Source organism: Protopterus annectens, chromosome 3.part0, assembly GCF_019279795.1.
Source record: "Protopterus annectens isolate FY-2018-M chromosome 3.part0, PAN1.0, whole genome shotgun sequence".
NCBI lineage: Eukaryota > Metazoa > Chordata > Ceratodontiformes > Protopteridae > Protopterus > Protopterus annectens.
In genome coordinates this window covers 1,960,682,348-1,960,826,526 of record NC_056731.1, presented here as the reverse complement: position 1 = coordinate 1,960,826,526, position 144,179 = coordinate 1,960,682,348, and the positions used below count along the sequence as shown (strand labels likewise).

General features: G+C 38.7%; 1 protein-coding gene across 1 annotated transcript; it reads right to left on the bottom strand.

The window, feature by feature from the left end:
- Positions 1–77,330: 77,330 nt before the first annotated feature.
- On the bottom strand, positions 77,331–136,449 carry KLHL40 (kelch like family member 40). Its single transcript, XM_044066046.1, has 6 exons — positions 135,129–136,449; positions 124,219–124,379; positions 116,173–116,280; positions 93,046–93,231; positions 87,866–88,012; positions 77,331–77,626 (listed from the first exon to the last, which is right to left on the bottom strand). Exons 1-6 carry the CDS (start codon positions 136,260–136,262, stop codon positions 77,515–77,517), a joined length of 1,848 nt encoding a protein of 615 aa, XP_043921981.1. The 5' UTR covers positions 136,263–136,449; the 3' UTR covers positions 77,331–77,514.
- Positions 136,450–144,179: the final 7,730 nt, after the last annotated feature.

Genomic DNA, 144,179 nt, shown 5'->3' with positions numbered 1-144,179 from the left:
GACTGCAATCCTCACCCTACCTTTTGCAGTCCACAGATAGATGCTCCATGGATAACACATGAAACCAAAGGCACAAAACTGCCCAGTCTGCAGATGACCCTGCAGATGGGGATTCCTCATAAACATGGAACTGACATGGCAGGTATTGCAACATGTATGACAGCCATAGCCACACAAACAATGTTAAACCAGCATTACTCCAAATGCAGTATAGCAGCACTTACAGTCTGTAGTCAGGTCAGGCACATCCCCCTCCTGTTTGTTGCCCTCTTTCCACAGTGTATGTTTTTAGAGGTAAATCCCCAATCCATCTGAGATGCTGTTTGGCAAACAACAGATCTAGGTCTTGCTCACAGTGCATGAAAAGGGCCAACACCACCATGATGTTCCTAGATATCGGAGTGTGTTTCCATGCAATTGGCTATGGGAATATTACCACAGCTGTTCCACATGCAATCAGCTAGGGTAGGGCTGCAATATGTGCAGAGGCCATCAGCTGATCATGAGCATTATTTAAAATACACATGCTGCTGCCTAAGCAAAGCAGGTGTGAGTCTCCACATCCACCAGAGAGGGAGTGGGAGAGACAGACAGAGGCAAATACATGTCAGGGAGGGGGTGGGAGAGTAAAAATGCAGCATTTTTGTGCCATACACCTACCAGCACAGGGTATCAAACCCCCGGCAACTATGTAATGTTATCACAGTTCAAACAGTTATTGAATGCGCCACATGGGTTACCTGCTGTGGAGCACTCAGAACATTTATATGATGGTGAGTGACATCTGCAACAGGGATACGGTAGATATACGTAGGTGACGTACACGTGCCTGTCCGCATGAACAGGTGCCAGTGTCAACACAGCCACACTCTCACAGGGATGCACACACATTGACACACTTGGCAGGGCCAGGAGTACAACTCATCAGTAGTGTAATTGCCACAACACATCACTGTGCAGGTATCACATGCACTACATAGGTCATATGGAAGTTGTATGGTCAAAGATTATGAGGAGGTGTCAGACATCAGACAGCATGCTTCAGTATGCCCATGGGGTTGTATTGAGTGTGGATGTGGACATACACACCATACAACACACACACACAGATGCACAGGGAGCCAGTTGCATGCAATGCATGGGTGCATTTCAGCACCAGTGTGTGGTGGTCAACTATGCCAGCAGTCTATACAAGGGTAGGCAATGGGTATACCTTGGCATCAGGCCAAATGACAATGGTCTGCATTGTGGCTCAGGGCTGTAGTTTCTGCATTTGCCCACACAGGTGGGTAATGTATCCCCCATCCAGTCACCTGGGTGACTATTGTGTGTGGCCAATGCTGTGCATCGCTTGCCATGTATGTGTACCATAGTCCATGACATGGATGGTGTCTAGGATGTGCATACCTCCCACATGCATGTACAGTGATATGTGGAACTGTACCTGAGGTGTCTGGCCCATGTTGTGAACACAGATTATCATGTGCCAGTCTTGCCTCCTGTGGCAGGAACTGGTAATGGGCAGCAGGTTTACCCTGCACCTACATTGATAGCATGCTAACAGCATTCCCTGGTGTCAGTGTCATCTGTCCATACAGGGCATGTTGTCAGGCATGGTATGTCCATTGTGGGTCACATGTGAAGGCACCACAGGTGCTGCAGGTGTCCATTGGGGAACATGGGGGAGGTGCACTGTCTGCATGTATGTGCATATTGGACTGATGGACAGGGTGACATGCCCTCTGTAGCCCACTGCTATCACTCCATAGTTACTATCAGCAGCCAATATGCAGTGTATTACCCACATATTGGCTGTTGCCTAGGCATATGTGCGTGTGTATGAGACATGGGTTGACAGTGTGCTCTGGGTAATACTGGGGTTGCTAACTGTGATTGCCTTGCCTTGATGTCACATGTATGGGTATGGCATTGCACCCCAGCCTCTCAGCTATTTTACATCTGTTATCCCTGTATGGTTGACATTGTGATATATAGTAGGGCCACCATATAAGAAATATGCAAAACCCACTCCACATTGGTCACACACTCACAACCCCTTCTACACAGGATACGAGTTACAAACACACACACGTCATGTCTGGGAGTAGAACCCCTACCTAATTAGTTTATTACACTACCGCACTATGCAGTTATAGTACCAGCCGTGGACATTACTGGAGTACTCCTTACCAAAAGGTATATTTCACAATGAATGACATCAGCAGGATTACCAAAGAAGGGCATTTGAAATGTACTGCGAGTGACTAGCCTAAAAAGCATTGCTCCCTACACAAACAGTGAGACACACACAAAACATCCACAACTGATATGTGTGGGTATAGAACCCCTGACTGAGGTCTATAGCACACTGCAGCATAGAGCTGTTATAGGACGCACCACAGGGATTACTAGAAAACTCCTTCCCCAAAGGTGTATTTCACAATGGATGACATCAGCAGGATTACCAATGTAGGGCACTTGAAATGTACTGTGAGCGACTAGCCTATAATGCATTGCTCCCTACACAGACATCGAAACACACACAATACATCCAGAACTGTCATGGGTGGAGATGGAACTTTACCACAGTTCTAAATCACACTCCAGCAGTACGCAGTTACCGGACACTCTACGGAGATTACTGGGCTACAACTTTCCCAGAGGTGTATTTCTAGGTGGGTGACATCAGCAGCCTTGCCAAAGTTGAGTATATGAATTGTAAGGAGTGTGTGTACCCTAAAAATCATTGCTCTCTACACAGTCAGAGATAGACATACACGCACAAAATCGCCAGGTCTGGGGTCAGAACACCTACTAAACTACTTTATCACAAGACAGCAGTACACAGTTACAGGATGCACTATGGAGATTACTGGGCTGCAACCTTCCCAGAGATGTAGTTCTAGGTGGGTGACATCAGCGGCCTTGCCAAAGCTGAATATATGAATTGTAAGGAGTGTGAGTACCCTAAAAAGCATTGTTTTCTACTCAGTCAGAGACAGACAGACATGCATACACAGACTCACATGCACACACAGTTGCCAAGCCTGAGGTTAGAACACCTACCTAACTACTTTATCACACTATAGCAGTATGCAGTTACAGGACATGCTACAGAGATTACTGAGCAACAACCTTCCCAGAGGTGTATTTCTAGGTAGGTGACATCAGAAGCCTTGCCAAAGTTGGGTATGTGAATTGTAAGGAGTGTAAGTACCCTAAAAAGCATTGCTTTCTACACAGTCAGATGCACGCAAACACACACAGTTGACAAGTCTAGGGCTAGAACTCCTACCTAGCTAATTTATCACACTACAGCAGTGTGCAGTTATGGGATGCACCATGGAGATTACTGGGCTAAAACTCTCCCAAAGTTGTATTTCACATTGGAATGTCCTCAGCAGGCTTGACATAGTATGGCTATGGGGAGGGAGTTGTGTGCAAGGGCCATAATCCATTCATCTAGAGGTTGACACGTCACATGCGGGCATACATGGGGTCATATATCACATGTACGTGTATACAGTTGCTAGATGACTACTTCATTGTACAGTCATGTTGCACAGCTGGCACATGCACCACATAGTCTGTAATGCTGACAGATACTGGTGGCTAGTATCTGCAGTGAGTGACATCTGCACCTCATGTGTTTGGGGCCCTTTGGCTGTGTGCTGGGTGGGACAGACCTGGATGGCTCCCTGTCACAGTGACCCTCTTCCACACATCTATGTACATCTACCTTTGGCTTATTTTAGGTGTTGTCCTGACATATATGTCTGTATTCCTATCCACTGTGTGTGCAAGGCATGAGTGGTGCATACTGACAAGTGTCTGCACTAACAACTGCCACTGCCAGATATGTCTGGTCCACTGGTGTTTGCAGTCATGGCCTTCATGTGTTTATGTGTGTGAGCATGCCCAGTATGACCTTTCAGTATGTTGTAGAGTGATATTGCCTTCATTTCTCTAAGTGTGTGAGTATGCCCAGTATGGCCGTCTGTATTGAATTTGTGGATCATGTCCAGGTAGTTTGTGCTGTAGTGCTGACCTTTGTGTTGTACACCAACAGGTAGCATGCTGTCTCTGCAGGGTATCCCTCGATCATTTGGCTTTGACTGTTACTACATTTCTGCATAGCAGGGGGGGGCACACCTGACTGTTTCTACATTTCTACGCAGGAGTGGGGGGGCACACCTGACTGTTATTACATTACTATGTAGGATGGGGGGCACACCTGACTATTTCTATATTTCTACACAGGGTTGGAGGGCACACTTGACTGTTTTTACATTACTATGTTGGATGTGGGGGGGGGCACACGTGAAACATGTACACATTTGCTATGAATGTATTGTTATGTCAGGTACTCCATTTCATTCTGTATTGCTAACTGTCATGCTGACTAGAGGCATACCAGTGTACTACGGAACGTGGCTTTGGTTGCCCTGCATATTATTGTCTGACTTCCTACCCTTCAGAACTAACATCCCACTGCCTGCCCTGCTGTGTTCAGTCTGTGTAGGCCTGGGGGGGGTTAACCATAGCCATCATTCTGGGGCCATGGCACAGGCTCTGTTTGGGTTTGTCTACACCTGTCCTGCTGGATGAGACTGTTGTTGGGTATGTGAACTGTCCTGACTGGCATGTGTGGGTCATATGGACACACATGTCGCACAACACATTTCCTGCATGGGTTTTGTCACCCTGTTTAGTACTGGCTACTGTGGTGACTCCAGTATGTGTTACAGATGTTATGGTGCCAGTATGGGTGTCTACTGTCTGCTGCCATAACATTCAGCCACTAAATTCCCTTGCATGCTCACATCCACACCATAGCTATAGGTAACAACACATTCTACTCCATTTGGCAATTGGTAGGTTGATTGACTTACCTTGAGGGTGTGCCAGACTTGCAGATGGTGCTGGAGGGCTGCCTATATTGGATGCACATAGTACACTCTCTATACATGGTTGAGCACAGGTAGTGTCATATTTGGCACCCCTTCTACTGTATGTGTGAGTCAGAGAGAGGTGTCATTCCCTGGGTCCCTACTGTGTCAGTGCATGTGTTATGCGTTGCCTCTTTGCCAAGGCTAGGGCATACTGGGCATGCCTCTTTCTGCCTACTGGAGCAGGCTCAGGCTGTTCCTCTTCTGGGTCACTCTGTACCTGTGCAGGCCTTGGCAATGGTGGGGGGCTGTGTGGCTCTGCCCCATGCTGTTCCTGCTGCAGCTGTTCCGGCAGGATCATATTGTGTAGCATAGCATATACCATAACAATTTGGGTACATGTAGCTGGTGAATACTGCAAGGCTCCATCGGATGTGTCCAGACATTGGAACCATGACCTGAGCATCCCAAACACACATTCTATTATATGTCTGGCCTGTGTGTGTGCCTCATTATGGTGTTGTTGTTCAGGTGTGTGTGCATTTCTGATGGGTGTCATCAGCCACGGCTCCAGTGTGTACCCAGCATCCCCCACTAGGTGATCGTAGGGTATGTCCTCATTGGAAAATCTCTGGTACAGCTGCATCAGATGCCATAAGTGGGAATCGTCATAGCTTCCAGGGCAGCCAGCACACACATTCATTATAATGCCCTGGGCGTCACAAATGACCTGGCAGTTGATGGAGGGGATGCCCCTGTGGTTGATGTAGGCCCTACCCTGATCACCGGGTGGTGCTTTGATGCATATGTGCGTGCAGTCTATAGCACCCACTACCCCAGAGTATTCTGCTATTTGGTGGAAGAGACACATATTGCTGGTCAACACCTCATGGGTGTTGAGGAAATATACGTGTTCACTGACATGTGCTGAGATGGCATCCAGAAACTGGTGGAATATTTTGGATGCTGATGCCTGTGAGATCCCCATGATATCCCCAGTTGTGCTTTGGGAGGTACCTGTGGCTATTACACCTAGGCCTACACATACCTTGGTATCCACTGAGATGGGTTCCCCTCGGTCAGTTTGGTGTGTCAGGTGTGGCCAGCACAGCTCAACAATTTGCTGTAAGAGGTCTCTGTCCACCTTATAGCGCTCCACTATCTCCAGCTCATGTAGCCCCTGGTAGGTTACCCTGGGTCTGTACACTCTTCTCTGTCTCCTCACTGTGGGTTGTGCGACAACCATGCCAACAGAGTGCTCAAATGTACACACTGCTGCTATTTTCTCGTTTAACTTGTTTTTTTCTTCCTATAAAACCCAGGTGCGGGGCACACACCCGCTTATGCTTTGTAAAGAGTGCTAGGCAGGTTTAGACACACCCCCTAGCTTAGCTGTGCTAAGCTAGGAGCAAACCCGAGCCACAGGGCTCCAATCTGCTTACAGTATGCCTGACACCCCCCCCCATGATGTCACCTACCTCCTAGGCTTGCACCCAGTTATTCATACTCTTACACTGTTAGGACCCGCCTCATATGCTAGGGAAAACTGGGATTCACTATCCTTCCCCTTATTTGCATAGGATTGCCTGCTAATGCATAGTTACATGTCTCACACTGAGCCTTCCCCCTTAGCAACCAATATTCACTGGCCAGGTTGTCTTCTGCCTGCCATTAACTTACATGACAGAATACTGATTTTAGTTAGAATGCTTATTTTAGTTTTATTTTGTTATTTTTCCCCCAATCCCATTTGCGCGCTGCTGCCCTATGCTTAAACAGCCTACATTGGCAAAAAAGAAAATAAAAGTTGATTTTATAATTTTTTTTTATTGTTTGCAATGCCAATGGCCTTATACTTGGCCAATGGCATGCTTCCTCAGTAATATGCAGCTTTTATTTGGAGCTGTCATAGCTCCATTTTGGATTTTGCAGAAATGTACTCTGTTACTAACCGAGTAAATTTCTGCAGATAGCGCTAGTCTTGCACAGACTATTGCAAGCTGCCTGGATTGCAAAATCACCTCATTTGCACGAATTTCTCCTGCAAATGAGGTGATTTGAATACCAGGGGTTAGTCTGTGCATGATTAGTGCAGGAGCTCTCGTGCACGCCCCTGCAGGCTGTTCCTGGATTGCACAGCAGACATTTTGTCTGCGTGAGTTCCTGTACTAATCATGCAAGCCGTGCAGGGCATAGTGAATCCGGGGGATGGTTGTATGAATGCTTAATAGCAGCTACAGTTGTTCCTTTCAGGGGCAGATCTAGAGCCAGCTAGTACCTGGCGGAAGTGCTGATTGTGTCTTTTAACAGCTTGTGCCTGAGGCAGCTACCCCTCTCGTCTACCCTTGCTACTGCTTTCCTTTTATTACCAATATTTGAAAAAATACTTCTGCTATAAGGAAATTATCAATAAATTCTGTCAAGTAGAACTTTAAGGTATAAGATGAGAACGTAGAGTAAAGAGGTGGCCCCATCGGTTTTCAGCCCTAATTTGTATTGGAGATGACATTTGAGATGAAAAGGGAATGTCTGTTTGGAACACAGATCAATATTTTAATGTCCAGCTTAATAAGTGAGATAAGACTGTATTTTTCTATGATTGAAGTATTTCAGTGTAATTTTAAAATAAAACTATTTTTATTGGTTTAAATATTGAATGGTAACACCATTGATGAGTATAGGCTGACCTATAGCAAAGAAAGTTGACACCCTCTGCAACACACCCACTTGTTGCCACGCCCACTGAACGTTTAGGGAGAAGCTTAGCTTAGAGGTTCTAAGTGATCATGATCACAATCACGTATTGAACAGCTTGTGAGTGATCAATCAAATGTCTATTCATAAGCCAGTTACATTTTAAGAAAAGAGTTTAACATACAGTTTGCAGCAGTCTAATATGCAGTGGTGATAATGATTATTTAATGACAGCATACAAACTGTAAAATGTTTTAAAAGTTCAGCACCACCTGCAAGTTGGTGACTGAGGCAGTGTTCCCATTCATCTGTCAGCGTTGAATATTGGAATATGTAACTGCCTGATTTTTTTTTTTGTTATAAAAATGAACATGGATGCCATCTGTGCTTGGGGGAAGGGCTCTACCTAGTCTGAGACCACATTTTGCTATTTTCACTTCAGAATGTCTAAAATTCTGACACTGCTTGGAAAGAAAATCAGAAGGTATACATTTAGATGCAAAAGAGGTTAGATAATGTCTTATAAGGTGATTTGTAATCCCTGGATTATTCTTAAAGTATATATCATTATAAGTGGAAAAGTGGAGTAGAAACATTTTGTATGTATTTAGAGTTGAGAGTTGGTAACATATACAGTGGATGTAAAAAGTTTACAGACTCCTGTTAAAATGCCATGTTTTTGTGATATAAAAAAATGAGACCACAATAAATTATTTCAGAACTTTTCCCACTTTAATGTGACCTATAACCTGTACAATTCAATTGAAAAACAAACAAATCTGTTAGGGGAAAAAATATAAAAAACAAAAAATGTACAATATGCTAGTTGCATAAGTGTGCACACCCTTAAACTAATACTTTGTTGTGTGTGCAGACCCTTCAACTAATACTTTGTTGAAGTACATTTTGATTTAATTACAGCATTCAGTCTTCTTGGGTAGGAGTCCATCAGCATGGCACATCTTGACTTGGCAAGATTTGCCCACTCCTCCTTGCAAAAGCGCTCCAAATCTGTCAGATTGTGAGGGCATCTCTTGTGCACAATCCTCTTCAGGTCACCACACAGATTTTCTATTGGATTTAGGTCTGGGCTTTGGCTGGGCCATTCCAAAACTTTAATTTTCTTCTGGTGAAGCCATCCTTTTCCTGATTTGGATGTATGCTTGGGGTCATTGTCGTGCTGAAAGGTGAAATTCCTCTTCATCTTCAGCTTTCTAGTAGATGCCAGAAGGTTTTGGGCCTAAAGTGACTGGTATTTGGAACTGTTCATAATTCCCTCTACTTTGACTAAAGCCCCAGTTCCAGCTGAAGAAAAGCAACCGCAAAGCATGATACTGCCATCAACATGCTTCACCGTGGGGATGGTGTTCCTTTGGTGATGTGAAGTGTTGTTTTTGCATCAATTGTACCTTTTGGAATTGTGGCCAGAAAGCTCAACCTTGATCTCATCAGACCATAACACATTTTCCCACATGCTTTTGGGAGACTTGATGTATTGTTTTGAAAATTTTAGCTGGGCCTGGATATTTTTCTGTGTAAGAAAAGGCTTCCATCTTGCAACCCTACCCCATAGTGCAGACATATGGAGAATATGGGAGACTGTTGTCACATGCAGTACACAACCAGTACTTGCCAGAAATTCCTGCAGCTCCTTCAGTGTTGCTGTAGGTCTCTTGGCAGCCCCCCTGACCAGTTTTCATCTTGTCTTTTAAGCAGTTTTGGAGGGATGTCCAATTCTTTGCAACATCACTGTTCCATATTTTCTCCACTTTTTGATGACTGTCTTCACTGTGTTCCATGGTATATCCAATGCTGTGGAAAGTTTTTTGCACACTTCTCCTGACTGATAACTTTCAACAATGAGATCCCATTGATGCTTTGTAAGCTCTCTGTGGACTATGGCTTTTGCTGTAGCAGGCAACTGAGTAAATGTCAGGAAAATCCTACTAGGACAGCTGAACTTTATTTGTGGTTAATCGGAGTCTCTTTAATTGATGGCAGGTGTGTACCCAAGAAGACCGAATGCTGTAATTAAATGAAAAGGTGCTTCAACAAAGTATTAATTTAAGGGTGTGCACACACAACAATGCATTAGTTTAAGGGTGTGCACACTTATGCAACCAGCATACGTTTTTTTTATTTTTTACATTTTTTCCCCTAACAGATTTGTTTGTTTTTCAATTGTATTGTACAGGTGTAGGTCATATTAAAGGTGGAAAAAGTTTTTAAATTATTTATTGTGGTCTCATTTTTTTATCTCACAAAAACCTGGTATTTTAACAGGGGTATGTAAACTTTTTATATCTACTGTATCCCCTTGTTATGAATTAAATGGGTTGTATGCTAGACTGTGACAGTTTTAAAATACTGGCAAATTGTTTAGAAGGAATTTGACCCCATTCAGCAAATGTAGCTGTTATGCTCAAAAGAAACATAAGATGGAAGAAAAGAAACATATGCTGGAATAATGGGTGAAACTTAAATCAGTTTGAAAACTCAGGATGTTTTTATGTTTAATAAGTTGTATCAGTTTTGTAGATCACTATCTAATAATCGTCTGGAAAATATGGATAAAGACATTCCATTAGGATAAATTTATCTGAATGGTCATTTGTTGTATTTATTAATTGTGTGGACTATTTTTTCTGGATTATAATAATGACTCTGCAACTAATAGTTTTAGAACTGGAAGCAAATATATATTAAAGTATTTCTAAGACATTACAAATATAAACCTACTATATGAGTTTCCTGCATGCAACAAAAGTTTTCATCCATATTATAAAGCAGATGCCAAACTGAATTTCTTTTAGATAGGGCTTGAATATCATTTAAATTCCATGAAGCAATTTCAAGATTTTTAAAATCTATGTTTATATAACTGCTGATACAAAACAGTATAACATTAAAAGGGGATTTATGATTAAAATGTTCCCAGCTATGTTAGAAAACAGTGGTGGAGGCAGGATGTTACACCAGATAACCACGTTTGACTAGTTGCCCTAGTATAGGAGAAGCTGGTAGAAGGAAGGTGGAACAAAAATGCCAAGCATCAACTCACCCACCTCAGGGTGGGGCCATGGTTGGTTTTGTTTTAGGGACTGGATGAGCACTTAACAGTTTCACCACAAAACCAGGACTAGCATGAGTGATAGCATAAATGTAAAACCAGTGACCAAGCTATAGCAGAAGTTACAACCATGGCAGTGGGTGGGAGTTGAGTGTGGCCTGAGAAGTCCTTTCTCCCACAGTGTACCATTGCTCTGGACAACTGGCACTCACCTTTTGGGGACGTGAATCATCTGGTGGAATCTCAGTCCAAAGAGGAATGCATGGGTCTGTTCATTGGCAGAGGACAGAAGCTTGATGGTCATTGTGGAGAGGTACCAAAAATATTAAAAGAATTCTGATTAGGATGTCCAGCTGGATTGCCAAAGAAGTAAAGTGGAGTTCTTAAACTGGAATACTTAAGGTGTTGTCCATATCAGAATTAGTAACCAAGCTGTTACTAGGGTAAAGAGGGCACCTGCCCCAGATCCAGACTGTTACTGGGTGTGACAGGCAGCTGCTAATCATGTTGGAGTATAGTATCAGCAATTCTTTATGAAGCTGAGAGGTTACCATACTTAAAGGAATGCAGATAGCGCATCAGACTGCAGCACTTCACGTGTGTCGATTTAACTCATGATCATCATGGTTGTCTTCAACTCTGATACAAGACCTTTTTTTGGGGGGGGGAGGGCTGTACAGGTTGCCAGATGACCCAGCTATGGTTTTAATTACTAAGTGGTAATACCAGTAGAAAATAAATGCCTGGAAGGTTGAAAACAATGAAGATACACTCATACCTGATGTTATAAACACTTAGAACTGAATCTATAACTTAAATGTATTAACTCTAATTCTAAAAAAATATCATGACTTAAAACTAAAAGAAAATTGCAAACTAAATACTGAACAAAACACACTAAAAACTACATCCGCTCAACTTTCTCATCTACATCTTAAATAGTTGCTATTGACAAATATCTAATCCCGAGCCAGATCTTCTCACCAAAACATGAACAAGAATTAATGAAAAAGGGCAGTGAAATATATTTGAATGTAATAAACTCATGTCCCACTACGAAACGTGCCATGATGACTTGGAAAACCTGTTCTAAGTTAAGCAGTATTTACTAATAGGTTATTTTTACATGATTAACCACAACAATGAGAAGCAATTTTACCGTGAAGTTGAACAGACTGCATTAATCTCATTTGATTCTTCTTTCTGGAACAATTTATTCGGTCATATTACAACTTCAGGCAATTTCACTCGCTTCAAAAACAGCTAACGTTACTTCTAGCTCAAAAATATAAATGCACTTGTTTCAGAGATGTTGGTTTAAAAGCAGAATTCTTCATAACTACTATACTTATCTTTTACTTCAGTTTATACTTTTTGATTCTAGTTATGTCGGCTATATCATATTTTACTTGTAAATAGCTAACAATTATTACCCACTGTTTTTCCTAAAGCCTGAATTTAATGTCCGTTTTGTGCAATATGCCTACATTGTGCTTTACTGTTATTTGTCATGCTAAACTCCGTTGTTCGTTGTTTTACATTATCTGTACCATGGCTGTGTCTGCTAATGTTGTTGCTGCCTTATGGCCCAGATAATGGCTGAAGAAATGTTCTTGTATCACCCATCCACCTGCTTAAAAAACACAAGTACATTTTAAGTCAAGAAAAATGTTAATTATATAGGAACAAAGGAACAATACTAAGCAATTAATCACCGAGACTATAAGATGCCTAGCCACAGACACCTTTAGGTAGACACACTTAAACATTTTTGCCACCTTTTGGGGTAGGTAACAGTGCTCACCTCCCAAAGTGGGTAGGGTCAGACATGTTAACCCTAAAATAAATATGTGTCTACCCACTGATTCATCAAGATTATCCTTAAAGGTAGTATTTTGTTTGTCACTTGTTTGTCACTTTTCTGTATAATTTAGTTATACCTTTAATTCTACTTTACAGTTGGTACTATTTATGCAGCCTGGGCAGAGCCTGCAAATGGTCAAACTTGTTCAGTTCTCTACTCTGGTGAACAAAATTAAATAAATAAATAACCAAGAGTGGGAGCTTATTCTATGGGCTGGGAATACATTTAGTTAGGAACCTTTCCCCCAGCAAGTCTTCTTTATTGTTGTAGATTTAGATACACATCGGTGTTTGTTGAGACAGTGGTTTTGTGATGAAACAGGAGGCCAAATAGGATTGGATCTTTCTTGGCTCCAAAAGTGAGGCATAGGAAATATCGGAACAGTCAGTGGACTATTGAGTTTAAGGACAGTTGAACTAATCTACTGAGTTAGTAAAAAAAAGATTTAAGACCTTTAATTTTATTGGTTAGGAATCTTTGGGATCTTTCCAGTTGACTGAATTTGTATATGCCTATTCTGTGAAAGGTCTGATTAAGAAAGAGCCTTGGAAATTAAATGGGCTTGGTTGAAGGATTTACAGATTATAGTAGAAACATGATGACTGAATGAGGTAGTTGTCTCATAAGTACCCAAGTCTCTTATGACCATGTCTATACGAAGAGGAGTACTATTTATAAATGCTGAGGTGCAAATAGCTTTTTTGCAGAGTACCACTATATTGTACCTTTCTGCATTGAGCTTTGGGCTGTTTTTGGTGCACCAGCCCTTGTTGGAGTGGCTTAATATCAGTGGATGGGTTTATAATAGGCCTAGACTGCATAAATCAGTAGACTGGTCAACATCATATCTAGGATACTGGATTGACTGTCTGCAAAATAAAAGTTGAAGAGGAGCAGATCCAGAAATTAACTCTGCGGTACCACAGTAGTTATGGTTTTATATTCAGAGATGGTTTCAGTGGCTTTCACAACTTGTAATCAGTTGGGTAACCAATTTGTAATCTAGCCATCCTTGAAAGGAGTGATGATAAGTTTATCTCATTTTTCAGGAACACTAGTGTGGCATAAATTATCAAGAGCCATGACCACGTTTTTAAGTGACAACTGTCCATAACCTGTAAAAACTCTTCAAAGAAGCATAATAGGTTCAAAAGACAGACCCCGCCCTTCCAAAAAAATTGATTGGGATCTAGATCTGTTATGTTGCTTATATCTACATTCATGAGTTTAGCTATGTCTCATTCTATAGCTTTGCATATGAGGCTGATGAGGCTGACAGTTATGTAATTACATGCATCCAAAGAAAGGTGTTCCTTGTGTGGGGGATTCACAGTGGCTGTTCTCCAAGGGTCAGGTACAAACCACTTGGATAGGATGAGGTTGAACAGTCTAAAAAGAGACATGGATAGCATGTACATGGTTGTTTAGTATAACGTCTGGCAGCATAGAAGTATTATTTTTACCTTGGGCATTGATTCTGAGACTTGTTGTAAAATGATTTTAGAGGGAACTACATTTTCTGGGATAGTGGGGAAAGAATTCATATAAGATTTCTTGTGCGTGTGTGTATATATATATATATATATATATATATATATATATATATATATATATATATATATATATACTATATATAGATATATGGGCCTACTTCATATGAGCGAAAGTTCATATGATTGACAAACTTTTCAGAGAGACCAAAACACCTAAAGCTCAAAACACTGAAAACTCATTTGGTCGAAACTCATAACATCGACACATGACATTCAAAGTATTATGCCCTTTCCCCACTGTAGCACAACCCTGGAGTTCGAATAAATAGATAGGATGGTAATAGGAGGTGTGGGGGGGCGTAGCCCCCACATGCATGGTACATTTCAAAGATACATGTGCATAGTTATAACAGAGATGACAATATTTATCTAAATAATGTGGGGGGCGTAGCCCACCACACACCCCATTGTTGGGGGCTGTGCCCCCCCACACCCCCCTAACTATTTATTCTAACTCCAGGGTCGTGCTACAGTGGGGAAACGGCATAATGCTTTGAATATCATGTGTTGATGTTATGAGTTTCGACCAAATGAGTTTTCGGTGTTTTGAGCTTTACGTGTTTTGGTCTCTCTGAAAAGTTTTTCGATCATATGAACTTTTGATCATATGAAGTAGATCCATATATATATATATATATATATATATATATATATATATATATATATATATATATGTGTGTGTGTGTGTGTGTGTGTGTGTGTGTGTGTGTATATATATAGAGACTATGAGAATTGACTGGGAGTAACTATGGACAATACCTATTAGGCAGATGGTCTGAGCCATAGGAAAAAAAGGTAGGAAAACAAGGACTGAATGATTCCCATTTATATTCTATAAAGTCTAACAAATTTAAGAGTCAGCTAGATGATGGAAATACTTGTAAAAGTCCTGTCACCATGTTAAATATGTCCATGACCTCTTCTAGATTTCTGCTTCATAGTCTTCAGGTAAACGTCTGAATATAATATTGTTACATCCTGAAGAGAAGATTTGAAATTGCTCAAAATTTTATCAAATATAGTTAGTCGAGGTTTGACGTTGTCATTGATGAATTTGTCATCTGAAAGCACTGCTTCTTGTTTGTCTTTTGGCTTTTCCCGGTTAGGGGTCACCACAGTGGAACTCCGGTCCGCTAATGATTGGCAGTAAATTTTCTTGAATGCCGAGGTGCCAGCTCAACGTCCAACCTTCAACTAAGGCATGCCCATTTACACATGTCTTTCGAACGCCCACCCAACTGCGGGGAGGACATGCAGACTACACACAGAAGGTACTCCCCGCACTCCAGCAGAGAATCGAACGTGAGAACCTCTTGCTGTGAGGCAACAACACTACCGCTGCACCTCCGCAGATGTACCTTTTTGGTAAATTAAAGCATTTTATAATATAAGACACGTCCTATTTAAAGGTGCTAACAGCAGTATTAAAGGGTCTATCTCTTTGCATGACTTTTGAAACTGCGAATGGTTCTTCCCTGCTTCTTCTAGCTCATCCATAAAACTTCCAGGTGAATTGTAAGAGGCAGCATTTTATTACTAGATAATGGAGCAACAGTATCAACACTTTTCTTGCTTCCTTGTAATCCTAATGAGTAGAGTAGCAATCTGTGAAAGTTTAATGCCACAGTCTTTCATGTTTCATGCTGCATTGTTGCTCTCTGCCCTTAAATAATTGTATTTTGATTTCTTGATTGTAGTGGATTCTTTTATTTTCCTTGAAAATTAACTGATAATGAGTTATTTCCTCCATGGCTTGAGCTAGGCCCTTTTATAAACTCCTAGGAATGTCTTGACTTCCTTCTTTTCAAATAAACATTTAACATTTTCTTTTTCATTTATTCTTAATTGGCAAGCACTTCTTCCTATCTTCTTCATCTTCATCTTCAAACTTTGTGTTAATATTACTGAGACTGGTAATAACAAAATATCTGAAACTTTTAAAATCAGTACAAACTTGTTCATACCTAAATAAAGCATTGTTACTATTTCCAAAATTTAATTGCATATGTATAGTCATATATTTTGTCATGTGATTCTCTTGAAATTCTCCCTGTGTAATAAACAACATATACCAGATAGGCAGATGGGCAATTAAAAAAAACAGTGAAAAAAATCAGTCTATTTCTTAAAGTGGTGGTGGGCACTTTATGATCAATGTATTTACACTGTGTGTGTCTCATATTTAAATGTATTCCTTAATATTTTCTGAGGTCTGAGGAATAGATAAGTTTCTGTCTTGTCTATGCACAAATAAAGGAACATTACCAACACTGTTAAATGTACTGGCAAATCCACTGTTAAATGTACTGGCAAATCCACTGTGTTCCTTCCAATTGCTCATTATTACAAATTTAATTGCTGGTGAATCTACATAACTGGTTGGGACCATAGCAACACAGCAGCCTATGCTGAATTGCTCTCATAAACTTTGTACAGCCATGTCAATGGCTGCAAAGAGGCTGCTGTACCTACTAGAGGTATGCCCAGAACTAGTAACAAGCTACCCTGGTGACACCCCAAATTTACCAGTAAATATGACAAAAGGAAAATAAAATATGGCAAAAATCAGGAAGGGTAATTCCCATAAAGATAAAAACACTCTCATCAAACTAAATAGATAACTAAGAGGGCTAATTGCCTCAAACAAAGCAAACCGTGAGGTTAAGATAGCCTCCCAGGTGAAAGCTAACCATAAGGCCTTCTGCTATATCAGAAATCTCAAGGGCAGGACACAGCAATGTGCTGAACTGGTGGTTAATGGTGCAACATTAATTGAGCCTGGCGATATAGCAAATCTATTAGCGAATAAATTCAGTTTCACCTTTACCCCCTCTCACCCCCAGCCATCCCCAAGAAATACTCTCAAACATAACCCCCTTCAGCTATAACTAGTGAGCATGTACTGGGTGTGATTGCTACAATTAATGCCCAGAACATATCCACAGTGGGCCCTGGTAATGTCCTGAGATGCCTCCTGAACAGTCTAAAATGAGATTTATCAGGATTATTGGAGTCACTATTTAACTATAGTCATAAAACAGGCTTTGTGCCATGAGAATGGAGACCCCCCCTTGACAAACCATTACTTAATAAAAAGTGGTTTGCCTTGGATTTGTTCCTAACTGTTACTGGTTTTACTGGGGTTATGGAGCTGATTTTGATTTTGTAGGAGACAGCTTTATGGTCAGACCTTACCAGGGAGGTTAGGACATTGGAGGGTGCAATGTTCTCGGATATTTGTGAGTATGAGTTCCAATATGTTGGAGCCTCTAGTTGGTGTATTCACTATTTGGTCAAGGGTGTTTGCATTTATGAAGTTCAGGAATCTCTGTGCTTGTAGATTTGAGGGTACGTAGGATTCCCACTCTACAGATGGGTAATTAAAGTCTCCCATGTGTAGGGTGTTAGGTTGGATGATAAGTGTGTCCAGTAGGTCCATATGCATTGTGAGCTTCTTAGGACATGGAGTGACCTATAGGCTAAGATATAGTTTTGGATTTTTGTCTATGGTGATCTGCACATGGAGTAACATCAGTGCATCATTTTGTTTGACCACCCTAGAGGTTTGCTTGTAACTGATGTAGATCATGAAACATCTACCTATAGTTATCGTCTGTGCAGCTACTGGTCTAATAGTGTGTAAAGTACTGAAAGCTTGCACTGCCAAGGTACTCTCTGCTTCTTTAAACCATGTCTTAGTAACTGCACATATGTTTATATACTTGAGAGTGATGAGGGCTTGGGGGGAGTTTAGTTTTTTATTTAGGCTCCTGGCATTGAGCAGTAACACCTTGAGGTTCAGTTGACTTGATTTTGCTATGTTGGTAAGTTTGTCAATTTGGCATTGCCTAACAAAGGCACTATGGGGGTTAATAAAGCTTTAGCCAGTATTAGAAAGCCTAGAGGGGACAGGTGCAGGCCATCCTTGGCAAAGCAACATGGTCTGCTGACCATATCCTCCCAAGCTGACAAATGTTGGATCCCCTAAGAGTGGCATCAGAAAGACAGACAATTGTTGAAATCAATCATCTTTTGATCATTTTGTGGCATTATCCTCAGTAACAGTAATGTGCTGAGAACTCCATAATGTCTCTCTCCATCTTTCCACATAGTCCAGGAAGGTAAATCTCAGGTCATTTACACCTACATGTACTATGATGGAATCATGTTAATACCTGTGGTGTAATGGATCTGAGTGCATGTGTGATTTGCTGGATCCTAACTCCAAATAAGTAACTAATTGTTATCCTGTTCTTGTTCAGCCTGGTTAGAGGACCATCAGTATGCTTTAGAATGGAATCCTGTATGATGAGAGTCCTGAAAACTGTGCTTGCCTGCCTTAGGTGCTTAGTGTTTGGGGCTCTATTGAAAGTGACTTTGTGTGTGATGTTACGTGTTTCTTTCTGAGTACCTATGCGCTTGCTGAGTCATGGCTTTGGCAATGGGTAGTCTTGGCAATCTTTGTTGTTTAGGAAGATTGCTTTTAAGTGCCACAACATAAGTTAGTCTATGTGTATGTTGTGTGCTATGTAAGATGAGTGTTGTGTGCATGGTTTTGACAATCTGATGTGTGCTTTCTATGCGAGAGCTTAGCCTCCAGTGCCATTGTGTAAGTATGCCTCTCACTTACTGTGCTTGTTTCTTTAAGGTTGTCATAATTAAGAGGCAATTTTAACATTGTCTCAAGATGCCCATATCCACCAAGATGGCTACAGAGAAGTAAGGAAACTGCATATCCATGTTGTCCATTCTTTTGATTGGCGAGCTACAAGGGTATGGTGTATTGAGGTTAGAATGCTATTAAGGGTGTTGTATTGGGACAGATTATGCTAAACAGTACTAAATTCTACTAACTTTAATCTTTACACAGTACTGAATTCTACTAAATCTGTAGGTATTGCCACTAGATGCCCAGCTAGCTGGTCTAAGCTTGTTGGTGCACAAAGTAGGGAAATTTTTCCTTCTAGGTGTTTACTGCTATACAAGGCACTGCTAACTGTGAGCACCTCTGTATAAACGTGCTAAAATTGTAGTAGCACAGAAAAACTATGAACTGGCCAATAAAACAACTACACTATAAGCCCTTTTGTTTGTTTCACAACTCAGATAGACCAGACAAACACTTCCTTCCACAAGGTGAATAAATCCAGTCCTCCTAATGTAAAAACAAAGTAGAAGAGACCCACAAGTGCAATACTACCCTAAACAACCAGTTGGAAATCCCTTTCTGAAAGTGATTTCAAGACAGTCTTACAGCAGTAACAAGTCAGACAAAAAGCATTTTTTTTTTTTTACAAAAATCCAGTGAAATGTACAAATAAAAGGAGGAAACAGTAGCGATCAGTCAAAATGACGTAAGCAAGTGTGATTTATCAATCAAAAATGCTTAGTTTTGTCTGGATGGCACTAGATACAAGTAAAATGCTTTTGGAGCACAGGCTAGGATGCTAAGCTTTGATGAGCTCCAGGAAAATGAACAGGAGACAATATGAAGTAAAGGAGGTTTACTCGAGTGCAATGCCAGTTTGCTGAGTGGGCACTCAGTATCACGGAGTCATCAAAACAGTGAGTGGGAAGAATACTTATATAGGTTACACAACAGACAATAACAATGACAGACACTGGACCCAGCCCAGTTTGCTTTCATCAAGGGAAGGTCATGCCTACTCAGCCTGGTGGACTTCTTTGAGAAGGTCACCAAAACAATGGATGAGGACAAAATAGTTCACACTGCCTACCTTGACCTGGCCAAGGCATTTGACACAATACCCCACTCGGGCATTGTTGACAAACTCAAACCTGTATGTCACCCAGTGTATAGTCATCTGGCTCACAGACAGGACCCAGGAAGTTAATATTGGGGCATTCATCTCTACAGAGAGACCAGTTACAAGTGGAGTCCCTCAGGGATCACTCCTTGAACCATTCCTTTTTGGCATTTACTTCTCTGAAGTCAAGGCCAATGTCAGTGGTCTCTGGCTGACTAAATTTGCAGATGACTGCAAATTAGGAGCTGCCATTGAATCCCACATTGACACAAATGTTCTCCAGGAAGGCCTGACACAAACAAACAACTGGAGCCAAGACTAAAACTAAATGCCAAGGAATGCATAATAGTTTCCTTCGGGAAGTCATCCACACCTAGTAACTATCATATTGACAATACACACCTTAGTGTTGACCCAGTAGTCAGGGACTTGGGGACACACACACAGAGTAATCTAGCCTTTGAGGAAATAATTCTATGTTTTGCGACTTATAAACAAAGGTATGGCATCTAGGTCTAAGGAAGTCATTGTTCCACTGTATTCGGTATTCATCAGACCTATCATTGAGTACAATGGTCCCTTTAGTATGTACTTAACGAGACATATCCAACAAATGGAACATCCACAGAGGTTTCTCACCAAAAGAATACAGGGTGTAAGTAAAATGTCCTATGCAGATGTCGTCAAGGCCCTATCCCTGTATTCTGTCTCCTACAGGCTGTTGAGGGGAGATCTATGCCTGGTATACAGAGCATTGTCAGACCCCACTCTGATGCACCTCCTGCATATCAGTAAAGCAAACAGCACAATAACTACCCATTTTAAAGACTTAAACCTTGCCTGTGATATAAGCAGGAACTGCAGGAGAGATAGATATGTATCCCGGAGACTACCCCGTCTCTGGAACAGGCTCCCCATCCATGCGAAGCAGAGTTCCTCTGTAACCCAATTCAAGTGTAACTTGGACAATTGGATGGGGAACATGAAATTCATCCTTGGCTTGGGACCTATGGATGATGCAGTGGTGCAGTGGTTGCATTGTTACCTCACAGCAAGAGGTTCTCTGGTTTATAGGTTCATAGGTTGGTACTAGGCTATCGGCCCTAGGGCCTATAGAAGCCTAGCCATAACAATTCCCTGGCTATTTCTTCCCACACTATTTACTTCCCTGGACTCCTGTCTAGCAGGGTGACTGACATGATCCCTGGGGTGAATTTCCTTTCTCCCATCAAGTCATCAAGGTTCCTTTTGAAGAGGGCCAAAGAGGTGCATTGCTTGACATGTATGGGCAGTCTATTCCAGAGTCTGTGGAGTCTCTGGGTCAGGAACCTATCCCTCCAGCATGTTTTATTTATTGTGATGACAAGGTTTAGATCCCTGGAGCATGTGGCTCTGAGGGATTGGGATTTTTTTAAGTGTAGCATGTCCAACAGCTCTGGGTTTGACATGGCCTTGTATGTTAAGCAGAGATCGCCTCAGAGTAGATGATATGCGGCAGAGTATAGCTGGAGTTTTTTAAGGCAGTCAGCATACGGCATCTGCTTTAGGCCTGTGATTCTTTTAGTGAGGTATTTCTGCAGCCTTTCGAGTTGTTGCAGATGTCTTGAGAGGTACATACCAAATGGGGCATTGTATTCTATAATGGGTCTAATGAGAGATGAGTACAGTGGGACAATGACCTCCTTTTTTCTGGATGAAAAGCCCTTAGTGATGAGGTGTGCCACATAGAAGGATATCCTGACTGTTGTGGTGATGTGGTTATTGAAGGTGAGACCACTGTCCACCTGTGTCCCTAAGTCTCTTATCACACTTTTGGTGTTTAGTGTACTGCTACCTATGTGGTAATTCACAGGTACATGTTTTTTTCCAAAGAGGATAACTATACATTTCTTGGCATCGAGCTTGAGCCCATGGCTCTGGCACCAAGCATTTGTTTCTGTAAGGCCCTTTTGTAGAGTATCTACATCATTTGGGGATTCAATAATGGCTCCCAGTTTGCAGTCATCTGTGAAGTTTGTTAGCCAGAGTCCCTTAGTGTTGGCCTGTACTTCAGAGAAGTAGATGCCAAACAAGAGAGGTCCCAGGACTGAACCCTGAGGTACTCCACTTGTCACTTGTCTGGAGCTGGATTTGGAGTCAGCTACTTTTACAGTGTGGATTCTGTCAGTAAGCCAGTTGGCAACCCATCGAATGACGTAGGGATTAATGCCCGGCTTAGTAAGTTTATCTATGATTCTAGAGTGGGGGATGGTGTCAAAGGTCTTGGCGAGGTCCAGATAGGCTGTGTGGGCTACCTTACCCTCGTCTATGGCTCTGGAGACTGATTTGAAGAAGTCAATCAGGTTCAGGAGACAAGATCGGCCCTTCATGAATCCAAACTGGGTGGGGTCCAGTGTTTTAAGGTTGCCGGTGTCTTTGTTTATAAGTTCCATGATAATACGTTCCATTGCCTTGCAGATCAGGCTCGTCAGACTGATGGGGTGGTAGTTCCCAGGATCCAATGTGGATCCCCCCTTGTGGAGTGGGATAACTGTAGCTGTTTGCCACTCAGTGGGCATGAAGCCTGAGGTGAGGCTATGATTACTTTTTTTTTTTTCGACATTAATGTTCGAAAAACAGCGAATTTGCTTTTCGATTTGCTGTTTTTCGAACATTAAGGTCCATCAACATGTCCAGTTTTGTGGTTTTGAGTCACTCATATGAGCACTCGAACCACTGTGATTCACGGTTTCAAAGGTAAACCATTATTCAGTTTAGATTTTGTTATGTACACTATATATAGTTTGATTTGTTTGGTTTTTGTGCTTGTTTTTTTTTCTTGTTTATATGAATATTAATTTGTGTATTTGAATTCATAGAATTTAAAATGAAATAAAAATGTTTCAAAAAAAAAAAAAAAAGAAAAGAAAAGAAACATTTACCATAAATTGATTCATTAGCATAATTTCTATGTCACAAGCCCTGATATGGAATGATGCAAACCGCTGTTTGCATTGCAGTGCTCTTTGTGCTGTCTAATCTTGTATAGGACCTCGACTAAACTGTGAATGACAAAACTGTAGTGATTTAAAGAGTGAGAAACTCTTCTACATTTGCTGTGGTATTGGTGCATAGATCAGTGGTACATGGGGAGGCTTCTGTAAGATGTTTTATGGAAGGTGGGGTTGATCATCAGCTATCTGCTGACAGGATGATGGGAAATACAGGCAGTGTTGTCATGGATTTCATATTTAAATAATTACATTGTTCTACCGAGTTTGAAAATGTTGTACATCTGCTGTGGTAAGGGTAAACAGTGGTATATGGAGAGGGTGATTGGTTAAGTGTATGATATTTTTATTGTCAGGAGGATTGATCCATGACAACTTGCTGATGGGTTGATGAGGAGCATGGGAGAGTTAAAATGATGGAAGAGGGTGGCAGGGCACAGGACCAGGCTGTAATATCTCACCAAATGTTTGAGGGGCTGGGTGAGGTGGGCTGTTTTCTGTGATAGACAGTTCAGATGGAGATGGTTGTGTAGCAATGCACAGACTATGCACCAGTGTATCAAGTATCACACATAGTGGCTGGAGTGTGGTGGGGAAGGCACAATGGATAACAGCCATGGTGTGTGGGTATGTGGGAGACATGTTAGCTGTACTCTGTTGGGCACAGGTCATGGTAGGTTGATGATATGGTGCATGTCGCAACACAATCCATCCCCATGATGCCATACTGGACTGCCATGGAAAAGTGGACTGTGATACAATTGTTTTTATATGTGGAACCTTATCCAACTGCTACAGCCACATGGTGCACATTTTTTTTTGTGCACACTGACTGATCACAATAGTAGGTCTACATTTACAGATATTGTGCCTAAACCATGGAAGTTCCTTAAGAAATTTTATTACAAAGAGACCAATATGCTGCCACAGGCTCTCTGTGAACATGAATGGCAGATTTTGAGCACAGACAAGACTGATCCTTCTGGGAATATGTGTGTTGTAAACTTAATGTGGCTGTTAATGTAGTCTGTGGGCTCAAGCACAAACAGTGTTCATTCTCACATAGGGGTTCCCATTGGAAGTGGGTGTACGCAAGAGTTCATCTCTGAGCCCACTGCTGTTCATACTGGTAATGGACTACATTAGCAAACAGGTTAGAGGGGAAAGATCAACAAAGTTGCTGCATGCAGATGATACGGCATTACAGGCAGACTCTGAGCAAGAACTTCAGCTAAGAATAGGAGAATGGAATGAAAAACTGAAGGGAGATGGGATAAAACTAAGCACAGACAAGACAGCTGTAATGGCAGAACATTGGGGAAATCAGAAGAAGCTGAAAATGAGATAGAAGGGAAGATAGTGGAATGGATTAATAGCTTCAAGTATCTGGGAAGGGTGGTTGAGGAGAAGGGAGAGGCCCCCACTACAGGGAGAGTAGATACTTCAGTAAATACACCTGACAGATGACAAATGCTGTACTACAAAGTGTACATGAAGTGTATTGAGAGAAATAAGACCCATAAAACATGGTTCAAGTATTTTGTAGAGATCTCATTGAAAATTGCTCACAATATGACATTTTTTCTTTTTTAAGGTTCATTTGCTCTTTGCTTCGCAGTGTGCAAACAAGGTTCACTACATAAGGAAAAAGTGAAAAATTTAGTTTATGCTGCTGTAGGTAGTGCAAACACAGCTGGCAATGCTGCGGTTTCCTCAGTGCTCTGGAGAGTACTGAGAGGAGAAATTCTACCTGTCAGCAAGCTATATCTGTGGCACAAGGTGTCAGTGTAGAGAATTTAGATCAATAGCACACCTGATTAAGGGTTTGAATCCAGCTTCAAGATGTTTTTAAAATGGGTATAAGTCAGTTTCTTACAATGTTTTAATACGGCTGTAACACTAAAGAAAATTGATACTGATGCATTCCTTGCAAGAAACAGGTTTAACATTAAGTCCTGCATAATGAAACTGTACTGTTTAGCACATATCTTTAATGTTTCTCATATAACCTCAGGCTAATATGTGTCCCATTTTCTTGACATGACAATGGTTATATTTAATTTAAAATTCACTTGCATATGTACTATAGTCAGAGTACCTTTGTTATAATCATCATGACTCATCACACATCATAACTATTTGTTTAGGACACATATGTCTTGTCTAGTATTTATCTAACATAAACAGAGCTGTAGTAATCAACACATTCAACTGCAACCACATGAAACATATTTACTAACAGAAACAGGTTCATAGGTGTGTACTAGGCTAATGGCCTAATAATGAATTTTACATGGGAATGCATTCCAAGAAATATTTACAATCACACACATATGGGCCTCCCTGAAGTGCGTCTCCATTCATTCCAAAATTACAAGATGTCTAATTTCCATGCTGGAAAGGCAGCTCTCCTGAAGCAATGTCAGTTAATAAAATAATTTGCAATTTTTGTATTCCTTTATCCCATAGGTTCATTTCCCAACTGCTATAATAATATTTTAACATTGTGTAAGCCCTAACATTACAATGTCATAATTCATCATCTTGCACCAATTCAGACATATTTTGCTAGCTTAACTTTTGTAGACATGGGGAGAGAATGGTGCTAAATTTAGAGCATAAAGGTGGAGTGTTGAGGAGTCCAGGATATTTGTGGCATTTCCTATGAAGTGCTACCGCTGTATACTGCTGCAGAGGGATTATACCAGGTCTTGGTATAAGGCTGAGACTTGGAATAGCTTATCCAGGGCTGTCTACAATGCAACATGCATTCCACACAATGGGGAACAATGTCATCACTACTATAGCAACCTTAACTAGTGGTAGCAGGACCTCCTAAGCTGATTGGAGGCTGAATTTAGGACTGGACACACCCCTCAATTGTGTAAGTATACTGGCCTATAACCTGTTTATGATATAGCATTAATTATCTAGCCAGAGAATGCAGTTACTGATTATGCTTACATGTATATTTTTTCTTTTCTTTTTGTGCTGTACAGCTGCAGAGGACTTAGTTACAAACCATGAGGTGAACCGGGAGAGATTAACTCACCTCAAAGAGGCACAGGGTAAGAATGATTCATGCAAAAATTCAAGCCAAAATGTTAGTTTCATTCCCTCAAGCACTACTACCTTGAACAGGCATACTTTATCCTTCATCTCAAGCATGCATGCCTTCCCCAATAACTTTTGCTACTTGCATTAAGCAATTAGAAAACTAGCTTTACTGTATGTGGATTCAGTTCCCAGACTCAACAATTACATTTTATTAATGGATAAGTATTTACAAGACATGAACAGCAGTATGTCAGGAATAATTACATTATGGTAATTGTACTTAATAAATTAGAATGCATAATTACGCGCCATCATAGGGAAATAAAGAGTGCTGTTTCTTATATTATTGCAGTAAGATCTGTTTATTTAATGACACATAAATAGCTTTCCATCATATATGGATGCTGCAAAGGTGGGCAATAGTAAATTATCATAATTGTTTATATATTGCCAAGCCAAGTTTATTTACAAAATATATAGTACTGTGACACATCATGTATATAATTATATATATATATTTTTGTCTTCCCTCAGACTTTTTTTTTTTTTGGGGGGGGTTCTCTGATGTTTGCATAACTTGCTGCTGAAAATTAATGATCAACAGCACAGAGAGGTACACCAACCACTGTGGCTCAGTCTGCCATACCTTCATAGATAGCAGCACAAACACTCAGCACTTCATGGTCATAACCTGTCAGTGTTGCCTCCATAACTCCTTTCCTACCTGCTCCAACTGTGTCAGGTAGCACTGCCCCTGTTACTGGTACAGTGGTACGCTCCTGGTGTAGTGGTATTGGACAAGTAATTTTGTCACATAACAAGAGTTGACAGGGCTGGTGGAAGATATAATGAGGAGAAGCCTCAGTGCATGAATCAGCAGAGTTGAAAAGGTCTGTGTCACATTGCAAAGAAGATGCCATGTTCAGCACTGACCCAGGGAGTTGCTGCATGAGACAGTGATGACAGTTCTGAGGGTGAGGACTAAATTTTCACTGTTCTCAAGCTGGACATGGGTGCACCTCAGATGGAATTTATTGCCTTCATCCACATTACTCTATCTCACTTTGTAATGCTGTGCTAAACTAAGTTTATTCAGTTTAATGTAATTTTAAACAAGATGAAGAGCTGGATGTATGGATTACAGTGGTCAATAGAGTAATGTAGATGAATAGATACATTCACGTTTGCTGATATCTTATGTCAAATAGTAGCTATTACAGTTATGACTTTCTATGTGGTATGCTCAGATAATGTTCATATAACAATCCTTTTCTTTGCATGCTGTAAATGTTTGAATACATATAAATAAAAATATATTTCAGGATGTATTGTCTGACTCTTGTGATGTAAATCTTGGCTACAACTTTAATTAACACATCATTGTCCTACTATTATATTCGTGTGCCTGATACTTATTGTGAAGCCTCTCTTGTACAGATGTTTGCTTGGACGTTAGCACAAAGCAACATAGAGTACTGCTAATTACCACTGTACGTTCAACACTTCAAGATATGATTATGCATGCACTAACACTTTGCCATCAGCAACGCAATTCAGCTCAGCAGGGCTGAGCACAAAGAGTACACAAAAGAGAGAGAGAGAGAGAGCGAAAGAATTGTAGATTTCTGTTGCACATTTGTATATCTGTATTACTTTTTTCAACAGGTGATCTTGATTTTAGAATGATACTGGCTCACAATTCATTTGTTTAAATTATATGTCTGTTATATAGTGTTTATACTTGCACTGTGTTACCATCTTGGTTAACCTATTCTCACAGAATCATTCACTGTCATTCTGCTGTGCAATGTCCTATGTACGATTTGCATGTTTATCTTGCCAATGCACATAGTGCAAGTATGACACAATACACGTGTTCAATCATCCTGACATGAAGTCAAAGCAATCTCTGATTTATTTTCAATGTGAATGTCATCTCATAATGAGGAACATGTCAATGTCCCTCACAGTAACACAATGAAGGATATTATCTGCATTGCAGTATACAAAATATGCCATTACATGTGACAATCATAGTGATGCTACGTTGTCCAGTTCACACATATGCATTTATTGCACAACCTGTGATATACAGTAACATCTCTTCCAAACACTGCATTTTACAAATATTCCAAAATCCAGTTTCAAACAGGTACTGCCTCTCTTCTCTGGTAGCACTTGCAACTAATGTGGTACTCTCTAGATAGTGTAATTAGATAGATAGTAGGTTCAATGCCCAACATATAAGTCTTGTGTGTATGCTTGTCTGTGCATTTCTGTGTGGGATGTATCCACGTCTCCTGAGAATAATACATTTAACAGTTCTCACAACTGCCTTATCCCAATTTTTTCAGAGGCATCCTATGTGAGACACACTGGTGAGGTCATCCTGACAAAAGTGCACACTCTTCCCCTTAAGAGTCAGACTTCTCTTCTGGCACTTGCAACTAATACAGTGCTCTCTAAACTAGGTAGGTAGGATGTTTGGGTCTATGATTACTCATTGGAGGTTCAAACCTCTGATGAGCAAACACTAGACCTCAAACATTTGTTAATTGAATGTTCACTTCAGTGAATGTGTGAGATAGGAAAGTAACTAGTTGGCCAATATTTCCCAGTCCCACACCTCAGTATTTCACCCTCCTCTAACAATATATACCAACTCCAGGACCACACTACAGGGGGGAAAACAGCATGGAAGTAGTTGGCCAACATCTGGAAATTTGCTCTTTTCCCCACTGTAGTGCAGTCTCAGAGTTGGTATATATAGCTAAGGGGTGTGGGGGCACGGCCCTCAGCTGGGTGGGTTTGAAATACTGGGGTGTGTGTGTGTGTGTGTGTGTGTGTGTGTGTGTGTGTGTGTGTGTGTGTGTGTGCGACAGGGAAATGTTGGCCACATAGTTACTTTCCCCATCTCACACATTTGCTAGGTTAATGTTCCATTAATGAACATTTGAAGTGTTGTTTTCACTCACTGGAGGTTTGAAGAAAAAAACTTCAATGTGTAAACATAGGCCCAGGATGTTCAGTGCTCAACACGGAAGATGTGTTTCTGTGTGTGTTTTGTGTGTGTGTGTGTGTGTGTGTGTGTGTGTGTGTGTGTGAGTGTGTGTGTGTGTGTGTGTGTGTGTGTGTGTGTGTGTGTGTGTGTGTGTGAGTGTGTGTGTGTGTGTGTGTGTGTGTGTGTGTGTGTGTGTGTGTGTGTGTGTGTGTGTGTGTGTGTGTGTGGTGTTTACAGTTAGGTGAGCATGTGCACAACCTGTACTCTGGATAAATGCTTTAAAATGATAGATGACTCCACCATCCTTTAAGCCAACATTTCACGTCTACATCTTCTTTGCAACACAAGGGTATAGCTATGCATACTGTTTGTACTGTAATGATTACAATTTTCTGCACCTTACTTAAAGAAAAGATTGCTTTTTAGGCAATACTCTGTCCACAAATGTGTAAATTAACACTTAAAATAGTGTCATGGGTTGAAAAATATCCATTTAATTTTTTAATAGGAATGTGATGCAAACATTTGTTAAGTGAGGTGGGGGAGAATATTTCCATTCTTCAAATGGCAGGTGTTTTGTTTGGCATCAATGAGAGCTCACAATTATATTATATTGTTTGCATATACCTTTTGTTCAACACACTGATGAGGTCATTGTTTCACCTGTGGCTATTTAAATGTCAGACTTCTCCTGTGGTGCTTACATATCTTACACTGTTCTCTGGGAATGTGTAGTTAGATAGGCATAATGTTCATATCCAGCAGTGCTTAACATCTGCAAGTGTTACTGTCAATGAATTCATGATTGTTTTACATACATTTTCTGTGGCAACTTTTACAACCCTTGATTGGCTATAAAACTAATGTTATCAGATACATGTGCATGGCAATAAACTGCTGATGTCTTTCCTTCATAGATGATGTATGTCTCAATTTTGTCTCAATTTTACTTATTATTTTCCTGTATAGATGGTGTATGTAGATTGGTTGGTGGTTCAGGTCTATCACTGCTTCAATAGCGTGACAGTCATTACTGACATATACCACTGGCCGCCTCACAGCCACCTTTACATATACTTCTGAATTACAGTGGCACTCTGTGACACTAGCAAATTCTAGCATCCCCAGTGAAAATAACTTTGGCCACACAATTGCATACTAACACACCTCCTGTATGTCTCATTTGGAGTGTAAATTCTCCTGTTACATTTTTGTGATAGTGTGTTTTGTACATTGTGTAACTACACATGCAAGTAGCACTCATGACAATGCACCCAGTAGTATAAAATGTGTGAGACTGCAAATAAAATACAAACCATGATTTTTGATGATGTGTAATTAGATGATGTTACCACTGAATGTAGTGAGAATTTGGATATATCGTCTCAATGAATGGTGGTTTAATAAAGTGGTGAGTCAATATTTTAAAATAGATCCAAGTTTCTTGTTCTATATAAAGTGTTTCATAAATCTGTTGTATTAATGAATACAAATTTGCAGTTGAAGCTTTTGACAGTTTTTCTTGTGCAAGTATTTCTTTCCTCTGATTGTCTCTTAATCTATTTGAATATCTTCTATCTGGAAATTCTGGGTTTCTTGGATTGTAGTAACAACAGATAATTTCTTCATTATCCTCAGTAGTCCTATCTATCATCTTTATGGTTCTTTTTTTGGCCTGTCAGTTTTTATGACCTACTACTTCCTTCTACAAAGGGGGCATCCTACCCCTGAGCCTGACCTAACCCCATTGTAGGAATGTTTCAGTGTCTTGAGGATTCTACACTGTCATTTTTCCAGTCCTGACACAAGTGTGCAAATCAGAATTGGGCACTTTTTCTATCCTGGGACTTGTGCACACAGTTGTCTTTTATTTTTTAACCTTCTGTCTGTGATATCTGCTGTATAAGATACAGTCAATATACCAGTGCAGTCTTGATGAGATTTTGTAAAAACAGGGTCCACCTCATGAAGGTACACACCAGGACTTGAGGATGAATTCAGTTCCAGTAATATTACTATAATTTTCTTACTGATTTTATCATCCCTCCCTTTGGACCCTAATCTCTCCATTCAGACCCTGTGGCTGTCTGACAGAACCCATGTGATTAGAGTCACAGATGCCTCTTCTGAAAGTAAAAGCATTGCCAGTGGTGTACCACAAGGCATAGTGTTGGATCATCTCCTATTTGGCATCTCTTTATCAGGCCTTCAGGACAACACATCTGGCTTATGGTTATCTCAGTTTGCAGATGGCTGTAAATTGTTCCTCTTCTTACTCACAATTGTTCCAGCATTTGTTGGACCTTGTTAACAATGGTACAAGAACAATGGTCTCAATATAAATATGAAAAAATGTAGCATCATTAATTTTGGTAAACAAAACATGTTCCCATACCATATAGTTGGTACATCTATCCAACCAGACTCTATAGGAATAGAGCTGGGTACTTTTGTTGATAATTCCTTATCTTTTGATCATCATATAACTGGTGGTTAGGATAGTCTTCTATCTGCTCATCTAATACCCAAAAGCATCTCCTCCAGACCAATTAATTACCCTTTAATGTATCTCAACAGATCTATTATTGAATATAAATATCCTTTTGAAATGTATTTGTCTGACACATTACTCAGTTTAAGAGTCCTTTAAGGTTCCTACCTAAAAAGACAAGTGGCCTAAAAATCTTACTTATTAGGATAGACTGACAGCCCTCTTTCCATATCCATTTTCTCATAAACTCTTCAATGGGGATCTGTGTCTAGCCTTTGGAGCTATGAGAGATCCAACTCTCTTTGGCAATTAATTCCTTCACACAACTAATGGTTCTTCAAATCCCAGGCTAAAGGAGCTAAAGATTTATCAACAGATAAATAAGATGTGTTGGCAGTACACATCCCAGCATATCCCCACCACTGGAACAAATGTCCACTATATATCAGGCAGAGTAACACCCTTGCCACTTGCAAGGTAAACAGAAATAGTTGGTTTGGCAGTCTCAAATTCTCCCTATTCTATCCTGTGTGCCCTGGTTGAAAATTGAGGGAAATTTTGAATATGAATTTTTGGCAAGGCTTGTAATGGGTCCATGCCCATTATTTACCATGAAGCAAATTTAGCTCTAAGTATTTGTAGTAATCTCTCTTTAAGACAACCCAAATGCTGCTACTAACTCTTGAAATGTAAACGGGCCCTGTTGCCATAAGAACTGAAATTCTCTGAGCAATCCAAGGAAATTTCAAGTGCCTCTTAGCATCTAAAGTGTTCTTAGACTGTACCTAAACATTAATTTGGTAATATGGAAAGATGACATTTTTTTTCAAATAAATAAGATGACTAACTTTCTCCAATTAGTTACTTTTGTTGTGTAAATGATTTGACATTGTTATGATCCTTGAACATATACCACCACCATTATTTTGGTGTCAGTCCCATTTCAAATACTTCCCAGTGCAGGATGCACTCTATGTCCCTCCATGCCATCACATGTTGCATCATATTCATTATACCTAGCCCTCCATTTCTGACTGACCCTCAGTAAAAAGAAGCATGCACCCTAGCCTTTGAGTGTCACCACAGAAACGTTGGTATATACAGCTTCAACTGCTGCAGCAACGCTGGGGAATGTGTTTACAACATCGGTAGAAATGCATTATTCCGACTGTACAGCTTCAACTGCTGCAGCAATGCTGGGGAATGTGTTTACAACATGGGTAAAAACGCATTATTCCGACTGTACTGCTTCAACTGTTGCAGCAATGCTGGGGAATGTGTTTACAACACGGGTAGAAATGCATTTTTCTGACTGTACAGCTTCAACTGCTACAGCAATGCTGGGGAATGTGTTTACAACATGGATAGAAATGCATTATTCCGACTGTACAGCTTCAACTGCTGCAGCAATGCTGAAGAATGTGTTTACAACATTGGTAGAAATGCATTATTCCAACTGTACAGCTTCAACTGCTGCAGCAATACTGGGGAATGTGTTTACAACATGGGTAGAAATGCATTATTCCGACTGTACAGCTTCAACTGCTGCAGCAATGCTGAGGAGTGTGTTTACAACATGGGTAGAAACGCATTATTCTGACTGCTTGGAGCCTTTGCACTAGGGAGAACAATGAATGTTTCCATTTTTCAAAATCATTTTAGATTCTTATGTTAGCAGCTTGTAGCTGATCTTCCTGACCTCTTGTGCACAACTGGTGATATAGACTCCTACATATTCAAAACTATTAGAAGCACATTTGAAGGAGAACATTTGGCAATAGAGCCATCATTAATACGAAGTGTTATTGTCTTTGTTGGGTTGATTTAAATCCTGCTAGATGCCTCAAATCTCAGTAATTCCCACAATCTGGGCAAGATACTCTCTGGGTGACTCAGATAAGATAAGCTATCATCTCCAAATAAGCAAACCTTGTATTGAGCACCCCTAAACATATATTCCTTCGATTAGATTACTATCACTTATAGCCAAAGCTAAATGCTCCATTGCAATTACAAACAAAAGGGAGGAGAAATGACGCCTCCCTCTGCCTAATGTTATAGTTCAGATGCCCCTTTAGAAACTGCCTTTATTGTAGGTGCCCTGTTCTCAGGAACATTCTAGTTAAGAAGAGCAAAAAACAGATAATCCCAATTAAATGCATTGGCTTCTTTGGGTTGAACCATACTAAAAATACTTGCCCTGAAATAGAATTACCCTACTCAGTCTATAACGATATTCTAAATCCATCATAGTCCTCCACCTCTTGATAAAATTGCAATGATATGGGTGCACAATATCAAAGGGAGTTGTCTGGACTGTGGTTACCCAGATGCTCACAAACTGTATTGTGTCTTTTTACAGCATATTTGCTGTTTAGATAGTTTTCTGTATTATTTCACTTGCTTTATAATTATCATTTTGTTTCCTTACAGAATTATTTTCATGTAACTTGGAGCTTTTCTCCCCTGACCTCCACTAAAAATGGGTTTATATTAGAATCTCGAAAGCCGACAATGCGAATCTGACATTCTCAACACGAGAATAGCAAATGCTGAGAATCTCGAACGCGTAAACAGAAATCTCCATAAGGGGAGATTTCCATTTACTGCAATGTAATGTGGTCTCATAGTTGGTATATTTAAGTAGCAGGGGGTGTGGGAGGTGCAGGGGGACTTGCCCCCCTGCTTAAACCCGTTAGAGTACGTTTTATTTTTTTTTCTTTTTGGGTCTTATAAGGTCGACGTTTGATGACATCGACCATATGGTGTTCGATGTTTTCAACCGTCAATCTTATAATATAGACCCAATGAAAATGGGTCTTAAGCCCAGTGGACTTTTCCGGTCAACAAATGTCAATAAATAAACAATAAATAAATAAATAATCACTTCAGAACAGAGGTATGGATTGGTATGAACACACACAATCTCTGAAACTTCTGAAATCTTCTAAAATTGAGGGATATGTTGGGAGACGTCTATGTCCTTATATATGGACAAAACACATTGCATTATTATATCATTAGAATTAAAACAAACAATATTAGTCAACCCATCTAGACCTGGAGCTTTGGTTAACTGTATTTTTAAGTATGTGCTCTGATCTCTTTGACTGAAATTGGAGGGAAAACAAGATGTCTGCTTATGTTGGTCAGTAAGAGACAACAACATAAGACTCTTGAGGAAATTCCTAATCTTCCTTTTTCAATAACAGAAGATACTTGATGAACAGGCTGATAACTCTCCTGAAAACCTTTTAGTGTCTCTAACATGTATCTCACAATTTTGTCATCACTGAATTTATTGGAAGTATCAGTGCAGTATGGTGAACTAATCCTAAGTCGAAGGGTCAAATTTCTAACAGCTCTAGTGAAAAGAAGTTTGTAAGACCGTCAGAGGTTTCTTTATAGATGTCTGTCTTTTTATCGTTTTGCAGTAAGTCTGGTCTTTTTTCTCAACTTCAGTCCGTCCTTGTTTCTACATCTATAAAAGCCTAAGTCTCTCCTGAACAAGAGAAAACTATTTTCCATTCTCTAATCATTTGAACACTCAATTCATTTAACCTTTGTTAAATATGTCCTTTTAGAACATTCTGCAGTACATGAAGAGAATAATTCTCCATTACATTTATATCTCAGATATCTGACCACATTTCTGGAATAAGTTTCTCCAGGCCTATGTACTTTAAAGCTATAGCATTAAGTTGCCACATTTTTGACAATTAATCCAAACCAAGTACTGAAGAACCAGGCAGACCAACAATGGAGATAATGTCTTTAATGGCAGATTAAAGACATTTTTGACAATTTGTTCACCCAGGACAACATTCTTCACAGAGAAACATAAATGAGTTTGAGCATAAAGTGACAATTGTATCAAACGGTGGAAATCATGACCTATCCAGCAGAACTATTCACATAAAAAATGACTTCCAGGTTACAGAGTAATCTATGATAGCTCTTTTATTTTATATTAATTAATTACATTTGTTTTCCAGGAAAGTTTGAATGGGAATTGCAACCTCTTTCCAGCAGAGACCTGTGAAAAAAGGCTACATGGTTACATACAAAACATTAAGGCAATGTACAAAAACAAATGTTAAAATGTACTAAAGCCAAAGCATTTATAAGTCTTTAACAGAAACATATGAAGAGTTAAACAATTAATTAATTGCACTGTGCAATACACACACACATTAAAGTGAATCTTTTATAAAAATTATACAAATGTAGTTTTGGCGGTTGTACTGTGATGTACTCATACTTTAAAGGAAAGTACTGGAAATTGTTAGGCCCTCAAACAGTGAGGGGTAATGAGTATTGGGTGCCGAGGGTGGACTGACATAAGTGTGAAAGAATGAATAGAGGGAGACACAGAGAGTGATATATCCTTGTGCAGTGGAAAGGGGAAGATGAGTTCTGTGAGGGATGGGTTAGTGAAAAATGTGGTGGCCAGAGAGATATTGTTTGGGATAAAAAGTTGATGAGGATCTCAAGTAGGTCAGCGATAAATTAGGGGAGCATTGTGATTATGGTTAGTGTAGAGGTGAATCTGCACATATGGAAACACTCCCTCACATATCCACACACAAGCACACAAACACATGCACACACACACACACACACACACACACACACACACACACACACACACACACACACACACACACACACACACACACACACACACACGCACGCACACACACGCACACACACACACACACACACACACACACACACACACACACACACACACACACACACACACACACACACACACACACACACACACACACACATTCATTCAGCCACATTCATGGACCTATTGTCAAGGACAGACATGCACACACATACACGATGGCGTTGTACTAATTTGTACTCTTGAGTTCCCCCATAGAAGTGAATAGGTGAACACCGTCAGAAGATGGCATATTCACTTTTTCCTCCTAGAGTACAAAGTAACTTGACCAAGTGATAACTCGCTTGTCTGAATTAATCAGGGGCCGTAGACATTTCTGGGGAGTGCTCATGAGTAATTAGCATTAGCCACTTCCTGGACTAGCATTAACATGTGGCTTCCCCAGTGAGATTGTTTTTCATGCTTAGGACCCCTGCTGGGGGGTGGAGATTAACCTCTGTGATAGAGCAGGCTCTGAATTAGAAAGGCTTACCACAATGTAGAAATCTTCCGAGATAAAGCTTCCTTGTCTCAAACTTTTCTGAATCCCAACGTTTGTCTGTTTAGGATAACCCATTTAAAAGAAAGAAAACTTTATGACCCCACCCCTTTGTAACTAAGTAACATAGCTAAAATAATACAACAAACAAAGAAAACATAGCTCAAGTAGGAGCCATACTTTGAGCAATGCATGTTTACATTTATACACTGACCCTGTCCATTTGCCTGCAAATACTAGGTCACACTAGCAGCATAATACATCTGGTCAGGTAGGTAGAGAAACCGTCTCCTGATACAAAATTCTCCTCTCCTAGAAACATTGTCATACCTCTCAAATTGTCTACTCACAAGTTGTAGACAAATCCATAAGTAATGGTGGTGGTGCTGTGCAATGTACCAAAACCAGGGACAATTTGTACGTTTTCTTCTAATTCATGTAAATTTTCAGATCTAAAGAAGCATGAAACTGTAACATCTGTCATTATTTATCGAGTATAATCCTGAATATTTTACATAAAAATCAAACATTTTATGAGGGGCAGGGCAACAACAAGGTGAAATTATGAATGTTCAACAAAATTAGGGGCATTTCAGAGGTATGCTTGTGGTGGGAAAAGGAAGCGAAATTTAGTGGGATAAGGGATAGTTGAAGTTAATGGGATATACAAATAGAGGGGAAAATGAAAAAAATGCAAAAGCAAGAGCAGTTGAGATATCAAAGAGAACTGGAACTCAGTACTCACTTCAGTATTATTGTTGTTGCAGATGCAAACATCTGTACTAAAAGCTTTACAGTGAAACCATGATTAGAGCACTGAAAAAAAATAAGTAGCCCCTATGGAGATTACCCAGGACAAAGTATCTCAGGAAAACAGTGTCATCAAAGGCTGTTCCTGATGTAAAACACCTGCAAACAGCCAAATATGGTTCCCAGGTACATCCTCTTCTATTTCTGTGTTTTTTTTCCTTTTGGTTGTTATAATTTATTTTATTTTACATTTGTTTACTGGGAAAGTCTGTCTGGACACAGATCCTTTTTCAGTGGAGGCCCAGGGAAAAAAAGCTTCAGAAAAAGTACAAATGCAAAGTACAGGTGCAAATTAGAAATACATAAATATGTAAGAAAGAAGCAAGACATGTTTCATCAATATGTCTGGGAGAAGTAAACTGTGCAAGTTACAGACTTAACAGAAGTTAACAAAACTATAGTAGGTAAATACTTTGCTAGTAAACTAGATACATAAATGAATAAGTTCTTTAGTAAGAAGTATTCACATTATACATCAACCATAGTAAATACAATTTAGCGATACAGAAGGCTGTCTACATATACATGTTTTTAGAATCAATGAGATATTTTGTTTTATTGTATTTTTAGGGATGTTGAGGATATTTTAGAAAGACAGCTCACAAACTGACAAGCTCACAATTATGTTGGGACTGCACTCAGTCACATTTGTTGTAGATCACTATTTAATCCCACACATTTCATTTTTTTTACAGTCAGTCTGTTTTAGATCACTATTTAATCCCACACATTTCATTTTTTTCCAGTCAGTCGCATTTGTTGTAGATCACTATTTAATCCCACACATTTCAGTTTTTTCCAGCTAGTCGCATTTCTTGTAGATCACTATTTAATCCCACACATTTCAATTTTTTTCAGTCAGTCACATTTGTTGTAGATCACTATTTAATCCCACGCATTTTAGTTTTTTCAAATCAGTCACATTTGTTGTAGATCACTATTTAATTCCACACATTTCAGTTTTTTTCCAATCAATCACACACTAATCTCACGCATTTCAGTTTTTTCCAAATTGTGCCTGGATCCTTCAAAGAGATCCACTTATTTTCCATTACGATTTACAAAATTGCAAGATGGCACACACTAACCTTGAGACCTTTCTAATTTAGTAATAGGGATACTTTGCTCCTGCACCATCTTTGAAAAATCATGATAAAAAAATTGATGATCCACTGTAATATAAAGGCCCTGCAACCCATGATGTTTTAACAGTTGTTTGTTGTTTGTCTTTCGGCTTTTTCACGGTAAGGGGTCGCCACAGCGGAACTCAGGTCTGCTAATGATTGGCAGTAGATTTTTACAAAATGTCGAGGTGCCAGCTCGACGCCCAACCTTCAACAAAGGCATGCCCATTTGCGCACGCATGTCTTTCGAATGCTACCCAACCACGGGGATGACATGCAGACTCCACACTGAAGGCACTCCCAAGCCAAGCCGAGAATCAAACGGGAGAACTTCTTGCTGTGAGGTAACAATGCTACCACCATACCACCGCGGCAAAACCCATGATGTTTTAACAGTAACACTTGACAATCATTAGTCTTGGTCCACTGTGAGCAGTGTTGTGACTTGCCTTCATTACCTTGTGAGCCTTACCATTTATAGTCCAGAAAAGTCAGATGTTAGTAAAATGGGGAGCCAACCTTGCAGAAATGTCATAACAGGCTTATATTTGGTGCTTTCAGGTATGCCATATATGTGGACGATTAAGTACCTCTCCTATTCTCCAAGTCATTAGCTTTAAGTTGCAGTTGTTGCAGTTTAAGTAAGAAAATCATTGTGCATTTCCAGCTCCTGAATTTGTAAGACAGTCTCTTATATTTTCTAGCCTATCCTTGTGTTGCAGTAGTTTGGTGGAATGTGTTTTGCTAGCCAGGGATTTAGGGGACACCCACTCATGAATAGTGTTCTCATGGCTTGAGACTTGTGATCATCTACTGCAAACCATTTTTTAGAAGAACTTCTGCTGGCATACCATGTCTAATGAAAAGAGACTTAATGCATATAATTTTATTTTTGGCTCCTGTTGAACCCTACATACTTCTGGATACAGGTACTAGCAGTCAACACTGTCAGGTAACCTTAACTACTGCAGGTAAAAAAGTCAACTACTTTCCGATAATGCTTTTGAGGTTCATTTTGTGGATTTAGTGGATTACTATGCTGATGCCAAGGACATTTTGGGCAAACTAGCCTTGATATATAATGTCTTTGTTTAGTCTTAGCCAGTGTGTCACCTCACATGTCCTTGTCCTGAACTTTTCATTTCTTACATGCTGTTTTACATGTTCTTTGTATACCTTTTTCAGTATTTCTTTCATAATCCCCTTCACAGTTAAAATCTTGCTGTCTGCTTCAATGTGTTTTTTAAGTCACATGGTGAATAAACCTTATTTTTTTACAGCTACAAAAGGTTGTGCAATTATAATTATATTCAATATGTCTGAACCTCTTTTTCTGTTTTATGGTTAGATGAGGCTTTTTTATCTACTTCTGTTGATAGTGTATGCAAAGTGTGCATCATCTCTCCAAGAACATATACTGGGAAAGTGCACATCACCTCTCCAGCAATGAATAATGCATTCATAGCATAGCACTGCCAATGTATTATTTTTAATGGGCTGCATAAACCAGTTGTATCAGTTGTATGGAATAGTCTGCATGCCAACATTTTGGCCTAAAACAAACTGACAGAATCTTATATGCAAGTGTAATACTAAACAATTTCTTTACAGTTGACATGCACCTAATTTCTGCAGCTAAGCTGTAACAATGTGTATGCTACTGGTTTCCAATTATAATCATTTTTACAACAGAGCACCTCTTAAACATACCTCAGATGCAACAGAGAAAAATGTGATGGACCTTACTGGATTAAAACCTCAGGACAGGTTCTTTAATACATATGTTCTTTAGACACTGATAAACTGTCCTTTGCTCATGTATCCATTCTCACTCATTTTTCTTGTTAGCTTTCTCATTTGGATTATTTTTCTCTGAGATTGGAAATTCATTTCCCTTTTAATTAATTGTAACAACAGTTGCTCTAATAATGCTTGAGTAATAGATGGTTGTTGTTCCAACTCATCACTCATAACTGGATGACTTGCAACTCTACTAATGGCATTTGTCATAGGAAATCATTGTTAGCGATGTTGCTATTACTGTAGCAGCAAGAATATTTTTTTTATATTTCCTTTATTGCTGCAGTTGTGTGACCATGGAACTATAAACACACACATATTTATGTTTACTGAATTTTGTTGGAACACCCAAACTTTGACAATCAAAACAACAATGTGAATGTTGATATACTATTACATATGTGTCAAGCATTAAACTTGGTGCATGATAAATTCAAATAAAAAAAAAACTAATTTGCTAGATGATTGCAAATTCACCCTATATCTAGCCATCATTTCTTAGATATGCACCCCACACCCCCTGATAATTATATATACTAATAAAAATTCACTGCTCCTATACACACACACACGCACACACACACACACACACACACACACACACACACACACACATATATATATATATATATATATATATATATATATATATATATATATATATATATATATATATATATATATATATATATATATATATATATATCCCAATTTAAGTTAGAGTTTGTGGAGGGCAACGTCCACCAAATGGAGGATGCAGAGGGCCATACTTCCTCCAGAAACATTTTTAGTATGCTTTAATTGTGATGAAGCTGCTAGTGTATGTGTTCAAGTTGCTACTTAAACTATGGTAGAATCTATTCCAACAAGTGTCCGCATAGGTTTTTGTAATGAAGTTTTTGCACATTTTGAAAAACTAAAACTTTATTGCAAAGCTGGAAAAGCAGAGATTATAAATGGCATCAGATTTAATTATTTACCAGTTAACTTAAAAGTCCCAAAAGACTCTTTATTAGGGCCATCACAGTTTCACATGTTTTTTGCAACAGTTCCAAAGAACAATGAGTGCTGGCTGACATAATATACAGACAGTAAAGCTGTCTTCGTCATAACAGTTGACAGGGATTTTATTAATTGAAGTTTCTAATTGGCCAAGTCTATTAGGCTAAAATTCAGCATAGACAAGTATAGCTTAATGTACTTTAGGGGACCCAATATTACTAAACCAGTGCATATGCTATCAAACATGCTGCAAGAGCTAAATTATTATAACATTTTACACATTGCACTGACAGTTTCCATTGCAGAAACATGCTGATGCAAGTGTCAAGTTAAGTACTGAAACAAGTAGTTATAATGAAAGCCTTGGGAAGTGATGTCTGGTTTATGATCCTCTAAAATACAAATCCTGAGGGTTTATCTAATTCACAGAAGTATTTGGTGCTTGCAAATTGTTACATCAGTTCCACATAGTAAGGAATTTGAAGTATTTTTTTAATGAATCTGTCCAGCTCTGAATGAATACGAGTATAGGTTCATAGGTGTATACCAGGCAACCGGTTTAGAGGACTGTTATGAACCTAGCCACTGCAGTTTATCTTCTTCCTCTGTCCATAAGGAGCTGAAGGTTCGATTTAGGGTGAATGTACAGCTACCCAGCAGTTTGCCTGTTAGAGTTAGAGAATGAGGGGCTATTTTGTTTGATTTTATTGGACCTGGAGAATATATCTTTAAAATTAGCTGGGTAGTTTGAAGAATTTCCAAATGACAGATTATATGTGGGGGTTGAAGGAGAATTCATTGTTCACATATCACGACTATGCTCCAGGAAAGAGGATATGATGACAAGATGATGGCTAGGGTTAGTCAGCAGACTATTCAAGGATGGACATTTAAATATAAACCATTGTTGGGTTTATATTATGTATCAGGGCTGACTGATGATCCATCTGTACATTCCCTAGAAGACAGTCCATCATATGGGAAATATTGTGTGTTGGAATATGGACTATATGTAGATAAAGTTAAGAACATCTTGACCACCAATTGGAATATTATTGCTATTGATGAGGAATTAGTTAGTATTTTAGGGACTGGACCCAGATTTGTGTATAAGATGGGGTACAACATAAAGAAATATTTAGAGAAAAGGAATTTAAAACCAATATCTTATGACTCTTATACTAAAAAATGTGGTAGTTGTAAACAGTGCAGTCATATTCTTCAGGAAAAAAGTATAACATTGGAAATTATAAATAGTACAAAAATAATATTTAAACAAGGTAATTGTTGCACTAAGATGATTGTATATATGTCTAAATGCATGGCATGCTCAGGATTTTATATAGGAAAAACTGAGAAGAAATTTAATAAATGGATATATTCTCATTTATATAGTATCGGGACAAAAGATGAAAAGAACGCTCTTTTTAGACATATTAAAAAATTTGGAGACAGACACTATTTCAAGTTTGCTATTATTGACAGTGTTCAACTTGATTTAGGGGGGACTTCAAGGGCCTGTTATCATACAAAGAGTATTGGTGGCAGGTTTTATTGGATGCTTCAACCCCACCAGGACTCAATGACGTTATTTCTAGTAAACCATTGCTAGCTATGGGTTGAATTTGGGTTTAGTGGTATATGCAACAGTTAATTTGTGATTATAAGACACTTATAGGCATACTAAATTTTATATTTATTATATTTATATTTACATCATATTAATGGCAGAATTTTGTTACAATATTTTTATAGGAAGATTTAGGACAATATATATGTTGGTCGTTGTATATTGTATTGTTGTTCAGATTCTTATAGTTTTTAAAGGACAGCTTGGATGGACATGTTACAAATTGTTCTGTATTACCCAGGTATTATATATTTAAATATTTAATACAAAAATATTTTTTAAGGTTTAGATTTATATTTTATATTGCATATTATGTATTTTTGTTTATATTGTGATTAGTATAGATAGGCTTTTTATAATAATAGGTTTTGCACGATGTGTAATTTTTAGGTGTCATATACCTTTAATATGAAGCATTGTATATTTTGAATTTTGGCGCCAAAAAGTTTATTTAAGTGCTGAGAGGTTTATTTTAACTTGTTCTGATGAAGCTTTCCATTTAGCAAGTGAAAGCGCTTAACCTTTTTGGATTATTCTGTGTTTCATTTAATAAAATTACAGTTTGGCTGAGGATTCTACTGGTTTTTTAAAGACATTTGTTTCACTTGTTCCACTGGCTTTCTAAAAAGTTTATTTAACTGCTGAGACTTCTGAGAGTTTGGCTGTGGATATTGCTGTTTTTGGAAGGCATTTGTTTCATTTGTTCCACTGGCTCTCGTATATACTTTTCAGCTGCTGAATTGCCGGTTTCTTGGTGTGTTTCGTCTCAAGACACTGGGACTGTCAACGTTCTATGTTTCATTCTGTTCGGTAGTTTCACATAGTAAGGAATTTGAAGTACTTTTTTAATGAATCTGTCCAGCTCTGAATGAATACGAGTATAGGTTCATAGGTGTATACCAGACAACCGGTTTAGAGGACTGTTATGAACCTAGCCACTGCAGTTTATCTTCTTCCTCTGTCCATAAGGAGCTGAAGGTTCGATATGGGGTGAATGTACAGCTGCCCAGCAGTTTGCCTGTTAGAGTTAGAGAATGAGGGGCTATTTTGTTTGATTTTATTGGACCTGGAGAATATATCTTTAAAATTAGCTGGGTAGTTTGAAAAATTTCCAAATGACAGATTATATGTGGGGGTTGAAGGAGAATTCATTGTTCAGAAATATGCTGAGGTCTCTTAATAACATGTGGTAGATACAGGACATTCTTGTTTTTACAGAGTGTGATACTACATTTTATGTATTAAACTTCAGTCCCTCGTCTCAACTGACCCTGAATTTTCAGCCATCAGCAATTTTGGTAATTCAGAAACCATTCACATCTGCTTTGATTTCAGTGAATTAAATCCCAAAGAGTAGTGGTCCCAGAATGGAGCATGGGGAGGGGGCACCTGAAGCTTTTTTTGTGCAAAGTGTGCCACCAATTCTGATTGAATAGTTTCTTTGTCTTAGCAAATTTGCTATCCAATGAGTTACATAAGATTTTATATTTAACTGGGTCAATTTATCAATAAAGACAGAACATGGGATAGTATTGAAAGTTGTAACGATGTTTACATAAGTGGTGTGTACTAATTTGCCTTTGTCTAATGTCTTAGTATCTCTTTCATAGATGTCAAGTAGGTTAAGTAGGAAGGGTCAGCCCCTTAACCAAACCAAATCAGTTTGTATCAATGGGTACTAAGCTGCCAATCTTCTAATGTACGAGTTCCACTATGATATGTTTCATTATCTTACAAACAAGAGCGATAAAGCTGATAAGTCTTTAGTTTCCAGGAACATTGGTTGTCCAGGGGGACCACAATAGCTGCTTTCCAAGCTTCAGATACATACCCAGTAGAAAAATCTATGCTGAATAAATTTGCAAGGGAGTTTTGAAGCAGCATTTATTACTAAAAAGGAAACAGCTCGGTACGTTGTCTGTATTGATAGAGCTAACATTTTTTTTTACTTTGGAGAGGCCTTGAAGTATTTTTTCTGAGATAATCCTAGATGAGGTGCTCAGTGGATATTGTGGAGGGACTAAGATACTTGAGCTAAATTTGGTCACTGGTATGTTTGTAATATCATTAAGGTCAGAGTAAATAGTGTCACTTGTTATCAACTCAGTGCAGTGCTGGTTATTGTGTCTGAAGTTCCTGACATAGCAAAGAAGACTTTATGGTTATCACTGGATGTGGCAGAAATATTTACCTCACACTATGGTTTGTAGGTCTTGCTCTTTTGTCTTAGTTCTTTATTTACACTTTTGCACTTACTTTGCTTTTGAAGATATTTGCTTTCATTTCTTAGGGCTATGAGTGTTTTCTCTTTTTATAGAGTTTGTTGATGTTGAAGTTCCACCAAATTGGTTTGATTTTGAACTTATTTTATTTGTGACAAATTGGAGCAGAAGTTTTTATGCAGGAGTTTAGATGAGAATGAAAATGGCTGTTTTAGTTATGGGGTCTTTATAGGGTGAGGAAAATTATTTCATAAGTTCATACATTTATTTACAGTGATCTTGTCAGAAACCATCAAGGAATCTTATTTCCAGAATTTCTGGGTCATAAGCTAGGTGCTTACCCATTATACCTCTCAACATCTTAGTGCAAAAAATCTGGACAAACCGTGACAAAATAGGGACAGATTTTAAATATTGCTCTTATAAAATTAGATAGTTGCTAGAGTAATAGGGTTTATGTTAACATATAGTTCCTAAATAACTCATATTAACTTAAATTAGTTTTAAGAATATTCCAGTTGTTATTAATTGTTTTAATTTTTCTAGCCCAATCTTTGTATCCCAATACAAGCGACCACTCATAGAATGGCTCAATTTTCACTTTGGTTGGAGTACTAGGGTTGTCTAACCGATCTTCCAAACCTATACCAAGGAGGAGTTTGTATTTATCTCTCCATCCATTAAAAGCCTCCTCTATAACTTTTTAAATGAATTTTAATGAATAACCTCTATCCAAGAACATAACCTATAATTTTATAAATTCTTCCTTTAAGATGTCCTTATTGGAGGTCACTCTGGCCACCCTGATACTTTGCCACTATTGGTCTAAATTTTAAATTTGAAAATACCTTTGTGGATTTTTAGTATTCCCAAAATTGTTGGAACCAGTGTTTTTTTAACAGTCAAGAAAAAAATATCTTCTTGAATTCTCCCATAAGTTAACCATTCCTCTAAAAATAGATGTGTATTGTAGTGAGCTATGTTGATTTCATTCTTAGAGACTTGAATATATGTATACAGATCTTGTAATATTTCCATCATGGTAACAGAATAATCAGTTGTGACTAATATAACAATTCCTCCTCATTCATCTGGTCTCATGACCCTGATCATTCTATCATTCCATAACAAGTGCAGACGTTTTTCTGTCAGAAGCTGTAAGGTTATGTTTCTTGAAACAACTTTTATAATCTTTACTTATAATAGTCATTAATACAAGCTTTCTCAAATGAATGTATTACTGGATGCATTATGGGTTTAAAACAACTTTTCTTTTTACACAAATAGTTATTTTTCTGGGGTGCATTATTACATTCTTGATTTTTAAACCAATTAGCAAGATTCAGTTTTCTAGTAAATAATTTTAATTGAGTAACTGAATCTGCTAAATTAAAAGGGGGGGGGCAAGAATAAATTTGTTTCCCATTGAAAACAAAAAAAAAATCTTTTGAAATAGTAATATGACTATAATTAAAAATATTAAAACCTTGAAAAGAGATAATAATGCCATTTGTATTGAACAGAATTACCATTTCCTGCCCTTTCCTTTTCTTTTTCCATACCATTTCTTTTGTTGCTGATAATAATATTGGGCTCAGGGAGACAAAGAGCTTGATTAAAGTTCTATTAGGTGTTGGGCATGGGAGGCTTTCCTTTCTGACCTCCTACTATATGAAAATCCTGTTCAGAATCTAGATTGTAAGCCCTGCTTGCATGTGATTCATTATGTCCATTAAATACCTCAAAATTTCCAATACATCCCTCTCCAAATCCATTGCTATTGGTATTCATATATTTTAGTGCATACATGGTACTCCTATTGTATTGCTGTAAATCTCTATTTAACTTTTTCAGCTTTTGCATTCTGCTGAGTTCACATTTTTTATAAATTCTAAGATAGACATTATTGTAAGCATGATTATATTATTCAAATAACAAGTCATCCTGAATGTACTTAAGATGTTCAGTCTCCTTAAGCAGAGTAGAAATGGTGTTAAAATTATATTTAATAATTAATTCCATTAATTCTATTAATTGCATACCATGTTGGTTGAATAGCATAGTAATTCATTATACATGTTATCATCATACTGTAACCCATTATGAAATGTAACAACCTTCAACCTTTTAGGAACAATTCACCTTTTTAAGCATTCACACAAGTATGTATTATCTAATTGTAAATGTTTAACCTTTAGTAGTTTCTTTTCAAAAAAGTTGTATGGTTTCTCTCAATGAACCAAAGTTTTTGTTTAAATTGCATTCTAATCCATTTTTTCCCAAGTTAAACAGCTTATTAAGCCAAGATTGTAAATCAAAATGTCTCGACTGGCTGAGAGAGCAATGTCCATTAACGTTATTGTTATTTTGTAGTACAGTACACAGTATCGTGTGCATCTTTCAACACAATTTACAATTCCACCTCTAAAAAAGTTGGTTGCTTATATGAAAAATTCTCTTTAGGGGTACTACCCTTAAATAAATCCTGGGTGGCTGGACAAATATTCAGTCATTCTACTCATAAGATCCACCATCCAATCTAGAATGACTGTTCACATGTTTTTATTGTGCTATTTGTGGAGTTTAATCTACACGTTGAGTTTCCTAACAGTTCATATTATGATGACAATATGTATAATGAATTTACTATGCTATTCGACCAACATGGTAAGAACTAAAAAAAAAAGTGAGTATGGAAATTAAAAGTGATGTATTGATCAGTTTCCAGGTTCCTAGGGTTTGACGAGGTTGATTTTGCTTTCGGTGCCTGAAAATTATTTGATTATGTTTGAGAACAATAATCATACATTAAATGGATTGCAATCTTTGATTGCTGTTCTGTCAAGAAATCTAAATTAGGAAAATCAGTCGCAGGAATTGTTTGAATTTGAGATTGGTTAAGGTAGTTCCATTTCCAGTGAACATACCATTGTTTTTGATGGAGACAACAGGTTTATACAAAGTGAAGGGCATCCTCAGTCTTCAGGTGTGTTGACTACATGTTCTGTTTAAATAACTTTAAAAAAAAAATCACTTTATTATCGAGGGGTGCAAATAAACAGCTTGGTGAGTTTGGCTGCATCCTATATTAAAGATGACATTTATAAGTTAAAAAAATAAAAAATAGTCATTGATTTATGATAAGTTATATCTCAAACAATGTCTTGCATTACAAGTGATACCTAAGGGATTACATTTTCCAAAGGTGTTACAAATGATGATCCGTTCTATAAAGGGCTGAAAGATTTGTTTTAACATTAGCTGATTAAAACTGTTGAAATTACTTATTAGACATAATGATAATGAGATTTCTAACTCAAATAAAATATTACCCAGTTTAGAGACTTTTATCACTCAGTCATTACACTGTAACATTTTTTCAAGTGAATTTAAAGCTGCTTTTGTTGCAATTGATCAGATGATTCAGACCATTATTGAAAAGAAAAACAGTTACAAAGAGATCAGTTAGCTGTCCCTTCCCTTTCATTATTCTACTCATTCCATATGCTAATGAATCTAATGTAGGCACTATTAGTTTCTATATCCAACAATACATGCCCTCCTGTGAGAAGGTCACGTCCACTCGCACAACAACAAATAGAAAGGTCTGCAGGAAAAATGGATGTAATATACTGCATACTTCAGTACTGGGACCCTGAGAAATCAAATATTCAAAGGTGAACATTTACAATGCCAAGGGGAGAGATGATAAAGAGGAAAAGACAGAAGAAGACAAATATACAGGAGAATGAATATGATGACTAAGCATCATTTTAATATCATTTTAATTTTACAAAGGAACATTTTACTGATGAGCAAGTAGTGATTTTAAAACAGGATTTTTAATTTGTTCCAAGCAGGAGAGCAGACTTTGTCAAGACTTTAGTATAATTGAAATTATATACTAGGAAGTACAATTTTAGTTATATTTTATATAATGTTAATATGTTAGATGCCCATTTATGTAAACTGTTTTTAACTCCCTCCTCTTTATGTCCACATTATAGACATTTCACAATTTAGTGAATGTGTTTTGTAGAAGCTAGTAGGATATTACAGTACAGAAATCAGTTTAAAGATTTAAATGAATAAAAATGTTATAAAAATCTAAGATTCATGAAAACTGACAGGGGTGGGGAATGATAATGTATTTAGGTGATTATATTAAATCTATTGAAATTATGCTCTCCAACACTGGAGAATACAGAGTAATGCTACTATTTGAAATTCATCATAGATACAAATACATTGAAAATGTTATATCAGACTTGACAAATGGTTGCTTAGAACCTCATCTATGTGAATTTATGTGCATAGAAACATGTACGATTGGTGTGCTGTTCAGTATACCTAAAGTTCATGCAGATCTTCATCTATTATAATTTAGATCTGTTGTATCACTTCCAGGCAATATTGTTGACAACATTTTAAATGCACTGGTAAAAAGGCTGCATAGTTATGTGAAAAATTCATGCGACTTTTTAATGAATGTAGAAGTTTTGCTTTTACTAATGAAGTGTTTATGCTTACTTTTGATAGCAAATCTCTTTTCACCTCCATTCCAATTGTAGAAGGTATTGCATTTATTAGATTATATTTAATTCACAAGACAGATTATGCTACTACATTTATTAACACTCTAAGCATTTTATTGGAATTGTTGGAAAATAATTACATTGTTTTCAATTCTAAGTTTTACCAACAAATTAAATGCATTGCTATGGGTACAGCTGCTGCACATTTTTTATTCCAATTTGGTTTTAGGATGGTTTGATGAAAATATCCTATGTAATGTACTTCTCTATTGGAGTGTTGTTTATTATAAAATATTTGTGGATGATTTGAGGCCAATCAGTTACCAATCTGTTTTATATAGAAAAAGCAGTGAAAGTGAATGTAACAACCTTTTTGTGAATAAAGTAGTTGTAGTGATTATGTTTTTAATTTACCTTAGGTTAAATATTTAGGTATTTATGTTGGAATGGACAGCATAAGATGATGTTATGAAAGTAGTATATATAGAAAAAATATTTGTCAGCAGTTTACATGTTCAGAGTCATCACCCACTATTTATAAAAAATAACATTCCTCTGGGCAATTGGTTGGAATAATTAGACTCACCACTGACACATGTTTTTGTCATGAAGTAAAATATTATAAACATGTTTGTAGAAAGAGAGTATGTTCTAGATTTTTTATAGTCTGTTGTCCATGAGGTTACTAGGGACAGAAGAGATAGAAGAGATAGATTTTCACCTGTTTTATGTAGTAGGGTGACTATTAAGGAAGCAAAACACTGAGGCATGTAACACTTGTATAGATATGTTTTTAGATAGTAAGAGTGTTAAAAATATTATCATTGACAACTGTAAAATTATAATGAAAGATAAAGAACCATTGAGTCATACCTAGATACCATTTCCAATTATTTATGGTCCAGAAAAAGAGTTTGCCAATCCTTAAGTTGTAGAGGAGTTTTTTCCTCCACTTCCATGTAAGGCATCAAGCTAGAATTTGTTTTTAAGAAGAACACTAACTTAAGATTTATTATACAAAGATAATAACTAATATAGATCAGTCCATAACTGACAAATTGAGTACTTATAAATCTGGTCAATGCAATGTGAAATAATAACTAATATAGATCAGTCCATGACTGACAAATTGAGTACTTGAGACATTTGGACAGAACTATTCCTATGCAACAATACTATAGTCATAATTCTACTGGTATTATTTATGTTGTTATATTGTTCCACATGTACTTATTTTTTTATATTGGTATGGCCACTAGGAAGCTTTCAAAAAGAATCAATAATGCATTGTGTAGACAAACCATGGACAGAGTTGGTTATAATACATTTCATTTTAATATTTTAGATCATGTAAAGTTGGATTATAGGGAGGTTAATTTTAAAAACAGACTTTAAGTTAGTGAAACTATGGGGCAATTATATTTGTGGGCCAACAAGTTTCCAGGGTTTAATGACATTATTCATTTCAAATGTTTTAGGAGCAACAAAGTTAAGTAGAATGTGATAACTTACATTGTTTTATGTGAATTTTTACATTATCTGTGTTTCATTAAATATTTTTGTTTACATTTTTACACTGGTACAGTAATGTTATTCTTAATTGATGAGTCACATGATTTAATAATTTGCTAGAAGTATATAAATTTGATTGTGCAATTTGATCAATTATTTCAAAGAAGTCCAAAGGATATTGTGGATGAACGTGCTTTTCTTAGAAATTCTGTTTAAATCACAGTTTCATCACAAGTCTTTTGAGCATTGTATTTCACTGTAGATGTGAACTCTATTCCAAGTTTTATTTTCTTTTTTTAAGAATAATATAATGATAATGTGTGTATTGAATGAAAAGGTCATTAAGACAGTCTACTATATTTATATTCTTATTAAGTAATTCATAGTCAAACCTTCCAAAATAAAAATTTCTTAAATTTAGAAAATCTTATTGAGGCCATTACAACTTCAAACTCATTTGAGTTATGATACAAGTTTCTCAAATATTATAAGATATTTACATAGTGTATGTTACTAGGGACATCAGTTACAATGATGTCTAACATTTTATTGCTTCTGTTATTTTCAGTGGCCATTTGTTCAAAATTATGATATAAAAAATGATAAACTCTTTAGAATGGGTACCTTTCGATATTAGTTATTCCAATTTATATTAGGATAAATAAAGTTTCTAGTATGCAGTGTGGAATTTAACTTATCAAGTACTTCCATACTGTCTAGGCCCCATACTAGGACTGCAATAACATAAAATTACCCTTAAAGACTTATTAAACATAAATGTTTAATTTTTATTTTAATTTTACTTTATTTTACATTTGTTTACTGGGAAAGTCCTTCTGGGTTTAAACACATTTTCAATGGAAGCCCGAAGAGAAAAGCTCCAACATATAAAACAGACAAAAACAATTTACATGAGAACCTTTTTACAATACAAGTTGGTCTATAGGTAGTTAAAGTCATAATATTTAAATTTAGACATGCTTGCCAGTTGCTTTACAGGCCAATTTAACAGCATATTTTAAGGAATCAAAGAAAAAGGAAAAAGAAAGGAGTTTATTTGTAAGAATAATTTTTAAAATAAGTTAATCATTAGAAACGCATAACACAAGTGACCTAGACATTAAGAAACAGCTCTAGTAATTGTAAAAAATCACATTCCCTCTGTATGGTTATCACTTATATCAAATAAAGCAGAAAACTGATCAGGTAAGCAAATTTTAGTTCAATGATTACCTGAAAATAATCAGAACAAAATGTCAGACTTGTTTCCATATGCCAATAAAGATGCAATATTAAATTGCATAACTATAGCTGTATTTGTGAGTACTGAAGTAGTTTCAGGGTACCATATCTTGAAATAATTCTTGAAAAATATGACATGTGGGAAATGGGTTCTAAATAGTAGCAGCAATGACTGGGAAAATGTCAGTAAGGACAGGAAACTTACAAGAAGAGCATTAAGAGGACACAATAATGGAGAGTGAAGCAAATAAAACTGAGTTACAGTAAAGAAGGGTATATTAACATACAGTAAATTCACAATAATGAGAACAGCAATAACAGTGAAGACATTATATCTGGACCTCATAAACAACAAAATAAAAACAAAGAGGAATATGAGATCTTAAAATCTGGGGACTCTATTATAAGGCATAGTACTCAGCAACTAAGTAAACTTTGACATGTATTACAGTTTCTGCATTATCAGTATTGCAAATCTAATCCAAAAATGGATTCCAGTTAAATCTAAGTACTCTTCATTATTTATGCATAATGGAACTAATAATTTATATTTAACACCATTGAATCACATGAAAAATGCTACTTTAACTATCAGTGAAACTTTAGAAAAGGACTTGGTAGGTTTAGTACTCAGTGAGATCATCCTTTTCGCCAGATGGACTGACTATCATTTCACCAAATCACATATATTTAACACCTGAATGAGACAAATATGTCTGATCTATAAAATTAAAATAGTCACATATTAGGAGGAATGTATCTTGGATGCCAGAATGTTCACAAGAGATTTACTTCACTTGAATTACTTATGATAGTACTTATTTTTGGTAAACTAGCATAGTATATAATGCCTTTTTTAGAGCCAAAGGAAATAAAAATACAAGTGCAAGATGATCTTATCAGTCTGCAAAATACTACTTATACAATGCTCCTAGCTTAGGCAATAAACATTAAGAAATGTGAAGTATAATAGAATTTGAAAACTACAACAGTGCCATAGTAGAAGCTTAGAATTCTAGGGATATCATTTTTCATGATCTGAGAAATATGTGTCTTAGGATGAACCGAAAGGTGGTGGCTTGTTGTTGCTTTTTCATAACTCCCTCCCTTTGATCCTTGCCAAAACAGATGACCCACTGGAATGTACCATGGTTGATGTCATATTAGTAGATGAAAGGATGGGATGGTTCATAGTATACACACACACACACACACACACACACACACACACACACACACACACACACGCGTGTGTGTGTGTGTGTGTGTGTGTGTGTGTGTGTGTGTGTGTGTGTGTGTGTGTGTGTGTGTGTGTGTGTGTGTGTGTGTGTGTGTGCATGTATATGATGGAAAGGTTGAAGGGGAAGTGACAGAATATATGGAAATAGATAAATGTAGATTACAGAGGATGAGTGCTAAGACTCAGCATAGAGGAGAAGACAGTAAGCAGTCATTGGTAAGCTTCCATGTAACAAACTTGCTTGAATCATATGGGAAAGTTGGTATAGCAACACCTCATACAAGCTAGCTAGTGCAAGTGTGAAGCTGATGACTTAGTCAAAACAGGATCAGGGAATGAGTACAGCAAAAGGGAATAGTTATGATGGGAGACCTTAGACTTGCCATGTAGGCTGGACAATTTCCTCTTCAAAATTAGGTAAAGAAAACAGACTAATCAAAGTAGCTGTCCTGCAAGATTTGAGCACAATGTAATAGCTGGAGCCAGAAAAAGGTAGAATCCCTCATATTATTCTCTGTACAAGGATAAGATGAAGATCTACAGGTTAAGGCTGTATTGGATAATACTGACCATGTGTGACACTATGCTTTAGACTGGCCATAGAAGAAGAGATAAGGAAGGCAGTGAGGCCCAAGGTCTTAGATTATTGGAAAATAAGGAAGTTTCTACCAATGGTTTGGGAAATATCAGGACCACAAAACTGTGGAAAAGCAATGCAGTACATAAAACTGCTAGATTTGGAATCGGTGGAAAAAAGTAACAATGTCTTCAAAGATTCAGCATTAGGAACTGAGGGAGAAAGGAAAGCCTCATACGGATATATATAAGGGAAAGGAAGACAGTAAGAATGAAAAGTGATCTAGCTTGTGAAAAGAACTATAAGGGTATTAAGCAGGCAAAGCTCACCAGCCTGAACATAAACCCCAATGTCACGAGATGGGTTGGCAACTGGCTCACGGACAGAACCCATGTATTAAGAGTTGCAAGAGCTAGGTCTGACTCTAAACCAGTTACAAGTGGCGTTCCCCAGGGCTCAGTCCTAGGACCCCACCTGTTCGACATATACTTCTTAAAGGTACAGGCAAGCACAGGAGGACTATGGCTGACCAAGTTCACAGATGACTGCAAACTAGGGGCTATAATTGACTCTTCAGCTGACAGAGACATCCTCCAAAAGGGTCTCACTGAGACAGATACCTGGTATCAAAACCATGGCCTCAAGCTAAATGCCAAAAAGTGCATAGTCATCCCCTTTGGAAAAAACAAAGTACCCACAAACTATTACATAGGTGGTAGCCCCCTAAATACAGAAGACGTAATAAGGGATCTGGGGACCCAAGTAGACAGTAACCTCTCCTTTGATAATCACATTGCCAAAGTGTTTAGAAAATCCTTCTATGTGGCCCACCTAATCACAAAAGGGTTTGCATCCAGATCGAAAGAGGTCATTGGGCCCCTCTACACATCACTCATCAGCCCCATCATAGAGTACAATGCCCCATTTGGGATGTACCTTACAAGACACCTGCAACAACTTTAAAGACCACAGAAGTACCTCACCAAGAGGATCACTGGCCTCAAGCAGATGCCCTATGCAGCTCGAATGAAGAAACTCCAGCTGTAATCTGTTGCATAATGCCTACTCAGAGGTGATCTCTGCCTGACATACAAGGCCATGTCCAACCCAGAATTGATGGACATGCTCCACCTAATGAAAACCATATCCCCTCGAGCCACATGCTCCAGGGATCTAAACCTCACCACAACAATAAATAGGATGTGCTGGAGGGATATATTCCTGTCTCAGAGACTTCCCATGCTTTGGAACAAGATTCCAATCTACATTAGGCAGAGCTCCTCGCTAACCCTCTTCAAGAGGAACCTTGACGAGTGGATGGGAAACAGAAAGTTTGCCCTGGGGATCACTTCAATGGCTCTGCTGGACAGAGGCACAGGGAACTAATCAAAGGGGGCAGCGAAAGCCAACACATTCTGGCTAGGATTATAAATGCCTTCGGGTAGATAGCCTAGTACCTACCTATGAACCTATATATTAATATTTCACATAGCTGGACACTCAGTAAAGGCAGATTAGTAAGAGAAGGATGGCAAGATGAAGAGATAATGACTGTGGAAAATATGAAGGCAATGGGGGGGTCTGAAAAAGAGTAAGGCATGGGGAGCAGACTGAACCTTGCCTAGAATTCTTCTAAGACCTGCTAAAACTTTCAATTAAATTTTAGATGAAAGTATTCAGAAGATCCCTTATGGAGGAAATGGTCCTCAAAAGATTGAAGGCAAGCAATGGTGGTGCCTGTCCACAATGCCCGAGTAAAGAGCAGTACACACATCAGTTGTCTGAAAAATTATGGGAATAGTCATGGAGTTAAAGTTGTTCATGTCCCTGGTGCAGAATGACTTGCTCAGTGAATACTATCATAGGTACATGACTGAGAAATGCTTTTAGAATAAGCTGATCCATTGCTATAACTGTTCACCAGGAAGGTGAACAGAGGCAAGGCTTTGGACACGTGTTTCTTGAAGTCAGCAAACATTTTCAATAAGTCTGAAAGCAAAGACTTCTTGCAAAAAGGAAAGAGATATATGTAAGTAGAAGACTGTACTGATTGATGGTGGAGAAATGGTTAGAGAACAAGGAATTGAGGGAGATAGTAAGCTATGAGATGGAATGAGGAACACAAGAAGTATCTCTCAGGGGTTGGTCTTTGGCCCAACTCTATTTAACATGTATGTCTCTGACCTCCCACATGACATGGAAGGCTGAATCATTCTCTTTGCCAATTTAGGGATGGGGGATAATGGTAGAATAAGGAGTGAGGAGAAGGAGCCTAAAATAGCTGAAGTCAGATTCAGAGCAGGTCAAAGTCATGTTTTTTTTTTTTTTATGAAATGTCAAAACCACCAGATGTGGTACGAGACATTAGCAGCCAAAACAAATCAGATCCTGGCATACCTAAATAGGGGCTATCATCCAGATTAAAAAAGGTGATAATATCAAATTTTCATGCACTGATAAATCATAGCTGGAGTGATGCATGCAGTTCTGAAAGACTTACTGGCAAGCAAAGTCATTTTCCTGGCATGAATGCAAAAGAGCCCTCTTAAGAAGGTAAGACAATGTATAACATGATGGAAGAGGAGATATAAAGGAAGACAGGTCTCTTTAATAAAAGTAGGGTTACCACCTGTCCCACTTTGCGAGGGACAGTCCCTCTTTCGGCTGTTGTGTCCTGACCAAAAATATTAAAAATAACAAATGTCCTGAGATTGTAGGACATAATTATGTCCCATATTTTATGTAATAGTTGCATAAAATAGTTATTTCTGTATCTAAAATACCTACATGTTACAAGAAACAGGATAAGCATCTAAACTGCTACAAGAATAAGCTTTTATTTAGGCAAAAAAGTAAAGTTCTATCCTTTGAACTGACCATGGGTTTGTGTCGGCCTGTAAAATCTGATGTGTGTTCCGAAAATGTCCCACTGTGGCCATTTGAAAAGGTGGCAACCCTAAATAAAAGAAAGGAAGCAACATGATGTGATTAGGGTATAAAAGGCACTAATGGAAAATGTGAGCTAGCCATTTTGGAAAACATAGACAGAATGGAAAATGAAGGGGTGACCAGCAGAACAAGTGGAAATAAATCTTCATATGAAAACATATTTTTAAAGAGAGTGGGTAGTGGGCTGGTGGAATCATTGATGAAGTGGGTGGTGGAACTCAAGGTAGCCTGTGCCTTTAAATTATTATGGTTTTCTAAGAGCGCTAGGGTGGAAGAGGATAGGCAACTATTTTAGGCTAGATGCATCACTCATACAGATTATGTAGGCTCTGTGTCTCTTTATTCTGGCAATTTCATATTGCTATGTTATATTACGTTATATTGTTATAGCTGGGGTGGCTACTTTGCAGTTATTGGATAATGAAATATTTGTAGAATGTACATCTGTGAGGGTGTAAGAGGATAACATCATAGAAGACCATGGAAAAATATTAAAACATTGTCTTTGGAGCTGTAACTGCTGTAACCAAATGGGGTACCTCTATGGGCAGATGCTATAGAGGGAGGTACCCTCAGTGTACAGTTAGAAATGTAAGCTAATGCAGACAGGTATAGAATATTTGGTTAATGGGAATATTCACGGTTATTGGGGCAGCAATGAGATATGTACTGAAGAAATGTGTAGCTGAATATCCATATATCTTAAATATAATAATATAACACTTATATAAGAATAGCTGCAGGAAAAGTATTTTTCGTATGCCATAGATATGAGAAGGGCCGTATAGATCATTGCTACACTAATGCATGCAAGAGTAATGACAGTTATATAGCAGACAATAAAGTGCAGCTTATATCTACATAACAGAATGCTGAAGGCTGTAAGACTGGTGCTAAGAGAGTATAGTTATAGAGTTAATGTTTTATTGTAGTCTAAGAGGTAGTTACAAATGACATGCTAGACATAATGCTGCTGAAAGCCATGCACACTAGTGCATAAGGCCTGGCAGTCACACTGGGCAGCTCGGTAAAGAGATGTAACACATAATATATTTGTACCAGTGGAACAGAATACAAGGCCCTATCCCTTTATTCTATCTCCAACAGGCTTTTGAGGGGAGATCTATGCCTGGTATACAGGGCATTATCAGACCTCACTCTGATGGGCCTCCTGCATATCCTCAAAAACAAACAGCACAAGAATTACCCATTCTAAAGACTCAAACCTTGCCTGTGATATAAATAAGACCTGGTGGAGAGATAGGTATGTATCTCAGAGACTACCCCATGTATGGAACAGGCTCCCCATCCATGCGAAGCAGAGTTCCTAACCCAATTCAACAACTTGGGCAATTTTATTTATTTATTTATTTATTTTATTCATTTTCAGTTTGGTTACCGGGGAAGTCCACTGGGCCAACATGACCCGTTTTCAGTGGAGGACCAAGGAGAAAAGCTCCAAGAAAGCATTGCACAAATTCAGTTACAATAAAATACAGGAGTATACAAGATAAAATTGTAAAGAGAGTTAAAAAATAAGAATATTCTCAAGCATAGTTAGCAGAATTCATAGAGAGAGAGAGAGAGGTTAAGGGTTATACAGTTTCCTTTGAGCAATGGCACTGAAGTGTTGAGTGTCGAAGTCAGTTACATATATAAAGAGAGGAATTCTGGATATGCTTGCTTAACATGCATGTTTTTGAAGTAGAAAACTATTCACGTTATTTACATTATTTACAAAGTTGAGTCATGTGAGCATAGCTGTAGTAATTGTTAGTAGGTTAGAGAGAGTAAAGTTAATGGAGTTATAGGGAGCTTGTGTAGGGTCATAGGTAGATGACTATGGGAGATTGTAAAGAGTTGAAGTATGAGAAGAAGGGGCCCCTAGGGTATAGACTTAGAAAGGAAATTAAGTAGGGTGGAGGCAGGTGCATTTCCATTTAGTGGACAAGTGTTTGAAAAGCTGGGTTTTGAAGTTGTCAGAGTTAGATGTGGTTCTTAGTTAGGTGGAGAGGGCATTCCATTTTTTGTCTAGAGCATATGAGAGGAGAAGCTGGCCAGCAGGATGCTTAGGTTTGTGGATAGCAATTAGATTCTGGTGCACTGATCTGAGTGTTCTATTAGGAATATAAGGGGGAAGGATATTAGCTAGAGCAGGGCATTTTGTAGGATGAAATACAAGTCTATGTGCTGTGGATAGTTGCAGGTAGTCAAGGTAGTTTGAAAGTTCGAGCCAATGTAATGATTTAAGGGTGAGGCAGTGATGGGTGGAATTTTTAGAATTTGTAGCAAATTTAGAGATCTTATTGTAGCAGTTATCTAGTTTGGAGGTTGTAGAGGCGGACAGGTTGGTTAGGAGAGGAGCACCGTATAATAAGGAAGGGAGAAGCTATGTAGTGGCCAGAGTATGTCTAGTGGAGTGAGAGAGAATGCGATTGTTCCTATAAAACATACCTAGCTTTTGGTGTTTTTTTTTAATATTTTGTTGTATATGTGTGTCGAACTTGAGGTGTTCATCCACAGTTATGCCTAGGAGTTTTGCAGAAGGCACCACTTCTATGGGTGAGTTAGTTTGGCTAAGGACTTTGAATTAATTTTTGTTGAATGAAAATGTCTTAGAGGGGGGAATAGTAGGATTTTAGATTTATTTGCATTGAGAGAGAGGTGGTTATGGTGCATCCAGTTTTCTGCTGCGGAGAATGCAGCTTGGGTTTTTGTCAGCAGTTCAGAGAGGTTAGTAGCAGAGCAGATTAAGGTAGAATCATCTGCATATTGAATCATTTTTGTGTCAGGAATAGCAGTGTGGAAGTTATTGATGAAAATGTTGAAAAGCATGGGCCCAAGGATGGATCCCTGTGGAACACCAGTTGGGGTAGGTAAGAAGGAAGAGGTGGAGTTCTTCTGCCTGAGATCTGTCAGATAGATAGCTGGAGAACCAGGATAATGTTTTTGGTGAGAGGTGAAGGTTTGAGAGATGGCAGAGTAAGTGCTTGTGGGAAATAGTGTCAAATGCCTTAGACAGATCTAGTAGTACAGTAGAAACTAGGTGTCCTGAATTTCAGGCTTGATTGACAGTTTCAAGGAAGGAGAGAAGAGTGGTAATGGTGCTGTGGGCTGGGTGGAAGCCATGCTGAGTGGGTGTGAGGAGACTGTTTTGGGTCAGGAATGGCATACGTTGGTGGTGGATGCACTTTTCAAGGATTTTGGAGAGTGGAGAGAGCAGGGCAATAGGGTGGAAATTAGAGACACTGGTATTTTTGCCATCTTTATGTAGAGGGATGATATAAGCTGTGCGCCAAAGTTTGGGGACGTAGGATTAATTTATGGATCTGTTTATAATGATGCTAATTGGGAGAGCAATACCATCAGCAGCATAATTTAGGTAGGCAGGGGGAATATTGTCTGGAGCGTTAGTACATGGTTTGAGTTTGGATAGGAGTTTTTTTATGAAGTTAGTGGAGATGGGTTTGAGCTCAAACAGTAGAGGAAGATCATTAGATGGGTTTGAGGGGGGAGGTGTGATGGGCAGTTGGGTTATTGTTAGGAAAGGATTTGGTAAGGGCAGAGATGGATTCGATGAAAAATGAATTGAATTTAGAGCCTAGTTCCAGATTGGATTTACTTGGGTCAGGACAGGGATTATTCTTTGAGCCTGGATGGAGGAGCGATTTTATTGAGTGCCAGAATTGCTTTGGGTTTTTATTGTTATTGACTGGAGTGTGATATTGGGTGGGAAACTGGAAATTCTTCTCTGATTTGGCACCTATGTCTGTAATGGACACAGGCAACCTGTAAATGGTTCATCTGCCAGGCCCATGCTTACACTTATCAAGGGTATCAGAACTTGTCAGAGATTTGGGATGCATGGATAGGCTTAAAAAGGCCCTTGTGGTCGTTAGCCTAATTAACACCTATAAAGCCCTGACTTAGGTCCAAGCAACTTGAGGTCTTTAAGGTGCAGGCAAGGTATGATGGGAAAGCTTGTCCTCTAGGAGGGAAGGATTGATGTAGGGCAGTTCTCTTGGGCTCTGATAGAGATTGGAGTACAGAATAGAAAGCCAGACTGGGAGTGAGCAGGTAAGCCAGGAGGCATGACAACTTCATGAGCTCAGGATAGAGTATACTCTGAGGTGTGCCTTATTGCCTCTTTACTCAGAGGATATGTGTCAGGATTCTGGAAACCCTGCTCAGTCAGAAGGGATGTGTCAGCATGCTGGAAAACCTGCTCAGTCAGAAGGGATGTGTCAGCATGCTGAAAGCCCTGCCCTTTCATAGGGGATGTGGCAACATGTTGGAAGAACTGCTCAGTCAGAGGGATGTGTTAGTATGCTGCAAACCCTGCCCAGTCAATGGGGATGCATCAGCATGCTGGAAGCCCTGGTCAGTCAGAAGGGATGTATCAGCATGCTGGAAGCCCTGCTCAGTCACAAGGGGATATGTCAGCAAGCTGGAAGCCCTTTCCAGTCAGAGGGGATGGTCAGCATTCTGAAAGCACTGCCTATTCAGAGGGGATGTGGCAGCAAGCTGGAAGACCTGCTCAGTCAGAGGGGATGTATCAGCATGCTGGAAGCCCTGCTCAGTCACAGGGGGATATGTCAGCAAGCTGGAAGCCCTGTCCAGTCAGAGGAGATGGTCAGCATTCTGAAAGCACTGCCTATTCAGAGGGGATGTGGCAGTAAGCTGGAAGAACTGCTCAGTCAGAGGGGATGTGTCAGAATGCTGGAAGCCCTGCCCAGTCAATGGGGATGTGTCAGCATGCTGAAAGCCTTCTCCAGTCAAAGGGGATGTGTCAACAAGATGGAAGAACCACTTAGTCAGAGGGGATGTGTAAGCAAGCTGGAAGGCCTGCTCAGTCAGAGGGGATGTATCAGCATGCTAGATGCCCTGCTCAATCACAGGGGATGTGTTAGCAAGCAGAAGCCCTGCCCGGTCCGAGGGGATATGTCAGCATGCTGAAAGACAGACTTACATCTAAGAAAAGGCCTCATGCTGCTCAGCATGAAGTGATCTACCACTGGGGTGGGAGAGATGGCTGATGGTCCTGCTGTTGGGGATGCACCTTACTCTTTTGCTATGGCCCATGTCTGGAAAGAAAGCCAAACTACCTGGTCAATGGATGTTTCTCTTATCCCCCAGCAACATGCATTCAATGAGAAATCAGTAGGAGGGAAAAAAGACACATAATATACATGTGGACCAGATGCTGAGATGTGAGAAACTAAGGCAAAACATCATATGGAGATGACGGAAGAAGAACAGGGAAAAAAAAATCATTAGAATCTTGTTATACAAACATGTTACAGGTAAACATAATCAGTCTGCACAAAGACTGCAAAATGAGGGAAAATTAACCATAAAATACTCAAACACACTTGGAAAATGATTTAGGCTGTGCTTAGAAGCTGTGTTGATACTCTGAATAATATATATGTATAAACTGGTGAGTTCTTAACGAATGACCTGGGAATGAGCTGTACTGTAGCTTCCAGTTACGTTGGCGTTATTACTGAGGCTGGATTAGAGCTTGTGCAGGATTGCTTTATGTGATAATACAAACTGATACTTTTAAATACATTTTATTCTCTAGCCATTACACCTGGATCTTAGAACAATGTCCTTATTTTCCTGGAAAATGAGTGATTCCTGAAATTCCCAAACCTGCAGTTACTCATTCTTTATCAAAGACTTGCAACCAAATAACTTAACCAATTACTTAATCCTGAACTGAAACCAAAGTTTACCTATTCAGTTTAAATCTTGCTAATGAATATGTGAATCTAAAGTGTGTATCTGTTGTTAATTTAAACTTTGTATTATGCTTCTTGTCACTTCTATTTTCACCCATATAGTAGTAATCTGAATTATTTTTTTCATTATCAACTTAGGTCTCACTTATAGCTTGGTGGTTAAATCATGAATGAATAAATAAAATATGTAAGTATGTAAGTATGGCTGTGTTCTACATGAACTACAGAGTGAACTGGAACCTCACCTGTGTGCCCTGTTCAATCACAGCCTCACCTCAGGCTTTGTCCCTACCAAATAGTGCATTGCTATAGTCATCCTTCTCCATAAAGGAGGAGTGACTACAGACCCTGGGAACTATCTCCCCATTAGCCTGACATGTCTGATATGCAAATCTATGGAACGCATTATCATGGATCTAATAAACAAGGATATAGGGAATCTCCAAACTCTGGATCCCAGTGGTATTGTGAAGGGGAGATCATGCCTGCTCAACTTGGTCGACTTCTTTGAGTCAGTCACCAGAGCTGTGGATGAAGGCAAGGTGGTTCATACAGCCTACCTTGATCTGGCCAAGGCCTTTGATACCATTCCCTCAGGAATCATAGAAAAACTCACTAAGCTAGGCATCAACCCCTGTATCACTAGGTGGGTTGTAAACTGGCTCACAGATAGAAACCACAGTGTGAAAGTAGCTGACTCCAGGTCAGACTGTCGACCGTCATGAGTGGAGTCCCACAGGGATCGGTCCTGGGTCCTCTCCTGTTTGGTATCTACTTTTCAGAAGTCCTGTCCAACACAAAAGGACTGTGGTTGACAAAGTTCACTGATGATTACAAGTTGGGAGCCATTATTAACTCCCCAAGTGATGTTGACATCCTACAGAAAGGCCTCAGAACCATGGCATTAAGCTCAATGCTAAAAAATGTGTCGTCATCCCCTTTGGGAAAAACCCAGTTCCCATGAACTACCACATCAATGGTAGTCCATGGAACACAGAAGGTGTTATAAGAGATCTTGGGAACACATGTTGACAGCAACCTCTCTTTTGACCACCACACTGCCACTGTGTTCAGAAAGTCCTTCTGTGTGGCACATCTCATTACTAAGGGTTTTGCATCCAGGAAGAAAGAGGTCATTGTCTCCCTCTACTCTTCCCTCATTAGGTCAGTCATCGAGTACAATGCCCCATTTGGCATGTACTTCACTAGACACCTGCAACAACTGGAAATACCACAAAAGTACCTCACAAAGAGGATCCTAGGCCTTAAACACTTGTGGTATATGGACAGACTCAAAAACCTCCAACTATTCTCTGTCTCATATCGCCCGCTCTCATGTTGCCTACTTAGAGGCGATCTCTGCTTGACTTAAAAAGCCATGTCTGACCCAGCTCTATTAGAAATGCTACATCTAAAGAAATCCCAATCCCTCAGCACCACACTCTCCAGAGACCACAACCTCATTACCACAATCCACAGAACATGCAGGAGGGACAGGTTCATAACCCAGAGACTGCCCATGCTATGGAATAGACTTCCCATACATGTAAACAGAGCACCACACTGGCCCTCTTCAAGAGAAATCTTGATGAGTGGATGGGAAATACAAAATTCACCCCGGGGATCACTCCAGTGACTCTACTCAACAGAGGCACTGGGAATTAAGGACGGGTGCCACGATGCCAGAGTAATCCTATGGGTTAGGCTTGTAAAGGCTCCAGGGCCATTAGCCTAGTACACACCTATGAACCTATGAACCTATAAGTGTGCACATGCACTATAGCTTGACGTGCCTTACTTCTGAATGCCAGTCTTATGCAGCAGAAATAAACTCGTCATAGTATTGTCATCCCGTTTCCATCTCAGTATAGTCTGCAGTAACTGACAGTGAGAGTCTTGCCAAGATGTGTAGGTAAAGGAAAGCAGATCATTTCCATGACCATTTCATATAACAAATAAATCAAGCATCAGAAGCATTTTAAGTCATTGAGTATTAGCACATATTTTATCATTTAATAATTTAATTTAGGGCCATTAATTATTCATTCATTAGACTTCATTAGCTTACAAATTTCAGCAAGTTTGTCTGGGTGCTCAATCATCATAAATATTGACTAGCCTTGTAGAACTAACTCCAGTTTTATTTTGGTTATTCATTTTTATCCACTTTGGATTAGCACAGCCTGCTTGAATGCAGTGGACTATTACATCTGTGCTTGTGGTACTATTACATCTGTGCTTGTGGTACTATCACAACTGTGCTTGTGGTACTATTACATCTGTGCTTGTGGTACTATTACAGATGTGCTTGTGGTACTATCACAACTATGCTTGTGGTACTATTACACCTGTGCCTGTGGTACTATTACATATGTGCTTGTGGTACTATTACATCTGAGCTTGTGGTACTATTACAGCCGTGCTTGTGGTACTATCACAACTGTGCTTGTGGTACTATCACACGTGTGCTTGTGGTACTATTACAGCTGTGCTTGTGGTACTACTACATCTGAGCTTGTGACACTATTACATCTGTGCTTGTGGTACTATCATACCTGTGTTTGTGGTACTATTACAACTGTGCTTGTGGTACTACTACATCTGAGCTTGTGGTACTATTACAGCTGTGCTTGTGGTACTACTACATCTGAGCTTGTGGTACTATTAGAACTGTGCTTGTGGTACTATTACATCTGAGCTTGTGGTACTATTACAGCTGTGCATGTGGTACTATCACAGCTGTGCTTGTGGTACTATCACATGTGTGCTTGTGGTACTATTACAGCTGTGCTTGTGGTACTACTACATCTGAGCTTGTGATACTATTACATCTCTGCTTGTAGTACTATCACCCCTGTGCTTGTGGTACTATTACAACTGTGCTTGTGGTACTACTACATCTGAGCTTGTGGTACTATTACAACTGTGCTTGTAGTACTACTACATCTGAGCTTGTGGTACTATTAGAACTGTGCTTGTGGTGCTACTACATCTGAGCTTGTGGTACTATTAGAACTGTGCTTGTGGTACTACTACATCTGAGCTTGTGGTACTATCACACCTGTGCTTGTTGTGCTATTACATCTGTGCTTGTGGTACTATTACAACTGTGTTTGTGGTGCTAATTGCTGTTTCTCTGCACTTCCTTGAGGTAGTCAGAAGAACTTATGTCATCCAGCAGATATAAGCTCATGCAAGTTGTTATGTCTGGGGCAGGTATGCAACAGACTCATGCATTTTATTATTTAAAGGATTATAATTGTGAAGAAATCTGAGTGGCCAAGTTGCCTTCTGGTACCCAAATGCATATGACTGTGCCATTAAGTACTCTATATACATGTCTTTTGAGCATATCATGCATATATACACATCATTCACATTTGTTTTTATTTTGTTTTAGTGGAGAAATATCTCCAAAGATAGTTTTACATTGTGTGCATAACTTACATTTTTGTAAGGCACTGAAACTAGCCTTTCTACTTGATCATCAGAAATGCCCATAAGATTTTAAAAAATAATTAGCATAATAATAATAATAAAATAATAATAATAATAATAATAAAATAATAATAATTATGCACTCTCACCTATTGATTGATCAGAGGGGAGGGAAGTGTATCCCACGGACAGGTAAACTGTTTACACCCTCTAGTGGAACCTGGATGACATAATGTGTAACATCTGTTTTTGGCAGGCAGGGTCATTTTTGTGGAAGTGATAGACTTGTGCTGTGCCCCTTACAAGCCCACCCATTTAAGAGCTACTGGGCCTCTAGGAGGAAAGCTTTAGGGATTAAGTAAAAAAAAGTCCCTTTTATGGCTGCTTGAAAGATGGCCCCATAATTACTGCAACCTCAGATGTGAATGCCATGGTGGTGGCATAGATGCTTGACAGGTGAAGGGAACAAAAAGTGCAACAAAAAAGTGTTACTATTATTATTATTATTAAAAACTCAGTCCCCCATCAACCTGAATACCTTGGCTGCGTATGTGGTAAGGTATGCCAGTAAAGGGTAACATTGGGGGTGGGCGGGTATGACAGTTTTGGATTAGTTTACTTACTGTCAACTTTTGTCCTTTAGAGATGGGGGAGGATCAGATGGGGGTGAATCTGTGACTTCCCATCAAATGAGTAAGGTTTTATTTGAATAGGGTAAGAGATTTACTCTGCTTCACAAGGATAGGGAGCTTATTCCATAGCACGGGGATCCTTGGAGACATATTCTCTTCATCATGTTCTCTATGTCACAAGCAAAGTTCTAGTTCTTGGATCTAGGTTTCCTGGTGCTGTTTGTTTTGTGATTGTGCAAGAGATCCCATCAGAGCTAGGTTTGAGGATACCTTATATGCCAGGCATAGATCACCTTTCAGTAACCTGTAGGAGGCAAAATACAGGGACAGGGCATTAAGGTGATCTGTGTATTCATACTCTGGATTATCCTGGTGAGGCACCTTTGACGGTGTTCCAAGTGCTTGATTAGGTACATGCCAAGCAGAGTATCGTACTCAATGATGGGTCTGAAAAGGGCTGACTAGAGTGGTACTATAACTTCCTTGGACATGGATGATTTACTCTTGCTTATGAGTTGGGCAACATAAAATGATTTTTCTCACTATCCTGGCTATGTGCTGGTTGAAGGCCAGACTACTGTTTATATATGGTCCCAGATCCCTAACTACTGGGTGAGTTCTTAGTGGTATTTTATCAATGGAGTAATTAGCTTGGATGGGCAATTTCCCAAAGGGTGCTATAATGTATTTCTTTGAGCTGGGTTTTAATCCAAGGTTCTGGCACCAATCATGTGTTTGTGACAAACCCTCTTGAAGGATGTTGGTATCATGGGAGTCATCTATGATAGTTCCCAATTTTCAGCTCTCTACTAATGAGGTTGTCCAATAGGCTTTTGATGTCAGCCTTGACTTCTGAGAAGTAGATGCCAAACAGAAGTTGGCCAACTTATAGCCCTGGGGTACTTCACTGGTGACTGGTTTCCTGGTGCAGATGGTCTCACCAATCTTGACTTCTTGGGTTCTATCTGTGAGCTAGCCAACAATCCACTGAGTTATAAAAGGATTTAGGACTTGTTCTAGGAGCTTGTTAACAATACATGAGTGGGGTATTATACCAAACACCTTGGCCAAGTCAAGGTAGGCAGTGTGCACCATTTTTCTGCTGTACATAGCCTTAGTGAACTTCTCAAAGAAGTATACCAGGTTCAGTAGGAAATACCTTCACTTAACAAAGCCAAACTGGGCTTGGTCTAGAGTTTGTAGGTGGCCGATGTCCTTGTTGATCATTTCCATGATAATTCCTTCTATGTTTTTTCCTATTAGACTTGCTTGACTGATGGGTATGTAGTTCCCAGGTTTGGTTGATGGTCCACCCTTATGGAGAGGGATGACCGTAGTTGTCCCACCATTCACCTGGTACATAACCTGATATGAAGCTGTAGTTGAAGAGTGCCTCTAGTGGTCCTGCTAGGTCTTGTTTTAGACTATTTTGGAGGCATGTGAGGATATTGTTAGGGCCTAGCAAAGTAGTGTTTTTGCACTTAGCTAGCACCAACTGGACCTACTCCCTGTTGAGATTTGGGGAGATATGCTAAAATAGATTTCACAAGGGGTAATGGGAAGTGAAGTTAGTGGTAAACTTATCAGCCAGAAGCTTCACTGTGCCACCCTGGTCAGTGAAGGTTGTGCCATTTACACCCAGTTCTGCACACCGTTGAGTGATACCTTTACAACTCCTGACATAGCCGAAGGCTTTGTGATTGTTCTTAGCCTGGGAGGCTATCCAGCCCTTGTGATAGGTCTTATTGGACTTTATTAGACCTCTTAGACTCTTACTTAGTTGAATCAGAGAGCTTTTGTCTCTATGAGAGTTGCTCTTGGAGTGGTCCTCCAAGACTGCTTTGAAAGAACCAACTGGAATGTGTTCAAGGAAGCAGCCACAGTGAATGAGTACCTGAACATTGATGAATATACTGAGGTAGTGATGACATACATTTCAAACTGTGTTGATGGGGTAACAAATAGCAGGAGCATCACTATTAGAGCTAACCAGAAGCCATGGCTCACCCATAAGATATATGAGCTTCTGAAGGAGAGAAACACAGCTTACAGGGCTAAGGACAAAGCAGCCCTAAGTGCAGCAAGAGGTAATCTGAGGAGGGGTATAAGGGAGTCTAAGAGGGAGCATGGCAGAAAGGTACAGAGCCACTTTGAAGACATGAATGATGTAAGGAGACTATGGCAAGGCATACAGGAGATAACTGACTAGAAAATCAGGTCAGCACAGTGTGAAGCCAGCATCAAATTCCTGAAAAGTTTGAACATCTTCTTTTGTAGATTTGAGGAAAAAAACAGGTTGGCACTAAAGCTACCCAGTGATGAGAAGGACGTAATACTCAACCTCAGCACAGAGGAGGGAAGAAGAGAGCTAAGGAGAGTGAATCCCAGGATGGCTGTTGGTCCAGACAACATACTGGGAAAAGTTTTAAAAGACTGTGCTGATCAACTATGCACAGTGCTCAGGGAAATATTTAACACATCTCTTGTCATGGCAAAAGTACCCTCATGCTACAAGGAAACAAACGTCATCCCACTACGTAAGAAAACCACACCTTCCAGCCCTAATGACTACAGACCAGTTGCTCTGACATCCACTGTTATAAAATGTTTGAGCGGCTGATCAAAAAGCATCTTTCCTGATTTGGCCCTCTGCAGTTTGCATTCCGAGTTAACTGATCCACGGATGATGCCATATTAATAGCACTACACATCTCCCTTGGGCATTTAGAGGGCAAAGACAACTATGTGAGGATGCTGTTTATAGACTTCAGCTCTGCATTTAATACAGTGGTACCAATGTAGCTGATAGAAAAACTGGCTCATTTAGGAATCAGTAAAGATCTCTGTACCTAGATCCTAGACTTCCTGATTCAGAGACAACAGAGGATGTGTTCAGGTAAGAACACATCAAAGTGCATCATGATTAATACCAGGATTCCACAGGGATGTGTTCTCAGCCTGCTGTTATCCACCATCATAACCCACGACCATACATCTCAACTGTCAAGATTTTCACAGAACATCCAGATTTTTGGCTCATATTTTTAGTTTGTTCCTCTTAAAATTTGTTATTTTCTGGCAAATCACTTGGATGATCTGAGAACTGAAGTCACTAAATAATGACATATATTTGAGTTTCAGTCTTCAAATCCTTCAGAAAATGTAAAGTTTATAAGAGAAATATTTAAAATATGTCCCTATTTTTGGGTCTTTGTGTCCCCATTTTGTTGTGCTTTGTCCAGATTTTTTGCTCTAAGAGATTGAGAGGTATGCCCACGACTGCTATGCTAAGCACAAGTCCAACCATATCATCGTGTTTGTTGATGACACTGCAGTTGTGGGGCTCATCACAAAAGAGGATGAATGTACAGAGAGGAGGTGGCATCTCTGATCAGCTGGTGTGAGGGGAACAACCTTGACCTGAATGTAAGCGAGACCAAAGAGATTATCATTGACTTCAGAAAAAGAAGAACAAACCACCCACTTGTCAGAATCAATGGTGAGAGTGTGGAGAGAGTTAAGAGTATGAAATTCCTGGGTGTACACATATCAGAGGATCTCTTGTGGTTGAGAAACACCAGCCAACTGGTCAAGAAAGCACACTAATGCCTCCACTTTTTAAGAAGGCTGAAAAAAGCCAAGCTTCCTTCTCATATTTTCTCCACCTTCTATAGAGGTGCAATAGAGAGCATCCTCACCTGCAACCTCACAGTTTGGTTTGGAAGCTGCACAGTTGCAGAAAGGAAGGCACTACAAAGAGTGGTGATGGTTGCAGAGAAGTTAACAGGTTTCAGTCTTCCATTGATACATCTTTATTCTGCAAGAAGCATCTGAAAGGCCACCAAAATAATACAGGGCAACATGCATCCTGTGCATGCACTGTTTAAGCATCTGGCATTGGGCAGGAGATATTGCAGCATCAGCTGCAGGACTACAAGATTCAGTAACAGTTTCTACCCTACAGTGATTCGACTTGTGAACTCTGGCACTAGTCCCATGGGTCTGAACACATAAATCAATTTTTATTTATTTGTGCAATACATAATTACATATATTATAACTGCAATATGTATTTATTATATCCATAGTCAGTATTATTTAACTCACTCAAGTGCAATATTAGACAAATAACTTAGGCATTTCAATCTGTCATGTGTTTTGTATTACTTTAAATAGGGTAGTTAATGATCTAAATATAGCAGGATTAATATTCGTTACAGTTGATGTCATGGACTTATTTTCAGTGATTCCTCATGAAACCAGATTAGCTTGGTTTGAGGAAGCCCTTAGGAACAGCCCTGATACTACCAAGAGTGATATATTTATGTGTTTGGAACTAGCTGACCTGGTTTTGAAAAATAATTTCATGTACTTTGAAGGGGAGTTCTTTAAACAGGAGACTTGAGTGGCAATGGGGACTAGTTGTGCCCCCATTTTTGCAGATATGGTGGTATCGACATGGGAGAAGAAATTTGTGTATCACAGTGAATATGTCCAAAACTCTAGGTTTCTGGATGACATCTGTATTTTTTGGATAGGTAGCTTAGAAAAATTAGATGAATTTGTGTATTATATTAATCAAACTACCACATTTTTAAATTTACCTACCAGACTAGTTTTGATATGGTGAATTATTTAGATGTCATAATTAGCAAACATGAACAAGGCTTTAAGTCGTCCATTTACAGAAAACCCACTTTTTCCAACACATATATTAGATTTACTAGTTTGCACCCTTTCTTTCAGAAGAAGGGGATTTTTAAAGGCCAGTATGTGCATGCTAGCCGTATGACCTCGACTGAAATAGATTTTTGTGCTTGAATGTTCCCTATTGAAGGGAATGTTCTTGGAACGAGGCTATCCTGAAGATCTTATTACTAAAATTCAACAAGAAGTATCACTAGGTAGGAAGGATAAATATATCCCTATTTTGGGAAGGGGTCTTGATTTTTCTAACCAACATGGAACACTTGGTCATATTGATGGAAGTTATAATAGACCCTTTATTACCAATTTTAGTGGTAATGCATACCATATTAAAGCTACTGTTGAAAGAGAGTGTAAAAAATGTTTTGAGCTTACGGATTTAATCAGCCTTAAAAATAAATCTATTAAGGTGGTTTTCAGGAAGTGCCAGAATATTTGAATATGTTGAAAAAAAGCCAACTATGAGTTTACTCTCTCACATAAAAGAAAGGGGACATACAAGTGTGGGGCCTGCAAGCAGTGTGAGTCGAACACTTCCAATAAATTCACCACACTTTATTCACAGTTGTTTAGCGCTTTCTTCTCCGCTCTGTGGATTTAATTCAATGTATTTAAAACACAATTTGCACATTATTGAATGCACTACAAGAGTTAAGGAATGTGGAAACCCACATCTTGGTGTATTGCTTTTAATAAGAATGTTGAGTCTTTCGGCTTTTCCCAATTAGGGGTCGCCACAGTGGAACTCCGGTCCGCTAATGATTGATAGTTGATTTGTATATGCCGAGTTACCAGCCCTGACGCACAACCTTCAACGAAGATACGCCCATTCACACATGTCTCATCGCAGAAGACGCTCTAGCTGAGAATTGAACCGGACAGCGTCCTACTGTGAGGTGACAATGCTACCGCAGCACCACCACCGCGGGTATTGCTTTTAATAAGAATAAAAATGTTAATTGAATAATTGGGGGTGGGTATTTTAATGGCTGGGTTTGGGTGGGACACTGTTCTGAGGAAGTCTCTGGAGTGGAGAAGAAAGCACTAAACAACTGTGAATAAAGTGTGGTGAATTTATTGGAAGTGTTCGACTCTTGCTGGCTTGAGTTTCTGTGGTTTTACTTACTTTTTGGGACCTGCAAGCAGTGTGCCTATATCATACAGAAGGAAAAAGTTCTGGTAGCCTCTAGACAAAAAGTTTTGATTTCCCCTAGTTATTTTAACTGCAATAGCTCTGGGGTGGTCAAGGTTTCTATGTGGGAAAATGGAGAGACAACTCAAACGTAGGATATATGAACATATGAATAGTATTAATAATAAAAATAACCACAATGCTTTATTTATTCACCTGGCCTCATGTCCTAATGGCAAGTTTGGCTTTTTTGTTATTGAGAAGGTACAAAAGAATTTGGGGGGGACCTTGGGAATCTCAACTGGCCTACAGAGAAACCTTTTAGCAAGTAGTACTTCAAGCTAATAAGTCCCCTGGCATCAATGATAGTATTTCCCTGACACCACTTTTAAAGCTTAGGCTAGCAAAATTGTGAGAGGTGAAATATTCAAAATATTTTTAATTTAGTAAAATATACACTCAGGTTTTTATGTCTTATACTTTATATGGTTTGAAAATGCATTCCTTATGAATTGTTATTGATTGAACAATAATTATGGTTTCAATGTACAAAAAATAAGTATTTTGGGTTGTTTTTATTAAATTATTACTGTAGTTTTGTAGTATCATATGCATTTTACATGTTTGCCAAAAAAATATTTTGGGCTAGTTCCCTTTTAAAAACCATCAATTGTTTTTAATTAATTACATCAATTTATGTGTGTGTGTGTATATATATGGTTTGATTGATTTAACATGTTGATTCTGATGAAGTCTGAGTAATACTTGGATGAAAACGCTGTTTGTGTTTTATTGAATTGCATTAAATAAATTCAGGAGTCTATTTTCACTACCAAGAGCAGTGCAGTTCCACTTGCTTTTGTCTATTCTTACTAGTCCCATGGGTCTGAACACATAATAAGTCAATTTTTATTTATTTGTGCAATATATACTTACATATATTCCAACTGCAATATGTATTTATTATATCCATAGTCAGTATTATTTAACTCACTCAAGTGCAATATTAGACAAATAACTTAGGCATTTCAATCTGTCGTGTGTTTTGTATTACTTTAAATAGTGTAGTTAATTTAACTCAGGGTAGGGTATTCTTTTTGTATGAGTGTTGATAAATGTCTCTGCTCTTTCTTGTGTGTATTGGGAGTAGTATTGTATTTGTTAGTTATGTTTATTACTCTACTTGTATGTGTTGTTTCACTTGCCTTTGTAATCTCAAGAACTGAGCTGATACATGAAATTTCATTTAGGCTACGCATTTGTAGTTCTAAATGACAATAAAGTTTACTTTGACTTTCTTTTAGTTTTTGGCTATGCCTTTTTTTTTGTTATATTCCCTGTATACGTTAGGATTCCACCAGTGGGGTTTGTTTCTATTGTTTGATTTGGGCTTACTTCTGGTAGGTATGGCAGCCTCAATGCAACCATTTGCATGTCTGTACAAGGGAGCGTTAAATTTAGACAAACTGTCACTTAATAGGATGCAGTTTGCTTTAGAATGGTCCTTAACTGTTACTGGTTTAGTTGGGTTTTCTAGGTTGATGTTTATATCTGGTGAGACACCTTTGTGGTCCAACCCAACCAATGAGGATGTGACTCAAGAGGGTGGTGCAATGCTCATCGATGTTGGTGAGTACTAGGTCCAGTATGTTTGAGCCTCTGGTTGGACTGCGCAGCATCTGAACCATGGTGTTTGTGATGATATAATCAAGGAAACATTGTTCCTGTGAGTTAGAGGCAGTGTATGTATAGAAGAAGAAATAAAACAAACTCCAAACAGGAACTCACAAATCATTCACGTCCATAAATACCCCTAAGGTATATGACATTAGACACTTGTACAAACATATTCAATTACATACAGGAGCACATTTCATTTTCTTGGGTATTGATCAGGTAGTAGGGGATAACTTAACGTTGAATAGTAAACATAGAATCCTAACAGAAAAAGAAAGGAAATGGATAGTGTATTTAGGAGCATTATTCAAACCAGGTCTAAATCCGCGGTGGTAGTGCTGCAGTAGCATTGTCGCCTCACAGTACGACACTGACTGGTTCGACTCTCAGCTAGAGCGTTTTCTGCATGGAGACATGCTTGAATGGGCGTACCTTCGTTGAAAGTTGTGCGTTAGGGCTGGCAACTCAGCACGTAAAAATCAACTGCCAATCATTAGCAGACTGGAGTTCCGAAAGACACAACAACAACATTTAAACCAGGTCTAAATGACCGTTGGTATCTATACCCAGGGCATAATAATGTGTGATAGTTAGTATTTAGTTTAATTAGTAATATATTATGCATTAAGGCATTAACAGTTTTTTATGCAATGATTGGTATGCTTATTTTGGTGTCTTCTAAATACCAAAATTGAAATTGTGGTATCTTTAAGTCATGTTGATTGAAAGCAGTATAAATTGGTGTCTTTTCCCCATCTGCAATACGCACTGATGACGCCAGGGGGCGAAACCTAGGTTTGCATATTGTGCTTTTGGTTTATGTGAGCCGGACAATAAAATGATGGCAGCACTTAGCCAAGTTCCTGTTTGGAGTTTGTTTTATTTCTTCTTTTTTTAAAAAGAAGTAATTCACTCATTTTGCCTGAATGGTGCTGGATGTTGGGGAGCGTGATCTATAAATAAGTCCGAGCACATGTCATACCGAGCACATGTAGCCGAAACCCCACACTACCGAAATACCAGAAGCGCGAAATTCAAAATCCTGATGTTAAGGGATTTTTGAGTTAGCACTTCTGGTGTTGTGGTTCAGGTAAATATGTGTGCGTGAGTGTGTTTGTGAGGGGCTTTAGTGTGTGTAAGTGTGTGTGTGTGTGTGTGTGTGTGTGTGTGTGTGTGTGTGTGTGTGTGTGTGTGTGTGTGTGTGTGAGGGGCTGTAATGTGTGGGTGTGAGTTTGCCTTGTGTGTATGTTTGTGTGATCTTGGAGTTAGAATATTAAAGTAGGGGTGTGTGGGGGGCACAGCCCCCACATGGGGGGTGCAGGGGGGTTTGTTTGGTTATGGGGGGAGGCTGTGTGTATGTTTGTGTGTGTGCTGTATGTATGTAGTACTTTCGCAATTTTGAATTTTGCGGTTTAAATATTTTGGTAATGTGGGGTTTTGGGCTTATAGTCTCGGTATTTAGGTCTTCAGGATTGTGTTATTTCGGGATTCAGTAGTGAATCCATATATATATATATATATATATATATATATATATATATAGTTCCATGTCAGGGCTAGCCACCTGGCAGAGTAAACCTTTGCTGTACATGATGGTCACTGTTGAAATGACACCTGATACCATGTGCAAAAATGGGAAAAAGGGGTTGTGGATGGATGGATGGATGGGTGGATGGATGGATAGGTATAGTTAGCAATCATTCCATTGAATGCCATTTTTACTGAAAATCATTGAAAAATTTAATTGAAAACTCATTTTACTGAAAGTACAGAGTTCACTAAATTATATTTCACTGAAAATTGTAGAAGGCTAAAGAAAGTCACCACTGATGTGGTTTAGGATCTTAGCATCATAGGAACTGCAAGGCAAGTTAGTAAGAATACCATTTGCACCTTGGTAATGCCCACTCTCATGTTGTACCCCCCATCTCTAGCAGTTTGTTTTTGTTCCCCAACAATGGTTGAACATGTATGGTATTTTTTCTTTCCTCCATGGCTGTGTGACCATAGAATTAGTATTAGTATATTAAAATATAGGGAGAGTGGGGAGCAATGCTCTTCACATGGATGTGCATGGGGGATTGCCATCCTGCAAAAAACTTTTTGCATATATATATATATATATATATATATATATATATATATATATATATATATATATATATATATATATATATGCACACACATACACATATACACACACTCTCATACACACAAAGATATGTGAATGTTTATACTGTATGCATTTATATATATATATATATATATATATATATATATATATATATATATATATATATATATACACACACACACACACACACACACACACACACACACACACACACACACACACACACACACACACACACACACACACACGCATGTAAACACACACATGCACAGATGCAGACACTAAACACTCAAATGCACAGATGCAGGCACACGCATGTACACGGACATGCACACGCACACACACACAAGCATGTACACACTCACATGCACAAATGCAGACACTAAACACTCACATGCACAGATGCAGACACATGCATGCACATGCCCACATGCACACACACGCGCACACACACACACACACACACACACACACACACACACACACACACACACACACACACATACACACACACATGCACACACACTCAAACACACACATGAGAATGTACACAGTCACAAGCGCGCACACAGACACACATATGGATTTATAACACCATATTGTCTATACTCTGGCAATGTATAATCAGCACCTTAGATATGCCTTCAGAACAAAAAATATGTCTCATTATTTCACTCATCACAAGGTCCTTGTTTTAATATATAAAACAGATATTTGTTCTTTATTTGTTTAAACAAAGCGTAGAACATTTTCATACTGAAAATATATAGTCTGTATCCCAGTTCCTTTAATATGAATTCATGCTTCCTCAGTAATAACAGTATGCACATTCAAAAGGATTGTATTAAACACATTATAGCTTGGTGAGTCGTAATGTATTGAGACGTGTTGGCAGAAAGGTAGCACCTGATGCATATGGGATCTCGCGGAGAATGCCAATCCACTTGCCTTCCTCTTCCTCATACCTAAAATACAAAACAAGAATGTTCAGATACATAAGGAAAATAACATGACCTGCACAAAGTGGGGGGTAAGAACAAATATAGGGCACATGGGAGAAAGTGAACAACAATGTGCTGTTAATAATTCAAAGATAGCACAGGGAATCTGCTTAACTCTTAGCAAAGTGTGAAACTCTACATATTGTTAACTCACAAGCTGCAAGTAATAATGTTTTGTCAGCTGCAAACAAGATTTGATTTCACCACTAGGTTCTTAAGGAGGGAATGTATAATTACATATATAACTTATGAAATATTTAAAAAATCCTGACACAAATGTAGCATTTCAGTGATACTTACACAGAAGAAAAAAATAAGGGTGTTCCCTTCTCAGACATATCACTTGCATTTCATTCTTTGTCATAAATTGCAAAAATAAAACATAAATCATACAGCCAGAAATATGACATAATTTGCTTTCACGGAAATTGGTGCAAACATCTGTGCCCTTTAAACTGTCAGTTAGACGGAGATATGCTGCTAGTTCTCTTCACAAAGCATTACAGAGAGCTGTATTTGTGAACTACCGTCCAGTGTTGCATTACAGTATGAAGACGAGAGCTGTATTTGTGAACTACTGTCCAGTGTTACATTACAGTATGAAGACGAGAGCTGTATTTGTGAGCTACCATCCAGTATGAAGACAGAGAGCTGTATTTGTGAACTACCGTCCAGTGTTACATTACAGTATGAAGACGAGAGCTTTATTTGTGAGCTACTGTCCAGTGTTACATTACAGTATGAAGACGAGAGCTGTATTTGTGAACTACCGTCCAGTGTTACATTACAGTATGAAGACGAGAGCTGTATTTGTGAACTACTGTCCAGTGTTACATTACAGTATGAAGACGAGAGCTGTATTTGTGAGCTACCATCCAGTGTTACATTACAGTATGAAGACTGCCTTACCTCAGTGAAGTGTTTTGTTCTGGTTCCTTTGCTTCCATTTAGCAACATATCATACAGCAGCTCTGACACCATGATACGTTTTCCTCCTATTGCTTCTTTCTATCTGTGCCCCAGATGTTCAATATATCTTTTGCAAGTTATCATTTTTCCTACCCTGACACTAGCTGAACCTTAGCATGAAGGTGCATCCATAGGATTTAGTAGCCACATTTCTGCATACATATGGGACCCATCCATCAAACTCTATGTGCTCTTTAAATGCTAAGCTTTAGCAAGATGTCACCAGGGAATTCCATAAATTATTTTGGCCATGGCTTAATAAAACAAACACAAAGATTTTTATTAAAATGTCCTAAACTTTTTAAGTGATAGGATGGGAAATGCATTGTGTTACTTAAACCACTAAGTGCAACAATACATGTAGTACTTATAACAAAACACTTTATTTTTACATTCTTGTAAGACAGGGAGCTTGCGTGTGGAGATCCAGTGTAAATCAAATACATGTAAATGTTTTTCCTATATAATAAGCCTAAAAACAGCATTCACTTATGAGTTCTAAAGTTGTGTTTTCTGTAAAGGGTTTGAGCCCACAGCACTAATATCCCGACACACCCTTACTTACTATGTTTAATTCTGAAGGGTTGGGAGGGTGGTCTAATGGTTAAGTTGTTTGCCTTATAAACACAAGATGCAGGGTTTGAGTCTCCCAAGGGACATTTTGCTAGGTTTAAAATGGCTCACAAGGGCAGTTAGTTTAGTACTAACCTATGAATCTACTATACCTTGGGGGAGGATTGCTTCCCCCACACATTGCAACTTTACTTGAAAAGTTCATGTTCAGATTAGTTTCTCAAAAGTTTATCTCAATCCTCATGTCCTCCTACCTTCTGGAGGGGTTACTGTGCTACTGAGAGTAGATTCTATGCAATAACATTTCAATGAAAGAAAAAACATTGTCTGAAATTGTAAATGAATGTATTGTAGACTTCTGTGCTCTCCATGTGGGAGCTAAGTTTCCTGTAGCCCTGGGGGGTGGCTTTTCCTCTTGTGTCCCATTAATATAGTCAACCCCATCTTCATAGCACTTTAGAGGAGGATTGTTTCCCCATGTCACAATACCTTGTTTTGAATTAATTGTTTCTGAATTTGCACATTTGGTCTCATTCATTGCCTAACTTACAGTATACTTCTTTATGGTCCAGCACAAAAAATTTGGACAAATACAAAATTAATGGTTGGGTGGGGGGGGGGGGCACAAATACCAACAAAATAAGGATAGATTTTAAATATTGGTGTTATAAACTTTAGAAAAGTTGCTAGAATATCAAGTTTTGTGTTAGCATGCATTTTCTAAAGGATATGAAGTCTGACAGTCAAATGTCTATCATTATTGAGTAACTTCAATTCCCAGTGATTTATCAGAAAACCATATATTTTATGAGGCACTCACTAAGAACATGAGACAAAAATCTGGACATTCTGTGAAAATCTGGACAGTTGTTAGAAATGATCCTATTCCCTTTGACAATAAAAACAGAAAAAGAAACTTCCAGAATGTCATGATGCCCCTCTATCCAGCCTGTTTGCCTACTTGCACTATTATCTGATGCTTTCATATCTCTGATAATTTTTGGGGTTTGATACTCCTGGAGTATGTGGTAGTATGTTATGAAAAGTTCCCTCTGCATGTTTGTAAAACCTGCAGTGTGATATAGCTAGCAGATGTTAATATCTCATTTACAATATGATGCTTCTGTGACTTCCAGTACAATTTATGTTTGTAGGTCATATGATACTGTGCATCTGTCTGTCTTGATTCTGCTCATATTTCAGTGTTGAATGTTATGCTGGGGAACTGCTGAGTGGAATAAGTCACAGATTTTCATTTACTTGATCCTGCCTACCAAAATTCCAATAGGAAGACAATGTATAAAAACAAACAAGCAGGCAATGGCAGTGCCACATAGCAAGGACATAAAATAATAAAATTGAGGCCAGCACATGCTCAAACAAAATGAATCAGCTTTGTTGTTCAAACCAGAAAGTAAAGCAATTCTATTCAGAATGGTTTAAGAATTCTACCAGAGTACTGAGAATGAATATTGGACCTTTGGGTGAATGCTGCACAATTACAACTACACACAATTTATTACATATAATGCAGTGGTGGTGCTGCGGTAGTGTTGTCGCCTCTTAGAAAGACACTGTCCAGTTTGATTCTCAGTTAGAGCGTCGTCTGTGTGGAGACATGTGTGAATGGACGTACCTTCGTTGAAGGTTGTGCGTCAGGGCTGGCAACTCGGCACGTAAAAATCAACTGCCAATCATTAGCGGACCGGAGTTCCGCTGTGGCAACCCTTAACCGGGAAAAGCCGAAAGACACAACAACAACATTTTCTCATCAGTGCACTCTGATTCACAGCAAAACCAATGGCAGTCTCTCTCTCTCTCTCTCTGTCACAATGTCTGTTAATCAGAAGCTGACAATTGTATTAGAGAAAATGACTCATAGAGATACGAGTCTTCCTGGAAAAAGCAGACAACAAAGGGTTATAGACCCGCATTTTGCTGTCAAAATACACCCAAGCCTGATGCTTTGCCTGCCAGATTCCTTAACATTTTTAAAATGTTTTGTTGATTATAATGCTAGTTCTGCTATTGGGAAATTCATAGTCAGACCGTGGGCCACCTGGAGCTACATTTTATAATGCATAGCTATTTTTCATATGGATAGCAGGTTCAGTTCTTACCACAGACCACTCAATAGACTAACATTGGTTATTTCAAGAAAACAAAAATCTGTGCTGCATTGACGAGTAAAGCAATCTCACTCCTCTCTGGTATTAGGGTGGTGCAGTGGTTAATGTTGTTGCTTCACAGCAAAAGGTTCTCCGGTTCAGTTTTTGGCTGGCATGCCTTCTGTGTCAAGTTTGTATGTTCTCCCTGCATTTACATGGATTTACTCCAGTTTCTTCCCAAAAACATGCATCTGGAGCATTTCTTCCTGGACCTCCACTGAAAATAGGCTCTGTCCTAGTTGGACTTTCCTGGTCAACAAATGTTAAAAAAAAAAAAAAATTCATGAATATTCAGACCATGTTAAAGCATAACATTTTGTCCTACTCTTGTCACTTAGGCAAGATATTTTCATAATTGCTTATATGCTGTATGTGCATTATTATTCTAACCCTTGTATTTGTGTACATAGGCAACAGCTGTATAAATACATCTTGTACCCTATGTACAATACACCACTAGGCCTTATTTGAATCATAACAATAGTTTCCCAAGCGTGCACAGTCCCATTCTTGGTATTATGAATGGTACACATTAGCATACCAGACACTCCTGTGCTCAGAAATGGTGGGTAGGACTGTCAGACTTGCAGTAATACTCAGCACAATTGAGCAAAGCATCTCATACTGTTTAGCATCCCTTACCAAGTAAGCTAGAGCAGGTATGTTGGAGAAATTTTAGTGACCTTATTCAGCAGCTCTGTACATCACTGACATGAATGACTATGATTTGTGAATGAATTAACAATCATTAGACACTAGATTTAGACATTAGACAGTAATGCTGAGGTCATTACCATATTAAAGTGATGAGGGCATCTAATGCTGAGCAACTCTCATTGATGAAATGGCAACAACATCACAGAGTCGGGCCAGGACAGGGCAGTTGGGTGGCAATTGGCCAGCCTGCAGCACTGGGGACTCTGCTGCCAGTAACACATATCACTACATGCAACAGAGATGATGACTGATTTTGCTCCGTATACTGTATCCTAAGCAACATACTGGAAGGGGAGTGAGATTGCTTTGCTTGTCAGTGTAGCACAGATTTTTGTTTGCTTGAAATAACCAAGCAAAGTTCCCATATACAAATTTGAATAAGCTTGGATTGGAGGTGTTACAAAAAGGGGAAGGCTTTTTTTATAGGCAAAAAATAATAAACTAGGTCAGAGATGGTTTAAGTGACAGGAGTCCACGTCACTGAAAGAGCCACATCTTTTGTAAAAGCCAGCTACCACAATGTAGAATATTAATTTTCAAAATCATTTAGGAATTCTACTACAGAACACGGAACAAACCTTGAGGGAATGGATGAGGTCTTAATAATTAACATTATGCATAATACGTGAGCCATATTTCCTAGCCTTTACTGTCTGGTCACATTTTAGCCAATATCTGTTTAGAAATCAGCCACAAAAAGGTGCTTGGTCAATGGCTGGTGTCCAGGAATATCCTGTTTACAGACTTATGCTGCAAGATCACATTTATTTTCTGTGTATTTTTAATGTTTTTCAGTAATGATGATTTTAAATCTTTTATAAGACATTAACAGGTCAGCTGAGTAAATGATTTGCTGAATAATCCATTTGAAATAAAAATAAATGACTTATAGATGATATATATTCAGTTATTGTAAGATGTTCTTTAATGGACTGACTACTCTTCAGTGTCCTCTCTGCATCCCTTTCCATAGTTGTAAGATCCTTACTATTCTGCACTAACATCGCTCTGTCCTAGTGCATTCTGATGATCATCATTGCCACACAGAGGAACTTTCAGAAAACATACTGTACATGCAAAGAAAAGAAAACAGTATGTGTTCCAAATAGACAATGAACCCAGAATTCCTACAGTAATGTTCTGACTGCACAGTAATGGAAAAAAAACCTGATACTGCCCTACCCTGGACATGTGCTATTTCTGTCCAGATCATAATATGTGGTATAGTTATACTCTGAGGGTGTGTGATATACCTTATGGCCACTCTGAGCTGGCACATTATCATTGAATTAATAGAACATTATCAGTCAACCATCCCAGCTAATTACCTTGTTGATAATATGCCCCTGAGAGTCAACCCAGTGGTCATGGACCTGGGGACACATGCAGACAGTAGCCTTACGTGGATCACCATGTGTCCATAGTTGTGAGGAAGTCCTTATATGTTGCACAATCTGTAAGTAAGGGCATGGCATTTAGGTCCCAAAAAAGTCATTACACTACTGTACTCTGCCCTTATCAGACCAGTCATAGAGTACAATGCTCCTTTCAGTATGTACCTCACCAAGCATATGCAGCAACTAGAGCAATCTCAGAGGTTCCTTACAAAAAGAATACATGGCGTAACAAACCTGCCTTATCTAGAGTGCCTTAAAGCCCTTTCCTTCTACTCAGTCTCCTATAGATTGCTGAGGGGTGATCTGTGCCTGGCTTACAAGGCATCCATAAAACCCACAATTATGAATTGCCTGTATATTCGTAAGTCAAACAGTACCAGAAATACAAGATCTAAGTACCTGAATTTTGTATGTGACATAAACAGAACATGCTGGAGAGACAGATATTTGTCCCTAAGACTGCCACTCCTATGGAGCAGCCTTCCCATCCATGTGAAGCTATGTTCATCTATTACCCAATTTATCTATTACCCAATTTAAGCACAACCTAGACCAGTGGATGAGGAATAGAAAATTTACACCAGACCCATGGGTGCCGTAATCATAGATCCAGGGGGAGGGGGAGCTCCCCCCACTTTTATAGCTGCAAGACCTGTCAGGAAAAATGAATGAAGTGGAGTTTTCATGCTAATGTGGATTTGCGTGCGGAAGTTAAACTAACTAAACTAGCCATTCTTGTTCTCTTATTGCTCTGTGTTATAGGAATGTGTGTGTGTGTGTATGTGTGTGTGTGTGTGTGTAAAATGCCCCAGTTAGGTATACCTGATGGTTAGTGTTACACCGGCTCAAATAAGAGCCTGAATTCTCTACCCATACCACCACTTGTGATTCAGAGAGTTGAGTCCATAGCTCTCCACTGTCCAGATTTTCACAGAATATTTGGCTCATACTTTTGGTCTGTTTTTCTTAAAATGTGTGTTTTTCTGGCAAATCAGTGAGAACTGAATTCACTAAATAATGACAGCTCTTTAAGTTTCAGTCTTCCTATCTTTCAAGAAACACATGGCAACACAAAACACTTTATTTTAGCAACTTTCTAAGATTATACAAGCAATATTTAAAATGTGTGCCTTGTTTTGGGCCTTGGCTTTTTCCAGATTTCTTGTGCTGCGAAGTTAAGAGATTTAGTTGATCATCAAGTGGATTTTAGAAGGAGATGAGAACTTCAGGGAAGAGAAGTTTAGTGCTACTTATGCTCAATTGCTTGCATTGTTAGTAGCACACCAGGTAGTATTCTTGCTTTTGATGCAGAAGGCTGTGGGTTCTACTCCCACAGTATGCAGATGGATCACTGATATTATCCTGTGTTGTAGTTTAAAGGGAGTGAATGCTGCTGTCCTATGAATGTCCTCCTTTGGAGGAGTTACCTACTAACTATGGACCCAATATAAGTTTGTCATCTGTTCCCAATTGCAAAATTACTAGCTTATCATTTTTTAATGTAGCATAGGCAATTTATTCTTCAAGGGCAACAGGCACTTTATTTGTAGATGAAACAATGAAATATAAAGTTGTTTGCTAGCAGCAACCTCTTCATTAGTTCTAGATCCCTTTAATGTGGAATTATTTAGATGATTTACTTCTGCAGAGATTTTGCATATTTACTGATATTGGTGGATTGTAATGACAGAAGTTTGAGTGGCCTTTTATGGTTGAAATTTTCTGAAATGGGTAGTTTTGTCATTATTGGTTCATGCATTTTGTTTCATTGCTTACTAGAAGACTGTTCCAAACTACACATTTAAAGCACAAGGAATATAATTTAATACAATCAGGTTAATACAATCAGGAAGGTGACTCCAAGAATGTATACATGTATGCTTTCTCAGAGGATGCAGGAGATCAAAAGAGGGGAAGAGACCAGTCACCAATGGAGTCCCCCAGGGTTTGGTGCTAAGACTTTTTCTGTTTGGCATATACATCTCAAAAGTAAAAGGAAATACCAAAGGGCTTTGGCTGACTAAGTTTGAGATGACTGCAAGCTAGAAGCAGTTATTGAATCCCCAAATGACTTAACCATTATGCAGGAAGGTTTGTCCCAAACAATAACTGGTGCCAGAATCATGAATTGAAACTAAACTCCAAGAAATACATTATCGTATCCTTTGGGGAGTCATCTACTCCAGGGAACTGCCAAATTGACTATGCCCCCTGAGAACTGACACAGTTGTTTGGCACTTGGGAACTTGTGTGTACAGTGACCTAACTTTTGACCAACATGTGCCCAGAGTCATAAGAAAGTCTTTCTATATTGCACAGCTTATAAACAAATTGTGACTACATGTAGAGATGTTATTGTTCCCCTTTTACAAAGTCCTCATAAGGTCAATCATTTTGTATATTGCCCACTTTGGCATGTATCTGTCCAGACCCATGCAACAATCAGAATATCCACAGCGATACCTTACTAAAGGATACAAGTCCTAAACAAGAGATCTTGCATCGACCACCTGAAAGATTTATCACTATACTCAGTATCCTACAGAGTGCTTAGAGCTGACGTGTCTGGCATACAAGGCATCCTCCGACCTAATACAGATGGACCTACTGAACATCAGCAAGTCAAATGGCATCAGAAATACTCAGTCCAGGTATCTAAACTGAATGTTGTTGAGAGATGGATATATATCCAGAACAGACTATCCATTCAAGTAAAACAAACCTCATCCCTGTCCATATTCAAATGTAACTTGGATCTAAGGATGGGTAATAGAAAATGTACTCCAGGATTGCCTCTCATGCCACTAATGGATAGAGGCAGTTCCTAAATGCTGCATCCCTTACACTGGTCCCCTCAAATTATCTATAGTGTGATCACATTTATTCTCACTAGAGGTAATATACAATTATCACCATGGGATAGGTAAGACCAATCAGGAAATCTTAATTCAAGCACCAAAAAAGAAATTGGCTAAGCTTAAAATGTCCTCCAAGTAGACCTATGTTGTGGTAGTAAATAGTTTTGAAAAATTGCCTTTTTTAGATCACTAAGTGCCCCTGGATGTACTAATGTTCCATTGCAAGGGAGAGGGGACCGAGTACAGATGTGCATATGGGGTTGAGGGAGGGGCTGAGTATAGGTGTGCATGTGGAGTTGGAAGAGGGGCTATAAAGCATCATATACTGAAACACACCTGAATAAACATTCTTATTGTCTTATTATTATAGATCTGCAGCACATTTTGAGCATTGCATAAAGCACGCAGTAAAGCACACATAATAAAGATCACATGTATTTTTAGGGTTCAGCTCTGTTTCTGACATTTTTTGTACCGAAACATTTCATGATTTCCATCTTCATTCTGATAAGAAATACTCAAAAAAGCTGCAGACAAAAATTCTATTGCTTGTGCAATGTAATATAGTGTACATTATGTAGGTGCACAGTTGTTTTTGGACTTTATGTATTTGCATTTCAGCAGTTGTGTCTGATTACAACATCTCAGTTTATTAATGGGGTCTGATAATTATGTACTCTGAGGTGTACCATAACAATAATAATAAATATTATCAGTAGTTAAATGAAAATGAATCAAAATGTGACTTTATCTTTTAGCAGGGAGGGAAATAGAGCGCATTAACATTTGCTCTGTATTCAATTGCTTTGGTCTGCTTATGTTCATCTTCAGGCAGGATGTTTCCTCTGTGTGTTCAGCTGTGTAAAGCAGTTTAGCAAAATGAACAGCGCCTATGTCGTGTGTTAATATTCATGCTATTTATTGTGCTTAGGTGGAAACACATTACATTGTCTTCCTCCTTCAGAGTTCTGTGTAATTACATTTATTTCCAAGTCCATATATATGACTAGAGTCGATCATCTTTTTAATACCTATTTTTTATTGTGAAACAAAACTCATGTGGGTGTTGCATTCCCTGACACATAACAATTCCCACTTCAAAAGTTCATAGATGTATTCCTTTGAAGAGTTAAAAGAATCAGACTTCAGAATTGAAGACTGTGACTATGTCCCATCTGGATCAAAAATCCTTTACCTGTTATGCAGACTTATTAAAAAGTACAGATTACATAAAATTCTTTGTACTATGATTTTGCTATTCAGGTTAATTTGGAAACTGATGGTTTAGGCATAGGACAGGTCTTCTGGGAAGTAAGAAGCTGGATATTGGCTTACAAGGAATTGCAATTTATCAGTTAGGAAGGAAAAATGAACAGATTAGACAAGCCAAGTCATTCTCATCAGCAGACATTTTCTAAGAAAATGCCTGGCCCCTTTGCAAAATGTGGTACTGTGTGTGTGGAATGCAATGTACAGCAGAAAAGACTTCTTCTACAGCTATTAGCTGCATTTGTGTTTTACCTCCAAACATCCGTGATCTCAGTTGGTGCAGGCTCTTCTGCATCTGTCTGTATCATGGCGAATCCACCAATAGCAAAAAGGGAGTCCTCCAGGCTGACTAGGCTAAGGGAACTGCGCTCCTGGGGGAATTCAACAAAATCTTCCCACCTAAATGACACAAGAAAATGAAACATGGATTAAATGGAAAATTGACCAACTGTGCTTGTTTGTTAAAAAAAATCTCAACAATGTCAGTTCATGCTGGTTTTATATTAAACTTTAAATCTTCCTTCATCTTACTATAACTTACTCAGACATTTGGCCACTTCAAAACCAATGCAGAGTGCTGTTGTTGGAGACTTGAGTGTGGAGACTTTTTGTAACCCTTCCCGGAGTAAGGAAAAACTGGGCCATAGGGTGGGATCAACAGGTATATCTTTCAACTGTCCAGAATTTTGCAGATCATCTCTGATGTTGCCTTATATTTTCCTTGTCTCTTGTATAATGTTTGATTTTGCTGGTAAACCTCTGAGATTACAGTCAGACATTAGAGTTCCATACTTACTGCACAGAAAATGCCTTCTAATGAAAAATCTTCTGGGTTACTAACTTTTTAAGTGAATTACAGAAATATTTAAATTTATCCTAAAAATATCTTTGATTTTGGGTCTCCATCCCCATCATTGCTTGCACTGTTCAGAATTCTTCAGCAAAAAAAGTTAAAAGGTATGTCACGAGGAACCATGGACCTATGGTAAATGGAGTATACTTTGAAAAGGGAGAGCAGGGTTACTGGTGTGAAACAGCAATTCACTAGTTGGAATGTCCCTCCTATACATTTTTATGAATAATATTTAAAAAGCTTGGATGGAACAGTGCACTTCTTTGATACAGAGACACATACCAGGATTACTTCTGAAACCGAGTTAGACACAAAACAGGGATGGAATGGTTAGAAAAAAGTATGAAGCCACTGTAAGTGACAGTATATTTAGAAATACAATGTAAGATCATTTAACAAGAAGTCTGGAATATAACCAGGTTGTAAACACAGCAGACGATCTGAAACAAGCAAGTAATGTGAGGACACAATATAGTACTAATAAGGCACTGTTTGTACTATGAGGCATCAGTGCAATGCATTAAATAAGTAATTGTAATGTACTGATAATTGATGAGAGCCAGTTTATAGTATGCTGTAGTTTGAATTGGTAGACACAAATTTGTCTGACACTGAAATGTTTGACAGCCCCCTAAATTGCCTAAAATTCTTATGTTGCAACCCCAAAAATATTAAAGGAGATGGTAGGGTTGGAGTAAAGTCCACTATGATGGGTAACAATGGTCAGGCATTCATATACGTGTGCGCGCGCACACACACACACACACACACACACACACACACACACACACACACACACACACACACACACACACACACAAATATGTTTGTCATTTTGGTATTACTCACATAACACTGAGCATTAGTTCTAGATGATGGTCACTTTTAATGTGACACCATGACTGCATGTGCAAACATGGGGAAAAGGAGGTGATGGATGGATGGATGGATGGATGGATGGATGGATGGATGGATGGATGGATGGATGGGTGTATGGATGGATGGATGGATGGATGGATGGATCTGGTATCACTCACATAAAATGTCTGCTAAATCTGAAACTCACAGTACTAACATAATACTAATTGAAAATTGAAGTACCTTTTACAGTTTGGAGACCTTATCTTGATAAGTGATTTACTTGACTGACTCAGTAAAGTGTGCAGTAACCAGAATTCTAGCCAGTCACTCTGGGCAGCAGTTTGTGGCCAGATAGTTCCAAGCCTTTCTGGAAAAAAATGTAATCTGTCATTTTATTTCAGCATTATCTCGTACAGCTACTGAGTGGATGGAGGGTATTCAAAATATCTTTGAACTGTAGCATATTTATACATCTCTAGACATTTTCATTTATACCTTCAGATAAAATTGCACTAGGTCTGTGCCGTCAGAAATATGAACAGAAAGTCATCAGAATTTACATAATCAAGAAACACACCTCTAAACTCTAAACTAGGTATAAATCCCTATGTCACAAGATGGGTTGCCAACTGGCTCACTGACAGAAACCACACTGTGAAGGTAGCAGACTCCAAATCTGACTTCAGACCAGTGACAAGTGGAGTACCACAGGGATCAGTCCTGGGTCCTCTCCTGTTTGGTATCTACTTCTCTGAAGTACAGGCCAACACCGAAGGTCTTTGGTTAATGAAGTTCACAGATGAGATGAGATGACTGCAAACTAGGAGCCATAATTGAAACTCCTAATGATGTGGACATCCTACAAAAGGGGCTCACTGAGACAGATGCCTGGTGTCAAAGCCATGGCCTCAAGCTCAGTGCCAAAAAGTGCATTGTCATCCTCTTTGGTAAAAACTCTGTACCCATGAACTACAACATAGGCGGTAGTATACTTAACACCAAAAGTGTGATAAGAGACCTTGGGACACAGGTGGACAGTAGTCTCTCCTTTGATAATCACATCGCAACAGTAGTGAGGAAATCCTTCTACATGGCACACCTCATCACAAAAGGTTTCTCATCCAAAAAAAAAAGAGGTCATTGTTCCCCTCTACTAATCACTCATTAGACCCATTATAGAGTACAATGCCCCTTTTGGTATGTACCTCACAAGACATCTACAACAACTGGAAAGGCCTCAGAAATACCTCACAAAGAGGATTACCAGCCTCAAACAGATGCCCTATGCAGACCGTCTCAAAAAACTCCATCTTTACTCCGTCTCATATCGCCTACTTGGCAGTGATCTCTGCCTAACATACAAAGCTATGTCAAACCCAGAGCTGTTGGACATGTTCCACTTAAAGAAATCCCAATCCCTCTGAGCTACATGCTCTAGGGATCTAAACCTTGTCACCACAATAAACAGAACATGCCGGAGGGATAGATTCCTGTCCCAGAGACTTCCCATACTCTGGAATAAACTACCTATCTATATCAAACAAAGCTTCTCATTAGCACTCTTCAAGAAAAATCTTGATGATTGGATGGGAAATAGGAAATTCACCCCAGGGATCACTTCTGTAGCTCTGCTCGACAGTGGCAAAGGAAAATAATTTTCTTGGGTGGCAAAAGCCGGGGTACCTTTTTGGCTGGGCTTGTATAGGCCCCAGGGCCGATAGCCTAGTACCTACCTATGAACCTATAAGTACAAGAAATCTGGACAAAGTAAAAATAATGGGGGGCAAATGCCCACAGTCAGGGACATTTTTTAAAGATTGCTCTTAAAAAACCTAGAAAGTTGCTGGAATAAATGCTTGTATATTATGCTTTATCTGAGGAATATGAGGTCTAGGACTCAAAAGTATGTCATTATTTAGTCACTTAAATCCTTGATGATTTGCCAGAAATTGGGCAAGCTATTTTACAAATGTTCTGTGGCCCATGCCTGGAACAAACCTCCTATTATGTTCCATTACCCATACATTACACTTCAAAAAGGAACTCAAACTTTATCTACTTAACACCAAGAATTGCCCCTGTCAGCACCCTACCTAACCCCTCCACACTTCTGTATTTCATTCCCATCATATCTGTACTTTTGTACTAGGCTTTGCCTATTCATTTATTAACCCAATGAGTATTTATCTAGTAAATTCAACCTCACATGATTTGAATGCCCACATTCTTTCTTCCAGTTTTGTATATTTTTGTACAATGCTATTTGTATTTTATTATGTGTTTATTTCCTGACCTACTGTATTTTTAATTGTACTGTCTTGTAGTGCGACCTTTTATTATATTGTAAACTGCTTTTGTAACTGAAGCTTTTCTGCTTGGGTCTCCACTGAAAATGGTGCTATTCGCCCCGCTGGACTAACTTGGTTACCAAATGTCAATAAATAAAATAAAAATAAATACATTTGCCAGAAAACTGTAAATTTAAGAGGAACAGACCAAAAATATGAAGCAAAAATATGGATATTCAGTGAAAATCTGGATAGCTGAGAAGTATGCCAAGAGGAAACGGTGAATGGCAGGGTCATGACAGAAGCTTTCTTGTACTTTATGGATATTTACAAAGTCTAAAGGAAGTAGGTACATGTAGAAAAATGTACAAGGTGGACCAGGTCAGAAGATGGTGAAGTAGTCAATAAACCATGATCAACTTTTGTGTTCATCGACAGTACTGTGATGAGCAGATAGATGTAAGATGCACATTAGATGAACAAAAGTAGAACTTTGCATTTCAATATTTACTCAGCCAGCTCATTAATAACACATTGATCTTTTAACCAGTTTATTTCTTCTTTATTACACGTCTCCCCTTTTGGTCTTGGACTTGGAGATGTTTGATATTTAACTTCCCCCATTTCTCCAGGACTATGTTTGTTGACTAAGGTGAATTGCACTATGATATGTATTTATCCGACACTACCTTATTTGCTATGTATCTAGAGATCTCTTGTTCTTATTGGCACATATGTATATAGGTTATATTTTGGTTCACTTATGCTTGTCTGTACAGGTTTAATCCATCTATTATTGTAATAATGTTTTTTTTTTCTCTTTTTTCCTTTGTATTTGTAAAATTAATAAAATTGCGTTTTGAAAAAAAAAACACATTGATGCATTCTAAATGACAAAAGCAAAACAGGAAGCTGGACATATTTTTGTTCAAATATGTGCACAAAAATTTACTGCTTCCTAATTTTATCATCATACTTAGATGCAGATGTCCTACCCAGTCCCAGGTTTCCAACCCCTATGCTCAAGACAGGGAACAGGCAAACCAATATAAACCTATAGCTATGTGGTTTAAGTTAGCAAGTTATAAACAAGCAGTTTATAATTCACTGAAGCTTCCAGCCATCTGTGCTTTGTTACTGCAAGTCTTGAGTAATTTGCTCAGCATGCGCTTATTATTTACTTCTGAATGATTCTGCTCTTAGACATTGGGAATCCTGGGTACTTTAAACTTGTGTAACAAGGAATGATCAGTCAGGAATTTTCATCATCAACACATAACAGACATGAAAAATCAAACTTATGTTGAAAATGTATTTGGATATTAACTTAATAAACAGCAATAGTAAACAGCTTTCTTTATTTTTTCTTTTTGAATTTTTAGGGGGAAGTTGTTAAACAAACATCACAACACACTTATTGTCAAACTTACTTGTTATTAGCAATGTTGTAGACTTCAACAGAGTTTGTCAATCCATTGTCTGTGACACCAGCCGCTACATAGATTTTTCCTTTATGTACAGTAGCACCAAAAAGAGAGCGAGCTATTTTCATTGGAGCCAGGTCCCGCCATTCAAACTTCTTTGGATCATAGACACACATTTTATTTAGACACTTCCTACAGGGAGAAAAAAATAAGGAAATACAAATTGAATAAATCCATTGTCATCAGTGGTCCCAAACAGCTTTGTTACTTAATAGTTTGAGATGTATTACCAATAGCCTGTAAGAAAACATAGGTAGCTTGTGTTACACAAGTCAGCAGCGGTTCTGGTCATCTTAATAATGTCATGCTTGTCACTAAACTTATGATTTCATGTTCTGTTTCTTAATCTTGTTTGCCTTCTGCTGTATAGGTAATCATGAGACACTTGCAAGTAATTGTTAAGCTCATCCTAGCAATGATGAGGTGTTCTACTGTGTCACTGTAACTTGTAGAAATGATGAGGTGTTCTACTGTGTCACTGTAACTTGTAGGAATGATGAGGTGTTCTACTGTTTCAGTGTACCATGTAGGAATGATGAGGTGTTCTACTGTTTCACTGTACCATGTAGGAATGATGAGGTGTTCTACTGTTTCAGTGTACCATGTAGGAATGATGAGGTGTTCTACTGTGTCACTGTAACTTGTAGAAATGATGAGGTGTTCTACTGTGTCACTGTAACTTGTAGAAATGATGAGGTGTTCTACTGTGTCACTGTAACTTGTAGGAATGATGAGGTGTTCTACTGTTTCAGTGTACCATGTAGGAATGATGAGGTGTTCTACTGTTTCACTGTACCATGTAGGAATGATGAGGTGTTCTACTGTTTCAGTGTACCATGTAGGAATGATGAGGTGTTCTACTGTGACACTGTAACTTGTAGGAATGATGAGGTGTTCTGCTGTTTCAGTGTACCTTGTAGGAATGATGAGGTGTTCTACTGTTTCAGTGTACCATGTAGGAATGATGAGGTGTTCTACTGTTTCAATGTACCATGTAGGAATGATGAGGTGTTCTGCTGTTTCAGTGTACCTTGTAGGAATGATGAGGTGTTCTACTGTTTCAGTGTACCATATAGGAATGATGAGGTGTTCTACTGTCTCACTGTACCTTGTAGGAATGATGAGTGATTCTACTGTTTCACTGTACCATGTAGGAATGATGAGATATTCTACTGTTTCACTGTACCTTGTAGGAATGATGAGGTGTTCTACTGTGTCACTGTAAATTGTAGGAATGATGAGGTGTTCTACTGTTTCAGTGTACCATGTAGGAATGATGAGGTGTTCTACAGTTTTACTGTACCATGTAGGAATGATGAGGTGTTCTGCTGTTTCACGGTACCATGTAGGAATGATGAGGTGTTCTACTGTTTCACTGTATCTTGTAGGAATGATGAGGTGTTCTGCTGTTTCAGTGTACCATGTAGGAATGATGAGGTGTTCTACTGTTTCAGTGTACCATAAAGGAATGATGAGGTGTTCTACTGTTTCACTGTACCATGTAGGAATGATGAGGTGTTCCACTGTATCAGTGTAGCATGTAGGAATGATGAGGTGTTCTTCTGTTTCACTGTACCATGTAGGAATGACGAGATATTCTACTGTTTCACTGTACCTTGTAGGAATGATGAGGTGTTGTACTGTTTCAGTGTACCATAAAGGAATGATGAGGTGTTCTACTGTTTCAGTGTTTCATAAAGGAATGATGAGGTGTTCTACTGTGTCACTGTAACTTGTAGGAATGATGAGGTGTTCTACTGTTTCACTGTACCATGTAGGAATGATGAGGTGTTCTACTGTTTCACTGTACCATGTAGGAATGATGAGGTGTTCTACTGTTTCAGTGTACCATGTAGGAATGATGAGGTGTTCTACTGTTTCAGTGTACCTTGTAGGAATGATGAGGTGTTCTACATTTTCAATGTACCATGTAGGAATGATGAGGTATTCTACTGTTTCAGTGTACCATGTAGGAATGATGAGATGTTCTACTGTTTCAATGTGCCTTGTAGGAATAATGACATGTTTTACTGTTTCAGTGTACCATGTTGGAATGATGAGGTATTCCGTTGTTTCAGTGTACCATGTGGGATTGATGAGGCGTTCTACAGTTTCAGTGTACCACGTAGGAATGATGAGGTATTCTGCTGTTTCAATGTGCCATGTAGGAATGATGAGGTGCTCTACTGTTTCCGTGTACCATGTAGGAATGATGAGGTGTTCTGCTGTTTCTGTGCAGCATGTAGGGATGATGGGGTGTTCTACTGTTTCAGTGTACCATGTAGGAGTGATGAGGTGGTCTACTGTTTCAGTGTACCATGTAGGAATGAAGAGGTTTCTGCTGTTTCAGTCTGCCATGTAGGGATGATGAGGTGTTCTGCTGTTTCAGTGTACCATGTTGGAATGATGAGGTGTTCTACTGTTTCTATCTACCATGTTGGAATGATGAGGTGCTCTATTCTTTCAGTGTGCCATGCAGGAATGATGAGGTGTTCTCATGTTTCATTCTACCATGTAGGAATGAACAGGTGTTTTGCTGTTTCTGTCTATCATGTTGTAATGATGACGTTTTCTACTGTTTCCCTGTACCATGTAGGAATGATGAGGTGTTCTACTGTTTTAGTGTACCATGTAGGAATGATGAGGTGTTCTACTGTTTTAGTGTACCATGTAGTAATGATGAGGTGTTCTACTGTTTCAGTCTGCCATGTATGAATGATGAGGTGTTCTACTGTTTCATTGTACCATGTGGGATTGTTAAGGTGTTCTGCTGTTTCTGTCTACCATGGAGGAATGATGAGGTGTGCCACTGCTTCAGTATACCATGTATGAAGGAGGAGGTGTTTTATTGTTTCAGTGTACCGTGTAGGAATGATGAGGTGCTCTACTGTTTCAGTGTACCATGTGGTAATTATGATGTGTTCTACTGTTTCAGTGTACCATGTTGGAATGATGTGGCTTTCTACTGTTTCACTGTGCCATGTAGGAATGAAGAGGTGTTCTACTCTTTCAGTCTGCCATGTAGGAATACTGAGGTGTACTACTTTTCAGTGTACTATGTAGGAATGACGAGGTTTTCTAATGTTTCAGTGTACCAAGTAGGAATGATGAGGTGTTCTACTGTTTCAGTGTACCATATAGGAATGAAGAGGTTTCTACAGTTTCAGTCTGCCATGTAGGGATGATGAGGGTTCTGCTGTTTCAGTGTACCATGTTGGAATGATGAGGTGTTCTACTCTTTCAGTGTGCCATGTGGGAATTATGAGGTGTTCTCATGTTTCAGTCTGCCATGTAGGAATGAGAAGGTGTTTTGCTGTTTCTGTCTACCATGTAGTAATGATGAGGTTTTCTATTGTTTTACTGTACCATGTATGAATGATGAGGTGTTCTACTGTTTCAGTGTACCATGTAGGAATTAAGAGGTTTCTACTGTTTCAGTCTGCCATGTATGAATGATGAGGTGTTCTACTGTTTTATTGTACCATGTGGGATTGGTGAGGTGTTCTGCTGTTTCTGTCTACCATGTAGGAATAATGAGGTATTCTACTGTTTCAGTGTACAATTTAAGAATGATGAAATGTTCTACTGTTTCAGTCAACCATGTAGGAATGATGCTGCTGTTTCTGTCTACCATGTAGGAATGATGAGGTGTTCCTCTGTTTCAGTGTACCATGTATGAAGGATGAGGTGTTCTGTTGTTTCAGACTTCTATGTAGGAATGCTGAGGTATTCTACTTCATTGTGCCATGCAGGAATAATGAGGTGCTCTACTCTTTCAGTATACCATGTAGGAAGGAGGAGGTGCTCAACTGTTTCAGTGTACCATGTAGGAATGATGAGGTGTTCTACTGTTTCAGTGTACCATGTAGGAATTATGAGGTGTTCTTCTGTTTCACTGTCCCATGTAGGAATCAAAAGGTGTTCTACTGTTTCAGTGTACCATGTAGGAATGATTAAGTATTCTGCTGTTTCTGTCTACCATGTAGGAATGAGGAAGTGTTCTACTGTTTCAGTGTACCATGTAGGAATGAAATGGTATTGTACTGTTGCAGTGTAGCATGTAGGGATGATGAGGTGTTGCAATGTTTCAGGGTACCTTGTAAGAATGATGAGGTGTTCTGCTGTTTCAGTCTGCCATGTAGGGATGATGAGGTGTTCTACTTTTTCAGTCTACCATGTAGGAATGATGAGGTGTTCTACTGTTTCAGTGTACCATGTAGGAATGATGAGGTGTTCTGCTGTTTCTGTCTACCATGTAGGAATGATGAGGTGTTCTACTGTTTCAGTGTACCATGTAGGAATGATGAGGTGTTCTACTGTTTCAGTGTACCATGTAGGAATGAAGAGGTGTTCTACTGTTTCAGTGTACCATGTAGGAATGATGAGGTGTTCTGCTGTTTCAGTGTACCATGTAGGAATGATGAGGTGTTCTACTGTTTCAGTGTACCATGTAGGAATGATGAGGTGTTCTGCTGTTTCAGTGTGCCATGTAGGAATGATGAGGTATTCTACTGTTTCAGTGTACCATGTAGGAATGATGAGGTGTTCTGCTGTTTCTGTGCAGCATGTACAGATGATGGGGTGTTCTACTGTTTCAGTGTACCATGTAGGAATGATGAGGTGTTCTACTGTTTCAGTGTACCATGTAGGAATGAAGAGGTGTTCTGCTGTTTCAGTCTACCATGTAGGAATGATGAGGTGTTCTGCTGTTTCAGTGTACCATGTAGGAATGATGAGGTGTTCTGCTGTTTCAGTGTACCATGTAGGAATGATGAGGTGTTCTGCTGTTTCTGTCTACCATGTTGGAATGATGAGTTGCTCTATTCTTTCAGTGTGCCATGCAGGAATGATGAGGTGTTCTCATGTTTCATTCTACCATGTAGGAATGAACAGGTGTTTTGCTGTTTCTGTATACCATGTAGTAATGATGACGTTTTCTACTCTTTCACTGTACCATGTAGGAATGATGAAGTGTTCTACTGTTTTAGTGTACCATGTAGGAATGATGCTGCTGTTTCTGTCTACCATGTATGAAGGATGAGGTGTTCTGTAGTTTTAGACTCCTATGTAGGAATGATGAGGTATTCTACTGTTTCATTGTGCCATGCAGGAATAATGAGGTGTTCTACTGTTTCAGTGTACCATGTAGGAATGAAAAGGTGTTCTACTGTTTTAGTCTGCCATGTAGGAATATGAAGTGTTCTACTGTTTCAGTGTACCATGTAGGAATGATGAGATGTTCTACTGTTTCCGTGTACCATGTTGCAATGATGAGGTATTCTACTGTTTCAGTATAGCATGTAGGGATGATGAGGTGTTGCACTGTTTCAGGGTACCTTGTCAGAATGATGAGGTGTTCTGCTGTTTCAGCCTGCCATGTAGGGATGATGAGGTGCTCTGCTTTTTCAGTCTACCATGTAGGAATGATGCAGTGTTCCACTGTTTCAGTGTACCATGTAGGAATGATGAGGTGTTCTGCTGTTTCAGTGTACCATGTAGGAATGATGAGGTGTTCTGCTGTTTCAGTCTACCATGTAGGAATGATGAGGCATTTCATTGTTTCAGTGTTCCATGTGGGAATGATGAAGTGTTCTACTGTTTCAGTGTACCATGTAGGAATGATGAGGTGTTCTACTGTTTCAGTCTACCATGTAGGAATGATGAGGTGTTCTACTGTTTCAGTGTACCATGTAGGAATGATGAGGTGTTCTACTGTTTCAATGTACCATGTAGGAATGATGAGGTGTTCTACTGTTTCAGTGTACCATGTAGGAATGATGAGGTGTTCTACTGTTTCAGTCTACCATGTAGGAATGATGAGGTGTTCTACTGTTTCAGTGTGCCATGCAGGAATGATGAGGTGTTTTACTGTTTCAGAGCAGCATGTAGAGATGATGGGGTTTTCTGCTGTTTCGGTCTGCCATGTATGAATGTTGAGGTGTTTTGCTCTTTCTGTCTTCCATTTATGAATGATGAGGTGTTCTACTTTTTCAGTGTGCCATGCAGGAATGATTAGGTATTCAACTGTTTCAGTGTACCATGTAGGAATGATGAGGTGTTCTACTGTTTCACTGTACCATTTAAGAATGATGAGGTGTTCTACTGTTTCATTGTACCATGTAGAAATGATGAGGTGTTCTACTGTTTCAGTCTGCTATGTACAAATGATGAGGTGTTCTACTGTTTCAGTGTACCATGCAGGAATGATGAGGTGTTTTACTGTTTCAGTGCAGCATGTAGAGATGATGGGGTGTTCTGCTGTTTCAGTCTGCCATGTAGGAATGATGAGGTGTTCTACTGTTTCAATGTACCATGTAGGAATGATGAGGTGTTCTGCTGTTTCTGTCTACCATGTAGGAATGATGAGGTCTTTTACTGTTTCAGTGTACAATTTAGGAATGATGAGGTGTTCTACTGTTTCAGTCAACCATGTAGGAATGATGCTGCTGTTTCTGTCTACCATGTATGAAGGATGAGGTGTTCTGTTGTTTTAGACTCCTATGTAGGAATGATGAGGTATTCTACTGTTTCAGTGTGCCATGCAGGAATGATTAGGTATTCTACTGTTTCAGTGTACCATGTAGGAATGATGAGGTGCTCTACTGTTTCAGTGTACCATGTAGTAATTATGATGTGTTCTACTGTTTCAGTGTACCATGTAGGAATGATGAGATGTTCTACTGTTTCAGTGTACCATGTTGCAATGATGAGGTATTCTACTGTTTCTGTATAGCATGTAGGGATGATGAGGTGTTGCACTGTTTCAGGGTACCTTGTCAGAATGATGAGGTGTTCTGCTGTTTCAGTCTACCATGTAGGAATGATGAGGTGTTCCACTGTTTCAGTGTACCATGTAGGAATGATGAGGTGTTCTGCTGTTTCAGTGTGCCATGTAGGAATGATGAGGTGTTCTGCTGTTTCAGTGTGCCATGATGGAATGAGGAAGTGTTCTACTGTTTCAGTATACCATGTAGGAATGATGAGGCATTTCATTGTTTCAGTGTTCCATGTGGGAATGATGAAGTGTTCTACTGTTTCAGTATACCATGTAGGGATGATGAGGTGTTCTACTGTTTCAGTCTACCATGTAGGAATGATGAGGTGTTCTACTGTTTCAGTGTACCATGTAGGAATGATGAGGTGTTCTACTGTTTCAATGTACCATGTAGGAATGATGAGGTGTTCTACTGTTTCAGTGTACCATGTAGGAATGATGAGGTGTTCTACTGTTTCAGTCTACCATGTAGGAATGATGAGGTGTTCTACTGTTTCAGTGTGCCATGCAGGAATGATGAGGTGTTCTACTGTTTCAGTGCAGCATGTAGAGATGATGGGGTTTTCTGCTGTTTCGGTCTGCCATGTATGAATGATGAGGTGTTTTGCTCTTTCTGTCTTCCATTTATGAATGATGAGGTGTTCTACTTTTTCAGTGTGCCATGCAGGAATGATTAGGTATTCAACTGTTTCAGTGTACCATGTAGGAATGATGAGGTGTTCTACTATTTCACTGTACCATGTAAGAATGATGAGGTGTTCTACTGTTTCACTGTACCATGTAGGAATGATGAGGTGTTCTACTGTTTCAGTCTGCTATGTAGGAATGACGAGGTGTTCTACTGTTTCAGTGTACCATGTAGGAATGATGAGGTGTTCTACTGTTTCAGTGTACCATGTAGGAATGATGAGGTGTTCTGCTGTTTCTGTCTACCATGTAGGAATGATGAGGTGTTCTACTGTTTCAGTGTACCATGTAGGAATGATGAGGTGTTCTACTGTTTCAGTGTACCATGTAGGAATGATGAGGTGTTCTACTGTTTCAGTGTACCTTGTAGGAATGATGAGGTGTTCTGCTGTTTTAGTGTACCATATAGGAATGACGAGGTGTTCTACTGTTTCAGTCTCCTATGTAGGAATGACGAGGTGTTCTCCTGTTTCTGTCTATCATGCAGGAATGATGAGGTGTTCTACTGTTTCAGTGTACCATGTACGAATGATGAGGTGTTCTATTGTTTCAGTTTACCATGTCTGTGTAGGTTTTGTGCGGGTTTTTGCAGGGCCCTGTTTTTCTGTAGGGTCACACTGCAGCATGTCAAGATGACTGTGCACTGCTTGGTGTACTGTCATGTATACGTGTGCCATATTCTCTTTACATACCTTAATGCATATGCAGGGAGTACATGATTGCCTACTGCCTGGCACACAGCTAGTTGGAAATACTTACAAGATTATATTTCTCTATCTGTATTTTTATGTGTGTGTGTATATATATATATATATATATATATATATATATATATATATATATATATATATATATATATATATACTGTATACATATATATATATATATATATATTATATATATATATTTATACATATATATTTTATTTTTTATTTTATTTATTTTATTTTACATTTGTTGACCGGGCTAGTCTGGCTGGATACATGTCCATTTTCAGCAGAGGCCCGAGGAGAAAAGCTCCACTATATACTAGAAGGTAACATAAAAATAGTACAACGGGATACAAAATTATAAGCATGATAAGAAAATTAGTCTAATAAGTATAGTAATGATACTAAAGCAAAATGACAATAGCTATAATTAGCAAACTTAAATGAAACTATAATTAGCAAACTTAATAAAGCTATAGTTATAACATAGAGAGATGATTTATATTTGCAAATTCTTTGCTATAGTAGGAATAGTACAGCCATAAAAGAAAGAAAGTGGTAAATTACATAAGAGTCTTTAGGTATTTGCAGTATTAACAATTGTTATAATGGTTTTGTGCCAGGGCAATATATTAAGAGGCAGATTAGCATAGCTGGGAGCAACCTATAAATTTGGGGGGATAACAGGTTGCAGAGGTAAAGTAGTATCCAAGTGGATAGTAGATAGTTGCAGAAGAGTGGAAGTATTAGTGATAGGGACAAGCATAGAGGTAAATGGAGAGAAATGAGAAGTGGGTTGGATGCTCAGGTCAGTCAGGGTTTGAGCAGGGGCATAGCCAGTGAGACACAAAATAGTTCCTCAGTTGTTTCCTGAAAAGTTGGGAAGAGCCTAGAGAGGTCAGTTCTATGGGATGTTTATTCCAGTATGAGCCAATGGCGTTTGTAAACAAGGAGTCACCAGCTTTGTTGTGTGATTTGAGAGTGGCAACTAGTAGTTTGTTGGCTGAACGAAGGGAAGTAAGATTCCTGTAAGGGACAACAAGGTTATTTAGTATGGGTGTATTAGAAGGGTAGTTGAGGATTTTATAGGTGATGACTAATTGATGTAGGAGAATAAGATTTTGGAGTTCGAGCCAGTCAAGCTTTTTGAGGTTAACACAATGATGGGTGTGAAATGGGGAGCCTGTGGCAAACCTGGCAATGCTATGATAGGCTGTGGCAAGTTTCTGAAGGTAAGATTTTGAAAGGTTTATAAAGGAAGGGGAGGCATACAATAGTGTGGAGATGAGATGAGTTTGGGCTAGCGACACCCTTGTAGATGCTGTTAGAAAGGGCTTAAGTCTATAAAGAGCACCAATCTTTTTATTAACAGCTTTGATGGTAAGGTCAATGTGGTAATCAAAGTTTAGTTGATTATCTATTGTGAAGCCTAGTAGTTTAGTGGAACAGTCAGGTGTAATGATGGTGCCATTGTCAGACATAATTGAAAAGGAGAGAGGGGGGGATTTAAGGGTAGGAGAGAAAAGTAATAGTTTGGTTTTTTTAGGATTAAGGAGGAGACAGATATCTGGCAACCATTTTTCTACTGCTGTAAAGACTTGTTGGGTAGAAGAGTGAAGTTCGGCTGGGGAAACAGCTGAACAGATGAGAGTTGAATCGTCTGCATATTGAATACATGTGGAGGTGGGAAGAGAGGTAGACAGGTTATTAATAAATATGGAGAAGAGAAGGGGTCCTAAGATGGATCCTTGAGGGACACCGATAGTGACTGGAAGTAGAGAGGAAAGGTGGCTGTCCCAGAGGACTGCTTGTTGTCTATCTTTCAAGTAGGAGTCAAACCAGTGCAATGCCAAAGGTTCGAGAGAGACATTTCAAAGTGTCTAGCAGGAGGTGATGGTTCACCATATCAAAGGCTTTAGAGAGGTCAAGAAATAAAGCAGAGGAGAAGAGATTGTTATTGCGATTTTTGTTGATAGTGTCTGAAAAGGAGAGAAGAGCAGTGGAGGTGCTATGGAAAGGTCTAAAACCATGTTGGGAGTCAGAAAGTAGGTTATTATGTAAAAGATGATGTAGAAATTGTTGGTGTATACAACGTTCCATAAGTTTAGATAGAGGTGATAATAAGGCTATAGGACGGAAGTTGGAAAGTTCATTAGTGTTTCCTCCTTTATGCAGAGGAATGATATGGGAGATTTTCCATAGGGAAGGAATAGTGGCTTCAGTTATTGTTCTATTAATTAAGATGGAGACTGGGTATGCTACTTCAGCTGCTGCAGGCTGCAGATATTCAGCTGGTAGTAGGTCGGCTGAAGGAGTGCAAGGTTTTAGTTTTGAGAGTAATTTGTGTATATAGGTTGTGGAGACTGTATTAAATGTTAGAGTGGGGGTGTTATTTTGAGGAGAGGTCATTTTGAGGGAAGTGTGGGGAATCATGGTCTTTGCTAGAGAGGTGACTGTTTCAGAGAAGAAGGTGTTGAATGTACAGGCTATTAAGTTGGGTGGAGTTTGCACTAAGCTAGCTGGAGTAGGTGTTTTGGTATTGCCTGGATGGAGCAGTTTATTGATTCCTGACCAGAATTTTTTGGGATTATGATTTTGATTTTGTTGGTGTTGAAGATAATATTTTTTTTTATCAAGATAGGTAAGTTTTTTTGTAGTGTTTCTAATATATATATATATATATATATATATATATATATATATATATATATATATACCTTCACACAACTAGCAGGGGGGCTACACCCCCCTGCAACCGCATAACTGAAATATACCAGCTCCGAGGTTGTACTACAATGCGGAAGATGGAAATCTTTCCATTCTGCACTGTACGGAGATGCCTTTTCCGCATGGTCAACATTTCGAATGTTGATCATATGGTGTTGGTCATATGGTCTTTGACATTATGAAGTGTCGATCATGTGTAGGGGAGACTATATATATTTATATATGCACAAATATTACACACGGATACATTATTAGCACACACACACACACACACACACACACACACACACACACACACACATAATATATGTGTGTGTGTGTGTGTATGTGTGTGTGTGTGTGTGTGTGTGTGTGTATATATATATATATATATATATATATATATATATATATATATATATATATATATATATATGGTTCCCCTTCATATGATCGAATTTCTCTAAACTTGAAAGGCGTAAACCTGAAATGAGAATCTCGAATTTAGAGAAACTCGAACCGATGAAAGGGACAAAAAAAAAATTAACACCTTTGGAATGTTTTTGCAGGGGGGCTTCACCCCCCTGCACCCCCCACACCCCCCCCTACTTAAATATACCTACTTCAAGACCGCACTATAGTGAAGGAAAGGGAAATCTCCAATTCCGTGCTATACGCGTAAGGCAAAATGGAAGCTTTTTCATTTGTCTGCTATAGTGTGCTCACAGAGCATTCACATTTGAACTGCTAGGGTACAGGGGGACCTGGCCCCCTGCAATAAGGTAAGTTAACTTTTTATTTTTTTAAACCTAACGCTCCCATTCACAATTTTGAGTGAATAGAAGTTGGAGATTCTGGTCTCGAGATTATTAATTTCTAGCTTCCATCCATTCGATCTTGTGATGGAGAGCTCTCTCTCTCTCTCTCTCTCTATATATATATATATATATATATATATATATACATATATATATATGTGTATGGTTAAAATATCAAAAATAAAAATGGTACTTAACAGCGAATTAATTCGCCAAAAGTACACATTACCTAATAGCCATAATGTCAAAAAAATAGCTGTTAATGCCCAAAATGTTGAACATGACATTTTACAGCACTTAGCAATTCCACTCTTGCCATAACTCCCTAACTAGTACAGCTAACATCCGTTTATGTAGTGGGTAAAGACCCCCTGCACCCCCCTGTGGGGGGCTGTGCCTCCCTAACTCTATATTCCAAGTCCAAGATTGCACTACAGTGAGGAAAGGGATGTATTTCCTTAACATCATTGTATAGCAATCCCTGTACATAATTTGAACATTCATATTTGCAAAAGCGCAGTACATTCACAAATATAACATTTGATTATGTAGCTTTCACACATATGAACTATTCTAACATCTGTAGTTCGAATAATTCATAGGTGTATAATGTTATGCTAACATTTTAATAGTAAACCTATATATATATATATATATATATATATATATATATATATATATATATATATATATATATGGGTCTACTTTTAAATATTTTGGTCATAGGTGACTCTTTAGTTACCAACAGATTTGACCCTCATCAGGGTTGGCAAGAGTAGGGTTCTATGGTGTAAGAAAGGTCCTTATGTTCTTTAATTCTGATAAATGCAAGTACGAACTATTGTAAGCTCATATGGGAGTAAATGATCCTTGGTGCTTGACACAGAGGCATATGCAAAAGGGCACAATGAAATTTGTTATACATACTTCCAGTGCCTGAAAGACATTGGTCTTGAGTAGTCTCCTCTCATCACCAAGAGTGATATGATGTCAAAATTCAAAGATAAAATATTTGGCTTTAAGAATTGGATCAGTAATTGGTGCTTTCTAGGAGTATCCAGCAAGTGTTGGCATGGGAGAAAATGGCCAACAAGTATTCCTGCTTAATTGGGGGATGGTTTACACCTCTCTCAGTGTACTAGCTAAAGCTTCAGCAGCTCCCATAATGTTCTTTTTGACAGAGTCCACCATTCCAACATAGTAAGTTTTAATTTGGATTATATCATGATGGCGCTATTAAATGCTAGCAGTCTAAACAAAAAGACACTAGAACACAGAGCCATCCTAACACTCAGCATCTGTGCCTAATCACAGAGACTTTGTCTCATTCTAGTGAGAGCACTCCCTCTGTCCGTGGATTTAGCAGTTTTCATGTTTTCAGACTCACTGGTAACTTTGGAGAAATATCTCTTTTTATCAGGAACCCCATTCCTTCATAAACTATACCCCTTGATCCATACTCAGAACTTCTATGAATACAAATTATACTGAATAAATCTAACTACCACATCATTGCTAACTATAAATCATCTTTGATGTTTCCTGTTGATCAAAATAATTATAGAAATGCTTCAGATAAAATCTCCATCCATTTCAATACAACTTTTTAGGTGACTTTAACTTCCCTGGCAAACCTATACCACAAACAAATATACTAATTCTTCCTAGGCTTTGTTAATATCAACTGACTTGAACAAATTGTTAGCCACCCCACTAGAAGCCTTATATCCTTAATATTCTCCTCACATACATGGCTTCTTCTTACATACCACCCTTTGCCTCCCCTTGCTTCTCCTGTTTCATTTGACTTGTCTAACATTTAGTTAAATTTCATAAGTTTTCCAATTTTTAGAATCATAACTCCAGTGTGAGACATATTCCACGCAGTCCCCGTCCCCATTCATAGGTTTATAGGTACTTCATTCTGTCAGGAACTTTGACCTTGACACCCATCTAAACTTACATTTACCAAGTCCACAGCTGTACTTCATATTAGAAAAGTGAAAACAACCACTCTAGCACATCATTAGCTTGCCCCATAGAAGTCAATTGGAGTTCAACAAACTGTACCAAGTCAAAGACAAGCTACCCAATGGGAATGCCTTGTCAGACTCCATCCATGCCCTCGCCCTCACTAGTTAAATCTGGCCACAAATCAGTTATCCTCCCCACAGTGGAAGTACAACTGTCATTAGAGATTTCACTATAGCAAGCATGTTATGGCTCATACCTGACCTAAATAAATTGTAATGTAACCTTTCTTCCACTGACCTTGTCCCCAATGATATCACTTAGACATCTGATTTCTGCTTAAAACCAAATAGTTGCATTAAAAAGTCCATAACAATAATAAGAAGTTTAAAATGTAAATGCTATAGAAGAATACTGATACAAATACGTTGTGCAACATAATAAATAAAATAAAACAGTCAGGTCAAGCAATAAACCTCCATCTCCCCACATCAAAAAAGCATTGAAATAGGCAAGAAAGACTATTAAATATACCATTAAGAGATATAAAACAGAGTATGAACTTGGTACAGTAACTTCCACCAAAGGTACTTCAGATATATCAAAATGTTAAGAAGTAACATTCAACTATGTTCTGAGCTTGTTTACAGTACAAAAGTAGCAAATAGCCTCGCAAATAAATTTAACTCCGACTCCACATGTCTACAGACTCAGCTACTCCCCATCCCTAAACCTCCCCATATAGTTACCACAGATAAGGTTGCCATGTTTTTAGATACTCAAAGTGGGGCATTCTTTTTAAAAACATGGAACTTTGAAGGACAAACCATACATACCTAAGCCAATGCAGAGAACTAGGCTTCACTTTGTTCCCAAAAGAAAAGAAAAGGAAAGATCACACTTCTCCATATCATATCACATTAAGGTGCTTCAGATATGAAATCAATGTTTTATGAAAGTTATTAGAGGAAACTTCGAAAATATCATTTACCCTAAAATCTCAGGATATTTCCATTTTGTATGTTATATCATGGGACAGAACTGCATAAACAGGAAATATCCTATATAATGAAGGACAGGAGTTAACCCTAACCATTGACTAAATTCTATCCACCCTGTTGAAAGCTAAAAACACCATTATTGTCGTTAATAATGTACCAGTATATTGACTTATCTGTGATTAATATAGCCTGGCTGAGATTCTCCTTAAGTTTTTTTTTAATCTCAGCCTCTCCACAGGTTATATACCCAATGTTTAGAGAGCTGCCATTGTATTTCCATTACACAAGAGCATCCCTACTGCCAATCCATGCAATTATAGACTCCTTAGTCTCACCAGTCTTTTATGTAAGGCTAGGGAGCCCATCATATCCAAGCTTATTAATGCTAATATAGGAAACCTCCTAGCCGTTGAAGCAGGCCAATATAGCATTCTAAAGGGAACATCCTGTTTTTTTATCCTTGTAATGTTATTCAAAAGGGTCAGTGAAGCTATAATCAATGGTCACTCCATTCATGCTGCTATCCTGACCTTGCCAAAGCTTTAGGCACAATCCATCTTTCAGGAATAAGCTTAATAACCCTATATGTAGATCCCTATGTTGTCCATAGGATAGCTCATTAGGTGTGACAGACCTGATATAGTATATGTTGCAGGGGCTTCCTCTGTACATTAAAACTCTTAGCATTAGATCCGAGCAGGGCTCAATGTTAAGTCCACTCCTTTTTGGCACCTATTTCCCTGATACCTGATCTATTGGTTTGGGTCAAATCTAACATTTCTGGTTTGGGGTTATCTGAGTTTGCTGAAAGCTAAGACTTCACTTCTTAGCTTACCCTCTGACATATAGTCACTGCAGCAGGAGTTTGATTCTGCCAGCTATTGGTATACTAACAATAGCCATAAGCTAAATGCTAACAAATGTATACTGATTCTGTTGGGCAAACAAAGGTTTCCTTAATTCCTAGCAGAAAAAATGGCTCTATCATCCAAACTGATACTATCATCAGTGACTTGGGCACCGGTGTTGACAACTGACTATTTGATGAACATGCTTCCATAATTGTTTGCAGATCCTTCTAACTGGCCCAGTTAATCTACAAATGTATATCAGATGGAGCTAAATAAATCTTAGTTTGCATGTACACATCCCTCATAAGGTCCGGAATTGAATAAAATGCTCCATTTCACATATACCTTTGTAAATCGATTACTCAACTTGAGAAGCCACATAGATTCTAAACTAAAATGATCATCAGTAACAGCCCTTTCCTTGTACTCAGTCTGTTAATGACTCTTTCACAGTGATCTTTACCTTGCCTGTTTAATCTTTTACCTCTAAGTACCTTTGCAGCACTAACAACTCCTCAAATAGCTATACAAAAGAGATCAACCTGCATTAACAAACTAAGTCCATTGTCAGGATAGGTACCTAACCCAATGCATTTCATGTCTATGAAACAAGCTAGCCCTAAGTAACAAAAAAGCAGTACCTTGGCTGTTTTCAAAGTTAATCTCGACAATTGGATGGGCGGTCATAAATTCTCCACTGGGTTATCCTGCATAACCCTTCTAGATGAAAGGGGGTGAACCCTGTTGCATTACTTAGCAATTCAAAGGGTTTTGTTTTAATATGCTTTAAATGGTCTTAGTTACTTCTTGCCTAGTATCGGCCAATGAACAGCTGTATCTATGATAATGTACTTTCCCAGCATTCTCTGCATGCAGGGGCACCAAAGACTATTCCACAGCCAGAAACTGTTGAATTGAACTGTTTTGGTAGACTGATGAGACATATCTGATAAACAGGGTAATATAGAAAGAGTACTTTCAACCACCAGCTGACAGCTATAGGGAAAATAAACAATAACCAAGGATTCAAATTTACTTACAAATGAAAAAGGATGTGATAAAGAAATAAGCAAAATTCAAGTTTGTTTTACTTTTATTGAGAGTACTGTTGGTTTCAGGGCTTCATTTATTTTGGACATCCATTAGTCTTATTTGTGATGGATAATCATTTATATTGTTCTGAGATTTCAGTGGTTAGGCTGTATAACTATATTCTTGATGAACATAACCTATGGATCTGAGAGTGCAGTCAAGCAAATAACCGTGTTGCATTTCTGACACCCTTATTACGATTTATTTATTTGTTAACAAGGTAAACAAACTAATCCACAGGAGACTATTTTCAGCCATGACACATGTTGAAAGAACAAAGGTAAATACTACTTAGGGACTGCTTGGTGATAGCAGCCAACCAGAAAGTTCTAGAGATGTCAGAGGAAGCTGAAGGACTCAGATAAAACCTGAGTAAACTAGAAAAGAACATGAAAAACACACACTCAGCAAGGTTTGAATACCGTACCTGGAAGGCAGAAATCTTAGCCACTGAGGCATCATGCCATGATATATATATATATATATATATATATATATATATATATATATATATATATATATATATATATATACTTTTATTTCCTTCTAATGCATGCAAACTACAACTACTTTCTACTGCCACCTAGCTACAGATGTGGCTTGATTAGCCTTACCTTAATGTTCCAGAGAAAGAAATGTTAAAAGAATCCAAATATTGTAGCAGCTCATGCTGCCTTGTAACAGATATTTTAATGAACTCCTCAGACCTTACAGTTGCACCACAGAGTGGATACAAAAGGCCACATATTTTCTTGCATCATCACAATTGTTCATTTGAATGTAGCAAACTACAGAATAATACTCAACTGTCAGATGTCGCCTGTAGGTTACTACTCTACACCTTTCTACTCCTTTCATCCACACTATAAAAACTGATGGAAATAAAGAATTGCACTTGGAGTCTGTGGTACACAGTTATTAAATTACCTTGTTACCATCTAAGGATAATTTTAAGGGCTTTTCTGACGTTGTTGGACATCAACATTCATTCAATAGTTGCTTTAAACATCTGTGATTTTCTATCCTTTTACATTACAGACTGTTTATAAGTAAAATCATAGTTCTGATTCACACTTAATTGCAGTTAGTGCCTTGAGATGTATGTTTTCTAAGTACTTTTCACCCATGCCTGCTGGCCACCACGCCCTTCTCTAGTAGGTGCAGCCCATTAGTTTTCCAGTACAAGAGATGTACCTACTATTATAGTGGAGTAAGAGACACCCAGGAAACTATTTTCTGTCAGTCATAGAGTTGTTTTCCCCTGCTGTTTGTATACAATCTGATTCCACTGCAAGCCAGCTGACTAAATGGTTCTTTCACTCTGCACCATGGGTCTGTTTGACCTGCCAGTCAAGGATTCCATGTGAGGAGGCTGGTATCACTACTGATTTCTGCTCTGCTGCTGGCCCACTGTATAGAAATGTATACACACACACACATACACACACACACACACACCACACACACACACACACACACACACACACACACACACACACACACACACACACACACACACACACACACACACACACACACACACACACACCTGCTTAATCATACCCAAAGGCTACTGGTTCAGAGAGATAAGTATACTGAAATCCTAAAATCAACAATTTACTACACTTCTTGGGAAACTAAACTAGCTATTTGTCAATCTGTCTGTCGGTCTATTATTCTATCTTTATTTATTCTCTAGTAAATCAAAATAACTACCAAGTGGGCTAAAAGTTCACCAAGAATTCCAAATCCAGCCCAACAAAAAGGTGAAGCAATAAAGCTCTGAGAGGACAAACTTGGATCAAAAGTTTAATACATAGACACCATTAACGTTCACAAAAATACATTTTCGTTTGACATACACTTCATCAGATGCAGGCTTGAATTAAACTCCTTCTATATATACTATTTCTCTTACATATCAACCAATGAAAAGTGAACCAATTAATGAACTAATTGTTACAACCTAAGCTGAAAAACATATATATACCTGACGTTTAGGAACCAAAACTGGTTATGGATTGTTCATTTTATTGAATAAAAACATAAAACATCCAACAAATAACAGCACATTGATTTAAAACCTATTTAAAATAAATGTTTTCACTATGTGTAAATGTAAAAAAATATATTAAATTAATTTAAAATACATTTAAATATTTATCAGGGGAAATACCAGCATCTTGTGGATCATTTAAAAACTGCATTGCACTTGAATATACATAAAATAATACCAAAGTGTTTGAATGTGAACACAGTCTCAAAGTGAAGGAAAAATACTTTAAAACCATTTAAAAAAAATGTAACCAGCATATAATTAATAAATTACATCAAGGACCACAATATATGTTATCTCAGTTGTATCACAATCAAATCTACTTATAATTTGGCTGCTCTAAGCTTCAAGAGGGAGCTTATGGAGATACGGTCATTCAATCCAGGCTTTTTATTAGCTTTCAAAGTGATTTGCCATCATAGCTCCTTATATTCAATAGTTTCTTCCCATAGCCCCCTCGAAGATTTTTTCCACCTTCTCCAAGGTGAAAAATAAGTAATGGGCACTATCACACTCAAGGCTATGCTTGTACAAGGCATTAGTGTCTTTTTTATTTGATACATCATATGTGTGTTCATATATTCTTTTTCTTAACTTTTGTTCCATTTTACCTGCATAGAACGCATCACAGAGCTGACACATGGACAAATAGGCAAGCCCGCTACTGTCACAATTTGTAAATTCCTTGCTTTCCAAGAGCCTATTTCTACATTGCAAATACATATTCTCATTGTTGTAGACAAAGGCACATTGGGAACAATGCCCACATTTAAACCTTCCTTTCCTCTTTTTATTCCTTGTAACCCCATAATCAAAGTTACTTTCCAAAGGATTTTTCAAATTCCTAGAGTTTTTGTAGACAATTTTAACTTTCCTTTTTTTATTTTGTCCAAGTCCGTAAGGGCTACAAAATCTATCCCATTCATTGTTAATAATACCCCTTACCATGGGGGACCCAGCATTGAATTCCAATATTAAAGCCCTATCAAAATTTTCTCCAAGCCTGTATTAACAATTTATGTAACCTTAACATCCCTTTTGCCTAAGATAGGTTGGTATTTCTCCATTCTACCTTTCAAAACCTCATTTTCTACTTCAAGCAACAAATGATCTGGATAATTCCTAGATTTAAACATTTTTCTTCGCAATTCCATTTCCTTGTCAAAGTCCTCATTTTTGGATGTCATCCTAGAGCCCCTTATATATTGTCCTTTGACAATATTTTTCTTGTAATGCTTAGGATGAGCACTATCAAAGTGTAGATAGGAATTGGAATATGTTGGTTTTCTGTAAACCTTGGAATTAAACATATTGTCACACTTGTATATTTCCACATCTAGATATTGTAAAGTGTTCTTACTAGTTTTTTAGGTGAATTCTAAGAAGATAGTACTATTGTTAAGGTATTCTATAAAGTAAGCCACTTCACTTTCTGGGGCCACCCCCAAAATCACTATATCATCCAAAAATCTCTTGTAGAGAATCCAGTTCTCCTTGTAGATGGAATCCACTACATACTTCTCCTCCCACCTGGCCAAAACTAGATTCGCATAAGTGGGGGCACAAGCTGCACCCATTGCTACACCCTGTATCTGGTGAAAAAATTCACCTTTAAAACACACAAAATTGTATCTCAGTACCAGGTCCAAAAGCTGCATAACAACCACTTTTTCATCCAGGGACAAGTCATTTTCTTCATAAATAATTTCTTCTAATACATTCAAACCTTCCCTACAAGGTATTGAGGAAAACAAATCTACTATGTCAATGGTAAGAAAAGTTAAGCCTTCATTATATTTCTCCTGACTCAAACACCGTAAAAAGTCCCAGGAGTCCTTTAGAATGTTCTTTTTTTCTAACCATAAGCCCTTTAACTTACTATCCACATACTTAGCTAGAGGCAATGTCTTGGACCCATCCACAGAGACAATGAGCCTCAGTGGGGGGTCCTTCTCATTTTTGTGTGTCTTGGGGATCCCAAAAAGAGTGGCTATTCTAGGCTTTTCCACCTTAAGGTAATGGTATGTTCTTTAGTCAATAGAGCCTTCCACTAATAGGTCCTCCAAAATCATATCTATTCCACGATACACATTGTTTATCTCATTTCGGGATACAGTTACATATTTATTGGGGTCCCTTAGAATGTCATTCATTTTTCCTTCATATATAAAATCATCCATAAAGACCATCCCCCCACCTTTGTCCGGTTTCATAACTCTTAAATTTTTATAATTTCTTAGTTCATATAAAACTTATTTCATCTGGGTCCAAATTGCAGAAATAGGCTCTTGGAAAGCAAGGAATTTACAAATTGTGACAGTAGCGGGCTTGCCTATTTGGCCATGTGTCAGCTCTATGATGCGTTCTATATAGGGAAAATGGAGTGAAAGTTAAGAAAAAAGAATATATGAACACACATATGATGTATGAAATAAAAAAGACACTAATGCCTTATACAAACATAGCCTAGAGTGTGATAGTGCCCATTACTTATTTTTCACCTTGGAGAAGGTGGACAAAAATCTTCAAGGGGGGCTATGGGAAGAAACTATTGAATATAAGGAGCTATGATGGCAAATCACTTTGGAAGCTAATAAAAAGCCTGGATTGAATGACCATATCTCTATAAGCTCCCTCTTGAAGCTTAGAGCAGCCAAATTATAAGTAGATTTGATTGTGGTACAACTGCGATAACATATATTGTGGTCCTTGATGTAATTTATTAGTTATTGTTTGTTTGTTTGTGTCTTTCGGCTTTTCCCGGTTAGGGGTCGCCAGAGCGGAACTCCGGTCTGCTAATGATTGGTAGTGGATTTTTACGTACCGGGTTACCAGCCCTGATGCACAACCTTCAACGAAGGCGCGCCCCATTCACGTATGTCTCCACACAGAAGACGCTCTAGCTGAGAATCGAACGGGACAACGTCTTGCTATGAGGCGACAATGCTACTGCAGCACCAATTTATTAGTTATATATTAGTTAAAAAAAATTTTTTTAAATGATTTTTAAAGTATTTTTTCATTCACTTTGAGATTGTGTTCACATTCACTTGGTATTTTTTTATGTATATTCAAGTGCATTGCAGTTTTTAAATCATCCACAAGATGGTGGTATTTCACCAGATAAATATTTAAATGTATTTTAAATTAATTGAATTTATTTTTTTAGATTTACACATAGTGGAAAATGTATTTTAAATAGGTTTTAAATCAATGTGTTGTTATTTGTTGGATGTTTTATGTTTTTATTCAGTAAAATGAACAATCCATAACCAGTTTTGGTTCCTAAATGTCAGGTATATATATATTTTTCAGCTTAGGTTGTAACAATTAATTCATTAACTGGTTCACTTTTCATTGGTTGATATGTAAGAGAAATAGTATATATAGAAGGAGTTTAATTCAAGCCTGCATCTGATGAAGTGTATGTCAAACGAAAATGTATTTTTGTGAGTGTTAATGGTGTCTATGTATTAAACTTTTGATCCAAGTTTGTCCTCTCAGAGCTTTATTGCTTCACCTTTTTGGGCTGGATTTGGAATTCTTTATTTATTCTCTGTTGATTACTTATTCTGCAATTATTCCATCTAAATATTTCTAATTGAGTTTATTGTACAATAGAGACACACCCCAAAAAGATAAACATGAAGTAATGATGTAGACCTTAAACTGCCAGGAAACAATCTATTTTATAGTATAGTGTTTAAGCAAAACTTTGCACTGGTCATTCTAATATGTATTGTAAAATCTAGTTATGTAGTTGAGTATGTTACAGTTTTCTGTCATATTCTGTTATGCTGGAATAATGAACAATGTGCAATTGTATACTTTCAGTGCATCACATAAAGGCTAGATGTGTGTAGAAATTAAGAAAATAACTAATGCTAGTTGTCAAGACCATCAGACCTATTATTCTTCATATCACAGCACGATAACAATAGAATACTATTATCTGTCCAGCAGTGGTCAAGATAATTTCCACTGCTTAGCCTAGCAATCCACTTCTTACATCTACTACCCTGCCATTTGGTATTCCTTTTCACTTTAATTCAGAAGCATCTAACAACAAAAGCACTACTGTATTTTTCTCCCTCCTTTTCAGCACCTCTCTGTAAAATAACATTTCTTAACTCCCTTGCATGCCTACAGTTATCAAACTGTGTTCGTTACAGCCCCCTGATTTATACATTTCATTAATTTGTCTGTACATATCTACAGTTATCAACTAAGAGTTCCTTTCAACATCCTAGTTTATACCTTTCATGAATATGAAGGGTCTGGTTCATATCTTCACTCAATTACGTGTATAGTCTACTATTCAAACTTTGCACCACATTATCATGACAGACTGTCACACGACTATTTTCAACACAGAGTTTGTGCTTAAAAATGACAAAGACTCTTACTTGTCTTCTCCTTTGCCACCAATAATGTAGACCATGTCCTTGTGTGACACGACAGCTTGACCATACACTGGATATGGCAGACTATCAGATTCTCCCCATTTAAAGGAACTGGAGGCAGAAAAAAAATCAGAGTCAGGAGTTTCTATTACACAAGTAAAGTCCAAGTGCAAAATCATGTCATTTTACACTCCTTACAACACAAAGTACATTTCCATACAGAAACCAGAATTCATACAAACCCTGTATCTTACCCTTCAAAATCTCCAAAACCCTCTGTAAAATGTTGCCTCTATTCAGGCAAATTTGGTCTGAATGTGTGGTGAGTTTTGGTGTTCCTATTACAAAAGGAACTGTATGTTTGTATTTGTGATTGGTTTTCTGACATGTTGAATTTTAAAATGCTGGCATTGATCAATATCTATATCTATACCTATATCTATATATCTATATCTATATCTAATCTATATATCTATCTATATCTATATCTAATCTATATATCTATATCTATATCTAATCTATATATCTATATCTATCTCTATATCTAATCTATATATCTATATCTATATCTAATCTATACATCTATATCTATGTCTATATCGGGTTCCTATTAGATGACCAAAGATGCATTATTTTGAATGTGTCTTGGTCGAACTTGAAAAGACAAAAAGGCAAAATGACGAAGCGGCATATAACCACATTCTTTCCTTGGGAAAGATATCGCTTGGCTGCATCCATTACTTTGCCATTTTTGTCACTGTAGTGCGATCTCGAAGTTGGTATATTTAAGTAGGGGGGGTGTGGGGGGCATGGGGGGTGAAGCCCCCCACTTAATGTCATGTTTTAAGTGTTTTTCTTTTTTTGGAACAGCGATTTTTTTCCCTTGGAAAAAATCGCTGTTCTAAGCATTCGAGTTTGTAAGCTTTCGCTTACATGGGGTCGATAAATCATCATTTGCTTTTCTAAGCATTCGATGATTTAATATAGACCCTCTATATCTATATCTTTCTAGCTAGCTAGATATAATTAATGCATGTATTTAAATGCTTCTCCTGTGTCTGTGAAGCACACCTCAGTGAGGACCCAACTCTTAAACTGCCCGAGTACTCAGTCTATATCTACCTTTGTTTAGCAGGAAGGCACATTTAACCAAAAGTGCAATTAATCTGAGAAATCAGTTTTCTTCATCTGCAAACCCCTACTTGTCACAGTAACTAGAGTCACTGTGGGGAGGGAAATGCACAATGGGTTAGGAGCAGCAAGTCAAATGCTGTGAATACTGTGCTTACCTTCTTTTCTCAAATGGGAAAGCAGACTGTTACAGAAACACGTGGCATTCAGAGCTTCAGTGCAAATGCTCTATGTAGTCAGTAAACAGTAGCTGTTATTACAGCTTTGGTCAGCAAAGGCATTGTATTCTGGAGTGCTTCAGCAGCATGTATTAAGGGTGACAAAGAAAGGTAGGATCCCTCCCTGATTCCTAGTGATAGAATGGAAATCAGGGTGACAGATCCCATATAATCTTTATCCTTATTATAAAATGCAACTGTGTTTACTTAGAAAGCATGTTGGAGCAGCAGTAATTGGTGAAAAAAGGGGTGATTTGTTATTAGTCATGACCTGCTATAAGCTTTTAATGTAAATTCTTGCTGAAAACTAAAAATTCAGGTAACGATTTATAATGCAGGCTCCACCATGTGCACAGTAGCAAATGTTCAGATTGCCTGGTTCAAAGACAGTATATAAGACATTTATTAGTGATGCAGTGAGTAGCACTGTTGCTTCATAACATGAGGTCCTGGGTTTCCTTCAGCATGGAGTCTGCATGTCCTCCCGATAATTGCATAGACTTCCTCCAAGTAGCTCAGTTTTGGTGACTCTAAATTATCCACAGGTGTGTATATGATGCCTGTGTGTGTGTGTGTGTGTGTGTGTGTGTGTGTGTGTGTGTGTGTGTGTGTGTGTATGTGCATATGTACATGTGTGTGTTTTATAAACTTCACACACACTTGATCTCAGCCAAAAGCTCAAGAAGCAAAACAAAAGAAAGACCTGACAACCTAGTTCTGTTTCTCACTTGCCTAACAAACTTTATAGTGCCATCAGCTGTGCATGGGGTTGCTTTAGGGTCATATGTGACTTTAAAGCATTAGATGGATGAATGAAGATATTATAGTACATGAATAAATTAATTGATGCAGGATAGGGTGTGCATTATATAGCACTATGACTACCTGGAAAGATGATGCACATACTCAGTCTGTTACAGCAAAAATTCTAAAGAAAGCCAAAAATAGTGAGGGAACAAAGGCCCTAAATCAGTGACAGATTTTAAATATTGCTGTTATAAACAGGTTTTGGGTTAGTGGTTATTTTCTGAAGGATGGGAAGCGTGAAACTCAAATGTCTGTGATTACTTATTGACTAGTAAGTTAACATTAATATCTTATAAATTATCCTGTAGCACACAAGAATCCAATGCAGGTTGCACAGAACAAGGATACTATGCAGATAACCTGAGGCACCAGTAAGTAGCCTTGCAGCAAAATTCTGCACCATTTGTAAGCAAATTTGTTTACTGTTAGAAAGTCCCTGGCACAAAGCATTGCAATAATTCAATCTCAAGAAAACAAGTGCATGCCTTCTATAGTCTTATAGGTTCATAGGTTCATAGGTTCATACTAGGTTATCTGCCCTAGGGCATTTATAAGCCTAGCCAGAGTGTGTTTGGCTTTCGCCACCCATTTTAAATTAATTTTGCTATGCCCTTTTTCGAGGTTAGTATACTGTGCCTCTGTCTAACAGTGACACAGAAGTGATACCCGGGGTAAACCTACGATCTCCCATCCACTCATCAAGATTCCTCTTGAAGAGAGTCAATGAGGGACTCTGCCTAACCTGGACTGGGATTTTATTCCAGAGAGAAGGGAGCCTCTGGGTTATGAATCTGTCCCTCCAGCATGTCCTATTTATTTCAGTGCTGAGGTTCAAGTCTCTCGAGCACGTGGCTCGATGGGATTTGAATTTTCTGAGGTGCAGCATGTCCATTAATTCCGGGTTGGACATGGCATTATACGTCAGGCACAGATCGCCTCTGAGCAGGCGGTATGCCACTGAGTAGAGCTGGAGTTTCTTTAACTGGGCAGCATATGGCATCTATTTGAGCCCTTTGATCCTCTTGGTGAGGTACTTTTGGGGTCTTTCCAGTTGCTGCAGGTGTCTGGTAAGGTACATCCCAAAAGGGGCATTGTACTCAATTATGGGCCTGATGAGGGATGAGTAAAGAGGCACGATGACCTCCCTGATCTAGATGTGAATCCCTTCATGATTAGGTGGGCTATATAAAATGTTTTTCTAACCACTTTGGCCACGTGGTTGTCAAATGAGAGATTGCTATCAACTTGGGTCCCCAGGTCCCTAATTACTTCTTCTGTACTTAATGGATTACCACCTATGTGGTAATTTGTGGGCACTTCGTTTTTGCCAAAGGAGATGACTATACACTTTTTGGCGTTTAGCTTGAGGCCATGGCTCTGGCACCAGTTGTCTGTTTCTATGAGGCCCTTTTGGAGGATGCTTGTGTCAGCTGGAGAGTCGATTATGGCGCCCAGTTTGCAGTCATCTGCGAACTTGGTCAGCCACAGCCCTTCCGTGTTGGCCTGTACCTCCAAAAAATATATACCAAACAAGAGAGGTCCCAGGACTGAGCCTTGTGGGATGCCACTTGTAACTGGTTTGGAGTCTGACATGGCTCCAGCAATTCTAACCATGTGGGTTCTGTCCTTGAGCCAGTTTGCAACCATCTAGTGACATAGGGGTTTATATTTAAGCTGGTGAGCTTATCTATAATGCCCGAGTAGGGTATTGTATCGAAGGCTTTTGCGAGGTCCAGGTAGGATGTGTGGACCACCTTCCCCTCATCAATGGCCTTGGTGACTGTTTCAAAGAAATCAACCAGGTTTAAGAGGCAGGATCTGCCCTTAACAAAGCCAAACTGGGTAGGATCCAGTGTCTGTAGGTCCCCAATATCTTTATTTATGAGGTCCATGATGATCCTTTCCATAGCTTTGCAGACCAAGCTAGTCAGGCTTATGGGGTGATAGTTTCCAGGATCCGTTGAGGCACCACCTTTGTGGAGAGGGACCACTGTTGCTGTACGCCACTCTTTGGGTACATATCCTGTAGTAAGGCTGAGATTGAACAGTAGTTTTATGTTTGGATTTAGCTCTTCTTGGAGTTCATGTAGGATGCAGCCGGGCACCGTCTGGTCCCATTGATGCTGTGTTTTTTGCTTTGGAGAGGGCAGCTCTTACCTGAGCATCTGAGATGTCAGGGGGGCAGCACTCTGCTGGGATAGATATTTGCCCTTTTGGTGGGGAGGGGGGGGGGAAGTTTGCGCTGAACCTGTCAGCTAGGATGTTGGGAATGTCTGTGGGTTCAGTGTATTTTTTGTCATTTTGGACTAATTCTGAGCATATCTAGGAATTCCCACCCAGGTTCCTAACATAAATAAAGAGATCCTTGTGATTATCCTTAGTGTCCTGTGCAATTTTTCTCTCGAAGTTGGCCTTAGACGATTTTATGAGTGCCCGTAGTTTTTTGCTAATACTGATCAGAGATGCCTTCCCTTTTTGGGATTTTGCTCTATCATGTAGTAGCTTCCTCCTTCTATTGTATAGTTTGTTTATGGCTGGGGTCCACCAGACAGGACGTCTGCCTTTGGAGGATTGGGTCTTGGTTTTATTTGGGATTGCATGATCCATGCATTCCTGAAGGTGTTCATAGAATATGTTTATATACTCAATCAATGTGTGTTTACTGTACTAGCCACTGATGAACATAACCAAATGACTGAACAAAATGTCCTTTCCACTGTATTGCTTATTGTAACACACTGTGCTTCTTATAGTATATTTACTTTTTGCATCTTTCTTGGTCTTGAAACTGTGCCTTATTAACTTTTTGACTCTGTGCTGTACTTTATTAAAATGTCTATTGTATTTACTGTATTTACTGCACTAATCTTTGTGGAGCTTTTTTCCCTGAGCCTCTGCTGAAAATGGGATCCATGCCCAGTCGGACTTTCCCGGTAAACAAATGTAAAATAAAGAAAGGAAGAAAGAAAGAAAGAAAGAAAGAAAGAAAGAAATAACAACTGAACCGGTGGAGCCTCTCCACTGTCCATGGATTCTGCTGGTAGAAGAGTAGATTTATTAGTGGAAATCTTGTCAGCAGTGAACTGAACAACAGGCTCACATTGCACCATTGATAATGCCTTTCCAGTGGTTAGACAGGGTGAACTTCACAACCTCTCCCCCACATAGAATGCAGCTGGATCCTTGACCACCAAAGAGGTCTTGCTATACAGAAAATCTGCCTTTTTCAGGAAATGTTCCCCTAGTAGATGGTATGATGTCCATCCTGGTCAAGCTTGTCATACCACTGTCACACTCGGTGCCAGTAAATATCCAAACTGTACTACTCTCTATGCATAAGAAGGAGATCAGGATCAAACCAAAATTAAGATCTCCTGGTAGAAACTGGACAAACATGACCTAGTGCTAAGCTCACCAGATCCAGGGAAAATTAAATGTTGTAATCCCTAACTGAAGCATCTGCTGAGTCAGCAACACTCCCAGGAAGAAATTGAAGGATCATAGTTGAGAAAAGTTCAAGATCAGTTTTTTTAATTTATTCATTTATTAAATACATAAGTTTACTAGTCTTTCCTGGATCCTTTCTAGACATGACCTGAATGACAAGGGTAAATTAATTTTTTTGTGGAAAAAAAAAACAGAGCAGCCAATCAACCATCATGTTTTAGAAAGCAGACAACATGGAGAAAACATACAAATTCCAAAAATACAATGATGAGAAGTGTGGAATGAACCCCCAGGCCGTAGGATGTTGCAGTAGTAATTTTGCTCTCTCTCTAGTATTTGTCACACTAGTTTGGCATATCTTTTTTTTTTGGATTTCTTACAACCTTGCAATAAAATAAAACAGCACATATTAGATTACACTTGAAAAATAATTGACTCACCTGGTTCTCTGCTGTACAGGTTAGTTATCAGGCTGCTCAGAGTTCATGTGCAATCATTATCATTGCATTAATACTGTTGTTCAGATACTGAAGTAAGACCCTAAAACAGTAGTGCTGGGTGTCTCAGAATTTAACAGGGGAGCACTATAACACTATATATTCCTAAATTTTAAAAGACTGAATTCTGAAAGCTTGAAGCCGAAAGACTGAAAGTGAATTTGCCAAAAACATAGAAAACGAGAGTTTAATTCTTGTGTTGTGGAAACACTGTTCCCCTTTAATTAAATATGCCACTCCAGGGCTGCAGCATCTTGGTGTCCATTATATCTTTGAGTAGATGTCAGGCAAATGTAGAGTTAGGGTTTTGGAATGTAGTCTCTCTGAATTTAAACATTAATAATGGACTCATTTAATAGTTTGTTCATTGTGGAGACACAAAACAGTAAAACAAGTTAAGCAAGCAATAATGCCCAACTTGTTACTGTGTAATTAGAGAATGGTTGACCTGTAGAGCACCATGCTGACTGGGGAATGAATGTTCTACACTAAGGTGTTAATCTATTGGTAATGCACACTGAAAATGGGTCTGCTGATTCATGGCAGCATATCAAGCTGCCGTAGAGTTCGCACTGAAGCTAACCTAATGGCAGCAATTATTTAATGTTCGCTAAGCAGCTCTTTTGCTGTTTAACAAGTGTAAATTAAAAAAAAAAAGGGGGGAAAGAAAATTAAAAAAAAGTGTAGTTCAGACTTTTTCAGAAAATGTATTTAGTATGTGCAGTAGAAACAGAAAGTGATCTACAGAGATGGAAATTAGAGCCCAAGGTATGGTGTATATTAATATTAAAATATTTAACAGAAATATGCACATGGGCACAACATGGGCAAATATTTATTGGAATATTATAAAATGGAAACTATTTATCAGTTTACAAATAATAAATACATAAACAAACAAGTATACAAATAAGTACCTCACCGAAAGTCACCAACAAAGGAAAACAATCAGGTAAAACACATACTGCTGTGGTTACTAGAAGATAAATGAGGTGTGTGTTAATAAAAAGATATCCAAGGGAAAAATCAAGGACAGAATGAATGAGGTTGTAATTTTACTCTGCAGTGTAGTAATAAAACCTTGCAGCACTTTCTATTGGAGACTGTATTTTTATGTGGAGACAGATAATGGATAGATGGGCTTTGAAAGTATTCATAGATTCCTTACCTCTATCTCCCAGACTAATTTGGCTTTTCCGGCCTTTTCCCAAAATGTTTAAGTTAATGATTAAAGTACAACTATCTAAGAAGGCCTGTGATGCCTATACTGAGAAACATTTAACAGATCATTAAACGAAAAAAGTGAAGCAAGGCACCAAAAAGCAATTAGAATCCACAATGCAGGTCCCTCAGAAAACGGAAAATACGAGGTGACTTGAAAAAAGTTTAATGCACAATCCACAAACTGTACTCACTACATAAACACATAAACACAATTATAAGACAAGTGTTTTCATCTCTCTTCTAAAAGACTTCATCAGATTACCTTAATAGTATCAGTTTACCATATATATATATATATATATATATATATATATATATATATATATATATATATATATATATATATATATACACACACACACACACACACACACACACAGACACATCCTCACTTGTATAAATAAACCAATCACATTATTTAATAAATAATTGAAAATGTTTAAACTAATCACTTCCTATACCCACATAAAGCAGCATACAAAAAACGTTTTTTGAATTTTACCACTTTTCATATAGAAGATTCCAAATCTATGTAGTGTACTGTTTTTAGTAGTGATTTGGAGCTCCTCAGTTTTACAGAGTAAAAGAAAAATGAAGATTTGGGCAGCCTAAAGTTTAAGTTACCTTTACAGTTTAGGTTATACTGCTATTATTATTCAAGACAGAAGAAAAAAATGGCCACGTGCAAGCTTTTTATCAGGTACCACAAACTGGGGGTAACTTACTGTCTGTCATAGGCTATCACGGTGTCTAATGTCTGCTCTCCTTCCTTCAGTTCTTTTCCTCCAATAGCATAAATAAAGTTTTCAGCTTCTCCAAGACCAAACAAACACCGAGGTGAAGGTAATGGGGGCATACCTAGCCAGTCCGTCTCCAGTGGATCAAACTGCAAAAATAAGACACCAGATTATTATTTGCATTTTTAGTATCCTAATCTTCTAACCAAACATCACTAAATATGTAATAACATTTACATAACTAGAAATACACGTTTCTATCCAAAGGTTGAAATGTGGATTTTGAAGCCATAGTTTATCCTTGCCACCAGTTGCACATAAAAAAAATGCACACGCAGACACACACACACGCACATACGCACGCACACATGCACACACACACACACACACACACACACACACACACACACACACACACACACACACACACACACACATGCACAGACACATACACACATGCATAGATGCCCACACACAACACACACACACACACACACACACACACACACACACACACACACACACACACACACACACACACACACACACACACAGACACAAACACATGGATACACAGGCATGCAGATAAGCCACACACACACACACACACACACACACACACACACACACACACACACACACACACACACACACACACACACACACACACACACACACACACACACACACACATCTCTCCCCAAAATTTTGTGGTTATCAAAACAGCAATCTAAGAACATTCCTCCTCAACTCAAACAGGTGGGTACAGATCTATTTCTTTGCACTTTCAATTAAGCTGAGAACCATGTTTCCAAAAATATGATAGATGGGGTATGACTTTCTGTCTTAAATGGTGTACTGCTATCTATTCATTTACATGAGATGGAAGTTGATAATGGTTTGTATTCAAAAACAGCAAGTTGATAAATTATTTTCCAAAACTTATGTAGCTGAGGGCAAGTTATTTTTCATCTAGAGATAAAACACTGAGGTATTTATCACATTTAGAGTGTAAATCTGCTATGCATGCATAAAATCCGAGAAGGATTTTAGCAACAGAAGATAAACTAACAAAAAGAAAAACACAAAGCACCTATACATATTTGCAAGAAACAGAGAGTATGCTAATATTAGGCAAAATGTGTGTAAGAAGGGAAAACCATTGTAATACATCAGCATAACAGTCACATTTGGACGACATGATGGCATTTCTATTTCTAGCCTAGGAGTTCCTTCTTAAACCTACCAGATCTGAACTTTTGCCAGTAACTCATCCTAAAACTGTACTTCAACATCACAGGGCGTCAGTAATTTTAAGAAATTCATTTTAAACTTTCTGCCATTGAATATGTTGAGAATGTCTCAGTAAATAAACCCTGTAGAATCTGAAAATGTCATCTTTAAAGAAAAGAAAAAAAACAGTAATTTAGTTTGTTTTCTGCAGGTGTTCATAGGAACATTAGGTTTTGCTAGTGCTGTAAATAGCTTTCATGCATTTTTGGAGTATTGTGATGTGACTTGTGATATCCTTTCTGTATGACTGTGGTAATGTTTGGCTGTCAACTTAAGTGAGAGAAGTCAAATGACAAGGATTTTTGTTTTGCAAACTGTTATAAAACAACAAGATTTTTTTATTATTATTTTTACCCTTTTCACTAACAGCCAGAACTAATCTGGAAAAAGAAGCACCTTCATTGACTGCAAAGACTGAAACATAGACATACAGAAAGTGATGGCAGATGAGGACCAGATGATTCACCAAGACTGATCATTATCTTCTATAAAAGATAAACAGTCATTCATTGTTAACTAGTATCCCACTTCTATCTACATCTCACAATTATTTTCAGACAGATTTTTCTGTTCTACCACTTTTCTTGATTCTGCAAGTTCCACTACCAACCTCCCTGAGAAAAAAACATTTTTCTTATACCAGCTGTGTGCCCCTTGTCTTTGCCTTTTTTCTATAAAATGTGTCTCTTAGAAAGTTAAATGAACAGTATTGTATTCACAAAAAAGTATGTTTGAAGTAATGCCAGATCTATAACTGCTTTTGTGTTATTTCACTGTGCTAGCCTTCATAACATTCTCTGTTATATCAATATTTCCACGTATTATAAAATCATCTGCTGCTAAATCAGAGCTTTGACCAATACATTTTAAATCTAATTGCTATATTACTGAGCACTGCAGTGGTATACAAGGTTGACCTTGTTCCTCAAGCAATAAGGTGTTATGACTTTGTCCTAGCACTGTATCCCAGCACTGTACCAGTGGAGAGATTGGAACTCCACAGAGTTATCACACATGGGTCTCAGGGGGTACCGGAGTATGCCTTTTAATACAGTAGTACTCCACTGAGGATTAACTTGGTGACACTTGTATTATAAGTCATTATACAACATTTATAATGTTTGTTACATGCAGCAGAAGTACACACTTTTTTCTATAACAGCAAATTACAGCCAACTAGCATGCAGATATCTAAACAATACTAGACTCCCATGAATCCCTACATCTGGCATGTCTTCTTCTGTTTAACAGGCACAATCTGACTGTGACATTTATACAAGGTTGGCACGTTTACTTAACACTTTGGATACTTATACCTTATTTTCATAGTTTATTTTGCAATAAATAATACTGTAAACATGGTGTGAAAACAAGTGCAAGATTTATGAGTAAAATGCTAGTGCTCAGTTTTAAATGCACAGTGCATGCAGCTATAAAGTTTTTTACAGTGAATAATTTTGCTGTTTATTTCTTAATTACTGTTTGGCAACCATATGTGATATTTGCATGACTTTAATTTATTTATGTTTTTGATGACCAGGTTAGTCCCAATAGGCCTGCAGCCTATTTTCAAGGGATACCCACGGTCGAGTGGTATTCAAAAGACATGCGTGAATGGGCGTGCCTTCGTTGAAGGTTGGGCATCGGGCTGGCACCTCGGCACCGTAAAAATCAACTTCCAATCATTAGCGGACCGGCTTTCCTCTGTGGCGACCCCTAACTGGGAAAAGCCGAAAGAAGAACAACCTGAAGTCATATTTATACTGAATAGGACAAATTTGTCCAGGGTACCAGGTTCATAGATAGTTATAGATATGCAATGCAGAAGAATGTTAAGGAACCTAAACAAATTCCCAATTTATATATATATATATATATATATATGGGAACACTTTATAATCCTGAAATTCAGAATTTCAGAATCCCAAGATTATAAAGCCGAAAACTCAAAACTGCGAAACACCACAAACACAAATTTCAAAATCCCGAAGTTCAGAGATGTTGAAGTAGTGCTTCTGGTGTTGCGCTGTGTGAATGGATAGGTAGAAGTTCAGGTAAGTATTTATATTTAAGGGTTGTGATTAGGGGCTTTAGTGTGTGTCAGTGTGTTTTGTGACTGTGATGTGTATGTGCGAGGGGAATGTAGGTGTGTGGTGGTGTTTTCGTGTGTTTGTCTGTGTAGTGAGACCTTGTAGTTACCATATTTAAGTAGGGGGGTGTGGGGGGTGTAGGGGGCTTGCCTCCCTGCTTGTATGTAGTGTAGGTCTTTGTGTTTGTGTGTGGGGGGAAGTGTGTGCATGTGTATGTGTGTGGTGTATGGTTAGTGTAGGATTCGCGATTTTAAAATTTGCACTTCTGGGGTTTCAGGATTGTAAGGTTTCGGGTTTATGATCTCGAAATTCTGAAATTTGATATTTCAGGATTTCGGGAATATAAAGTGAACCCATATCTATATTTTATATATATATAGGTCCCAACATTCATATGGCCGAGACCATGTGATCGTCATTTGAAATGTCGACCATGGGGAACTGGCATCTCCCTACAGTGCGGAATGGAAAGATTTCCACTTCTGCACTGTAGTGCAATCTCGGAGTTGGTATATTTATGTTCTGGGGGATGTGGGGGGCATAGCCCCCCTGCTAGCAGCGTGAAGGTAAGTTTTTTTTTGTTTTTCTTGTTTTACTTGTATGGTCGACATTTCAAATGTCGATCATATGGTCTCGGCCATATGAATTTCGACATTGTGAAATGTCGACCATATCAAGTAGACCCATATATATATATATATATATATATATATATATATATATATATATAAAAGGATATGATAGGTTTGCTTGAACATCCACTTTGTTCAAAGTATGAAAGTTAGATTCAACAAATATTTTGATTAAGCCACACTTCATCAAACATGTGAAGATAAACTTGGTATGTACAGAGACGTTTAGTAGCTTTTCACATTTTCCACTGCTGTTTGATCTCATACTTGGTATTATGTAAGTAGCAGGGGTGCAAGTAAGCTTACCTCCCTGCATAATTTTTTTTCTTCACTTTTTTATGTACTTTTGACTGCTTGTGTAGTAGAGGAAGTATGTTTGTCAATGTACACTCATATACACACACACACACTCTCGCACACACACACACACACACACACACACACACACACACACACACACACACACACACACACACACACACACACACACACACACACACACACATTTATATATTATTAAAGAGATTTCAGAATTTTTGTCACTTTTTAGCATATGACTTATAAAATAATATTTTTGTTTGATAATTCTCTCATATTTGACTCCTGACCCATCCACTTGTCACACACCAGTACATTTTTCTCTCTTAAGCCTGGTAATTGTTTGTCCCCTACTATTACTACAATTTTCAGTAGCACTGGCTATTGTTGTTCTTAAATATTAAGTTAATACCTTTCATCCTTCAAGCATCAAAAATCATAGCAACGGCGTCTGAAAATCCTCAGAAAGAGGAACGCTTACTTATTTTTCACAATAGAAGGTCTTTATATAGTATACCTATACAGTTATTGGCAGTGAATGTTTGTATAGGATTAGTTTATGTATTTAATAAAGTAAGTGAGACATTATAAATCTAGGAGGAGCGAGGCTAAATATGAGGACCGATATTATAGCGCTGCCCCTAAATCATAGCAGTTGATGTTGTGCTTATGTCATCCTTTCCTTTTGATGTCTCTGCTATTTGTCTATTTACTTTGTCGATTATTTATATAGTTAAGTGACCAATGCATTTTTACTGCATATATTTCTGTGAATCACAACATATTCATGTTTTTTTTTTCTGATGGTTTCCCATATCATATGCTATTAGGACAGACTTGCTGGTAATTAGATGCTGATAACACTGTCTTTGTACAATTTGCCATTAAGGAGTGGAAGAGAAGTGTTGTGGAGCTATACAATATCCTTTTTGTCTACCTTGATCCATTTCTGTGAAGGAAACACCAGTGAGGCAGAAAAGGGGAGCCCTACTAATGTGCTGTATCTAGAATTTAGCAGTGCCTTTGATATCAACATGTTTAATGGGGAACTGTCAACAGAAATACAAGTAAATGGTGGGATATGACATGGTTTGTTCCTAGGACCTGTTCTGTTTAATACATTTGTATCAGATATTAAACTGAAGCTGAAGAGGAAGGGTGCTTCATTTGTTGCCCAAACCAACATTGGTATAGGAGTCATGAATGGATGTACCATACTCCATTGTGAGCTGGTCCAGAGTACAGGGTGGAAGAACATGTGAACAGGAGAAAAAAAGTTAAAAACTTTGGTGGTAGGAATTCAGGGGACACTGTGCATGCTAGCTGGGGGCAGCCTAGGGAAGATTTAGGAAGAAATATTCACCCATATACTGAGTTATACAAAGCACTGGGAAAGCAGAGACATTAGCAGGGTTTTATATGGAGTACTGCCCTCCATTTTGGTGGCAGTGCAGGGAAATGGAAAACAACCTGGTAAAAATCATGCAACAGATGGCTATGATAGTGACAAGGCAGGATGGAAGGAAAAGCAGACACAAACATATGAGAGTCATGATGTAATATGAATGCAGTATTTTATGCCCTATAGCAGGAATAGAGTTGAAAAATAATGACAGACTTTGGGAGGGAAACAAAAGTGGCAGCTGAACGCAAACAGTTCAAAACTGACTTAAGGAACTATTGTTTCACAGAGAGAGGGGTGAAGTCCTTAAACACATTTGAAAAGGTTAGTAGTAGATAGCATTCATTATCATAGGGATCATAAGGCACTATTCCAGTGTCACTAATTATGAGGTTAAGTAGAAGATATTCAAGGATGCCTGGCTTTGATGGTAGAAAGGAAGGGGCAGTAGGGGAGGGGAGGCTAGTTGCAACAGTAAGAATAACTCAGTGGATTATAAGTCTCCCTTGGTGAAATTCTTGATATATTCTTTCTGCTTACTTATTATTGACTGGACCAAGGAAGACATTTGCCACTAGCACTGAAGACAAGGTTGCATATGGTCCCTTTATTACCAAACTCATAAAGCATTATATGCAAAATTCTATATATATAGCTGGTTCTACATCTAGCTGGCACACTAATATCCTTAACTGGTCATTTTTAAAGCATTCAGCCAATGTTAATGGTAGAATTCAGAAAGACTTACTCTCAGTGTAAGCATTGACACTGCAGAATAATACACAGTGTAACAGTGATTGTAAATGATCATGTATGCTAGTATCACATTAGCTAGGATTTAACAATTCTTGTCTCATTTGGTTGAGTCATGTATCTGTATTCCTTGTTCATGACTGAAATGGCCTATTAATGACCTTCTACTTAGCTGGTTACCAAATGAAATAAATGCCAAAAAACCCCCCCATGGATCGAGTCATTTTGTAAATGTTTGTACTGATCTGTCTGTGCTTTAAGAGTTGTTCATAGGTTCATAGGTAGGTACTAGGCTATCTGCCTGAGGGCATTTATAAGCTTAGCCAGAGTGTGTCAGCTTTCGCCACCCATTGATTAATTAACTGAGCCTCTGTCAAGAAGAGCCAATGAAGTGATCCCAGGGGTGTATTTTCTGTTACCCATCCACTCGTCAAGGTTTCTCTTGAAGAGTGTTAGTGAAGGGCTCTGCCTAATGTAGTTAGGAATTTTGTTCCAAAGCATGGGGAGTCTCTGTGACAGGAATCTATCCCTCCAGCATGTTCTATTTATTGTTGTGGCAAGGTTTAGCTCACTAGAGCGAGTGGCTCGCAGTGACTTGGATTTCTTTAGGTGGAGCATGTCCATCAATTCTAAGTTGGACATGGCTTTGTAAGTCAGGCAGAGATCACCTCTGAGTAAGAGACATGCGACTGAGTACAGCTGGAGTTTTTCCAGTCGGGCTGCATAGGACATATGTTTGATGCCATTAATCCTCTTGGTGAGGTACTTTTGTGGTCTTTCCAGCTGTTGGAAGTGTCTTGTAAGGTACATCCCAAATGGGGCATTGTACTCTATGATGGGTCTGATGAGTGACGAGTAGAGGGGCACTATAACCTCTTTATTTCTAGATGCGAACCCTTTAGTAATTAGTTGGGCCACATAGAAGGATTTCCTAACCACTTTGGCAATATGATTGTCAAAGGAGAGATTACTATCTACCTGGGTCCCCAGATCTCTTATTACCTCTTCTGTATTAAGGGGGCTGCCACCTATGTGGTAATTCATGGGTGTTTTGTTTTTCCTAAACAGGATGACTATGTATTTTTTGGCATTTAGCTTGAGACCATGACTTTGACACCAGGTGCCCGTCTCAGTAAGGCCCTTTTGGAGAATGCCCTTGTCAGCCGGAGAATCAATTATGGCTCCCAGTTTGCAGTTATCAGCTAACTTGGTTAGCCATAGTCCTCCTGTGTTTGCCTATACTTCTGAGAAGTATATGCCGAACAGTAGGGGTCCCAGGACCGAGCCTTGTGGGACACCACTTGTGACTGGTTTAGAGTCAGACCTGGAGCCCGCTATTCTTACCATGTGAGTTCTGTCTGTAAGCCAGTTGGCAACCCATCTCATGACGTAGGGGTTTATGTTCAGGCTGGTGAGTTTTTCTATAATTCCCGAGTGGGGAATGGTGTCAAAAGGCTTGGCGAGGTCAAGGTAGGCTGTGTGAACTACCTTCCTCTCATCTATCTATGGCCTTGGTGATTGTCTTGAAGAAGTCAACCAGGTTTAGTAGGCATGATCTGCCCTTAACAAAGCTGAACTGGGCTGGGTCAAGTGTTTGGAGGTTCCCAATGTCTTTGTTAATGAGTTCCACGATGATGCGCTCCATAGCCTTGCAGACCAGGCTAGTCAGGCTTATGGGGCGATAGTTACCAGGGTCAGTTGTGGCCCCTCCTTTGTGGAGGGGAATAACCATTGTTGTACACCATTCTATGGGCACGTAGCCTGTGGAGAGGTTGAGGTTGAACAGTGTGTTTAGGTGGGGGGTTAGTTCGTTCTGTAGTTCATGCAAGACACAGCCTGGGACACCATCTGGCCCTGTTGACGCTGTGCTTTTGGCTTTTGAAAGGGCTGTTTTCACCTGTGCGTCTGTGATTTCTGGGACACTACACTTTTCTGGTATTGTTGTGGGCCCTTTTGGGGGTGAGAGAGGGGTGAAGTTTGCACTGAATCTATCTTCCAGGATGTTGGCAATATCAGTGGATTCAGTATATTTTGTGCTATTTTGCACTAGCTCAGAGCATATCTGTGAGTTGCCCCTTAGATTCTTGATATAGCTAAAGAAGGCTTTGTGGTTATCTTTTGAATCCTTGGCTATTTGTCTTTTGAATTTAGCCTTGGAGGATTTTATGAGGGACCTTAGTTTCTTACTGATACTGATCAGGGATGTCTTTCCTTCTAGGGATTTGCTTTTTTTCTGAACTAGTTTCCTCCTTCTATTGTATAGCCTGTTTATGGCAGGGGTCCAGCAGACTGGTTTCCTTCTCTTAGGGAAGTGAGTCTTGGTTTTGCTAGGGATGGCATGATCCATGCATCCTTGTAGGTGCTCATAGAGTGCATTTGTAAAGGTTCCTGCATCTTGGACACTGTTATCCTTTAGAGTGGAGGCTGTGAAACTTACCACCTCTGTCTTAAGTAAGGTGAAGTTTGCTATAGAAAAGTTTTTCACTGTGGTTTCCTTGGTTGGAGGTGGTGGTGTGGTGTGGACATCTGGAGTGATTAGTTTATGGTCTGATCTAACCAGTGTGGAACACCTGTCACCCATGTTGGTGATGACCAGGTCCAGTATGTTTTCACCTCTGGTAGGGGAGTTTACCAGCTGATCCAGGGAGTTTGAGTTGATAAATTCCAGGAAGTGCTGGACCTGGGAGTTTGTACTTGAGTAGTTTTCCCAGTTAACGGTAGGGTAATTGAAATCGCCCAATATTAGGGTGTTTGGTAGGACCTTCATGTTTTCCAGTGTCTCCAGAAAGGCAGAGCGGTGGTCCTGGATCATGGAGGGTGATCTGTAGCAAGCCACAATTTGCTTTGCAGATTTGCCTGATGTTAGTTGCACATGGATGATCTCGGAGGTATCATGCTGCACCACTAACCTGGAGGTGTAGGTATCCTTGATGAATATGGATATACCCCCTCCTTTTGTGTTTTGGTCCATGTTCTGTGGCCACAATGTGTGGTATGAGTTGTATCCTGGTAGTGCTGGAGTGCTCTGTTGAGCCTTGAACCAGGTTTCAGTTACTGCACAGATGTTGATGTTCTCAATACTGAGGAGTGCATTGAGCATGTGCATTTTGAGATTTAAACTCCTGGCATTGAGTAGCATAACCCTCATTTTTTTATTTGTGCTGTTTACAGAGGTGGGTTTGACTTTTGAGCCTTGCCTAAAAAAGGCACTATGGGGACGGCAAGAGCCTTGACCAGTATTCGAAAGCCTTGTCGAGCATGTCGTCCCAGGCTGACAGACACTGAATCCCCTTTGAATGACACCAGAAGCTTAGCCAATTGTTGAAATTGATCATTTTTCTTTATACTGCGGTATCATTCTTGGTGAGGGCAGGATGCTACTGAGGGTCAGGGTCATACCCACCTAGGCTACATGATCAGAAAGCTCTTCCATGTCTCTTTTCATGTAGTTCAGGGAGGTACATCTCAGGTCATTCACACCAACATGAACAATGACAGAGTCATATTTGTACTTATTCTGGAGTGACCTGAGTACTTGTGTTATGTGGCGGATTCTGGCTCCCGACAGACAACTATCAGTAACCCTCTCCATGTCCAGCCTAGTGAGTGGGACGTCAGTGTGCCTGACTATAGAGTCACCTATTACTAGTGTATTAGGTATGTTATTTCGCCTTAAGGGCTGTGATTGTGCGGCACACTGATTTTGTGTTTTATGTGTTGTCTGGTTTGTGACAGGAGGTGTAGGTTTTTTGGGTGTCTGCTTTGGAAGTCTATGATGCTTTTGCAGGTTTTTATTTAGAGCCTCTGAGTATGATTTTGTGTTTTACCACTGCGGTGGTGGTGCTGCAGTAGCATTGTCGCCTCAAAGTAAGACATTGTCCTGTTCGATTCTCAGCTAAAGTGTCTTCTGTGTGAAGACATGCATGAATGGGCATACCTTCGTTGAAGGTTGTGCATCAGAGCTGGCAACTCAGCACGTAAAAATCTACTGCCAATCATTATAGGACCGGAGTTCCGCTGTGGCGACCCCTAACTGGGAAAAACTGAAAGATGCAACAACATGTGTATTTTTTGTCAGTGCTGGTTTAGTATGTCTTTTGTTGTGTCAGGATGTTTTCGGTTTCTTTCTGAACACTCTGCTTCATAACTTACTTAAGCTAATATAAGTTTGTAATAAAATGCATCATCCACTTATTTAAATCAAGGATATCCCCAGCCACACCTCCACAACAGTAAGTCAGTAAATATAATTAATCGTCTCTCATCTGCCGATACACGTGATGTGCTTTAAAATGTTTTTTTTATTTATAGGATATTGAACTAGCCACTAATGCACCATGGTTACCTCAAATCTCAAAATCCAGTATTTGTATCACCTAGTTGGTAAAAGAAAACAAAATAAACTCTTACCTGAAGGAAGAATGAATTAAGTGGCTCATCTGTGTTCCCCTCATTATAGTAAACGCCTCCAACAACAAATATCTGATTTTCTTTTGTTACTATGCTTGTGTGATTTTTTGGAATCTGGCCTGTCATTGTAGCAAGATAGCATTCGTTATCATAGGGATCATAAGCCACTGTTCCCGTGTCACTGATTATGAGAATCAGGTCCTTTGTAAACATTCCAAACCGAAGGTTGTCATTTAAAATGGCAGGAAGGAGGTCTTTCTCATCTTCTTCAGCTTCACCTTCACCACTGTCATCATCTTCTTTCTTTTTACTGGGGGTGTTGGTTGTTTTCTTTGCTACATCAGGGAGTTTACCATCCTGAGCATCTTTCACCATCTGGAGATTTTGAATAATCTGTGGATTGGATTTTATGAGAGCATGCTTCTCCACATGGTTTGTGATATAGTCTTTGGACATGAGGCGGAAGCGAATGCAGTCGAAGATATCTGGCAAAGCCTTGGTATTGTTCTCCTTATCTTTTGCAGCCCATTTCATGACTGCCTCAAAGACTACCTCCTCCTTTTCAACATTGAGGGAATCACTGGCAATTATGGCTACTAGTTCGGTGGGTGACAGCTGGAAAAACTCATCGTCTTTACTAATCAAACTGAAACGATCACAGATAAAATCTCTAGCTGCTACTGCTAGACGTGGACAATCTAGCATCAGGCCAAGTCTAAAAACCGCAAGGCAGTTACTAAGACTGAGTCTTTTCTGCAGGAAGGATACACAGACAGTGAAAATGGATGGAATCTGAAACATGTTTGCAACAGCAAAAATGTCCTGAACATTCTGATCACTGATTTCAATTTCAGAAGTGTAGATGTAATTAAGAATCATACCCATCACATCTGGGTCCACATCCTCCATGGAAATTTCTTTCTTTTCAGCTTCATCTAAATCTGACAGGAAGATTGCCCTGAAGTATGGGCTACAGGCAGCTAGCACAAGCCGGTGGCATGGAAATTCTTTGTCTTTAATCTTTAATACACAGTCTACAAATTTGTTATTGTCAAGTAAGTCCTTGAGCCCATCTTGTAAGAGAGTCTGCTGGTATGTCCGTAGTTCTTCTGACTGATCCATAGGTAGCGGCATGTCGGAAATGTAAGATTTCAGTGCTTTCTTTCTTGACTTTCAGTCTGTTCTAGCTTCAGGCACAGCAAAAAGGCTGTATTCCACCTGTGAACACTGCAATGGAAAAAGTTAACACTCCTAGCAAACCAGACTGCAATACTGGAATGTAAGTTGCTCAGAGACACAGCTGCTGACAGTTCTCTTGTTTCACAGTGGATTTGTGCTATATATATAGTGACAGAATCACAAAGCTAAGTCAGTCATACCAATGCATTAGTAAGATGACACCTTTACTAAAGTGACACACCAGTGAAACAGGGCAAACAGCTGATGTACTCAGCAGAATCTGTGGGACAGTACATCTAGAACAGAATCATGACACATAGCTTTTGGGCCAGCTCTGACACCACTGTAACAGAAAAGGGTATGAATAATTTCATTCACAGTAATATTTTAAAAAGGGAGACTTGATTCTGTCAGACCTTTTCTGGAATATTTGATTCGCTTGTGGGCTGTGAATTCTTTTTGTGTAATGATGTGCCCCCTTCAAAAATATAGCTGCGATGATTAATTTCATCAGCTGTTAGTGAACTAACTCAGTAATTTTTTAACAATATGTTAAAACGTACTGTATTGAGCACTAAAAACAACATTATAGGAAACTGTACATCATACATTGTTATGATCACATGGCTCAAATAATCCCGATCTAAAGAAAAATGTGAAAATTACCCAATTTTGAGACTTTGACATTTTATATGACCAAGAATTAAAAATCTGTTTTCACATTAGCTGACGGACGTTATAGTTTTGAATAAATGACCTGCCCTGCCATAACAGCCCACTTAATCTGAGAAGCACATTGTTAGAACTGATACTACAGAGTTGTAGCTTATGAAAGCTCAGAATTATGTGTCATTGCTTGTTCTGAAATCAATTTCATGTATTTACCAAAATAAATAACCAATTGCTAGAGTCCCATGTCTGCATGTTTTAGAATAACCATTTGGAACATGGAATATTCAAAAAGTATTTATGTAAAAAGCATAGCTGGCCTTAGGCATAGGCCAACTAGGCAGCTGCCTAGGGTGACGGTCTAGCAGGGGCACTTTTCTAGTATTTATTTGATGTAGTTAGACCAGGATGGGGGCACCAGGTAGTGTGGTGGGGGGCGCCGTGGATCCCTTTTGCCTAGGGCACCAGTTGACCTAAGGCCGCTGCTGGTAAAGAGTGCTCCACAAACATTCAGAGTCACCAGAGCCTATTTAAGGACTATGTTCAGAAACACTTTCCAGTTTAGCTACATGGGGAAGATAATCCCATTCAAAGGAACTAGAACCAGTATTTAAAACAAATCTTTATTTAGTCAACCAACAATGTGCATCAGTCTTTTCTCAATGTTCCGGCTTTGCTAAGACAGCTGGTTATCTGCCTGTATTTTAGCAAACAATTCTAAATGCTGTTTATAGTGTGGGTTTCAATGATCGTTTTAAGTAGCAACAGTTAATATGGGTGAAAACTTTATACTCAAATTTTAGTTTTTTTCTAATTGGTCAAATTTTGCTGAATTCCTTACAAGCACCGGAAAAGGTCAATTCTCCTTAACACCAAGATACATTAACATTAGAGCTGATTTTATTTAGAGTCTAAACATAGGGAAAAGCCTTTGCACACGCACAACTGAGGTTGTTCTTCCAAATATTTGTTTTAAAGTTTTTTTTCGCAACTTTGCATTCAGAACTGCATGCAAACTGGTACACAGCATTTCCTGTAGAAAACAGAACCACCACTTAAGTGTACTGTCAAATGATTTGGAGATAATTATCATTAATGAAGATCAATATGGAGAGCGTTTATATGAGATGCATAATTCATAACAGATTATCTTACAAAATAAATGCATGTAAATGAATCAGGAACAATATGAAAGTGTTTATTATGGGAGGAAAAGGGAAGATGGTAAAAGGACAATGGGAGGCCTTATGCATCTTTAAGTCAGGGTACACCAAACTCATTGAATTTATACCATTGTACCACACTGACAGTAGTCAACTTAAATTCAGTCTGTCTAGTAGAAAAATAATGCCATAAATCTGAGCAAGGTACAATTATAGTGGGACCTATATAAAACTGGTGTAACAGAGTGGCTGAAGCAGGTTTTAATAATAGTGTCCACATGACCTGACACCAGATAGAATATATATGTATGGATATTTTGGAACTTGGTTAACCATACTAGTTTGCACATGTACTAACATAATATGACTCAGAGATATGCAGTACAATGCTGTCCACTCTAAGTTTGCAATGAAGCAAGTAGACATTTTGGACATAGCCAATTCAATAAATGTTATTTATTGCAGACAGTGTATGCCCTACATGGAAGAATTGGTCGTGAATGATTTTAAGCAGTACTTATGAACTGTAACATGTAAATGCAGAGTGCAGAATGAAACCTGCAATTATTATGTGCGATATCACCAAAAGTAAATGTTATGTGACTAGGTTCAACAGGGGCTGATTCTAAGCATTTAGTACAAATGATTTTGCAAAAGGCTGGAAACATAACATTGTATGTACCTGAACTAAACTGCTTAGCATTATGTTAATGAATGAGGCATTGCATAGTATGTAACACGATATGCATGATGAAAATGTAATACGTTCACGGAGTCATAGATTGGGGTCCTATCACGTAGTTGAACTTTTACATGTTCGAACCTCATATCGAGACCATAAGTTCGAATTTGTAAAAGTTTGAGAGTTTCAATGGAAATCTCCATAAGCGGAGGTTTCCATTTTGTTCAATGGGGTGCGATCTCAGAGTTGGTATATTTAAGTAGTGGGGGTGTGTGGGGGGCACAGCCCCCCATGTTGCGGGTGCAGAGAGGCTTGCCCCCCCCCTGCTTAAAACAGTTTATTTTGTTTCCTGTTGTTTTTTTTTTTTTATCCATAGTCGAAGTTTTGTAACTTCAAACATAATGGTTCGAACATTACGTGTTCGAAGTTGTAAGAGTTTGACTATGTGATATTGACCCCATAGATTGTTGCTAGTCTAATGATGTGGAATAGTGTTTCTAAGCCTAGCCACGTTTTCCGGAAAGAATGATGGTGCCCTGTATTTAAACAGGACACTGAGGGCCAGGCATTTATAAGCTACCTCTGTTCACAAGGGACATGGGCACCAGGCCAAATGTAAATTTACTATTCCCCATCCACTGGTCTAGGTTGTGCTTAAACTGGGTAATAAACAAACTCAGCTTATAAATGGATGGGAAGCCTATTCCATAGGAGGTGAAGCCTCTGGGACACATATCTGTCTCTCCAGCATGTTCTGTTTAAGTCATATACAAAACTCAAGTCCTTAGACTTTGTATTTCTGGTACTCATTGACTTACAAATATTTAGGAGATTCATAAGTGTGGGGTTTGCAGATGCCTTGTAAGCAAGACATAGATCACCTCTCAGCAATTTATAAGAGACTGAGTAGAGGGAAAGGGATTTAAGGTGCTGTACAGAAGGTAGGCTTGTTACACCTTGTATTCTTTTTGTAAGGAGCCTCTGAGGTCACTCTAGTCACCGCATATGCCTGGTCAGTTACATACCAAAGGGAGCATTGTATTCTATGATTGGTCTGATAAGGGTGGAGTAGAGTGGAATAATGACCTCTCTGTCTGGACCTAGATGCCATACCCATACATAGATCTAAGGCTGTTGAGCGAAAGCTCATTTCACCGAAACCAAAATGGGTGAGCACACTTTTTGTGAAAGTGCATTTTAACTGAAAATGCACTTTCGATAAAGTGAGCTCAAAAAAAAAAAAAAAAAAAAAAAGGAGATTGTGGTACAGTGGGGATAAGGGAATATTCATAAATGTGTTTACTGTTTTTTTTTTTAAATGTTTTTTTTTTCTTTTTTTGCAGACTTTTGCAAGAGTGCTTTTTCAGTGAAAAAGCACTTTCGCGAAGTGTGCTTGACTGTTTCAGGTTTGTTGAAATGTTTCATTGGTAATTAGTCCTAGATCCCCATACATATAAGTTGCATAACATGAAAGGATTTTCTCACCAGTGTGGCTACTTGGTGGTCGATGGTAAGGCTACTGTCTACATGCGTACCCAGATCACTGACCACTGGGTCAATTCTTAGGGGCATATCAACATGGTAATTAGATGGGATGGCTGACTTCCCAAAGGGTACAATCATGCATTTCTTAGCATTGAGTTTAAGTCCATGGCTTTGGCACCATTTGTTAGTCAGAGATAGACTATCTTGAAGAATGCTAGTATCAGCAGGATAGTCAATGATAACTCCCAGCTTGCAGTCATCTGCAAACTTAGTCAGCCATAAATCTTCAGCATTTGCTTCCACTTTAGAGAAATACATGCAAAAAGGAGCGGACCCAGTACCGAGCCCTGGGGGACTCCATTAGTGTCTGGCCTTTTTGTGGAGGTGGCCTCACCTATTTTTACCTCCTGGGTCGTAGTAGTAAGCCAGCTGGCTATTCAGTGGGTGATAAAAGGGTTTATACCTAAATTAGTGAGCTTCTCTATAATGCCTAAGTGGGGTATTGTTTCAAAAGCCCAACCTACAGCTAGGTTGAGGTAAGCTGTGTGCACAGTCTTACCTTCATCAAGTGCTTTGAGATTTAATAGGCACGACCTTCCTTTAACAAAGCCAAATTGTGATGGGTCCAGCATTTGTAGGTTACTTATGTCCGCATTTATTATGTCCATCATGATTCTTTCCATGGCCTTACATATTGAGGCTGATAATACTTATGGGCCTGTAGTTACCCGGATCAGTGGTTGGACTTCCTTTGTGCAGAAGAATGACTGTAGCCATCTTTGGCTCCTTGCACACAAAACTGGACTAAAGGCTCCAGCTGAAAGTGATTTAAGTGGACCAGAGAGGTGATAGCTCATGCTAGTTATTAAACAAACCAGGATGTTATGGGGCCCATCGATGCAGTGTTTTTGGCCTTGAAAAGTGCATTGTTAACGTGTTTCCTAGTAATGGTTGGGGGAATTGTGGTATGCATTATTTCCTTTTGGTTATTAGGTGGGGGAGTAGGGGGAGAAATTTGAGGTGAACCTATCAGCCAAAAGGTTGGCAATGGCCTCCAGTTCAGTGGGGGTGATGCCATTTACAATAAGTTCTGCCTATTGTTGTGTAGTTCCCCTGAGGTTTCGGACATAGCTGTAGAATGATTTGTGGTTGCCCTTTACCTGAGAAGCTATTTTCTTTTTTAAATTTAGGCTTTGAAGTATTAATTAACTCTCTTAACTGCCTGTTTAGATTGGTCAGGGGGCATTTAATATGTATGGCGTTTTTCCTCCTACGCTTGGCCAAACTTTTTTGTTGTTGTTGTGTAAGCAATTCATATTGTGATTCCACCAGGGTGGCTTGTCTTTTGAGTTTGGCTTTTTCTTAATAGAAGTGAACACAGCTCACTCTATACAGCTATAAATATGGCTGTACAGAGATTTTATAAATAGCTCAGCATATGCTATGGTGTTTACTGTGTTTGGGGGTGCTTGGAATTTAGCCAAGGTGTTGCTTAGTAGAGACAGGTTAGCCTTAGAATAGTTCCTAAAGGTTTTTGTTTTTGCTGGATCCTCAGATTTAATTTTTATTTCAAGTAATACTGCCTTATGGTCAGATCTGATGAGCAAAAATATTACATTATAAGTTCATAAGTTCATAGGTAGATACTAGGCTATTGGCCCTAGGGCATATATAAGCCTAGCCAAACGGTACCCTGGCTTTTACCAACCAAGAAAATTATTTTCCTGTGCCCCTGTCAAGCAGAGCCACAGAAGTGATCCCTGGGGTGAATTTCCTATCTCCCATCCAATCATCAAGATTTTTCATGAAGAGTGCTAATGAGGAGCTTTGTTTGATATAGATAGGTAGTTTGTTCCAGAGTATGGGAAGTCTCTGGGACAGGAATCTATCCCTCCAGCATGTTCTGTTTATTGTGGTGACAAGGTTTAGGTCCCTAGAGCATGGAGCTTGGAGGGATTGGGATTTCTTTATGTGGAGCATGTCCAACAGCTCTGGGTTTGACATAGCTTTGTATGTTAGGTAGAGATCGCCTCTGAGTAGGCGATATGCGACAGAGTAAAGCTGGAGATTTTTGAGACGGTCTGCGTAGGGCATCTGTTTGAGGCTGGTAATCCTCTTTGTGAGGTATTTCTGTGGCCTTTCCAGTTGTTGTAGATGTCTTGTGAGGTACATACCAAAAGGGTGCTGTACTCTATAATGGGTCTAATGAATGATGAGTAGAGGGGAACAATGACCTCTTTCTTCCTGGATGAGAAACCTTTTGTGATGAGGTGTGCCATGTAGAAGGATTTCCTGACTACTGTGGTGATGTGATTATCAAAGGAGAGACTACTGTCCACCTGTGTCCCAAGGTCTCTTATCACACTTTCGGTGTTAAGTAGACTACCGCCTATGTGGTAGTTAATGGGTACAGAGTTTTTACCAAAAGGGATGACAATGCACTTTTTGGCATTGAGCTTGAGGCCATGGCTTTGACACCAGGCATCTTCTTATTGAGGCCCTTTTGTAGTATGTCCATATCATTAGGAGTTTTGATTATGGCTCCTATTTTGCAGTCATCTGTAAATTTTGTTAGCCAAAGACCTTCTGTGTTAGCCTGTACTTCAGAGAAGTAGATACCAATCAGGAGAGGACCTAGGACTGAACCCTGTGGTACTCCACTTATCACTGGTCTGAAGTTGGATTTAGAGTCTGCTACTTTCACAGTGTGGGTTCTGGCAGTGAGCCAGTTGGCAACCCATCTTGTGACATAGGAATTTATACCTAGTTTAGTGAGTTTATCTATAATTCCAGAGTGAGGGATGGTGGCAAAAGCCTTGGCGAGATCTAGCTAGGCTGTGTGAGCCACATTACCCTCATCTACGGTTTTGGTGACTACTTCAAAGAAGTCTATCACATGAGGAACATCACCTCACCCCATGTTTGTGAGCACAAGGTCAGAGATGTTTGTACCCCTGGTAGGTGAATGGACCAACTGTTCCAGGATGTTGGTATTAACAAAGTTTAGAAATAGCTGGGCTTCTGCTTTAGAAGTGGAATAGGATTCCCAGTCTATAGAGGGGTAGTTTAGATCCCCCATGAGTATCGTATTATATTGGGATGAACTGTGAAGGGCTCTAGTATGTTAACATAGGTAGTATGGGTTTCCTGGGACATGGAGGGGAACCCATAGGTTTCAAGGATATAGTATGAAACCCTGTTTCTGGTGAGTTGCGCATGTATGAGCTCCACTGGATCATACAGTTTAACTAGTATGGATGTGAGGTTGGTTTTAATATTGATTGAGACTCTTCCACCTTTAGTTCCCTTCTGTGCAGTCACTGGTCTAAAGGTGTGAAAGGCATTATAACAGTGCATTGCTCGGGCACTCTCCATGACTTTAAACTACGTCTCCATTACGACACAGATGTCTACATTCTCCAGGGACAGGATATTATGCAGGTAGTGGAATTTCTTGTTAAGGCTTCTAGCATTGAGTAGTACTACCTTCAGATATTCTTTCATAGTTTCATTTAAGTTGGTAGGTTTATCAGCTTGGCATTGCCTAAAAAAGTTCTATGGGATGGAAAAGGTCTTTGCCAGTATCTGAAAGCCTAGAGGGGATAAGTGCAGACCATCCCTAGCAAAGCAGAGTGGACTGTCAACCATGTTTTCCCAGGCCATCAACTATTGTATCCCCTTGGATTGACTCCAGAAGTTAAGCCAATTGTTAAAATCAATTATTTTCTGTTGGCAACATGGCATCATCCTTGAAGAAGGCAATATACTGCACAGTGCTAGGCTCATACCTGCCTGAATTACATAATCAGTAAGCTCAATCATGTCTTGCTTCATATAGTCAAGGGAGGTATGTTCCAGGTCATTAACACCCAC

What these genes read in the sequence shown, in the direction of transcription:
- KLHL40 (XM_044066046.1), bottom strand. Translation starts at nt 136,262, where the DNA reads ATGCCGCTACCTATGGATCAGTCAGAAGAACTACGGACATACCAGCAG. An exon ending in TTAATTCATTCTTCCTTCAG is followed by an intron (nt 124,380 to 135,128) that starts GTAAGAGTTTAT and finishes TTATTTTTGCAG; the next exon opens with TTTGATCCACTGGAGACGGA. An exon ending in TACAACATTGCTAATAACAA is followed by an intron (nt 88,013 to 93,045) that starts GTAAGTTTGACA and finishes TGTGTCATTTAG; the next exon opens with GTGGGAAGATTTTGTTGAAT.